Below are 119,753 nucleotides of genomic sequence, written 5' to 3' on the forward strand. Positions count from 1 at the left end.
AGAAGGAAAGACTGAACATTCAAAAAAAAACTGTTTCTTGATTAGGGTTTATTGGTTTCTTGATTTTCTTGATATTAAGGGTTTGGTTTGGTTGGTATTTTGTGGGGTCATGGTTAGGTTAAAGTTTGAATTTTATTGACTTTGGTTTGAATAGTAATCCATGTTTTTAGCCATGATTAGCTAATTTGTGTGTGGTTAATTGTTTTTTTCTTGAATGGTTGTTTGGTATGAGTTTGATTTGGTCAAATTTGGTATCTTGAGGCTTTCCTTGCTTGTAGGTTTACAAGGGTGTGTTCATGTAACTTCTGACAATAATTAGAAAACCAAATGTAAAATTTTAAATTGGGATTTGGTTTTCAGGATTATGAGGTTAACATTAGAGTCGAATTCGGAACTCGATTTTCGAATCAAATTTGAATTCCTGTTTTTTTTTAATTTAATCGACCTGAATTTTTGAGAATCAAGTATATTTTATAAATAAATACATATTTTTTTTATAATATGTAAGGGTTTATTTATGTTTATTATTATGTTGGTTTATTTGAATAGATTTTTTGAGTTTCTATTCCGAATTTAAATTCAACTTAAAAATTTTTAAATATACTTTAGTATTCAATTTGAGTAACCTAAAAACTGGTAAATATAATTGACCAAATTGGGTGTGCACAAATTCAAATATAACAAGATGAACATGATCTAACTTTATGACCCTTTCGCAAGTTTGATTTGGTTTATTTCGAATAAAAACTTTATTTGATTATGATTCTATATGCCAAAAAAGAACGCGCTCATAGTTTTAGTTTGAGGATTTTGCCAAATAAGAGCCTTGTAAATGTTGTTATTATTCTTATACTCATCAATTGTGTGTCTACAATATTTTACGTAGTAATTAGGGTTTCGAGTTGATAAGGCACGACGAACACCTCTTCTATTTTATCCTATGGCACCATGAAAGGTGACCTTTTGGACCTACAAACCCATAACCCATGATACTTCCCTTTGTTCTTCTTCTAATGCATAAGCTACCAAGAAGGCCACTAACGATAAAAAATGATTCATTTTTACCAATATGAATTCCAAAACTAAATTCCTTGAGTATGCATGCATGATGGGTTCATATATTATTAAAAATGAAAGTTACAACTATCATGTCAAGTGGATGTCTTCAATCTTCATTACAATGACGATATAGAAGACGACTATGCCATGTCTCACTTCACGGAGACAAATAATAGTGTCGATCTCTTAGGGAAACCCATCCATTTCGTCACTTAGTATATGCTATCGTCAATATCTTATCAAGTGCTTATAGTTCCACGTAACATTTAGAATTATGCATTATATATCCATTTTATCATATAAACTAAAATGTGCAAGAAGTCGGTCGAACTCTATTATCATGAGCAGAAAAAATATAATATGAAAAAACTCATTGATAACAAGTGATATGGATAACATGTTATTAAGGTTTTAGAGGTCCAATGCCTGTGTTTAATAACAAGTGTTTATTATGTTAGTTTATTTTGTTACTAGGTTAAAAATCCGTGCGTTACACGGACTGGAAAATTAAAATGATATAATTAAGAAAAACGTATATGTTTGTTATCATTGTAATAACATATATTACATGTAATAACGAAAAAGTGGAAATTTATGTTTGTTATTTAAAAATCTCTGTAAAACTTATTCTTTACCAACAAAAAAAACCTACTATTATTATTAAACCAAAAGAGTAAAAGTCACATCTCAGCAACACGCTAATTTCCATTGAATACAAATACTCCAATACCTAATATATACTCATTCATCACAAACTCCACATGTACTACTTAAAGATTAGGGACTTGCTCCATTACTATGGAGTGAAACCAATTTATAGGAAAATCATCATAACTATTATGTAAAACTAAGAAAGTTCCCTTAATATTTTGGAAGGATATTATTCCTTTTTTCTCTTGCGATGATACTGTATCTCATTAATACCTACCTCATATTAGCTGCTTATTCTTTTTAAGTTGTTCTTTGCCCTTTTAATGTAGCTATTATTTGCGCATTTACTTGATTATCCTTTTTTACCCTTTTGAATTTACCCTTATGCTGTTGGAATTATATTTTGCACTTTGCATGCCCGCTTGTTGCATTTTCGAAATATAAATGCACAATATAAAATCTTACTTTCAAAGTCTTTTTTTCATTTTAGCTGTGATTCTATATAATAGCTTAAAGACCAATATAAACTATTTTGAAAATGATCCTAATTAATTTAAACTGGCCCATTTTGCCCCTAGCCAAATAAACAAAAATTTTAAAAATCACTTGATCTCGCACACTTTGTCCGGCTTAGTAGAATTAGGATAAAAAACATCGCTTTATCAAGAAAGTTTTCACATATAAACTTGTGATGCTCTCGTGATGCAGTAAGTAATACAAAACCTATGGATTCATAATCGGAACAAAAGATCCATTCTTTATGACTCAACAAAAATAAATTGAAACCTTATAATTTAATTCTTATAATAAGGTTGGGTTCGGGTCAAAACCAATTATGATCAGAATACGTTTGGGTTAAAATGGGTTGATGTATCAAATGTATCAAATAAGGCTGGTACCGTCGTTAGCACTTGGGTGGCGCGGTTGTTTATTGATAATTACTTTCTAAAAGAATATTCATTGATTTTTTGCTGGCCATCATCGTCTACACATTAAAAGTATGCAAATAATATACATTGAATTATAGCCTTACAGGTGAGCATTAAAACTATTCAAACACACAAATCTATCAAACATGATTTGGGTATAAAACCCTAACTACAATACAAAATAATACCAAAACAAACACAATTTAGGTGTAAGAACCCTAAATACAATAGTTAATACGAAGATACACATTGATGAAGATGAAAGGTTTACAAAACACCTGCTTGCATACAAATTAATCAATTAATTGTGACCATGTATATTGTGAAAACAATCATCAAGAACTAAGAATCGTAATCGACCAAGGGAAAATATGATTTACCTAGATGATAATGAAAAAATAAGGTACTTTGTAGCTTTAATTGAAGAATTAATCTTCTAACTAAGAATTAATTTCAAGAAACAATAAAAAATCTTAAAATTTAAGGAAGTTTGTTATTAAAAAATTACTCATGCATAAATTAAGAAAGCTAATTGCAAGGAGGGTCAAATAAGATGGTTCAATTGAAATGCCACTTGGCATAAAAATAGATCAATTAGGTGCCATGTGGCACAATTATTATTTTTGTATATTATAATAGTAGATTAAGTGGTTTTGTAGCAATTAAAACAATAAAACAATATTTTTGTGTTCTTATACAAACATGTTCGTTTTTTGTAAGATAAGAGTGAATAAACCTGATTTAACTTATATTAAAATATATAAAATATAAAATATGTTAAAGAGTGGCTTGTCGATGATATACATGTTATGGGCTTAAGTCTGTTGAATTGTGAACCCAATGAGAGACCGAACTGCATGTTTGCATGTTGGGTTCAGAACTTAGTCTCCTTGTCTACTACTTTTATGGCAAACACATCAATTTTTTTATTTTATAATCTTTTGTATTTCTAGCTAAATTATTATCAACTTATATAAAGATAACTAAGATATGATTCCTATTAAATTTAAGTTGTGTCCTTTTTATTTTTTGTCATTTTCTATATTTCCGACGATAAAGTTTAAAATAAACACGTATTCTATGAGTTTTGTGAGTATCGTTTTGTTTTGTTTTAGACAACACTTGTATACGTAACTTGAGGTAACAAAGTTATGAAGAAATGTATATAGTTTAAGCATCACCTACATAATAGTATGTGATCGCTAAAACACATGCGTGTTTAGTATCCTATCATTATGAGAAAACTCCAAAATTCATTAAATAAAAATAAAAAAAAATGTATTTAATAGCTAGGAAGAGGTTAAATGTTATTTTTTCAGCTTACTTGAAGAGTAGCGCTTTACATATTGTTTAAGACTTCGTTGTAGCGGGCTATTAAGTGTTATATTTTATCGACGTAAATAAGTATCAACACAACTTTATATCAGAAGTGATCCTCCTGTTCCTATATTAATATCTATACTTACATTAAATATGTTCATATAATATCAAGATCTTAATTGTAACATTTCTTTTTCTTGATGTAGCTTCTACCCATTAATACTAACAAAAACAAAAACCCCACGTATCGTCACGTCTACTGGTCTTCAACATCCATTAATAGTTCCAACAGAAGCTGATGCATTCAAATCCCCATTTTCTTGCTTTCCTGATTGAGCTTTTCTATATGAATCCAACAACACCTCAAATGGCGGAGTTTTGAGTTCTTCTGTGTCGACTTTGTTTGATAATTTTTGGAAATACGGTGAACACAAAGAATCATCCACCTGTTGCAAACAAAAAGATACAACATAGAATTATATTTCATGCAAATTGAATAAAAATGAATCAAAAAGTCAACATGGTCAAAGCTCTCGAGTCAGCCGCAATGTCATCATTTTGACTGCCTTTTTTTTAAACTTTGATTGTCTTTTCAAGGTAAAGAATTTGGTTGCAAAAAATAGTAATTTGATCAAAGGTAGATTTTAAGTTTTTAACTAAACAAAAAATGTAGTTTTTCTTGATAATTTACTACCATGTATTCATTAATCAAGCACGTTTCAACATCTTTCGTGATCTCGGTTATTTTGTCAGAATGAGCAGTCTCCATATCTTTCATAGTATCACGAGAAATTCTAGTTAGTGAATTTATCCCCTCATTTTCTTCATGGTTAAACCTCAATAAATCTGCCAAAAAAGTAATAATAATAAAAAAAAGATAACAATAATATATGGTATATTGTTGTAATTATTGTAGATGTTGCATAATGGGAAATTCACATTTAAAAAAAAAAATATTTGGATTATCATGTCTTACATTCAATGGATGTGAGAGAACCACTATGTGCAATATCTACATCTTCAAGTGCTGAGGAAGCCATGGTTGAAAATCTAGTGTAAACTGTTTGGTTGGTTTCAAGGGCATCCCTGCATTTAAAAAACATGATGAAAGAAACCAATTTAGTTACAAATTACATTCAGTTGACATGCTGCAGTACAAAATAAAAGTCAAAACTTGGAAGTATTCTTTTGTTAAAAAGATTTCTTTCAACATCTACAGTTAACACCCTAACAGATGAAACCAACATAAAAATGATGATTCAGAAATCCCCAAAATTGTCATTCAGTCAAAAACATATACTGAGTTTTTTAACGTAACTTTGACCACAAAAGTCAAACAAGTAACTTTTTAAACTCACTTGATTTTGGATTCCACAGATTCTACATGCGTTTTCTCTAATCTGGTTAGAGATTCTTGAACTTGCTTCCATTGTTGGTCACCCATTCTTGCCTTGGTTATCCTTTACATTTCAAATAAAAATATTGTTAATAAGTTTAACAAATATATTTATTATATATTTGCTATATGAGAGGTTTTTTGTACCAGTTTTGAAGCATGGATGTCAAACCACTTTTCACAATTTGGGTTGTCTTTTCATCCTCAATATAATGTTTCTTTGTTTTTTCCAAGAAACTTGTATATTCATCTTCTGTGGAGGAAGTCAAAGAATGCATGTTTGACATTTTGTTACGAAGCATGTAGGTTTCGCTGCCAATATAGCTTCTAATATCATCTAGTTCTGTTTGAACCTATCAAATATAACAACATATTAATCCATTGTTTCTAAAGTGGAAAACAGACGGGTTGAATGACAGGTCAACAAGAGTTTCTCAAATTTTAGTGCATGTTGAAACAGGCCAATTAATGCATTAGTTATGATTACAGAAGCAATATTATCACAACAATGATCAAAATCAATAAACAAAATGATTTAGGAGGTTATGGGCATTAAAGATAGGCTACTTTCAACGCATTTAACCCCTTCTAGCTAATCTTTTTTATTTGGCCAAATTTATAATATACAGCCCAAAGTGACCCATTCATAAGTAGGAACGAACACAAACGAATCCGCGTTGGTTCGTTCAACTTTAACCGAGCAAGCGACAAAACAAGAACAATTAAACAAACGGGGTTTTCTTGTTCATGCTTGTTTGTTAAGAAAATGAACATGTTCGTGTTTGGTTATGTTCTCAAGTTAAAAGTAATGTGACGAACAAAGTACTAAGCCTAAAAAGTTATTTAAAGTTTTAAACAAGACCAAGTTGTAATGTGTCAAAAAAATTTAATGAATATATTAATGAGTATAAACTAACCAACTTAAATAAATGTAAACTATCGAACATAAACGAATTTAAATGAACGAAAGTTCACAAACATAAATGAATGAACGAAACATGTGTTCATGTTTGTTCGTTTAACTAAATGAACAATTTTTATTTTTTTTTTTGTTCATACTCGTCCGGTTATTAAATAAACGAACCTCCTTCCAAACGGTTCACGAACTGTTCACAAAATGTTCAGTTCGTTTACGAGCCTATTCATAAGTAGATGAGTCGTAATTGCCAATAAGGCATGCAGAAACCATAAAAATAAAAGAAAAAATTTACACACCAGCTGTCTCTTTTTAGCATTTGAATTTGCTAAAAGTTCTGCCACTTTGTCTAACACTTGTTTGTCTTCACCATTGGCATAGTCCTTTTAAAGAAAATTTAAGACGGTTATAATTTGCTTATAACAAAAAGACAAAAAGTAGGAATTTTTTAAGTAATTAAGATTGTAAATACCTCAAACTTTTTCTTAAATTCACTTAATTTCTGATCATATATAGTCCGAGCTTCTTCCACCGTTTGAATAACAGTAAATATGTCCTTGCTTAGAGTCTTGAAGAAATTAACTGTATTACTAGATGCAGATTGAGTTGTCTGATACGCTCTCAACTGGCTCTGGTTACCAAAAAAAGCATAAAAATTAACTTAAACGGGTCAAAGATTCTAGATTTTTGACTAGTAGCTAATGATGTACCTCATGCTGTTGTTGCCAAAATGAAGCTATACTTTGCTCTTGTTCATTAAGGTTACTATGCAAATCATTAAGTACGTCACCAACTTTGACTGATGCTTCTTTAATAAGCTGCATAACAACATAAATACATGCCTGATATTCATTAAACCCGTTATTTTTATAAAAACAGAAACGATTAAAGTATTTACTCACTTCTGTAAGGGCAGAAGAATGCTCAACAACTTCAAAATTTATGTTGCCAAATGTTGTTTCTGAATGTCCACTGAATTCAGTTGCTAGTTCAGCAAGAGATTCAATTCCACCACTAAATAGATCTTTAATTTTTTTAACCCGCATTTGAAGTTCTTCATTAGCCTATTAAAACAAAATAAATAACTCCAGTTTGTAACGTTTATTTTATTACAACTAAAGATAAGAGACATGTTATAAAGTGCGATAAGCAAGTGAAAAGTTACACGGAAGCTGGGTAGCAAAATGAGTGGATCGGACAGGTTGGGTCAAAACATGCAACTGTTGGGTAAGATTGACTCAAAATATTGTTTGTTCAAAAGATTACTTTGTGTGTTCGGTATAATTAAAAAGTTGATTTTTGAATAGATGCCTAATTTTAGTTGACCATATTCCTTTTTGGTTTGACTTTTTGACTTTAGCCATTTGATCCATTATTAAAAAAACTCCTAAGTAAACATGTCAAAATTGTCCCCTCTAAAAAGAACTGTTGTATAAAAAGAAATAAATAATAGAACCACGCAATACGATTAAAGTAAGTTTAGGCAAATATGATTTTATAGTTACCATATTTTGTTCAGTTAAGAACGATTTCATATGTTTTTCAATTGCATTTAATTGTTGTTCTTGGTGTGTCACAGAAGAAACAATAATCTTGTGAAGAACTTCAAGATGTTGAGCTAATAATGTTTGGAAGCTCTGAATTAGCATTTTGTTTCCTTCTTCTATGTGGTTCTTATGCTCTATCACACACAAATAAAAAAAGAAATAATATCATTACAAGTCCTTAAATCAATACCAAAAAAGGGTCTACTTTATAAGAAAAGTTGATACAAACCAATTTTCGCGAACAAGCTGGATACCTCCGATGTTGCATTCTCAAGCTCACCATGAAGCTCAGCCGCTCTTTCAGTGAGTGTTTTTTCTAAATTATAGTTGAAAATGTCAGTGAATTTGAAAATTTGGAATTTACTTGTCATTAAATATAAAAGTAACTTAACTTGCTCACCAGATCCAAGAAGATTAAGTATAAGATATTCTTTTTCTTTAGTCATCTCATTCGATTGTTTTAGTTTATCATTTAGCTTGGATACATCTTTCTTGCTTTCTTTGAGTTCTCTCTGAAGTTAATAAAATCATTCGATTAGATGAATACTTCTGAGGAGTGTAATGAAGTTAAACAAAAACAGCAGTCTACCTCGGTGTTTTCAAGTCTTTGACTTAGTTCTGTAGTCAACTTTTGCTGATAAAAGAAGAGTTCTTGAAGATTCAATAGTTCCTATAAAAATCAGTTTCTCAGTGTTTAATAGTATGATGATAAGGTCCGTATGGTACCAAAAGATAGGTATGTTTACCTTACTTTTTAACTCTAGTTTCTCAGTCATTTCCTACAAAAAAAAATGATTAAAAAATGTTATATTATACACAAAGGTACATCACTACACATTTATGATGATTCTGACTCTGATTGGAAATTTTGACATTTGAGTCCTAGTAAGACAATTTAAATTAACTTTAGAAAGGCGAATAATGCAACTGTTTCACTTTATTACGTGTTGGGGTCAAACAACACAACCTTAGCAGGGAATTAAAACAATTAATATGAAGATAAACCTTCCTGGAAGCTTCTTCTCTCAGGTAACGATCATGTGGTATATATATGCCATTTTTCTCCCTTGTAGCATGCAATTCTAACAAAGAAAAAAACCATAGAATTACGAAAGTATTAATTTTCAGCAACCAACAGTCGACAGAAACCAAATTTCTTTACCTTGCTTAAGACTGTCGATTTCAGTGTAGAGTTCTTTAACAGCTACTGATTTTGTCACCTTATGATTAACCTGATATATTAAAAAGAAGGGAAATTATAACAGATCAAAACGACTAAAAATTTAAAATTCTATAAATGCAAACTAACCTCTGGTCTATTCTTGATGCTTTTAGCCCGATATGCATAATCTAGTGTGTTTTGTGTTTCTTCCAAAGAATGGATAGAAAGTGACACGGTAGCTATTATGCATGTTTTTGTTTTCCCTCCTAATGAATCTCTTAACAACCTTGTTAATTTGCTGTCTCTGATGTTTTGAAGTATTGTGTTTACAAAAAAAGTTGCATTTAACTTTAACATTAGCATGTTTGTAGTAAAAAACCGTCACCTGTAAGGCACATGCCCTGAGTGGTCAACCAGTGCATTTATTACACGACCGAGTGTAAGCAAACTCTTGTTGATCTCACCAGCTTCCCTTGCTCTTCCCTGCCATAAATATAAAGTCAAGGGTTGACCTTAAAAGTCAAAACTCTCATTTTTATACCTCTTTTGCCCCAGAACGTAATATGTTTTCTGAACCAGCAAGATCCACAAGATTTAGCTTCCGCATTTAATTATTTCAACCCCATCTGTACTATTTTCCTTAATTTGAATTGTGATTGTAAATAACGAATGCGATCGATTACTTTGTGTGTTAATAAGTGTTTCAGCTGTGTGCTTTCTTGAAGAACCCTTTTGCAAGATTTGGTATATTTCATCTGCGCTAGATACAAGTTCCTCTTCTAACCCTCTCATAAAAACGCACCTTTCCCATCTTCCATTAAAGATATGGGCTTTTTGGTCTTTTCATCAGGAGCCAAAAGATCTGTTATTTCCTCATTATAGAGCTCTATATACGTCACTTTCATGCTGTAATCTGCATTTTGAAATTCTAGTGTGTTGAAAAGTTGCTCAACTGCTCTTGGAATTACTCCAACATCCTCATGAAACTCTCCATTCTGTTTATAAGCAAGAAAAATACTTAAACTGAATGAAACGCAAGCAGAGGTAGCAAATGTAGGCTTGTAAATGAACTAAACATTCAGTGAACCATTCATGAAGTCAACAGGACAAAATACTAACCATAAAAATTCATATTGATTCTTTAAACATGAAAAGGAGAAACCAATAATGACACTAGTGTTCATGACGAATGACTGAATGTGAAAAATGGTGCTAAATCCATGCAATTATGCAAATTCTGAGTCAAATTTAATATGTGATGTATTTGACCTAAAAAATAAAAGTGTTGGGACTTTTTAGCAAGAGTAAGACCTTTAGTTTTCCACCTTCACCTTCCATTGTATAAGTTTTTCCAGTACCCGTTTGCCCATAAGCAAAAATGGTCCAATTATATCCTTCAAGAGCTTCTTTAACAATCGGGCTAACCACTTGATCATACAAGTCCTTTTGTTTTGAGCCCGGACCGAACACCTATACATACAAATATGTCAATAATCAAGATTCAATGGAAGTCGAAAAAACGTTAGAAATTACACAAACATAAATTAAGAATCATACCTTGTCGAAACAAAAAGTTTTATCCGACTGCTTATTACCCATGTTTTGGCTAACAATCACTTCTTGTCTATCCTCGTTACAAGTAACCACAACAGGTATCTTTGACCTCACCTCATCATTGCTAAGTGGCCTGAAAACCACACATTTGTGAGACAATTCATATTGATAACAAATTCTGGCACAGGTATGGTATTAGGTGATCCCGACCCGATTACCCAAACCATATCTAGTAGTTTCATTATGTAAAAAATGAAAGTTTTTACATGTAGATATTAATTATATTTTGTATGCTATGATGAACTTACTTTATGGGATTTATATCATCATGATTTTTTCACATTTTAGATATTCAAACATTATATGGTGATCATGATATGTATCATATTTCAATGTGTTGTAGTTAGTTAGTTACAAACACACAACTATACAAAAAAATAGAATGTTAAAAATATTTAATTTTATTATTTTTTTGAGCAGCAAACAAAATTTTATTACTATATTTTCACTTAATTCCACAAAAGGATCCAATTAAAATAAAAAAAATGCACCAAGAAATCCCAACGGGTACTTTTTAACAAACTAACATGCAGTCCCGATACTCAACAAGATATACAATAATACTCGAAACAGACCTGCAACGCAGGATAACTTGCACATTGACACCTTTATCTTTATCATCTTTATTACATGTGCCATTTTCACTCGACCATAACATTTGTGTTGGCAACAAAGGGACGAAACTCCCTCGTCTCTGTTGATACGACTTTGTATTATCCATAAATGAAGCCCGATTAGTCCCTCGTTCCTTTTCAATCAATAAACAAAATCCGTAAACAAGTAAGTGAAATAATAACCAATTAAACACGTCACAAAACTTACAAAAGAAGCACTCTAAAAGTCACAACTACCCAAACCACAACAACATAAATGAACCCAAAAGTCAAAACTATTGAACTTAAGAAAAAAATATAGAAAAAAAGTTGGATGGGACATTTTAACAAACACTTGGAGTGCATACATGATGGGTGTCATGGGTAATGATCATGAGACTCTGAAACAAACTACCGGATGAATATGGTGATACCCTGATGAAAACTAATTGAAACTAACGAACACCTAGTAAGAATATTGATGAAAATTAAGTAGTTGAACAACCACGGCCGGCAATTTAACAGCTTATTGGCGATAAATACTACCTTTTTATTCAGAAAAAAAATGTGGGTTTGGATTGTAGTGATTGTTAGAGTGAAATTGAGTAATAAAAATTGAAACTTGATGGCGTTACAAAGAATTGAATTGAAATGAATTGAAAGAAAGAAGCTTACTTGAAGGAGTCATGACTTGCGTTTTAGGTAGGTTTGACTGTTTGAATATGGTTAATTTAATGGTGGGTCTATACACGTTATGTTAGTATATTTGTATTCATGTAATTGTTTTGTGTATTTTGGTCTTGATTGATTTCATTTTGAATAATACAATTTGAAGGAATCTTTATAAATATTTAGAATAGAATGGATAGTTAAAAAAAATCGGATTTTCTTAATGTTGTAACTAGTAAGACAATCTGGAAGGCTAGAACGAGCGTCTGTAATGGTGTTGGTTGAAAGACGAAAATGTTCAAATACGTCTTATTGTGCGAAAATATCTTTCGTCTAGAAAAACCAGAAGAGTGTGTAGCATTTAATTTATTTATTCTTATTTTTTATTTACTTTTTGTAATAAAATTCCAATTATGCTTATGTAATAAAGGTTTGTAAAATTTATTTATTATTATTAATTTTAATGTATACACGTGCTATTAATTTAAAATAATAAAATTAAATCCGTGTGTAAATTCTTTAATGAAATTTAATAAGGTTATAATAAATGTATTTTTTCATATCGTGTTAAAATTAAATTACCATATCTAAAGTGGTTATGAAAAAACATGTAAAAGTTATGAGAGTGATGCTAGAGAAAAGTTCGTGGGTAGGTATTTCTAGTGTTGTTGTGCACGTTACATGTTGTCAGTAATTTTATAATGCAACGTATAATAGTTGAAAAGTCTAACTTATTTTATGCTCGTATATGTAATAAGGTGGATTTTCAACCAATTTATCTCTTATCAACATTATAATATGTTCACGACTTCATGAGTATGTATTGTGCCACTAATTATTATGCATTTGGATCGGATGTTGCAGATATCTTATATGGTGTGTAGCATAATATTATTTAATAATTTGAATTGACATTTCAAAAATAACAACATAATGATGGTCTTCCACCATTCTCCCACTAGCAGCCAATTAGTCATCGTGGTCCTCACGAAATACACCATCTGCCACCTTTACTCCATTACATAATGATGTCTAAATCAAATACTATGTGTTATTATTTATATTGCTATTGCTATGTTATTTTACTGATTTATTTATATACGTTTACAATAGCTTTTATGCATATATATTATTTATGTATTTTTATTGCTATAATAAAAAAAAATTATATAAATAACAACTTAGCAGATTCGTTTAGGCTCAAGCCTACTAGAGCAGTAGAGCTCGATAAGTGAAGCTCGGAATAGTATATCAAATTAACTTATTTTTATACTTGACCTCGTTTAAGCTAAACTCGATTCGAGTTTTTGACGAGCCAAATTCAAACAGCCAACGAGCAGCTTGACTCGTTTACATCCGGTCCAAATGAAAGGCATAAGCATGATGCTTTTGAGTCTTAACCAACATCCACCTACCTTTCCCTCCATTTCTGAAGTCCAGCCAGTGACAAACTATCACGTGTTAATCACGTGACTTGATATCGTACGTTAGGTCTCATGACATTCCCCTAATTAATCTCGTGACGTCATCATCTTCCTCCTAAAATCATAGATATGATTTCAATGGCCGATTGATTGATCTGTTTCATCACGTCAATGGCGTGTCTTTGGATCTTTAGGGTTTCGATCATTCTTCTCATTTGTTTTCCAGGTAGTTAATTAGATCATCGATTTCAAACAAGCATATTCAATTATTTCACCGACCAACACATTATAACCTAATTATTTAGCTTTTCTGATTCTAGATTTCAATAATGCAGCATTCAGCTTTTGTTTTTAATTGTATATATTCTATAACAAACTGGAATCGTGGTTATTGTAAGGTGTTGTGTGAGATCTAGAGCTTAAACAAGCTCGAGCCAGAATATAAGCTTGTTTAATAGACGGTTGAGCTTGAGCTTCACTAATCAAGCTCCTTCGCGAGCCTATCATTTATATAGTATCTATGTCATATATATTTTTATTTAACTATTCTATATATATTAAAAAGTAAATGGTAGTTCATGAGATTTTCTGTTAGACGCTTAATTCAATTTATTTCTATATTTTTTATTGGGATGTGATTTCATACGCCACCCCCATGCTGACTGTACAGACCTGTACAGCTCGTTATTATTTAAACAGTTATATAAAATAATTAATAAATGGGAAACGAGTCTAGCCTGAGCTTCGGAAATTACTTACGAGCCGATTTGGAGCTTTAGAAATAGAGCTTGAGAGCTTGAAACGAGCTAAGCTCATCCTCAAGCTCTCTATAAGTTAAACGAGCCGAGCTCGAGCATAGTCAAGTTCGAACCCAGCTCGGCTCGTTTACACCCCTAAATAATAGATTATTTGTTTATGTTTGTTGAATTTGTGGTTTTTTTTGTTTTGTTTTGTTTGCAGAAGTGTTATTATCAGCAGTTGTGAAGAAACACTAAATGACCCCGGCAGATTACGGATAATCTTAGGGTTAAGTAGATGTTTCCCACGAGGGTTAGGTCCGGCAAAGATGGTTATTCTTCTCGACCTGCAAAACAGACACCGTAAGCTCGTCACTGAGAAGGGGGGGTTCCTCATTGTGACCACCCTCCGGCGTGAGAATCAGACTAGATTGCTCTGAATATGTGTATATTGAGAGAAATAGCTAGAGAAGATAAGATGATGATACCGTTACAAGGTGTTGGAGTATTTATAGCCGAAGGTAGGTTTCCAGGCAGGTACGGCTAGCTGTATATAATATTCCTTTTTCACCAACCACGGGCTACGTTCGTGCCACGATGGGAGTTGGTGGGTAGGCAGCGTCTGATAGTGACATTTTGTACTGGAGCGTACTCCTCCTCGTACTATTGTCGGTGAGCTGTCACCCTGTGATTGGTTCATGGGCTGCTTTTGTCAGATCTTGTCTATTTGTCCATACCTTGGTAGGTATAGTACAAAAGATCTTCTAGAAGCGTACGGACTGGCTCTTTTGGGCGGGAATATTCCCGCCCTGCTCATTCCTTCAGGTGACATTGCTGAAGTATAAGAGTTAGTGCCTTATACGTGTAGCCTTACTGTTAGTGCAGCTAGCCTTCCTTCTTGGCTTGTACCCACAGCTGCGGGAACAGGCAGGGTACTGTACCAAGGGAGGCTTTCCTGCGGGAACAGTTGGCTTACTGCGTGTAAGGTCTTCATCTCTGAGCATGGTGGGTCCTGCGGATCCAGTTGGTCTTTGCGCAGACGTACCTCTTCAAGGTGTGTCTTGCGGGTCCAACTGGTCTTTGCGGGGACCTACCTCTTCAAGTCCCCCCAGTCCATTGTTCTTCTCATGAATTGTTAATAAGTGAGAGGAACTTTTGGACTTTAAGCAAGGGGTTTTAAAAAGGGGTTTTCGTTTTTTAAGGTTCTCCATGGGGATTCTTCCCGCGGTTTTCCTAATGTCACTTGCAGAAAATTCCCGATTTTTTCTGCCTGATCTTTGGATATGATGCGGGTAGGTGTGTAACCTCTTCGCAAGTCGGGAGCGTTGAGTTTCACTTGTATAGATTCTTCACGGGGTATTGGTAGTTTCAGACACAGTGATCAGTTATGTTAAACAGCCAATTCCACCTTGAAGCTTCAAACAATCTAGTTCTCAACGTTCCCGCCATGCGGTGGTGTTATTTCCCTTTCCGCAAGCATGATCCATAAGATCCATCCTGGGTTCAATTCCCTGCAGGTGCTGAGTATGTGAAGGGTTTCACCTTGACACTGTACCCGCACTTGTCTTACGGTTCCTTGTTTTCCAAGGTATCTTCTTGGCTTCAATTCCCTGCAAGTGCTAAGTATGTGAAGGGTTTCGCCTTGACACTGTACCCGCACTTGTTTTATGGTTTCTTGTTTTCCAAGGTAAGGGGGTATATTCCCTCTTATTTTTGAATCTTTTTGAATCTTTCTGAAATTCGAAGAGTTGGTGAAAGGATAAGGACAATCCAAACGGCTGAAGGGACGTTGGCGTCTTCTGACGGTTTCAGGACGTGCAGGAAGTTATGATGACGTGACAGCATGTGGTCAATCAGGACGCTTTTTCAGGCGCGTGGGCGTGAGTTTCATGTCACGCGCCATTCTGACACCTGTTGCCAGCTTGCTTTTATGACAAACTGAAAATTTTTCTTACTTTTTCAGACACTCATCACGACTTGACTCAAATTTTCGGGACGAAAATTCTTTAACATGGGAATGATGTGACAATCGTCAATTTCAGGTTAACCCCGTTAACTCAACTCCGTCAATTCAAACTTTAAGATCGTTGAATCTATAACGCACACTTCATTACATTTAAACTAGGGTTTAAATGACGCTTAACACTTACTACATGTGTAGTCTTTCGGGATTTGCACCGAAACGCAAACGAGTTGACGCGAACGATTGATAAATAAACGACAAACGTCAAAACACTAATTATGTGATAATTATGTGTTAGGTATGTGTGTGTTACTTGATTGTTATGTGGAATGTTAAACAAGAAACAAGAACCAACTAGTTTAGGCTAGAGATGTAACACTTGAAAGATTAGGGACTAGAGTGTAACTTGTATTATTATAAATATAACCTTAACACTAAACCCTAAATTATTTTCTAAACACAAGACCCGATCGGCCTCCCTCCTTGCTCCCTCACGGCTGCCGTCCACAACACTCTCACATATACACCTCAAATCAAGTGATTAATCCAAGAACTAGGTGCTAGGAAGGTATACTTGATCATCCCTTACCTCCTTGTTGTTTAATTTTGATGTTTAATGGGTTAAGTATAAACCCTAGGCAGCCGATTTTGGTTCATGTATATGGTTAATATGATTGTTGTTATTTGGATAATGAATTGATAACTAGATTGATGTTGTTGCATGATTCATTGTTGTCTTTGATTTGAGTTAAAACACAAACCCTAATCTTGTATGTATGGTGTAATTGAGTTGCATGGATAGTAGTATTAGTGTCTAGCATGTTATATGATTTATTTGTGATCCATGGCTAGTGAAATTGTTAAGTTTTGATGTGAACAGAATCTGGACAGAATGTATGTACGATGTTCAAGTGACTGTAACGAAGTGTAAACGTGAAAATTGGTTGAGATTGTGGGTACTGCAGTAAACTAGGTTGAGTCTAGTTTTCATGAAGTATAAGTTTGTAATTTTTGGACAAGTATAAGTGTGCTTTTATGATTTTACAAAAACGTGGTGCAAAGCTGAGCTGCTAGACCTGCTGTTAGGTTATGTTGTAAATGTTATATCTCATGAACTACGAGACCAATTGGGTTGGTTCCACTTCTGGAAGTTGACTCATTGAGTTAGGAACCAAACCCAAGTGGTCTTGCATTTATTGGATTTTTCGTTTAACGGGAATTGCAAATAACATTTTGTTGCGCATGAATCTGACTGATATGAGTTTGCTGTAATGTTTTGGTCATTATAAGAAAAATATGTGGAATAAAAATAAGATAAAATATGTTCTGGAAACCTAAGATATGTATGCTTCTGTGGTGATTTTTGGTGAATTAATTGAGACGTTATGATTGGTGAACTAGTGCAATCTTTCAAGTAAAAATTCTGTCATAATGAAACTAGCTGCTGAGTTGTGTAAAAATGCATGAAATATGATAGTTTTTATATAATTGTTGTGTTTTGACCAAAATACCCTTGCGGGGAATAGTTGTAAATTGATTGCCATGAATTGACCAAATTGCCCTTATGGGGAATAATGGTTAGTTAATCTTTGTTTGTTGACCAAAATGCCCTTACGGGGATAATTGCTAGTAAAGTATGTTATTAGTACGTGACACGAAAGTAATTGCTCACTCATGTATCGTATCACAATTGTACTTGTTTAAGTCACACACAATTCACAAACGAAACACGAAATCTGTTACGTGCATAGGTATTATGTGCCGAGTCTAGAGACTCGTTAAACGTACCGATACTTAGAAAATCTCTTTGTTATTTAGAACGCTAGAGAGTTTCTACGACGCACATCACTTGGTGATCTAGATCGGGATATTCTTCGCAAACAGTGAGTTTCACTTACCCCGCTCTTTGAACTGTTTTCAAACGTTTTTCACTTGGGGGAGATAACATACTCCGATAAACGTACTTTCTGAGATAAACGCATATTTAAGATTTTGTTATAAATTATATATCACTTGTAAAGGCTAAGCGGCAAACGTAACATTTGAAGTCCCACACATCGGACCGGTTAATATTTGGAATAGCGAGTCACTGTTGAGTAGTACTACTGGGTTTGACAAACCCCACCCGACGCTAAGCTCAACTGGAGGTTAAGTGGGTGTAATTTTGGCTAACACTTACCATGGTCTGGATTGACCTGGTGACGGGCACTTGATAAACAGTCAGCTTCGGTCGCGAACCACTTAGCGATACTTGTTGTATAGATTAGCTACCTATCGATATATAATTTGACATAACACTATCTGGTAACGCAACACTTAAACGTCGTAACGGGGTTACGCAACACTTAAACGTCGTAACGGGGTTACGCAACACTGAAACGCCGTAACGAGGTTACGCAAAACGCAAAACGATTTATCTTATTTAACTTGTGAACTCACCAACCTTGTGTTGACACTTTTAGTATGTTATTCTCAGGTAGCCGAGGCGGGCGCGCGGTTTAGGAGCATGCATTAATTGAAAACATCTTTATTCTGCAAACTTAATTTTAACAGTTACATTTGGTTTTAAGTCGTCCTGCGTGACGCAACTTTTGAATTAAGGTTTTACGCTTCCGCACTTATTACATTTAAACGTTTTTCTTTGGTTTGATTATAACTAATGATTCCGATCCTGCCAGTTCACACCCTCTGACGGTAAAACTCCGTTAGTGGATTTTGAGGGTGTGACAGCTTTATCCACACGTGTCGCCGTTTCATTGCACCTGCGCTCTCTCTCTCATTCGCATTAAATTCATCGCATTCATTGCGATGAGTATATAAGGGGGGAGAGGGTGCATCTAATCCCATACCTTCACTTCACTCTTCTTTTCTTCTTAAGCGATTTCCGGTGAATACTCATCTTTTCCGGCGAGCATTCTTCTGAAACCGCTTTCTTTAACTTTTTAAAAAATGTCTTCTACTCATGATCCAGAGATTGATGTCGAGGAATCTGACGTTTACCTCGAGAACCCGACGTATACGTCCGATAAGGACGACAAGAGTACTGCTGGCGAGTGCCAGTGTACTCTTTCTGTCGATGTGTACCATTACATCGTCAAGAAGTTCATGCTGGAGCCGTATGAGCCAGAGTTTCCGGAGCCCAACCAGACGGTGTATGATGCCCCTAAGGGCAAGATAGGGGTTTACGCCTCGTTCTTCATATATGGGAATCTAAGATTCCCATTAACGAAGTTCGTATACCGTGTTTTGGAGAAACACGGTGTGCATTTGACGGAGGTGCACCCAATGGCGATTGCTAAAGTTCGCCATTTCGAATGGGTGTGCCGTATTTTGGGCATCGAGCCCCGCGTCGATCGTTTGATGACCTTCTACACCTGGAGGTGCATCCAGGGTTGGTATACCCTTGTTACTCGGATCAAGGGGTTGAAGATCTGCGCTACCGAGCGTAGTCTTCGTTCTTGGAAGCGGGAGTTTTTCTATATCTCCGCTCGCGTCATCCCCATCGCGATGACGTTCAAGAATGGGAGGGCACTCCCTAACCTTCACGCCTCCAATTACCAGGAGACGGAATGGTTCGCCAAGATCTCCCAGATCCAGACTCCGGTCTATCGCTTCGCGGAGTCTGGGATGGTGATGCTTGGGATGAGCCGCGTGTGGAAGGATGCCGGGTCTGGGACGCCGCAAATACCCATCGTCCTTGAATACGGTTTGAGCTCTATTCCTTACGGTATGCTCCGTCTTTTGTGTTGGTTTAGGGTTTTTCTTCTAACATTGTTATCTTTTTTTTATTTCAGAGGGGAACGACTTACAGTCGCTCTTGCATCCGCGGGAGACTGGTGGTCCCGCACGGTTGGGTACTCGTGATCTCGATGAGAACGAGTTGCCCATTTTGGAGCAAACGACGGATAAATTCGTAGAGGTCTATCCGCCAGGCCACGAGATTTTGAGCGCCACCCGGCCAGGTAAGGAGTTCTTTAATCCTCGTCCTCTTCATGCTCAAACTTCTGCTGGAATTCCTCTGATTTTGTCATCTTCTGATGAGGGATCCGCAGATGGGCCTTTCTTTGTGAGGAAGAAGAAGGCTGCTGGCGTGAAGGGCAAGGAGAAGGTTGCTTCCGTCGTCGACCTGGGGAATCAGTCTGATTCCGAGACTGAAAGTGAGGAGGCGGCGGGGAACCTTGGTGGTGGTGACGAGACCATTGTCTCAGAGGTTGAGACAACTGTCACTTCCGAGCCACCAAGCGTTGTGCAGGTGACTGGCGTGAAGAGGCCAGTCCCATCGGGTCTATCTCCGCCTGTCAGGTCTTTCAGGATCAAGAAAGCCAGTAAGTATATTTTTTGTTCACCTTTTCCGCATTTCCTTCCGCCTTTGTTTTTAATATCTTGTTTTTCTTCATGCAGGAGTGGACTTATCCGCTTTCGAGGGCGGTGCGGGAGGCAGCGGTTCAGGACCCACGACGATAGGTTTGGTCAACCTATCTGAGGCGATGACCCAGGCGGCTGCGCCTGTTTCTGGTGCTGGTTCAGTTGCTCATACTGTTGAAGCAACTGTTCCAGTTATGACGTCATCTCCGCCGGCCGTCAGTGCCATTTTTACTACATCCTTCACCGGACCGGCGGTGACATTTTCCGCGAGCTCATCTGCGGCTGCTACCACGGTTATGAGTTCACCTCAAATGAGTTCATCTCCAACGGTGTCTACCTCAATGGCTTCTGCATTGTCGCATTCGGCGTCAGCGACTACCTCTGTTGGGGTCAGTTCTCCAGGTATGTTTAGAGTTGGAACCTCTAGACTTACCTCTGTTGATGAGGGAGTCCCACCTTTGCCTCCTTCCCATCTCCTTGACCTCTTGGATGGATATCCTTTAGGTTCAGGTGATGGGTTTAGCGGCTATCGGCCTGTTATCGACCCTACAGGTGCGTGGGGTTATTTTGGCCTATTATCCATTCTTATCATTTTTTCCTAAATGTTTTTTGTTTTTGCAGTTTCGGATTCCAATGAGGTGTATGCTCCAAGGTGGAATATCCGCCGGGGAACAACTCTAAGGACGGCTGCGGACTGCGTCGACTGGGCGCGCCATGCCGCTCCAAGCGGTGCTTTGGGGAAAGCAATGGCTAGCTACTAGGAGGGTAGGTTTTCGAATGAGCTTCGAATCCTTCTCGCCCGGATGCAGCCGCGTGTCGAGTTACTTTGTCGTGAAAACGACAAGTTAAAGACTGCGCGTAGCCTGGAGGTGGCTCAGGCGCGATCGCTGCGGGAGGAAAACAAGAGGCTTGCCGCCATCGCTGCGGAGAAGGAGAAGGCCTTCAAAGACCTTGAGGCCGAGATCCAAGCCAGGCATGAGGCCCGTTCCAAGGCTACCCAAGCTGTTAACGAACAGCTTAGGTTGGCTAAGGAAACTGCGCGTAATGCCACCGAAAGGGCCACCAAAGCCGAAGCCGTTGCTGAGCCTCTGCGCGTTGAGAATGAAGAGCTTAAAGCCAAACTGGAGAAGCTTCAGCAGGCTCATGAGGCTTTGGCTTTAGAAGATGCCAAGAAGCTACAGGAGCTTTTGGATCAGAGGGGTATGCTTGATCGCACTGAGCGCAAGCTTAAAGGCGTTGAAGAGGCTGCTGCCAAGGACGTGTTGCTTGCCAACCTTAACAAGAATGAAGCCGAACGCGCCCGCAATCAAGCTCAAGCTACCCTTTAAGAAGCTCTATCTAATAAGGATTGGCTTCTACGAGAAGCGTTGCCGCAGGTATGCGTAGCTCCATAATTTCTTTGCTTTGCGCTTTTCTTTATACTTGGAAAAGTTTTTTATATATATTTTTTATTGTAGATTGTGCATCGGATATTCGCGAACACATCCTATGATGATGCCATGAGCGCAGCCCTCAACGCTTCTCATGAGGATTAGGAGAAGGCTGGTTTCTTGCTTAGTCTAGGATTTGCAGAGAAAGGCATCCCGCCTTCCAATTTTCCTTTACACGATGTTGATACTGAAGCTGCCTATGCCCAAGCTGTGAACCAGTATGCTGCCTTCCCGCATCCGGTTGTGGAGAAGGTGAATGAAGTTGCTGCTGCTGATGACGGGCTAGCTGTTCTCAAAGCTTTCCTCGAACCACCGCAGCCGACTGATGGTGCGGGTTCAAGTGGGTTTGGAGTTATATGTTTATTATTTTTTTATAAACTAATTAAAATAAAAGCTAAAATGTGAAAATCTATAAATTCAGTTTGGTTCGATTTATATTTCACACAAAACCAAAACCGTAAGTTCGATTTGTACAAAAGAATAAAACCAAACCGCCGGTTTTTGTTTCGATTCGGTTTTTTCGGTTTCATTCGCACCCCTGTATTTGTTAGTAAAATGTCAATTTAGTTATGTTCCAAAATCCTAATTAGTGGAATTTGTTGTTTTATTGCGGTTATATAGACGAATGGTTATAGTTAAAGGGGGGAAAGATGAAAATGAAGAAGCTGTTGATGTAACACTGAAAGAATTCTCAGTCCGTACAGTTGCTCAAGAATACGGTGGAGGTGCCTTCTCAATTTCTGGAGATACTATAGTTTTCTCGAATTACAAAGATCAAAGGCTTTACAAACAGTCTACTGATTCAAAAGGTTTGACCTTGACCTAATAACTATTAAATCAAACAGATGTTTATGTGTTTGCCACAATGTTGATGGAATTGAGAAAGGCTTATGAATTATCTATCAGCATTAGAAACTTTGTATTACATAAATCAAAATGTGAAAATGAATAGTTTTGATTTGATCGCAAAAGTCAAACTGTAGATTCTGCACCTGTGCCACTTACTCCTGATTATGGTGGACCTTTGGTGAGCTACGCGGATGGAGTTTATGATACACCACTTAATCGGTTTATCACTGTTATGGAAGGTGTGTTTCTGATGTCGTGCCAATAGTTTATATATGCCCTTTTCAACTATATGTCTCACTAGTTATAATCATGTTTATGCTTGTTAGACCGGCGCGAAAGTAGCATAAACGCAATCACAAGCATCGTATCAGTAGAACTTGGTGGTAATACTATTCAAGGTATGGTTGGTGCATGTGCTTCATTTGTTGTCTGATTTTGTACTTATAATGGTATATAGTCATTTTTGTCATTTGTATGATGACATCCAGAACCAAAAGTATTAGTTGGTGGAAATGATTTTTATGCGTTTCCAAGACTGGATCGTGAGGGAAAAAGGCTTGCATGGATTGAGTGGAGCCATCCTAACATGCCATGGGATAAATCAGAACTCTGGGTCGGCTATATTTCAGATACCGGGTAAACCTGTGCTTAGTGTTTTTTGTGTTATTATTTTAAATTATAACCATCCAGCTAACTAGGATTAGTCTGCATTACATGTGTGTGTATTTACCATTCTGCTGATACAATTTATATGTGCAGAGATGTGTATAAACGTGTATGCGTGGCAGGAGGTGATCCTGCAATAGTAGAATCTCCAACTGAACCAAAATGGTCTGATGAAGGTTAGTGTACTCTTTGACAAAATTTACACCTTTTGTAACTCCAGTTGTGAATAAAGTCCTCAAATATCATGCTATACTATATTTATATAGTTTCATGTCTCATGTATAAAGTTACAAAATCTATAGTCACGTGAGGAGAGGGTTTAAGTGTGCATTAATTAATCATCTTAGCATCTTATTTACTGCAGGGGAGTTGTTCTTCATCACCGACAGAAAAGGTGGATTTTGGAATCTTCACAGATGGGTAATTTCAAAAAAAATATATATATTATTTTTGTTCTGGCTGTGTAGTTTTTATTTTCTCTAATAATCCATTTCTTTAAGGACAGGTTGAATCTGATAATACAGTGGCACCATTATATTCATTAGAGGCTGAATTTGCAAGGCTATTATGGGTGTTCGGAATGAACTCCTATGAGATTCTTAAGGACCAAAATAACTTAATTGCTTGCACTTACAGGTTATTTGTTGCTTTACATAATTTATTTTTTTAACCTTTTCATTTTATTTCATTTGATTAAATATTTAACGACTTGCAGGCAGAAAGGAAGGTCATATCTTGGAGTTCTTGACAAAAATAAGAGCACGTTATCTGTCCTTCAGACTCCTTTCACTGACTTAATGAATATTGTAATCTCAATAGATTTAATTATTATTATTATTATTATTATTATTGTTATTGTTATTGTTATTATTATTATTATTATTATTATTTCATGTAGACTTCAGGTGTAAAATGTCTGTATGTTGAGGGGGCATCTGGAGTTCTTCCAACGTCAATAGCTAAGGTACTATTTCTTACTATGTTTATCAACAGATATAAATGATTATTTAGATTTGACCTGAACTAACTGTGTTTGTGGATAGGTGTCTTTAGATGACGGGGCGTCAAAAGTTGTTAATTTCCAGATTGTTTGGTCTTCTTCACCTACTATTTCAGAATACAAATCTTACTTTAGCTCTCCAGAATTTATCGAGTTCCCAACAGAAGTCCCTGGTGAGGTGGCATATGCATACTATTATCCGCCAACAAATCCAATTTATCAAGCTAGTCAAGATGAAAAATCTCCATTGCTGTTAAAGAGTCATGGTAACTGTTTTTTTTACAGGATCTTACACACAGCACATGCAACATATATATAGAATGCTTTTACTAGTTCTTAAGTTATAGGCAATGATGTATATTTCACATTTTATATTAACAGGAGGACCTACTGCTGAGACACGTGGAATCTTAAATCTTAATGTACAGTTTTGGACTAGTCGTGGTTGGGCTTTTGTGGATGTTAATTATGGTGGAAGTACCGGTATGTTGTTAGTTTTAGCTAGATATATATGTGTATATGTACACACACACATACATATGTATATATTATGTGTGTGTGTGAGCGTGTGAGAGAGAGAGAGAGAGAGAGAGAGAGGTTCATTACAGTAGCTTAAATTATTGCAAGAAGAAACCTAATTGTTTTTTTTATCTATTTTAAAAAACTTTTACTTCAAATGTATGTTATATAAATAAAAAATCATTAAACCATTTTTTCTCATGTTTATAAATTTTTTACTTTAAAACGCTTGCTCACACGTGTAGGAAATATTTTTCACTTTAAAACGTTTACCTACACATGTTGGGCTATGTTCTACGCGTCTTCCGTAAAGGTGGCAATTTCTATTCATCTACATATTAACAGGTTGGTTCTGGTTACGTTTTTTCTCTAATGGGTAAAAGGGTAACTGAAAACAAAACAAATCCTACACCTAGAGGTGGCAATAGGAGTGGATTGGGTTGGATTTGGGTGATGGATCAGGATGGGTATGGGTCAGGATGGATATGGGGTCGGGATGGATTTTTAAAATAGAGGGTTAGGATGGATATGGGTCAAGATGGATAAAACTAACCCATCTTGACCCAAGTGAAGGTTGACATACAAAGGATTTTAAAAACCCCTCAAAAAAATATTCTAAAAAACTATTAAAAAAATAATAACTCAAAATATAAATAAAAAACGTAAAATGTAAAATAACTAAAATGTTTCCCACATCCTCCTCGTTCATTAAAAAAAAAAAAAAACTTTTTGTTCCGGTTCAATTTCGAGTTTTTCGGGTTTTTTTTCGGTTCGTTTTTTTTTTCATTTATGTCGGTTTTGGTATCTGCTCGGTTTCAATGATTTCAGTTTCGATTTCTCGGTTTTTTCTGTTTCAGTGTTGTTTTGTTTTAGTCAGTTTTTTCGGTTTCATTTCGTTTTTTTTTGTTTCGTTTCGATTCATTTGTTTTATTTTGGTCGGCTACGTTTCAGTTTTTTGTTTCGTTTTGGTAAGCTTTTTGATTGCATTTCGCTTTTTTTTTTGTTTCGTTCTGGTCAGTTTTTCGGTTTCATATCGGTTTTTTTGTATCGTTTTGGTCGTTTTTCTATTTTGGTTTAGTTTCGTTTCAGTTTTTTTGTTTCGTTTGCCGGTTCGGTGTTTTTGATTCGTTTTGGTCCGGTTTTTAAATTGCATTTAGTTTTTTTATGTTTCCTTTTGGTCAATTTTTCAGTTTCAATTCGGTTTTTTTGTTTCGTTTCGGTCGTTTTCTATTTCGGTTCAGTTTCGTTTCGGTTTGTTTGTTTCGCTTTGGTCGATTCAGTGTTTTTGTTTTGTTTTGGTCAGGTTTCAGTTGCATTTCGCTTTTTTTTGTTTCGTTTTGGTCATTTTTCTATTTTGGTTCAGTTTCGTTTTGGTTTTTTGGTTTTGTTTCGGTCGTTTCGATGTTTTTGTTTTGTTTTGGTCGGTTCGGTGTTTTTGTTTTGTTTTGTTTTGTTTTTGTCCGCTTTTCAGTTGCATTTCGCTTTTTTTTTTGTTTCGTTTTGGTCCAATTTTCGGTTTCATATCGGTTTTTTTGTTTCGTTTTAGTCGGTTTCTATTTCGATTCAGTTTTGTTTCGGTTTGGTCGATTCGGTGTTTTTGTTTAGTTTTGGTTAGCTTTTCGGTTGCATTTCGCTTTTTTGTTTCGATTTGGTCAGTTTTTCGGTTTCATTTCGTTTTTTTTCTCGTTTTGGTCGTTTTTTATTTCGGTTCAGTTTCGTTTTTGTTTCGTTTTAGTCAGTTCGGGGTTTTTGTTTCGTTTTGATCGTTTTTTGGGTTTCGGATGAGTTTTGTTTCGCACATGATAGTTTGGGTATTTTGAAATAGATAAATTTTGGATAACTTGGATATTATGTTTTGACACATTTTAACCTATAAATTAAACTCACTTGTATATTTCCAACCCATCCTGACCCACTTGTAGAATTTTTATGATCCATCCTAACCCATTTTACTTTTAAAGTTTATCCATCTTGACCCAAAACAACCTATTTGGGTTGGGTTTGCCACCCTTACCTACACCAACAGAATCACTTGATTGAAAAATTAAAATGTTATCGTAATTGTATACCTTTTGTAGTTGTCTCTAACAACTCCTAGAACTATTAATTAACTCATATATGTGCTGCTAAATTTGGATTATATCATGTTTTGAAGGTTATGGTAGAGCATTTCGTGAAAGACTACTGACACGTTGGGGTATAGTCGATGTTAATGATTGTTGCAGCTGTGCTCAGTTCTTGGTATTTTTCCACTAGTATAATCCTTTTAAACTAACTATTTGGTTACATGTATTTACCTTTTTTTCAAGTTTGTTTTTATATTCTGTTTCTTTTTCATACAGGTGGATAGTGGAAAAGCAGATGTTGAAAGACTATGCATCACTGGCAGCTCTGCTGACGGTTACACAACATTGGCTGCACTTGCATTCAAGAAAACTTTCAAGGCTGGAGCTTCTTTATATGGTGTAAGTTTTCACTTTGAACTGTTAAAACCTGCCCATTTTGTCACCACTGCGTTTAAGCTTAAACATATGGTAACCATCTTAAACAGGTTGCTGACTTGAAGTTATTGAAAGAAGAAACACACAAATTCGAGTCCCGTTACATGGATAATCTTGTTGGTAATTTATTGTTCACTTTCAACCATCTGAACTTGTGTACATTAGTTATTAGCTGATTATATATTTATTTATTAACTTTGCATCAGGGGGCGAAAAAGAATTCTATGAAAGATCACCTATTAATTTTGTTGATCAATTTTCGTGCCCTATAATCCTCTTTCAAGGATTAGAAGACAAGGTATTCATTTTATGAATTATTTTGATCATCCTTGTAAAACTTTGCCTTATAAGTTATATAGAATTTCTATCTCTTATATTTTTCTGTATATTTTTAAATGAATTGATGCATATTGATGTTGCAGGTTGTACCTCCTGATCAAGCAAGAAAAATATATCAAGCATTGAAAGCAAAAGGACTGCCTGTTGCTTTAGTGGAGTATGAAGGCGAGCAACATGGTTTTCGTAAGGTTAGAATAATATAAATCGCCTTTTTTTAATTATTTGAAAAGAGATTAGTGACTTTAAATGTGTATTGTGTGCAGGCCGAAAACATTAAGTTCACACTTGAACAACAGATGGTGTTTTTCGCTAGATTAGTGGGACACTTCAAGGTTGCGGACAATATCGTTCCCATCAAGATTGATAACTTCGATTAAGAAGTTTGTATTTTTCTAATACCTATTTGCGGTTGAGTCGTCCAGAGGTGACATTTTCGGCCTGTTTATTTTATTTTCATGGGGTCAAAAAAGCAAGTCAAATGTGTCGAATGTCGCTCGGAATGGGCTGGAACTTACCTAGTATGTAAACGTGTTAAATGGGTTGAATTTCGCTCTTTGAGAATATATAGTTTTTTTTTTCTTTTTTAATAAAATTTGTTATAATAATCACAATTTATTCGACTCTAGTTCTAAGGCTTTTTGCAGAACTATTTTCTGTTTTTGGATTACTGAAATCATCTATGGTTTTGATCACCGTTAATATATTGGTGAGGTTCATGACTTATAATGTAAACTGTTAATTTTTTTAAGATCAAGCAAAAAATCACAAATTTATATGGTGTTAAATTGACTGCCTACAAGTGAATTGACTACTATGAAAACAAACACTGTCCTTTAAAATTGTGAGTTAGGGATAAATTTATTACTTGTCTCGGCCTATAGAGAAAGCACATGTAATTAACTCATCATTATTTTATACTTAAAAAGAGCCATATGGTTGTTTTTATAATTCCATGTACAAAACAAAATGTTCTTAAAAAGTTTATTTAGAATTATGTTCAGTGTTCACTTTGAAAAATTATGGATGCTACAGGCTATACAAAAGCTACAAGAACACCGACACATATACCCTTATATATTTGTCTTTTTGTGTCAATCCAATTTACTTCTAATAATACAACACCAACATCCATCACAGGTCAAACTCTCGACCTTCAAGGAAATAAACACCTTAGGCAATGTGTTATACTCGAATGATGAGAATGAAACATCACTAAACCCATGTTGACCAAATTTTGATATAACTAGGACCAAAATATAGCGACCCTGTGCATACCAATAAAATTTTTTTTCATGTTTTATATTCACGTATACAGTAGGTAGTGTTTTTCATTTGTTTTGCAAAACCTTTATTCATATGCTCCTCACCACTAATCATTAAAACACACTAAACACATTTAACACTAGCACGCTAATACATCAACTAGCTAATAGTTAGCGACATGGTCAAGCGTGTTCCTGGTTAAACGTTTCAAGCTCGGTATTCAACGAGACAAGAATAAGTTTTAAAAGGTATATTCTAGAATGTCCCCAAGTGTTTATAAAAAAAAGTAAAATAAACAAATAAATTGGTCGACATGTAGATACGGTTACACTAAAATACAAATATCGCTATCACGACTAAGTATCAGTCTAGACGAACCTCCGTGTATTCAAAATCAAATATTAAATTCGTAACATAGCGAAATTTTACGAGTTTAAAAGCGGATAAGAATTATATTGAAATTTAATATTAAAACGTGACAATATAATATATTAAGTTCAATAAAAACGAGAGGCCAATAAACTTTTGGACTCATCTTGTGACGGTGAGAGTTTATTTTAACATTTACAGAATTTGGTCAACATGTGACATCTTAAACTCCGACACTCAACCGAAAGTCCAAACGTTGAACCCAAATAATAATAATAATAACATCGCCTGTGTCTGCAAATCTTTGCAAGGAGGAAAGAAACAGTTCGATCATACTTCAACAACAAGAAAGCTGCTTCAATCTTGATTTTTGGTTGCAGCAAAAGAAAGTCAAACTATCCCACTTTGACAATTTGTTGTAAGTTTCAGTTTGGGTTCTTTGTATTTGTTCTAAATTTTCAGTTTTCTTGATTGTTTTTCATCTGGGTAGTGGTAAAGTTTTTGACTTTATTAACTTTGGTTGGTATTTTTAGGGTTTTATTAACCTATTGATTGATATTATTAGTCTGCTCAACATTTCTAGCAGTTTCTTTGATTTTGCATCAATTCTGAACTGAAATTTTTGAATTCTTGGTTTAGGGTTTGAATATTGTGTTTAGGTAATTATATTATTTCATGCTATGTATATGTTTGTGCATTAATTCTTATTTGGGATTCTTTAATTCATGGATCAACACAAGAAAGTCAAAGTCTTCCAGTTGAATAATCTTTCTTTATAAATTTCAGTATGGATTTCTTGAAAATCATTTAAAGATTTCATTTTTTGGGCTATGATCATCATATTTCTGGCATATTCTTCAGATTTTGACATATTTTGCATCTGGATTTTTGTATGGTTGGCTGGTTGCTGCTTTTAGGGGTTTAGGGGTGTTTGGATGGAGTTTTGAAACACACATGTGAATTTATAATCACCTTTTGATGGTGTTGGAACTAACTTAATAGTATTGATAAGCATGTTTTTATTCACATAATTATAATCCAACTTCGTATTGCGTGCAGATTTCTTGATCCCGACTGTAGTTACAAGTTGAGGCTTCATACTTCTACTTTTAGAACAATCCGAATCGGTTTTATTGAGATTATCTAGTTCAAGACACCATTTTTGGGTGTTTGATTTTGTGATTAGTGGACGAACTAAAATTGGAAGTCAAAGTCAACAAGCATTTGAATTTGACTTTTGACCAAAAGAAAGACCAGATGATAGGTAGAGTAGGAAGTTACCTTTCTCAAAGTGTATATTCTGTTGCAACCCCTTTTCACCCGTTTGGTGGGGCCGTTGACATAATTGTTGTTCGACAACAAGATGGATCTTTTAGGAGCACCCCTTGGTACGTTCGGTTTGGAAAATTTCAAGGTGTTCTTAAAGGGGCCGAGAAAATAGTAAAAATAGAAGTTAATGGAGTACAAGCTGATTTCCATATGTATCTTGATAATTCGGGTGAAGCTTATTTTATCCAAGAAATTGACCCCGAGAAAGATAGTGATGTGAAAGATTTCGATAATTTGTTAGAATCAAGAAAAGACGATTTTGCCCCCGAGAAAAACAATAATTTAGAGGTTCAGTTTCAAGATGATCATGCAGAGGGATCAGAATCTGATAGTGAAAAAAGATTGTATGAATTTCAAGGTGAACAATCATCTCTTGATGGGTCGATTGAGTTGTCGGATTTCAAGTCTAATCGTTATGATAATTTAGAAGATGATTTGGAGTCAAATAGCTCTGAAGTTGTTTTGTTTAGCGTCGACGGTCAAATTTTGTCAGCTCCCATAACTTCAATGGAGGAGTATACCGAAAATGTGCAGTTAAGTACGCCACAGTTTCATTTGGGCCCGATTGAAGGCCCGGAGTTTGAAGGTGATTTGGATTTGAGTAATGAATCTTCATGGGCTAAGTATATAAATGCTGTTAACGGATCGAAAGATAAAGGAAATGAAACTCAAAGTGTAGTGAATTTAGAGAGAGAATTATCTATAAGAAGTATAGTTGAGGATTCACCGAGTGATGTAAAGAAAGAAGATATTTTTAAGAGCTGTTTGGCGTTAAATGATTTGGGAAAGCAAGAAAATGATGGTGGCGATCAGGAAGTGGACGTTGAAGAATTACAAGTAGGAAATGGAAGTGTAGGGGTTGAAAAAGTTGAATCTTTAAAGGTAGATGTTAAAAGTGAAGAAGGGGTTGCAGACGTCGAATCTTTAAAGTTAGTTAAAAGTGACGAAGGGATTGAAACCGTCGAATCTTTAAAGTTAGAGGTTAAAAGTGACGGAGGGGTTGAAAACATCGAATCTTTAAGGTTAGAGGTTAAAAATGACGAAGGGGTTGTCAATGTCGAATCTTTAAAGTTAGAGGTTAAAAATGACGAAGAGGTCAAAAGCGTCGAATCTATCAAGTTGGAGGTTGAAACTGAATCTACAGAGGTGAATGAGGTGAATTTAGTAGACACTGAACATAAAATTTCTGATGTTGAATTTGAACGGGCTGAAAATAGTTCATATGGGCCCGAAAATGAAAATGGTGACGAATCTGTAATCGAGGAGCCTGAGAGGAATTATGATGATGATGAAAATTTTGATGGACCGAGACGGACATGTAAGTGATGATTGGGTTGGGTAACGGGTCATAACGGGTTGTGCCCTTCTGCTAGCCTTGTAACATTTTTTTGTGAAACCTATTTTTAAAAATAACTAGTATACTATAATTTGATCACAAAATATATTATTACACGAATAATCTAGTTTTGAATGAAACAATTTATAAGGTTGTGTATGTCAAAAATATGTTTTTTTTTGTGAGATTTCAACCCGCTTGACCCGTTTTTATAATTTGATCAATCAAAGATAAAACATAATCTGAATCAACCAAATAATAATTCACTATGTTCTAAAACTAACATCAATGTTTTTTAAACTTGATGAATATTTCAGGGATAGAGCTATCTCTTTGTGGCAATTTGCTTCGACCCGGTATGGGTTCAAGTACCGCTTTTGAAACCTTTAACGCCCACCGTATACCCGAGGAAGAATTCAAAATATCCGCATCATCAATTATCAAAAACGACAGCTTAATCGTCAAAATTCAAGATAAATACTTTACATGGGACAAAGTTGCCCATATTGTTCTTGGAAAGGCTGCATACGGGCTAGAAATGCCCGTTGACCCCGCAGATGCAATTCCTGTGGACTGGACCGGGCCCGATTCAACTCCATCGGGCCGAAAATGGTGGCTCTGGCCCATTCCTTTTAGACGGGTCAAAACACTCGACCAAAATAATAGTAATCTTTCGGAAGACGTTTTTCTTGATTCAGAGTCGGTTTTTGATCCCGCAGAAACAAGCCCAACACGATTACCGTCTCCACATAAGCAATTTGTTAGAACCCAAGTTCCAACTACCGAGCAAATATCATCCTTGAATTTAAAAGACGGGCAAAATATGGTCTCGTTTATTTTTTCGACACGTGTCTTAGGAGTTCAAAAGGTTGATGCTCATATTTATTTGTGGAAGTGGAATGCAAGAATCGTGATATCCGATGTCGATGGGACGATCACAAAGTAAATTACTAAATTATATTAAATTCACGCTTTTCATTTATAAGTGGCTTACTTTTTATGATATGTTTTAGGTCCGATGTTCTCGGTCAATTCATGCCTTTAGTTGGAAAGGATTGGACTCAATCCGGGGTAGCTCGACTCTTCTCTGCTATAAAAGTATGTGTTATTAATATTATTATTTTTCGTTTATAATTTAATATATATAATTATATTTTTATTGTGCAGGAAAATGGGTATCAATTATTGTTTTTAAGTGCGCGTGCAATAGTTCAAGCGTATCTCACCAGAAGTTTCCTTATTAATCTCAAACAGGTACTCAATGCAGTATTTCATAAAGGGTATTCTAGACATTTGGACAACGGTTATTTAAACGTGTCGATAAATTATCAATTGCTTGATTTTTGTAGGATGGGAAAGCTTTACCGAATGGTCCAGTTGTTATTTCACCCGACGGCTTATTTCCTTCCTTGTACCGTGAAGGTGAGTATTAAAATATTGTGACACGATTAAATTTGTAAAGTTTATTTCATGAAGTAAACATTTTGTATTATTTTATTGTGCCAGTTATTAGAAGAGCGCCTCATGAGTTTAAAATCGCGTGTTTGGAAGTAAGTATACACAAATCAAACAATATGCTCTTTTCATTTGATTATTCATGTTAATGTAAAAATGTTTAAAACTTTATTCAGGATATCAAAGCTCTTTTTCCATCCGATTACAACCCGTTTTACGCGGGGTTCGGTAACCGAGATACCGACGAGCTTACTTACCTGAAAATGGGGATTCCAAAGGGTAAAATCTTCATAATTAATCCTAAGGTACTTCTTTTCCTAGTTGACTATTTTGGTTTGACCTATCGGAAAACTAGAACATGTATAGGGGTAGTTTGGTCAAATTTTTTACTTTTTTTTAATTCGGTTTTGATTTTAAATTTCAGGGTGAGGTGGCGATTAGTCATCGGGTTGACATGAAGGGGAAGTCATACACATCTTTACACACATTAGTCAATGATATGTTCCCCCCAACATCAATGGTCGAGCAGGTTCGATTCATTTTTTTCTCACGGGTCAAATCATAGTAAAATAGTAAACGGGCCAAAAGCTGGCCGAACTTATTTTTAACGCTCTCAACCTTTCAAATTTCTTTACCCAAAAAAGTAAAGAAATTTTGTAATTTTTTTCAACAAAAAATAATTTTGAAGATAATTTTTTTAACACGCCCGATATTTTGCAGGAAGATTATAACTCATGGAATTATTGGAGAGTACCGTTGCCAGATATTGACTTGTAGTTCATAGTTTGTAAGCATTAATTCGTATGTTAAAACCAGACGGTTGGTTTTTGTTTGTAAATTTAAACATATACACTAGAGTCGGGTCGGTCAATTATGAAGACTGTCTCTTCAAAATCCATATAATAGAATGAATTCATAATCCATTTTTATAAATATGTGATTAATTCAAAGACGAGCACATTTATAAGACCTGAATCGTGTCACCTTGTGTAAAGTTTATTTCATGACGCAAACATCACATATTTCTTTGTGACAGTTATTTGAAGCTCGCGTGTTTGGAAGTAAGTATACACAAATAAATCAGTATGTTCTTTTCCGTTGATTATTCGTAATGTGAAATGTTTAAACATATTCTAAACGATATCAAAGCTCTTTTTCCATCCAATTACAACCCATTTTACACGGGTTCGTAACATCGTGCTAAGCGTGTCTTCATTATTAAATCCGATTGTAATCAGATGGAAAAAGAGTTTGATATCGCGTAAACAATGTTTAGTAAACGAACCCGGATCTTGCCATCAATTAACATAATCTGTACCATTATACATCTGACTTTGGGTATAGAAGATACAATGGTTAACGAGTTCTTCCTTTAAATGGCGTGGATTAAAAGTCGTATATATAATGACTACAAGGTTGAGATTTCTTTAAGTCTCTATAAAATTCTATATGGTGTTTCAAATATATATTTGAATTTCAAATCCACAACCAATTTGAATTTTGATTTGATTCGAGTTCAAATTCGAATTTGAATTTGAATTTGAATTAATTCAGCCAATAAAATGTTTTATTCTAATTCTAATTTCAAGACTACTATTGTTTAATGGGTTAAGTATTAATGTATAAAATTTTTGATAATAGACCGAAATATTTTAACTTTGATTTTTGGTCTGTTGATTAAGTCATGATTAAATTCGTGTTCAAACCTATTATTGATGGCATGGTTAAACCTATTTATATATATTTTTTAAAAAATAAAATATATGACATTGCCCTAGTTATCTTACCTAGAGGTGCATAAATCGAGTTTTTTAAATACTCGGATTCGGGTATGGAACCGGGTACGGGTATGATCGGGTCGGGTTCGGGTCGGGTATTGTCTCTAAAAACCATACCCTATGCATCGGGTTCAGGTTGGGTATAGAACCGGGTATTTGAATACCCTATTATCGGGTATTGAAAAACCCTATTTACGGGTTTTCTCGGGTTTTTTATTGGGTATTTTTTGGGTATAGATTGGATTTTTTAAAAGTTTGCACTTTTTAGGGGTATTTTTTGGGGTATTTTTAATGTATTATTCGGGTATACATCGGGTATTTGAAATACTCGATTTCGGGTATTGGAAAAACCCGGTTCCGGGTATGGAACCGGTTCGGGGTTTCGGGTATTACCGGGTACAAATCAGGTCCGGTTCGGGTTCGGGTTTTAGTGCCAAAATGCATACCCTATCCGTACCCTACGGGTAGGTTCGGGTACGGGTTCAAGTATAAAAAAAACCCGGGTATTAAAAAAACCGGTCCCGAGTTTTTATTTCGGGTCTGGTTCTGAGTTCGGGTTTTTTGTGCACCTCTAATCTTACCCATGTACGTGAATTTTCAATTATAATATGTTAAGAATTATGTATTAATTAAGACTTTTATGACATTTTGTCAACTTTTTAAACCGGTCGTAGCATGTAACCTTTTTTTCTAAAAAGGTCCGTGTTTGTGTTTGGGAAAATGACACGATTAGTTATCGTATCATGTCGTGTTTGACCTGTTATGAAAACCTTGCTAGTGAGAATAACTTAAGATGATGAGCTTTTAATGCTCCTAAGAAACTACTCAAACAGCAAGACTAGCGGTGTTTTGTTTTGTATGAAAAGTTCGACAAGATTACTTCCGGGGCGTATGTAAAATTCGACAATGAAAGTAGTCTCGAGCGGTAAATAAGTAACTTGAAGTAAATAAAAGCCACCGAAATGCGAGGCAAACGAGCCGTACGAACGAACGAACAAAACGTTCAAACAAAATTCAGTTATATTTCCGATTGCTATTAACCGTTTCCGCCACCGCATTCCACCGTTTAATTGCACCAAATTAATTCTTCAATTATTTTCACCGTTACATTGGTGATAGATGTCATGGATACGATCGGCGATGAACAAAGCCGCCGAAGTACCCGGTGGCGCCATATTCAGAGCGGCGGTACGTACTTACACCGACAGCGTTGTCCAGCACGCCGGATATTCAATTACCGGTGTATCCAATCCTTTTCACGATCGCATTGTAATCACTCGCCTAACATTTAATTATTATTTTAATATCATGTTGTTTGTTACGTAGATAGGTTAATTTTACAGTAGAAACATACAAATTAGGGCTAGTTTTGCCGTTGTTGTTAACATATCACTCCAAATCGCCACCATTAAAGCACAGGGCTGCAAGCCGAGCCCGAGCTAGACTTGCCTCGAGCTCAGCTCATTTAACTTACATAGAGCTCGAGATTGAGCTCGGCTTGTTTCGATCTCTATTTTTGAAGCTCAACCTCGGCTCATGAGTAGCTTCTTAAGCTCGAGCTCGGCTTGTTTTCTATTTATTAATTAATTTTTGGATTTTTATGATTATTTTTATATATTTTTTTCTATTGTAATTTTATATATATAATAAAAATTATAAAAATGATAGGCTCGCTTAGGCTCTCGAGCCGGCTCGAGTTCGACAAGTGAAGCTCGGGCTCCTTTATAAACGAGCTTGCTTTTAGGCCCGCTTAGGCTCTCGAGCCGGCTCGAGTTCGACAAGTGAAGCCCGGGCTCCTTTATAAACGAGCTTGCTTTTAGGCTCGAGCTCAGGCTCAGGCTCGTTTAGGCTCGCCTCAATCGAGCTTTTTCACGAGCCGATCTCAAGTAGCTCACGATTGGTTCAACTCGTTTGCATCCTAATTATCAGGCATTTAGTGTGTGGTTAAATGTCAATGAGGATATCTGTACAGGAAGTGAAATATCAATTAGGAAATTAAACTTTTAAGTTTTACATATTAGCACATCCTCGTTACCTACTTATGATCACCTTTGCTCATTTTGTCACATTATTATTTAGTTTTGTTAGTTGCATCATTAATAGTGTAATAAACTAAAAGAAATATAACATTGTCGTTATGAAAAAGCAGGCTCCTCAAAACATACAAAGTTTTAGTGATGTAGCTAAGAGGCTTGAAGAAGCTTCTGTTTCTTGTAAAGGGGAAGACAGAGCTGAGCTGCTAAAAAGTTGGTTATTTGCTCTTAGAGAAGTTGAAAAAATAAATGGAAGTCAGGCAGAGAGTTTTGGGAAAAGTCTTGAGGATCCTCATACATTAAGTGATAAGAATGTTACTACTGGAAAAGCAGCTATGGTAAGTGAGAAAAGAGGACATGAATTTTCTTGTTATTATTGCATTTAATTGTGTATTTGTGTGATGTAATATGTAAACAAGGTTAGTTTTACTTTGTTTAAAACAACTCTATCTTGATATGCAAATGAAAACCATTACCTCAAAAGTGAGATCAGAAATGAAATGAGGTTCTAATATGCTTAAATGTGGATACAAATATTGTTTCTTATTTCCGTTGTTTTGTTTGATGACATCACTCTTATATTTGATTGCTATATATATTTTGTTTATATTTTTTATGGAAATATCCACCATTTATGTGTTCTTTCTTCTTTCAACAGATTCTATATTATGACCCTGATCTTGGTAGTGTACCAATGAATTTCCGTGATGTTTTTCTTCAGTGTCAAGCTCTCGAAGGCATGGCAATGTCTATGGTAAGTATTAATCAAAGCAATTTATTCTCTAGCATGAATACTAGTCTGTAGCATACAACCACCAATGGTTGGTATAAACTTGTAGTTTATTGATAATAGTTTATTTTAAATATCATATCAGTTGTTTTGTATTTGCTGATTCATGGAGCTTAACCGCAGGTTCACTCTTTTGTATGACTCAGATTCTTGGTGCACCAAATGAGGAGGAAAGTTTGTTGCTGCTTGAACTATTTGGGTATCTATTCTCACTATCCACATTGAAATTTTTCCAAAGCTAGGGTTACAACTATTCAACTATCAAGTAAATTTACTTTCATGCCCTTTCTCTGGATGTAGGATTTGTCTAATAGGAGGGAGGGACGTCCATGAGGTGGTAGTGAAAAGTATAAAAGATCTGGCAAAAGTATTTACAGATTATGATAGTGAAATGCTGGTAATATTATCTCTTAGATACTTTTGACTTTTGAGAAGGGCTAATTGCATTAGAGTTGACATATTTTGGTCTGATCTCTTTTTTTGTGTAACCAAACTTATTGTAGGACAGAAAAACCATCCAAGTTTTTGAAAATTATTTAAATTATATGGTACCTAAGATAACCAGTTTTAAAAGCCACTTAAGCCCCATGTCATAAATAAGTAGTGGTCAATAGATACATACCAACACATCAGCTGACACATCATCAGTTTGACAGGTTACTGGGTCAGATTACCTTACATTAAAATTTGGTTACATAATCAGTTCTTTAGAAACTTTGATGGTTTTGCTGGCCTAAAAAAGTTGGTTTCCCAAAACGACAGAAGTCTTGATCAAATTCGGTCACCTCCATATGCTGGTAGTTCCTTTTGAATTTAATGAATCTACAGGGTTGAATTTAAACGGCTCACAACTTCTCAGGTAAGGAGGGAAGAACTGCTTCAATTTGCTCAAACTGCAATTACTGGGCTGAAAGTGATGGCTGATGTGGCAAAGTAAGTCAAAAAAAAAATCTATTATAGTTCATTAGTTTGCACGTGTTATGCGTATGACTTTTACATGATTACTTTCCATAAAGTTGCATAATTCTGTCGTTTATTTTAGTGATCTGTGCTCTTTCTTCTTAAAAAAATTAAATACCTGCTGATGTACTTCTTATTAAGTTATTATTTATAACCACTATTTTTGTGTAAGGGCTAACTTTTATTATGTCTATTGCTTGTTTGTTCTGCTCTCAGAGTAGATTCTGAAATTTCACAAATACAGCAAAGCTTGGATACAATGAAATGCCATAAATCTGATGGTGAGAGCAGTGAGAATTCTTTTGAAGAAATAAACAGTACATCATCAATGGTAAAAATCTCAAGTTAGTGTTAATCTTCTAAATCATGTCTTAATTTCAACTTTTAATTGGGTCTAACATATGACAAAAAAAAAACTTGCAATTAATTTAGCCATATTTGGTAAATGTTCAACTGAAGTTTTCGGATTCTCAAAGTGCTCTAACATTGTAGACAGCAGCTTAAATTTAAAAAAAAACACACTTATCTTGACGCAGGATACAAAAGAATCTGTAGCCCATATTCAGCTGTGCTGCAGATTGAAGTCACTTTTATTAAAGAAAAGTTTGTTAAAAAAGGGGGATACACCACAGACTCACTTTCAGAAAGTATGGGCCATCTTAGTCTTGACTCTTGATCTATAATTTTTATGGCAGTTTATCCTTCTTTTTAGGTTATTGAAGGATTATATTTTGTCTGATTATCTAATTATTATGTAGGTTGATAAATTAAAAGTTTTGTTAGAGTCTCTTCATAACTCAGCCTACAAAACTGAAAAGCGTATGTTAGAGCATAGGTAACTGTTTATCACTTCTTTTTGCCTTTGTATTTATGTAACTGTATGGGTTTCAAGGAAAACTAATTAGATTATGTGCATTTAATTTGCTTTAATTGTCTTGCTTTATTTTTGGCTGCTCAAGCGGGAATTTTTGGTTGGGATGCTATTTATTTATAAGTTATAAAGCTTCTGCAAGAACCAAACATGCTTATAAGGGTAAATTAGGGGTGTTCACTTTGAAATGTTAAGGACTTGAAATAAAAAAAATAGATGATAGGATCTACCATTCTGTAAATGTTTCCTTGTTTGATCATTTATGATGGATTTGATTTCTTTGTGCAGTGAACTCCTGTACCTTTTTTAAATTAATATCATCTGAATGTTTTGGTAGGGAACAAAAGAAAGAAATTCTCACTTTTTGTGTAGCAAGAACCAGTGAAGTCAGCCAAATTGAGAAGGTGTGTTGGTATTTTGGAAATATCTTAATATTTGCATTTATTGATTCATCATCTTATAATGAAGTTTAGCAAATGTGCTTGTTTGTTGCATCAGTTCTTTGCACGATTGAAAATTATTGGTGTTCCAGCTATAACAATAATAATAAAAATCAGGGGCAAAGTACATTGGTAACCCCCCCCCCCCCCCCCTTCTCCCTCTCTGTCGATCAGTAGTGTAAATTTACGTGTTTTGCGTCTGAAATTTTTTATGCGTAGTGTAAATATACCTTTTTTCGTCTGAAATTTTGAGCGCCTCCCCCTACGTTTTTGTTCAAGCTTCGCCACTGATAATAGTAGTAATAATAATAAAAAAAATAATAATAATAAATACACTCTTTTTATTGAGCCAGTGATGGAAGAAAACCTCTTGCCAGCCTGGTTTTTTTAACATATTTTGATAATATCATAAAAACGTTATCGCTTGTGTTACATTACTACTTTACTAGTGATGATATTTTCAGGATTTGGAAGCTGAAATTAGTGCGATTGAAAAGCAAAGGGACAAACTTGAAGCTGAGCTAAGAGAGGTAGCCTTCTTTCTTTGCAATGATGTTTGTCAAATGAAATACAAACATGAAGAAAAAACTAGGGCACATTATGACACTAATCCTGTTAGCAAAGAGTGAATGTTAAAATATTCTACACTTTTTGCAGTTTAAGTTTGTGAAACTTTATTTTGAACATAACATTGTTATGCTCCTTTAATTTGTATCAGTAATTATAATCAATACTAATAAGCACCATTATAACAATATTGTCTGATTAGACTGTGTGTTTAGGTCAACAGCACATTGGTTGATGCAATAACTCGTCTTCAAGATGCCAGAGAACAACGTTTACAGTTTGATGAAGATAATAATGACTTTTTTCTAAACCTAAAGGAAAAGGTGCGATTTTCTTAGCATATATTCTTCAATTTAGATCACATTTAGGACACGGGTTGTGTTTATCTCAGACGTGTCAAACAGAAGAAACTTAGCTAACACATTAATACAAACATTCTCCTGAATTGTTTTATTCACCGATTATATAATTATCGTAATAATCTTAGTTTTTTTAATCACCAACACATTAAATAATAAATGCTACTAGTTTTGTGGGTGCAACCTGGCCTGCCCCGTTTAACCCATCTATCTTGTCACTTCTAATAATTTATCCACATAAAATCTCTCTTTTGTGATATACCCTTATATTATGTAAATGATATTGCATAGGAAGATGAACTCTCAAAGGCAATTGTTTCATTTAGAGCAGAAGCAGGTGCTTGTAATGCATTTATTAATTTTCTGGAATCTACATGGGATTTCCAGTCTTCATTTGTGAATCAAAGGGACAGGCAGGTCAAGTATGTACGTTTCTTTTATTAATATTCTATATATGCTACTAGCTCATCGTGTATCATATGACAACTCTATAATTGTGATTTTTTTCTTGCATGTTTAAGTGATCAATTGCAGAATCATGAAGCATACATTGTAAATGTGGTTGCTAGTTTCTTAACTACATACAAGGTACTTTAAATCTTATCATAATAACTATGTATTTTGTTTTTAACTTTTTATTTTTTTTAATTCCACCTGGTTTGGTAATAATGAATCTTTTAGGATCAACTGGAGCCTGCTATTGCCAATTTGAGGAAGCTGCTACAGAGCTTGAAAGGGTACATTTGTACACTAAATAGTATAAAACACGCAAAATCATTTGTAACATTAATTAAATTGTTCTAGGATTTGGTCTATTATAGGTATCAGTATGTAATCGATCCAGATGAAGAATTTTTGCAAGATACCAAGCAAAGGGTAAATATTGAGCAGGAATATCTTGATGCAGAAGCCAAGGTGTGGTTCCACCTCTGCATTTAAATGTTATTAGTGGTTCATTATTTGCATTATACCTTACATTATCAGTTAAAATTGTGCAGGTTGTGAACATCTTTAATACAGTGGAAAGCATTAAAGAACACTTTTATAGTGCAGTTGATGATGCTTCTAGGTAAAGTTGCTATTGAAAATCAATCAAATTAGTAATCTTAACAGATGACACATTATTTGTTACAGACACACTAAACTTCATTTTTTTTAAAGTCTATTTAGGTAGTGTTTATCTCCAAATAGGAAAATTGTCAACGGGTTGAAAGTTGCCAAAAAAAGTCAACCCGTTCCCTTTTATGCTATTTTCTTATTTCACTTCTTTTATCATTTCTAAATTTTGTATGTTAAAACTCTGTGCAGGAAAGATATTGAAGAGATTAACAAGCTATTCAACACAATTGAAAAACTTGAACGCGACTTCAAAATCAACAAAAGGCCAACTTTGAGGATTGAAATTCCAACTGATGAAGATCTATTGTTATTATCTCCATCAACAGGAAGTCCTCAAGGTGTTAAGATTTCATCTCCCGTACGCGTTATGCCAGATTTTAAATCCATATTTTCTCAAAACTTAATCAAATCTCCTAGAAAAAAACCATATATACCCTTAGGCGTGTCCTGTGAAAACTCTCCTGCTTCAACCATGGAAACTGATATTAAACCAACAGAAAACAAACAACAAAAAGTCAAAGTGCAGGAGCCTGAAAAACCGTCACAAGTTGATATAAACGTATCAAATTCGACTTTAAAAGTTGAGAATACAACTTCAAGGAGTGAGCAGTTACAGGTGCCAGAGAGCCAAGAAAGCAAAATGCGTGAACATGCTACATTAGACCTTGATAAAGAATTGATGACATCAGCTTTGAAAGAAGAAACTGTTTTGAATACTGAGACTACACAAAGCGGGCCCGGAGAAACACCTGAAGCCTCTACGGGTAATGGCAAAAAGTTAGGCCTGTAAATGAACCGAACAAACACAAACTGGGTGTGTTCAACTTCGTTCATGTAACTTTAACCGAACACGGACAGTTAATCGAACGAATTTTTTTGTTCATGTTCATTCGTTAAGTAAATGAACATGTTTGTGTTCGTTCATTGAAAATCTAATTAAACGGTCAGTTCACGGATGTAAATGAACATAATTGACCAAACATAAATGAACACGAACGAACAAGTATATATCAAGTATCCAATAATGTTAGTGTTTAGTAGTTTACAAAGACATATAAATTAGTGGTTCAAATGTACATGATTCATTCAAAATTTTGTCATATTTATATATTTGAAATTTCTGTTAATTTTTAAACAGACATAAACGGACAAACATATATAGACGAACATATATGAACACACATAAAGAAAAGTTCACGAACATAAATGAATGAACGGAACATGTGTTCATGTTCATTTTTATAATTAAATGAATAACAATTTTTGGTTCATGTTCATTCGTTTATCAAATAAACGAACACAAATGAACTTCCAGCCGAAAAGTTCACTGAATGTTCGGTTTGTTTACAAGCCTACAAAAAGTTACTACTCTAGGAGGCTACAAAATGGGCGGGTCAGGTAACGGGCCAAAACAATTTCGGGTCAAAATTGGTAATTTCTGGTACAGGTTGACCCGAAACACTTTTTGTTAGAATTATCTTTTGTTTCTTATAGATAACTGGTACAATATGTTTATGTTTAACTAAATTATACTATTTTATAGTATAATATTTTTTAGGACAAACGTTTATGAGAGTTATATGCCATAAAATTATAAAAATACTGTTTTGACGACCTTTGACCCGTTTGACTTTTAACTAACTATGTTCAGTTTGACCTGTTAAAAGATAATGCATAACTCGGGTGAATCATTCGTACGTAACGGTTGAAATTTTCACCTCTTTTAGACTCAAATTCCGAAATACCAGAATTGCCCTTGGGTGCAGAACACTTAAGTGAGAATGAGAAGTCAGTAGACCCTGATGAGAAACTGTCAAAATCAAACTCAGAAATCAAGGAGAAAGATCAAGTTTTTACAGAAGATATTGCTAGCAGGGAACCTGTTGAAGTTGTGAAAGAACAGGAAGATGACAGTTATCCTCACAAAAATGACGAAACTAGCCCTGGTAAGCTTGTGACAATCTGTTCCCCACTGGTTATGCATTGAAGTGGTGAAATAGATTTAAGAACTATGCCTTTTAAAAAACAATTCACTTATTTGCTAATGATTTGAAACTGTCATCTCTAGTTATTCATCAGGCCCTTAGTTTTGAATATTTTGTATTCTAATTTTGTTTTGCAATATGACTCTCAGGTGAGGGTGATGGCTTTGACAGTAAATAAGGATCACAAAGCTTGTGATTTCATAAGATGGTATACCTTGCAAATAATAATAATAATAATATATAAATTTGTTATAGAAGAAAAGCCCAGGTCCAGTTTGTGTTGGCTGAGCAAAGAGTTCATCAACTTGTCTTAATGTTTATAAAACTTTATATATTATTTAGAAAAAGTCCCCTTTGTATTGTAGTTTCAGAAATTCACATTTTAATCGATTTACGTCAAGCTCGAGAATTTATTATTTATAGTTGTTGCAAGATCAATTTCTGACTTGCATATCCGACTCAAATCACTAATGACTCTCCGAAACTCCTTGATACATTTTGACGCGTAAATCTTCATTCGAATACAAGAAATATTCACACAGCAATATTATGTTCAACCAACAACTCATTAATATGTTGATATCAAACTTTTAATCCTTCTTGGTAGATGTAGACATGTAGTAGTCTATAGCTAGGGTCCATGGCCTCAGGACTAACCCATTGTACGTGTAAATGAAAATGATTCACCTATCAATACTTAAGTTTATTCACATTTTAAATATATAAATAGTCACATGTGAATGCAGCATGTTCAAATTGAATAGTAGCAAATTGAGGAATGATCTTTGAAAATGTTCGGTTAATTGATGCCACTCGAGTATTGGATGCATATATACACATAAAACGAGCATCCAAAAATTACTCGAGTTGATCCATCTAAGTTTCAACATGTTACATTGTAAACATAATATAAACGGGAGTAAACATTAAAATAATTGTAACTTTGTGTTTATATTAACATAAATTGATAATAAGTGGACTGTAATTTTTGTAATTTACATATTTAGATTTCGTAACTAGCTCATATAACAACAGTGGCGGCCCGGAAACTTTTTTCATGGGGAGGCAGAACTTTTTAAGGGTCGTTTGATTATATAAATATTTTATTGTTACATATGGTCCATCACGGAAATTATAATGAGTAACATATATTGTACTTGTGAATTTTTAGAATTTGAAATATAAAGTAATACAGATATTTTAAAGTGTTCTCTATCCTCCTGATTGGCTCTTTAATTTGTTATGGACATACAAGTAAGAATGACGCATACTGATAACGTAAATACAAAAAGAAATCGATAAACAAACAAAATAGGAAACTTAATCAGAACCTTATAAATGTAATAAATTTAAGAAATATTCGAAAGAAAGAAATGAATTTGGATATCATGAGGTGGTTGAAGCATGAAAATATCTAGATAGGAAAAATGAAGGGTCAAGATTAAGTAATCACGTCTGACTAAAATTTTACTTGAACGGAAGCGTGCAAACATACGTAGGAGTTTATTTCCAACCTATTTAGGAATAGCTTTTCTTCTTGATTCCCCCTTTTCCAACCGTTTTTCAAATATTTCAACAAATTTATGTACAAATCTTGAAAAACCAAGGCAAATTTCAAGAAACATATACACCCATCACCAATTTCTTTTCTATAACCTTGATTGTTGTTCATACCTTTAACCAAAAACCCACATTTTCTTTAAAAGAGTTAGCCAAAAATGATGAACAACATGAAGCAATTACACAAACAAACACATACAAATCAAAGAAGAGATGAAGAAATGCCTAATAATCAACCACAACCATACTCACCTAAATCATATAAACAACAAACATCATTATCCAGAAGACCCTTAAACTACCTCTTCAACGAACAACGTTTTCTCTTCATCATCATTGGAATCATGATCGGTTCCATCATATTCATATTCCAACCATCGTTATCCGCCATCACCGCCACCACCTATCATATGCATTCCCATATTATGCCCTCAATGCCAAGATCAATTTCAATCTCCCACCGTGAAAGAACCATCATCCACCGCCCATCAACCACCCCAGTTCCTGCTGGCATCACCCGTAAGAGGATGCGGACGTTGGTGACGGGCGGGGCAGGGTTTGTGGGTAGCCATTTGGTTGATGTTTTAATGGCTAGAGGAGATGAAGTTATTGTGATTGATAACTTTTTTACTGGTAGGAAGGAAAATGTGGCACATCATTTGGATAATCCTAGGTTTGAGTTAATTAGACATGATGTTGTTCATCCTATTTTATTGGAGGTTGATCAAATTTATCATTTAGCTTGTCCTGCTTCTCCTGTTCATTACAAATACAATCCCATCAAGACCATCATATCCTTTGCTAAATCTTGTTATTATTCATCAAAAAGATTGCATCTTTAATGTTGTGATCTTTTGTTGGTTTCTTGAAAAGGGTATTGCTTAAAAACACTTGAAGATGATATAAAAAGACATGCTTTGACTTTTAAAGGGTCAACGCAATGGTTAACGATTTTATTTTATTTGGATTCCGTTATGAGAAATTCGACATTAGTATCGTTTGTGCTCATAGTATTGCTCATTCACTTGCTTATCATGTTCAACAATTTGAAAAAGATCAAAGAAACTCACATGAATTTTAAAGTTGTAACTTAGTAGTTGACCTTAAAAGTCAAGTATGTTTCTTTTTATGGAAAAGGGTGTTGGTTTATATTAGAAGATACCATTTTCAAGATAAATGTAGTTTAGAAATTGAAGTACTTTTGGTCTCTTTGACTCGTATCGTTACAAGACAAATGTGATTGGCACCCTGAACATGCTCGGGCTCGCTAAAAGAGTCAAGGCACGTTTCTTGATCACGAGTACCAGTGAGGTTTATGGCGACCCGCATGAGCATCCTCAAAAGGAATCATATTGGGGACATGTGAATCCAATAGGTGAAGCTTTACATCTATTATCTTCCTTGAATTAATAACCTTTGCACTTTTGTTTTGTTTTAAGATTTAAGATGATATAACATAGGTGTTAGAAGTTGCTATGATGAGGGGAAAAGAACAGCTGAAACATTAGCAATGGATTATAATCGAAGTGAAGGTGTCGAGGTGATTTTCTTGTCTTTAGTCATGTCAGAACTGTACAGTTAAGCGTGATTAAAAGAGTGTACTAAGTGTAGAAAAACTATGTTTCACACTATAATCATGCATTTTTCAGGTTAGGATTGCACGCATTTTTAATACATATGGTCCTCGGATGTGTCTAGATGATGGTCGTGTCGTTAGCAACTTTGTCTCGCAAGCCCTTCGCAAACAACCCATGACCGTTTATGGTGATGGGAAGCAAACCCGGAGCTTTCAGTATGTCTCGGATCTGGTACAATGTTGCTTTGTGTAATAATATTTTGTTTCAATGTTATAGACTGTTACACAAGTTTCCTTTAATTTTTAGGTTGCCGGACTCGTGGCACTCATGGAAGGCGAGCATATCGGACCATTCAACTTGGGCAATCCAGGGGAGTTCACCATGTTAGAGCTTGCTCAGGTTTGATTATGTTTTAACCAAGGAGCCATAGTTGTCTTTTAGGCTTGAACCACTGAGAAGCCCTGGTGCACCTGTGTCGACCATTATTTAACTATTTAGTGTTGATTCTTTTTTAGGTAGTTAAAGAGACTATAGATCCGAATGCTGCAATAGAATTCAGAAGGAACACTGCTGATGACCCTCAAAAACGGAAACCGGATATTAGTAAAGCCAAAGAGTTGCTAAATTGGGAACCCAAGATACAACTCCGAGACGGTCTGCCACGAATGGCATTAGATTTCAAAAACCGAATCTTAAAAGACGACGACGTTGAGGTTGACAAATAAGACAACATACAGGAAAACCGATAACCCCACAATCTGTAACTATAGATTTGGTAAATTTAGTTGTGATATAGCGATATACAACATGATCACAATGGCATTCTTCCTCTGGACCCGGAGGTTAAAATGCATGTTAGATTTTCGTTTTGCGGGTCTTTTTGACTTGAACCCTTTTGCGGGTTGGTGTAATGGCTTGATGTAGTTACTAGATCAAGATGTATGGTTCATAGTAGATAGTTAATGGCTTAATTTGTGCCTTAAGAAACATTAGCTACAAGTCTTTACCAACATGCAATTGCACCTATGATCCTACTAATCTAACAACCAAATACACTAAAAGTCTAAAAGCAGCAATGCAGACAAATTCATAACTTCCAAATTAACCAAAAATGAAACAAAACATCATATAACCAAACAACCATAATCTCCATAAGCCGAATAACCAATCCGATAATCATAAACGAAAAACATAACCAAGTATCAAAATCTAACCTTTTTCCTATACACGAATCCGCCTCGTCTTCACCTCAACTCTTGGCATACGCGCGCTCACTCGCCACCTTCCCTGCAAAAGCCTTCGTCGCAACCATATTATCATCAAAACACTTCGTATACGGATGCCCTTTCGGAACAAACCTCCTATACTTCCCAAAATTATTTTCCGCATCATCGTTCTTCCCCAACAACGTATAAATAATCCCTTGACACAAATACGGGGCCTAAAATCCCTCGGTTCCTCTTTCGACAACTCCTCGTAAATCTTTATCGCCTCATTATAATCCCCTCGAATCACCCGAATCTGAGGCAACAAAAGCTTAAAATCCCGAACCTCATCTTTCTTCTTCCCCTTCTTACATAACTCAATCGCGTCAACAATCCGAGCCTCGATACTTTTCAATTCGTCAACCGCCATTACCAATCCGTGATACGCCTCGACATGAAACGGATCCTCCTTTATAATCTCCTCAAATCCTAGCTTCGCAGACTCGTGTACGAGTTCAAATGATGTTTAAGTAACTTCCACTCCCCGTCTTCCGGTTCGACATCGATTAACTGGTTTAGTAACCCGATAGCTTCCTGGACTTTACCGATTTTAATTTTGATTTCCATTAGGTTTTGAGGTGAAGTGTTAAACCCTAGGGGTGGAAGCGGAATATGCTTTCAAGTTATAAAACCTCTCACAAGGAAATAAAAATAAAGATTTGAGAAAATATTTATTTTTATTATTAGTTACTTTTTTTAATAAGAAAGACCCGGATTATCCTGGTAAATGGTTCTTCACCTTTATGTTTGGAGAACTGACTATTATGTCTCGGTTTACTGAAATCTATAACTGTAAAAACATCTGGCTTAATCTGGAATAAAATGATATGCAAACTCTAATAAAGTTTATTTTCTATGACTTGTTCAAACTCAAATAACTCTTGTTTTGCTTGAAAATGATTTCTTTTAGTTTTACTTAATGATTTGGTTCTGTTTGATTTGTTAATATGGGTTTAAGCTTGACCATTACCTCGCGTGATTCAAGTCATTCAAATTAATTAAACCCGAATTACCTTTTTTTGTTTGAGAAGTGGTGTCAATATGAAAAACTTTGTGATATATGGAATTTCATATCAAGTAATATTGTTTTTTTATTATTGGTAAGTAAAAAAGTTATCTTTATGTAATATCTAGTTATTTGAATAAGTGTCTTTTACTCTTTTAAGAGGTCCAACATCTTGATATTTGATGTGGGAGCATTGGGTTTAATTGGATCTACATAAAATCACATAACCTTTTGTTTTGGGTTTTGAAGTCTTTGCCGATCTACTCTTTTGCTAGCCATTTGATTGCTACTAAGATGTGCATCAATATTTACTCTAATACAAGCATTTTTAACTATAACGCTCTTCTTTTATTCAAAACAAATACAAGATTTATACCGGGTAGTGACAAGATGGTTGGTTTCACCATTTAGCTACTTTTTTGTGTGCTTTACATGTTTTAGTCTTTATTGTCTTCTTTCTAATGAAAATGATAAAAAGGTAGAAGCCAGAAGGTACTAAACTATTAAAAGTGACGTAATCATTTCCTTAAGTTGTATACATTTAGGTGCTGTTTGTTTTTTAAGACAAAAATTGTCTGCAATATGATTTCATCTGATTTAATGTCTGCAACTGAATATGTGGTCTGAATGTCTGCAATCTAAAAATATAATATTGTTTGTTTTATAAACTGGATATCGTCTGATGAGCTGAAAATCAGTTACATATCATATGTATTACAGTAAATAAAAGTCATTTAACGTTTGTAGAATGCTAAAATAATTGATTGCGGTGTACGAACTATGGAAGTGGGTGGTGGTAGACGATTGTGATAGGCGGTGAACAGTGGGTGGTGGTGATGGACGGTTGGGGTGGTGGCCGATAATGGGTGGCGGGGTGGTGGTGGTGGATGGTGGCGGGTGGTGGTGGATGGTGATGGATGGTGGTGGCGACTGACGGTAGGTGGTGGTGGCGGATGGTGATGGTGGTTGTGTCCGACGGGGGTGGTGGTGGTGATGGATGGTGGTGGTGGTGGGTGGTTAACGGTGGTGGTGAGTGGTTGACGGTGGTGGTGGCGGACGGTGGGGGTGGTGGACGGTGGTGGTGGCGGCAGATGGTGGGTGGTGGTGGACGGTGGTGGCGACGGGCGGTGGTGGTTGGTGGTGGTGGCGGCGGACGGTGGATGGTGGTGGTGGTGGCGGACGGTGGGTGGTGGTGGTGTTAGACATTGGGTGTTGGTACGTGGTATGATGTTAAGAAGTGTGAAGATGGTGAAAAAAGCTTATTTTTTAAGACCATAAAAGCAGTTTTCAGATCTTTTTAATTTTAAAAAACAAACAAAATTTAAGAGCTTATGTCTGCACGCCCGCATACATGGGCTTCTTGCAGACCTTATAAGCAAAAACAAACACAGCCTTAAGTGACTTAATTCATTAAATTGGGTCACACGTAAAGTAATAACCCAATTATAAAAGAAAGTTTACTTGTGGGCTTCATAATAAATGGGCTTTAGAATAACACTCAAAGTCACACTTGTCACCATAGGCCCAGAACCATTAAAGTTACACAACCAGGCCATATGGTTGTGTAATTACTAACTTGTTTTGATTAACCTATCAATTTCATTAACGTTGTACTAAAAAAACGTACAACAAATCCTGCATCATCTACGTTTCACATTCATTCATGGGATAAATGTCACCTGTTTAATTAATAAGTTTTGACCTAATGATATCCAGGTGCGATATAAGGTGTCCCATTTTCAAGAAATCGTGAGTCTAGTCTTATTATGAACAAGTAGTGTAAGCTTAGAGTGTTTGAAAGTTTTCCGTTCAAAAAAATATAATAGATTTGATACATTTATTTTTAAAAACAGATTTTGTTTTCTATTAGCAACTTCAGTTATTTTAAATATATTTAGACTCGATCATATTTTCTAATTGAGAACGTGAGAGAGAAAACGAAAACAGTTTTCAATACACAAATTTGAAAAATCAGTTAAACAAGAGGTGGTAATTATTTAAATTACTACCAAGTCATCAAGTTATATTCACGAATCATTAAAATCCACCAAAACCAGACACTTTCATAATTAAATTTGTGCACACAAGAAGTTATATAATTTGAAAAATAAAACCCACGCCACATGTTCGAGTAAAAATAATAAGCTAACCAAGAAAAATACGAAATGTTATATGACACGTGTCTTCACGTAACCGATGAAGTCTATCACACGTCCCAGTGTCCATAAACCTTGTACACCCATAGCCATCTTGTGCTTGCTTTCAAATAAGTTCAGACACCTCATAAATGCCTTGTTTTCTTATAATATCTCAAACCTTTTTTTTATTAATATAGTTTTATAATAATATTTAAAAATCTATAGCATGAAAACAAATGGAAGAAAAATGTTTTTAAGGTTGAGGTGGCGTTTGGATGTGACAAAAACACAATGGGTAAGGTATGGACATGGATTTTGGTGATAAGATAAAATGAAAATGTGGGTTATTGGCCACAGTATCTTAAACATAAAAGGCTTGGGTTCGAGTATCTGAGAGTAAAATAAATTAACTTTTATAAAAAGATAAAATGAAAATGGTTTGTATATAAGAACGTTTTCGAACCAAGTTATTCAAATTTTGTGTTTTTCAATGAATTTGAGTACATTCGAAGTCGAATTTAAATCGAATCAAACTAGGAATAAAAAAAAAAAACAGTAGGATCTTAAGGAGGGAGGGGAGTTGGGTTGGTGTGATCAGATGCCACAATATGTGATAGTTCGGGATGAACAAGACTGTCACCTCACCCTTTCAACATCACCACGTACTCTTAAAGATAACTAACATAAAAACAATAACGAATTATGAAAACCCAATTCTACGTCTTCAAAAACCCAAAGGCAAAGTTAAGACTAATTCGTACCCTCCTCTAAGGGTCCCTAACCCTAATCCTAAGTCTAACCCGTGGTCATGTCCTGATATAGGTGAAAGTCCAACAAACTTTGTCTAATTCGCTCACCCATGCTAATTTAGGTTTGTCTCTGGTCCTCCCCTCCATAGTTCTTACATTTAAGGAAATCACTTGTTTCAAGAAAAGAAAATTAACCATATAAATTATAAAATACAACTATACATATACATATTATTGTGTTCACGGTCCGGTTTTTTCGGTTTTTAGGTCAAACCGTAGCCAAACCGTTAGTAACGGTTTTTGGTTATCGAAAACCAAAACCGAACCAAACCAAACTGTTACTGGCAGTTTGGTTCCGGTTTGGTTTCACGGTTTTTCTAATCTCTATTCTCTAATTTGCTTGTGGTTAAAGGGTTGATTTGTTCTCTCAAAACTAAAAGTAATTATAACCAAATAGGCATCATCTGATTTCGACATGTTCTTTCAAAACATGATAAGCGTTATAAGTTATAAGTAATTATGCTAAAAAGACATTTGTTGTATCAAAAGAATTCAAACAGGCGGGACTTCAAATGACTCATGGTCTCATGATACTTATCGTCTTAAATGAGTAGCCTTCTTAGCACTTCAATTAAATCCATTTATATTAATTAGTTAACCAAATATGATCAGTAGGGATGGCAACGGGGCGGTTTCGGGGCGGGGAATGCCAATCCCATACCCGCCCCGGTTTATAAAACCCATTACCAAAACCGTCTAAAAGCCCGCGGGGACTAAACGGGGAATCCCCATCGGGGATTCGGGGAAAACCGCGGGTATTCGGGGAACCCGTCTAGCATAAATGGTTTTTAAACGGGCTAAATTCCCCGTGGGGATCCCCATTTAACCGTCGGGTTCACCGTTTAAAACCCGATTGTAAGAAAATGATACAAAATTACAATACAATATTAATACACAAAAAGTTCAATATCCAAACACATTACACATACAAAAGACATTATTAATACATAAAAATGTTTATTTCTCCCATCACAACGGAAATTAACTTCATGATTGATCCTTCTTACACGTCCATACCGCACCCATTCAACCATTCAAACACTTGTCACGCCGGATTGCTATGATAATCAAACGGGTATACGGGAAAATGGGTTAGGCAGCCTTATTGGGAAAATAAATAATAAATAATATATTATATATAAATATAAAAATTATATTTAATTAAACGGGTTTTAAACGGGTATACGGGGCGGGTATACGGGGCGGGTACAGGCTATACCATACCCGCCCCGAACCCGATTAACTTAAACGGGGAAACCCCGAACCCGGACCCGTCCCCGATTAAGTGTCCCCGAACCCGCCCCGTTCGGGGCGGGTTTCGGTTTTCCCCATCGGGTTTGGTTTTTTTTGCCATCCCTAATGATCAGCCTAGTTCATCTTACTGTATTTATCTAAAACGAAGTGTATACCATAAATATATATATATATATATATATATATATATAGGGAGAGAATCATGAGAGAACTAATAATGAAGTATTTTTAATCTAATTAAAAAAATATTTTTAATTTTTTTTTTCTTTCATCCTTCTTATATGTTGTTATTCTTTACCACAAAAAATATAAAAATAAAAAAAAATTAACGAGTAATGCATATATGCAATACACCGACTTTTTTTATAATGCATATGTGTAATAGTGGTGCATTTTGATATTTGAAATAGTGCTGAATAGTATATATATAGTTCTTTGTATTGTTTATTTGCAATAGTGTTATATTATATACAAAGATTAAAAAAAATCGATATAGTGCATATGTGCATTAGTGTTGTATTACATATATGCGATAATGTGTTTTGCTTACAATTATTAGTGTCGTATTTGCATATATTCAATAGTGTGTATTGGATAATGCAATTGTGTTGTATTATATGCAATAAAACACTATTGTATATATGAAATATGCATTAGTGCACATATGCACTACAGTACTAAACCGACAAGTTTTTTTTTATTTTTTTTAGTATCAATATCATCTTATTAGAAGAAGAAAAGAAAAAAAAATCACAAAATATTTTTTAAAAAATAGTTAAAAATAATTCTTTAATAGTTCTCTCTTTAAAAGGAGTTCTCTCTAGATCTCACCCCTATATATATATATATATATAGGGTTGGTATTATTTAAGAACTCTATAAAAATTAAGAACTCTTAGGAACTTTAAACAATCAAACATTTTTTTAATTTTTTTATATACTAACATTATTTAAGAGTAGTTTTATCATATTTCATATTAAAAATTTTAATTACATATATTAATCACAAGTTTACATATGTGTAAAATTTATGTAACACCAAATTTACATAGGTGTAACACAAAACATAGATATGTATAAAAACTAATTTTCAAAATTGTAATTGTAATTATAGATATACAAAATGATGAAACTACACTCAAAGAATATTAGCATACAAAATTTTTTATAATAAACGTTAGGTTTCAATGATTTCTTCAAGTTCTTAAAAAATTTAACAGTTCTGTAACGATACTCATCCTATATATATATATATATACACACACACACACTTTACGGTCCGGTCCGGTTTTTTACGGCCGGTTTACGATATAAACCGCAAACCAAACCGTTCGCTACGGTTTGAAACTGATCGACCGAAAGTTAACGTAAAAACCAACCGTAAAACCAAACCAGTGACCGGTTTGGACGGTTTCACGGTTTCAAACCGAACCGTAAACACCCCTAATACATATACATATAATTGTACTGGATATGACCATTTTAACCCTTTTTGGCTCATTATTTCAAGCATTTGACAAACAAAACAGTAAATAATGTACGTCTAATAGTATATATAAATCTTGCATAAACTAACAATATTACATAATGCATACTCTAAAACAATAGACACTATATTACATAATGCATACTCTAAAACAATAGACACAAGTGATCATTTAAGGCAATAATTTAACGTGCAATAACTTGATGATGATGTTGATCAAGAAGAAGAAAGTGACTCTGTTTGATGACCTCTTGTTGTGTTGTTGTATGCCTCAAAGAAGCCTTTATTCTCTTTTTCAAGCTCATTCCACACTAAATTCAAATAACATATGAAACATGTGCATAAACATAAGGCCGTTGATGTATGAATTAGATTTTTTTATTTGTCGCAGAAATAAATAACAAAAAACGAGAAATAAATATCTTAATTACTAACATATTATTCTTTAAAAAAAAGTGTGATTTATAAGAAATAAACTCATAGTTTATTTCATTTATTTGTTCATGTTAAACTTAATTTTTGTGTTAGGTCTATAGTCAGTGGCGGACCCAGGATTTTTTGTCAATGGGGTCCCAATTTTTCCGGTTTACAAAATTTTTCGGGTCGGTCGTTATTCGGGTCGGGTCGAGGCGAGGAACACAATAAAACACGGAACTATGGTGTCATTGGAAACGAGTAAGTAGAAAGAATCTAAATTACAAACTAGATGAAACATACACTTTTAATTCATACCCGAAAAACATGAACATAATCTATATATATGGTCTTACATAATTGACCAAAACATGAAAAAATAACTCTAACACAAATAAATGATTAATTATAATATACATACACAAGGTAAATAATAAAAGAATATGCAAAATCCATGTTAACATTATATATGTTGCATGGTGATAATGACTATATGAGAGAAACTAACAAAAAGCACAAATACCCTAATTGAATAACTAAGACTAGGATATTAAAAAAACAACAAAAAAGGAGTATGGTGGGGCTTGAACCTACAACCTCTCACAAGTAAAACAAGGGACTTTCCACTATACCAGTTCAATCTTAATAGTATGGGTTCCAAGTATTAATTTTTATGGGGTCCTTACAAAATTTAATATACCGTCTCTAAGTAATTTTTAAAAAACATCGGTGTCCCGGGACCCCGATCGGACCTATGTGGGTCCGCCCCTGTCTATAGTTGATGTCAAATAGCTTTAAATAGTATTTTTTTTATTTTCAAACTCAATACTATATTTAATTAAGCGGACATTAATGAAATCATGAAATCTGTCAACTTATTTATATTTTTATGCCACAAGCAAATGAAGCAATTAACTATGGACTACTTTACAACTAATAACTATTTTTTAGTACGCCACCAATATTATAAACTCCACCTACAATTTAAAATCTATTAAACCAATTATACTGTAGATTTGAAAATTATTTAAAAGTTTTCTAACATTGTTAAAGATATTTGTATATTTATTGAAAAAAAATACTTTTAAAACAAAAAACATTTCTGAAAATCTGAAAAGTAAAATGGAAAGTACCTGTAGAAGTGATTGCAGGCAAGATGTTCGCATGCTTAGATAGAGCTTCCATGCATTGTTCTTTGCTCATATTGAATACTAAACACTCTTCTATTAGATGATGCACCTGCAAATTTATATTCTATGAGTTTATATATGTTTATATATACCTGTTCAGTTTAAAAGGACGGTTTATTCATCTAGCTAAATCGTCCTGTAAACTGAACAGTACGTATGAATATGGTCAGAACCGGCCTAAATTGTTTTCCGGTCTGATCGGTTTCTATGAATATGCATGTAAACTATACATATGTATGTGTTATATGACATATAGAGATAACTTGATGTTTGTATTACGAGAAAGGAAGAGTAATTCACCATGTGAATATATGAAGCAGAAGAATCAGCCATTTTTATCCTCCAAAAAAACCCTTTTGTTTCTCTTTAAAAGTTGTAGACCAGATGTATACATATATATATATATATATATATATATATATATATATATGTGTGTCAATATATAGAGAGAGAGGGGGGTTTATCTGGGCAGTTCTTGAAAGTTGAAAGTAAACAAGAATTGGGTGGAGTGAGTAGCTTATTTGACTTGGTAACCTTTATTAATGCAAAGTATAACAAAAGAGATTTTAAATTTTTTAATGTCACGTCCCGAAAACCTTAACTTAACACAGCGGAAGTCTTAACTTTAAATCATTCGGGTTATGACAGATGCCGATAGTCAACAATAATAACCATTTAATAATAAAAGCATCATCTTTTATTATAAGAAATATTTTACAAAATCAGACTTTACTACACGTGCTAATGCACGGTTTACAACACATCACTTTTGTTCAAACACCCCACGCTCTCGTTTCCATGCCACCTCGAAACCTTCACTTTCCTGCAAGCATATTTAAATAATATTTGGGTCAACACGAATGTTGGTGAGTTATTCCTGAGAAGAAAAACTTATTATATAAATATAAACAATTTATATATAAACAACACATGAATATAATGGTGTACGGCCATTATACTCCCAATAAAACCGATAATAACACGGTATAACACAATAACGAAACCCGCATTTTACCTTTAAGCACAAAAAGCGTTAGTTATAAACTAGCTAAGAATACAACGCGTGTATGACTACCAATTTGATAACTCGAAACGTACCATACTCGAAATATTCCCACTTTTAACCCAACGCGAATGGAAGTGGGGGGCGTCACCCCGATAGATCTACCAACATTTCTGTGCCCTCAATTCGGTTAACAGTTATTTAACCAAATTGATTCATCCCACAATAACGACAATTTGTAGTATAATGCGTTTTCAAAATATATATATATAAATACGAATATAGATATACAATATGCTTTTCGGAGGAAGAACTCACCTTTGATTTCAGTGTTCGAATAAATGCTCGTTCCTATATTAGTACACGTTCGTTAATTTTAGGTTTGACTAAAATATATATATTCTTATTCTAAAAATCCACACAAGCATATAACACATAAAGTTTACTACTTATAATCTTTTAATTCTATACTTAAAAATATAAACAAGTAATAATCAACTAATAATTGTTTTATTTAATAATTTAATTTAATTATTAAAATTTATAAAAATTATTACCTTTAGTTGCTGGAGTGTTTTGGAAAAATTCAAGTTATTATTTTATTTAAAATTTTGACTCTATTATAATCGGTTTTGTCGGTTTTGCCGGTTTCGTTGATTTTGAGCTTAAAAACGAACCGGTTGTCATTTTTATGAAACTTTTAGTTTTAAATTATCTATAACATTTTTTATATAGTTTTTAGTCAAGTTTTATTGGTTTTTTAATAAAAATGCTTTGGTTCTTATTTTGTTGCCAATTTCTTAAAAATGTCAATTTTTAACGTTTTCGTGTCGGTTTTCGCGACACGAACCGTGTTGGTTTAAGTTTTGCTATTCTTGACTTTTCTTATACTTTAACTTATGTTAAATATAAGAATATTATGACTTTGGGAGCTGTTTTAATTCAGTTCCAAAAACTCATGTCGGTTCACCTTAAAAGTCGAACTTTCCGACCGTTAAAGTCACCGACAAGCTATTTAAGTCACAATGTCAAAACCAAACCATTTGGTACAGCAAATATACATATAATAACAAGTAATATATCATCACATCCATGTTTGATCATCTAGCACCAAGTATGCACACAAAACAAATTTTTAACTACACATGCTCAAGCCTTAGCTTAAGTTTTCAACTATACAATATACATGTTATTTCTACAATCTCTACAAGGTGTTTATGTACCAAGATTTCCAGATCTTATTAACCCATATTAACATCTTATTTCATCCCATTGTTATCCTTTAACAAACACATTCTTGATTTATTTAACAACAAAGTTTCTATTACTAGTAAGTAGCAATTTTTAATAACCTTATTATCATACTAACAATCTTTACAATAGAGTTTACTAAAGTAATCTTAACCACAAGTCTTTAATCATCCACACAAGATTATATTCACTTATCAAATCATTTTGCAAAACATCTTGTACAATTTACAAAGTTTCCTTTATTAGTAAGTTTAACACAAACTCTTGTTTATCTAAGTTATCATGTTTCATGCATCCTAGTACTTCTAGTAGATTTTATTCCTTTCCATATGTCCCATTCAATCACTTAGTTTGTCATTTTCAATCCATATAAGACAAGTATAAGCTTTATGATCAAAATCAAATTTTTGTATTACTTGCATGTGTAAGTAACTTTCCAACAAAGTCAAATCCCTACACTTTTGTCAACCCTTTTCCAAGATCCTTTCAAAACCATTATTATTATTACTTACAACTTTTTCAAGTAATCAAGTATGTGGGTTTTCAAAATTATCATTCTTTCTTTAACCATTTTACCATTTAACAAGCTTACAACTTCAATCCAATACCAAAATCAAAACTCACGGCCTAACATGGGTATTTTTACTCATTATCCATCTTTGATCTTTTGGCCATTTTCACATTTACTTCCAATATTAAAACAATACCTAAACCCATTTGTTAAACAAACTCAAGTAACATCAATATGGACAATCTATACAAGCTAAAATGCAACCATAACAAGTCCTATAATCAACAAAACCCATCTTATACATTCCTATGTAAACTCACGGTTCACACATATGCATGTATATATCCGTATTATACCTACATGTACACTACCAAGCATACTAAAATCAAGCTTTAAACATCAAATAGCAACTAATATACACAAATCTTGAAGTGGGTTACCTTGGGTTTCGGATTTGGTGTCTAAGGAGGTGATAATGTGACCTTGTGTTGGCTATAATCCTTCCTTTGGCTTCCTACTTCTTGTTATTAGCTTAACCTTCCACCAAATATCTCCTAATCAAGTGTTGTGTGTATAAAAATTTGAAAATGTGAGATGGTAAGGTGGTGGTGGGGTGGCCGGTTATATGAAGGGAGAAAGAGAGGTATAGGGTTGTGAGTTGGATGGTAAAGGGTGTGCATGTTTCCAAGTGTGTAGCTTCCAAGTAATCTATCAATTATTGCATACCTATATGTAAGCTTTTCATTGGTGGGTTTGGGAGGTGGGTTGGGTTGTGTGTAAGTGGCGGCCGAGAGAGATGGGAGAGGGAGAGGGAGAGGTGGTTTTGAATAATGACATGTGATAATACCTAGGTGTTAAAGTTTAACGTATCTCGTAATTTATCTAGCCAAACGACTTCTGTTTCTAATAATTTTTATCAGACTTTGAGCGAAATTAGATTACAGTCAATGTCTGCCTAAAAACAAAATTTTCTGATAAACTTAATGTCGGGCTCTTACGGTGTCCTCTACTGGCTTTCGGTTACTTATTTTCTAATTTTTGCGATTCGAACCTTCTAAAATTAAGTTTATACACTATCTCTAATATCTTAACATAAAATTTTATTTTTCGATGTCATCTTGACACGTTTATGAATTTATCCGTTTTGAGATATTACCCGGTGTCAATCTGTACAGTGTCAGCTACACGACAAAATTGAACTTTTTCGGGTTCCATATTTTAAAATTCAACTAAAGTCAAAAACTTTGACTAAAAATATTATTCCTATGTATTTATTTTACTAATTAATACACGATTACGGTTAAGATAATTACCAGATTAGTCTAATTTTTGGCGGTTGTCACATTTAAGGCATTAGCATTTTTATTATTTTTCTACCACAAGAATCTATTATGATCATAAACTCACGGAACTACGTCAATACTGTATCGGAGCATTCTTAGCTCATGTGCTAGTATTATGTGAGTGGATTTTGTAAATTATATGGTATGGTTATAAGTTGTTGTAAGTAGTGGAGAAAAAATATTATACGGAAAAGTTAAATTCGAGGTTACACTATTCACGTCGTATAATTTTTTATATGTTCTGAAAGTGATTGTGAGTAAACGAGAGAAAGAGAAAATAATGGTAAACGTATCAAAATGTATTATTTAATTGAAACTGAACAAGAAAAAATAGTTAATATTATTATAATTATATTGATATAGATAGCAAATGAGCTACAAAAGATCTTAATAAAATTAGATAAAACGATTTGTGATAAACAAGTAGTCTTTACAAGTGTTAACAGAGGGAAAACCAATACAAGATTGATTCAAAAATACAAGTGATGAACCTCTTGTTAATTTGTAAACTTAAACCATGTAAACTAATTAACACATGTAAAATAATTAATTAACATAAAAGTTCTTTAAAAATAATTTATAATAAAAGGTCTTTAAAACGATAATAGAGTTAATTTTCAAAGTGATAATATAGTTTAAATGACAATAATTAAAATAGTTATTTCTAATTGAATAAAGAAATGTAATTTAGGGTAAAGCATGTGGATTACTATTGTTTTTCAAGAGACATAAGAAGACAACACACCCATAATGGAGATTATATATTATATTAAGAATATATTATAAAATATTGAAAAAAATATTATTTGTAGGAAATGGCAGTGGGTCCCATATCCCACGTGACAGGAGGATTTTGATTGGTTAACACATGTTATGAGGATTTTTAGGTTGCTAAGCTTTTCCACGTGGCTCTTACCCATGTGAAGTGGGTCCCAGCTGCGTTCTTCAAAGTCGGTAAAAGTGAAAAACATCCCACTTTAAAATTTAAATATACAAAACAATTAATTATTAATGCAATTAGGCCCGAGTCACGGGACTCCAACCGGTTCGGTGTTCATACAATAATACCATATGCCCGGTTCGTCCGAGAATTATAATAAACTTGGAATAATCATATCTAGTAGTTTGACTCGTTTATTACAAGAAGGATTAATGTTACGGACCAATTGTTTGATGATCGTTTTGTTTGTTTGTGCTTGAATGTTTGGGTTTATTGGTTAGTTGTAGACTTAATCGGGCATGACCTCAGCGGGATAATCGACCCGTACATGCCGTTGTCAAACGTCGCGAGTTGTTGCCTCTCGTCTGAAGAGTGTAAGGTAAAACGAAACAATGGACCATTATCATAAGCGAGATGGATTGTTGACCTTCATACGCCACACAAGGCATCAAAATATTGCTTCATGATATTGATTCAAGTCTTACGCCTCCTTAACCAACTAGCTACACTACAAGGACTGCTTCATGATATTAAGCTCGTTTATAGAAGGGTTTAAGCTTAAGTTTGGTTCATCAATAGATTTCATAGTTATTGACTCATTTTTTTATTAATTAAGTATTATTTAATGTTAAGTTTCAAACTAAATTTATCTTCGTTTTTCGTTCCAGTGGTTTGTTCAAATCTACGGTTTTAGTCCAATAGTTTTAAATCTGTTATTTTTGTCATTATGGTTTCATTTCGCTTGCAATTAAGCACGACCTCACAAACCCCGTTAAGTCTTATCGTTAAACCATCAACGTGCCCCTCACGTGAGGGGCAATTTTGTCCCCAAATACACCTAAGTCCTTCACGCGAAGGGGCAATTTTGTCCCCAAATACACCTCAGCCCCTCACGCAAAAGGGCTTGCGAAATAGGGTTGGGGTTTAATTGGGGAGAAAACGAACAAACTGGCCATCACGTGAGGGGCACGCTGATAGGTTTACAGACCAGACTTAACAGGGTTAATGAGGTCGGGTTTAATTGCAAGTGAAATGAAATCATAGGGACGAAAATCGCATATTTAAAACTATTTGACTGAAATCATAGATTCTGACAAACCACATAGACGAAAACCACAATTTACTATTATATGATTCATAATAATTTTTTTTATTATTTTTATTTTAACAGGTGTTTTCATGTTTTTGTTCTTTTGTAATGATATGTTTTGGCTTTATGAATTTCCAAACAACCAATCTTCACAATTTGCATTCTTCAAAGAGGAATGGTGGTCAATCGTGGCAACTTATTGTTTTTTCACGACAACTTACGTTACTCTTAAAATACTTTATTATTGTTTTTCTAATTTAACTAGATGTTTAAAGATTTGAGACCTTCCCTCATGAGACAAACCTTTATTTCAATGATGATTGTTTTATATAATTCCTATCAATCATGCAAATCCAACTCACTTCCGGTAACATTTCAATAATATACCAGAAAATTTTTCATTGTGCATGTCACGCTAAACAGGCGGTAAGACCCCCGATAGAAGATTGATCTCTCTAAACCTCTGTCAAGTCGACAATGCCCCTTGGGTTCATTAGTACATGAAATTAGAATAGTCACCAATAAATTTGTATTCCATACTTTCTAACCCGCATAAATATTTATGTTTAATTCTCTCTAACGTTAAATAAATCCCAATGAACCAAAATGACTTGATGACATTTGAATTACCAACAATTAGTTGTTACACTAGGCTACATGAGCTAGTCGGTTGTAAACAAACAAATCAACACCGTTGAACATCATTGGAACGTTAGTGTTTGCCTCTCTCAACCAACGGTTTTGATCACTTGACCGAACAACATATTCAAATTTCAGTCTGGTTTTAAATTTTTGCTTTCAACGTTTTGTCGTTAATCATTATTTTATATTTAATATATAGTAATAATCATGAATTATTGAAAAGTTAATTATCTAATTATGATTTGTAATATTTAATTTATTTCCCACGCCACTGATGGCGACCCATTAACAAATCACGATTAGCAATCTGGGGCATTAGGCAATGGCCACGACCCGTGATTTCTTTTTCCAAAACTTTACACAAATTGTGACTTTAAAATTTATTATTTAATATAACAAAATTTTTGTTTTTTTATTAATTGATATGATTAGTTATCTATCTACCATGTTATGTTTAATCTGTTTCATATATAGCCCTTATAATCCCCAATTTTTTACTTTTTTTAAAGTATTTTTGTATATTTCATATCAGAAAAACAGTTTACAGTTATAATAAATAGTATATGTTCCATAGTGGAATTAGAGCACATATAAAACCACTATAAGTTAAGGTACATGACCAGACTACATAGACTACATACTTAAAACGTTGGTTCATGTTCAAAGTCCACAAATTTTTTATGTTGGACTTAAATGTATACTTGTGTCCCAACGAAAATTCTTGACAGGTACTTTGAAAGTGTAGGTCACAAGTATCATGATTAATTTTATTTTTATTTTTAATTTTTTTTTCTATAGGCCCTTGGATTTCTTCCCAACCGAAGTGGCAAACTGACATCTAGTGTGACTTGTGTCATCAATAGCTCCCCCGATAACCTGACCCTGTTGTGGTGTGCGCAAGTGACGTGGCAGCTAACATGGGGCTAGCACCCCCAATAAGCTACCACAACACACAGTCTCACACTATGAAGATCACTAACTTTAACCACATAAGCGAAGTTTATTAACTTTTGTGAATTTTAATCAAATTTTGAGTTTTTAACATACTAAAGAAATGGTGTGGTTCTTATGATAGTTTCTTTATGTGATAGCATTCTTGCCAATATACACATTTATGCACTCGTATCTAAGATTATATTTTCAATTTTGGAAGTTGTGTATTTATATCACTTTGAACCCGAGACAAAATACAAAAACCAAACCATTAACACTATACATCTAACGTTCAAACACGCGCACAATTCTCATATCACTTTTGTAGGTGTAACAGTAAAACCATTCATTAAAAGCTTTGATCTCTATGAAAAATATCAAGACTTTTCTATTAACATAGAATTTTCCGACTACAAAGAATACCCGTACCGTCTAATATCTCCTGTGAAGAAAGGATGCTTTAAAGCTTCCCGGGCTTTAAGCCGCTCTGATGGGTCGAACCGCAAGAGCCCCTGCAAAAGGTCAATCAGAGCCCCAGCAGAGTGATCCACATGCTGCATTACCAAATTCTGCATTCAAAAGAAATTGTTTCAAATATATATATATAGAAAAATCTGCATTTTGTCTCCCTGGTTTATATCGTCGTTCGACGGGTTAACCACTGAAAAAGATTTTGCGAACTTTGACTCCCTGTATTTCTCCGGGGGTTCTTCTGACTCCTAACGTCATAGTAATAATACCAACATATTAAGGGTATTTTAGTAATCTTCTTCTAATAAATAATAAATATAATAATAATAATAATAATAATATCATAATATAATAATAATAATAATCATAGCAGCAGCTACGTTATATTAATACTAATATTAATATTATCATTTATCATAAATATTAATATGTTATATTTATATAACACCACCAACAGCTGCAGTTCATCTTCCTAATCATCATCACCAGTTCATCATCATCAACCTCAAATCCTCAAACCCACCACCAAGTAATCCCTCTTACTCTCATCATCTTCATCATCAGTTTCATAACAATTAATCGAATCTCTCAAATCCTCAAACCCTAGATTTCATCACTCAAACCCTCAAATCTCTCAAATCCCACCACCAATCGCTTCAATATTTCAACCACCGCACCCATAAATCATTCCGATCAAAACCCCTAACCTCCGGCACCACGCCACCGCCACGGCAGCCATCGTCCCATGGATTCCGGCCATCTCGTTTTTCCGGTCACGGCAGCCACCACCACGGCATCCATGGAACCCCGTCGCACCCGTTTCTCCCGTTTGATTCCGATCTACGAATTCAGAGAGAAGAATATTGATTTATATCTTAATTTTTTTGTTTTTCTATTTCAAAAAATTAATTAATAATTATTAATTCTTGTCATATTTGTTGTTATTGGATTTTTGGATGAATATTGATATTTAGATCTTAATTGTTTTGTAAATCTGGAGATGATAATAAACTTGAGATGATGAAGATATGGTGATGATGATGATGTGTTAATAAAATCTGGAGATGATGATGATGATAAACCTTTAATGAAGTTATAAAGTGGTAATATATATTTCATATTATATAGTTATAAGAAATATTAGTATAGTTCAATTGGTTGGTGTTGTTTGTTGTTAAACCGTGGGTCGGGGGTTCGAACCCCACCCTTTACACGACATTTTGGTATTTAGTTTTAGGATTAATTATAGGCTCAGGGGTAAAACGGTAAATTCAACGTTTTTTGGTCAGTCAACTCACAGTCAACTGACGGCAAGGAGACAGACTGACCCGCCCAAATATCACAATGGTCCAAAGTTCGCAAAATCTTTTTCAGTGGTTAACCCGTCGAACGACGATATAAACCAGGGAGACAAAATGCAGATTTCTCATATATATATATACTTAAATGCTTCTGTGGTCATCCGTGTATGAAAAATAAATACGATAACAATAAAATTTAAGGATTAAAATGCTAATTACCTGCAGGCGTGGAAGTTTCCACACCGCCCTTATACTTTCCCTTGAAGTTGCACCCTCAGGCCAATCTAACCGTGCACCCTTTCTGAAATACTTTTCAGATCGACGGCTGACAAAAATTCATGTTAACGTTAGGAGTAAAAACAGGTCATACTTTATTAACAGAAGCAAACACTTTTTTGTCCATCTTTTGATCTTCTATTACAAGTTCTGCGATTTTCAAACGTTTGACATGTTCTTTAAACCACAGACATAGTCAGATGCATTGCATGTGACTAGACTAACCTTCAAATCTAACGCCCGTTAAACCAAAGGATGAAAAGTGTGATAACATCTAAACATAAAGGACAATTTTTGTAATTTCCTTAGTTTAAAAAGGATTCTTTAAATTTACTATAAACCTAAAGAACGAAAACTGTGATTTACTCAATTTTTTTTATTTGAATCGTTTGAAATTAAAAAAGAAAGAAAAGAAAAAAACAACCCAGTTTGGACCCGTTTATGAGTAAACGGGTAGACACTGCCATGTCTAGATATAATATACAAAAGTTTCAGAATATCTTACTCGGCTCTCATAATCATATGTTGAGGAAGCGGCCCTAAAACTCTCTCCATCATTGCAAGATGTTCCAAGTTTTCATGAGTTTGAAACAAAGCCTCGCCCTATTTGCAAAGAGGTTAATTTAATTATTTATTTATAAATTAATATAAACAAAATAAAAATACTTACAGAGCAAAGTTCAACAAGTATGCAACCGACACTCCACAAATCACATGGATAATTCCATCCAAGGCCTGTTTATAACAAAACACGAAACTCAAATAACGAAAATGTAATTACATGTTGACGCTGCAGGATAATAGGGTAGATGACACCAACCCAATATAACTTCTGGGGCCCGGTAATGACGTGTTGATACAACATAACTGTGATCCTGATGTTCAAATGCAGTACTCCCGAAATCAATTAGCTTGATAGCACTTGTTTTTGGTAAATTCTTGAAGTAAGAACCGTCTTTTCCAGACCTTGAGAGAAACTTCATTACATAACAGCAGATAAAAACAATAGCCATCAAAAGTTTTGTTCAATCCATAAAATTAACAAATACCAACATTTAATTTGTGCGATAGAGAAACAATAGAAAATAGCATATTATATCAAAAATTTTACAAGAGCAAGAAGTACATCTTACCTTGTAATCTGGCACCTTGATATACTCTGATGAAACCAGGAGAATATTTTCTGGCTTTAAATCGGTATGTATAAGGCGTAGATCATGCATAACTGCAATAAAAACAAGCAGCAGATATTATAAAACCAGAAGAAAAGACGACAATGACAACATTAGTGATACACACAAAGACAACATATAAAGGTAACATGACTAATAATAACATGACTTAACCAGAAAGACACATTTCGCACGCAAAAAATTATATAAAAAGAAATTGCAAAAAACAATAATGGTACAAGTTTTTTGCACACACATGCTACAGATTCCAAAAGTTGTCTGCCAAACTCGCGAACAAGATCAATGGGAAATGAACGGTAGTTGTTTTTGCGAAGAAAATCATATAAACTTGGACCGAGCTTCTCAAAAACCTGTTAAGAAGTTTTTAAATCTCAAGCATGACAATGACGTGGCGACGTCCATGCCAATTGCTAAATTTAAATTTCAATGAATACTTACAATACATATATGATTACGATAGTCAAACCAATTCCGTATTTGCACACAACTGCAAAAATAAAGTCGTTTTAATTTCTACAACCAAAAAGTCGGAAAGAATTGAAACCTACCGTGAGCCACCAACATCATGTCTTGCAAGCTTCTGCAAAACATCAATTTCAATCATGGCAGCTTCACGATACTTGTTTATTGACCGGATAACTTTTATTGCTACAGGCTCTTTCTTTTCATTGTCTAAACACTCCAAAACTTGCCCAAAAGTACCTAAAAATGATTTCATCAACAAAATATTTTCAAAAAGAAAAGGTTAGTTACAGATCAAAAACAGGAAAAGAAACAAAACAAGATAACTAACTTACTAACCTTCACCCATTTTGCATAATATCCTATCTGCAATTGAGAAATAAAACATCATTAACAAATGTTGTGATTTTCGTCACTATACAACTTTCGTGATCGATTTTAGTCCTCTAGGTTTGCTTTTTTATTTAAGGATATAAAAAACTTCTCATGGAGCTACGATTTCTTACATCGAGGAGTTATATTCTCTCCTACTACAAAAGTATAGTGGCCTTCTTTATCATCGGGTCTCCATGGAGGAGAACCATTGTGAGGTATCCCTTTGTAATATATTGAAGAGTATGAGAAAATCGGGACTGTGCTATTTATAAATTCTTGCCCACAGTATAAAGCTGGATGTACCTGAGTGACAACAAACATTAAAAACTAATACTAACATCAAATCAATCAGGTTTTGTTAAATTATGTATAACATGGTACCAAAGTGTTGTACATAACATGCATATCTCCTAAGTCCTAACCATATCATATACAAGTCAAAATGATTATATCATTCTTGATTCTAACAGATCCATATATCCTGAATTTGATCATAATAAGTTTATACAAGATTCAACATCCTCATGTTTCTTCTGTATAGTGTTTCATGAAGTTGGATGATCAATGATGTCATGTATGACTATATCAGATGTCTTTGTGAAATTAAATAGACATGACAGGAAAATCAAATCATCGTATCATACTTTATATCTTTAGATCAAATTCCTCTAGATTAATTGATTATTAATTTGTTATTTAGGGACATTAATTTAGCAATCGCTTTTGCCTTGCCAGAATATCTGAATTTTGTGCCATCCCGTGTTCATATTCTTCATGATTTTAACTTTTTGTTCACATAATGTTTGCTATTTAAGGACTCTGTTAGTTTCTACAAAAAATATAGGTTTCAATATAATTGAACAGGTTAACAATCTGTTAAATTATACATCAGTGTATAATAATTCTGGTAGAAACTAACAAAATCCGTATACAACAAACATTCCGCAAACAAAAAGTGAAAGTCATGAATAATATGAACACAGATAGCACAGCAATTCGAAAACTCAAGCACGGTAAAAGTGATTCCTAAATCAAAATACCTAAAAAAACGCATTAATACTCAACCAATTCAAACAAATTCACTAAATATATAAAATAATACACGAAATTAAACCTTCGGAGGAGGCGGAACATGATCAGGCACGTCCCAAGCCAATCGAGGGCGTTTCCTCGGTCGTTTATCCACATTTCTGTGAGGAAACTCGATGATCCGTTGCGTCTCCATCACGTAACACGATTTATAAAGCTAAGGTTTGGAAACATGTATGGATTGAGATGAATTTGTGTTGCAGGAACCCTAGATTTAATTGAGGAAGAAAGGTAACAATGGAGGATGAGCCAGAAAGTAACCGTGGTTAAGTTAGATTGTTAACTCGGGTGTTGGGTTTGACCGTGGTTAGGTGATGGGACGTGACTGCGAGCTTTAGTGGCACGTGACGTGACTACCGAGACTCCCTTACTCTTTTTTGTAATTTGGAGCATCTACTAATTTAGGGGTGTGAATAAGTTGGATCGGGCTCGTTTAAGCTTGAGCTTGACTTGTTAAATTGATGCGGAATTCGGGGTTCGTGTTCGGTTATTTTAAGCGTTGTTTTTAGAACTTTACTTGGCTCACGGTAAGATCAGTTTTGCAATTAAAAATGAGGTAGCGACTAGCGACGCAACTTGTTGTCCGTTTACATGTAACTCTATTATAATTGAATCATCTATGATATATATAAACGAAGACACAAAAATCCTACGTGTCGTGATGTGGTCGCTCCCCCTTTTTTTGGAATCACCAGATTTGCTTGGTTTTTAAATGGAGGCTTCTCATGCATTTTACCCGAATTCATGGGTATGGGTCTTACCAAACCCAGATATTCCTTAAACGGGTTATAACATCTCATTAAATTAAAAACTAATCTCACCAAATATTTGATGTAAAAATCCTATAAAGTAGGGATATATTAAAAATTATTTTTTTAATTTTTTTTAAAGATATGACTTATAATTAAATTAAAAGTTAAAATACCTTTATTGTGACAACTAACATATGTATGTAACGTACACAATATAACATATTTGCATATTGTTCTCTTATGGGCATAAACCCACAATAAAGGTGACAAATTTTATTTATGTAAAATAATAATACATAGCTAATTTCCTAACGAGTCATACGATGTTTTCAAATATATAAAATCTCATATATGAACCAATGGGTTTTACCAAACTAATATAACTTTTAAACCGGGTTATAATATCTAATTTATTTGTGAAACATTATTCATCATCAAATCATAAGTATATAATTATTAACTTCCTTATAATACATAAAATTAAAATCATATATATATATAAACGAAAACATAAAAATCCTACGTGTCGTTATGTGATCGCTACCCTTTTTTTGGAGTCACCAGATTTGCTTGATTTTTAAATGGAGGCTTCTCATGCATTTGACCCGAATTCATGGGTATGGGTCTTACCAAACCCAGATATTTCTTAAACGAGTTATAACATCTCATTAAATTAAAAATTATTCTCATCAAATTATTGATGTAAAAATCCTATAAAATAGGATATAATAAAAATTAATATCTTATTTAGTTTAAAATATATATATATATTATTTAAATTAAAAAACCAATTTGATAGTAAAAAAAATAAACGGGTCTTGGGTCTCATCAAACCATAAGTATATTATTAACTTTCATAAATATTATTTATAATTAAAAAACCAATTTTATAGTAAAAAAAAATAAACGGGTCTTGGGTCTCATCAAAACCATATAGATTTTAAACCGGGTTATAACATCTCATTTATTTGTGAAATAATTTATCATCAAACCATAAATATATTATTAACTTTCATACAATAAAAAAATATAAATTCAAAAAATAAATAAATATTAGAACAAACAATATAAAACAACCCCCGTAATACGGGGGATAAAAACTAGTATATATATATATATATATATATTAATCTTAAAAATATATGAACAAAACCTTCATATTTTTTCTCAAGCCACCAGATTGCTTGATTTATAAATGATGGTTTCTCATGCATTTGACCCGAATTCACTGGTATGGGTCTTACCAAACCCAGATAGCCATTAATATCTCATTATATTAAAAATAAATCTCACCAAATATTTGATATAAAAATCCTATTATTTAAGGGTATAATAAAAATAAATATCCAATTTTTTAACAAAATATTATTTATAATTATAAAACAATTTTAGAGTAAAAAATAAGCGGGTCATGGGTCTCATCAAACCCAGATAACTTTTAAAAGGGTTATAAAATCTCATTTATTTGTAAAACTTTTTCATCATCAAACCCTAAGTATTATTATTAATTTACGTCCAATAAATAAAATTAAAATACAATAAAAATATATCAATGTTAGAAACGTAAATTGTAAAACAAACCCCATAATCAAACCCTGATTTAAATTTTCAATATGGATATAGTTACACGATTGTTTTCTCTTTTAAGTTTAACTTAAATGAAAAGTTTCAAAAAAATAATATCCAAATTATAACAAATGAACATAAACAAATAAATATAAAAATTAAGTAGATAATTCATTTAACGTTTAATTAAAAATGAACAAACACAACATAAATTAATCAAAATAGGTTCAAGTATATTATTAACTTCTTACAATAAATAAACTAAAATCCAAAAAAATACATTCACAATATTAGAAACGAAAAATTAAACAATCCCCCTTTATATGGGGGACAAAAACTAGTTTTATTATAAATATGAATAAGCATATGAAAATTTGTTTAAAGTTATATATATATATATATATATATATATATATATATATATATGATCAGGATCATAAGAGAACCTTTTTAAAATTGAGAATTATAAGAACCATTTTGGACCACAAAAAACCCAAAAATAAAAAAAAATCATAAAATAAATAAAAATAAAAAAAGTATAAAAACCAAAATTCTTATTTTATCATCCCGGTTTCATAAAAAAAACTCAGTTTAGCTAAATTATATACACATATGTATAATATATACATATATGTATATTTACATGTTTTTTTTGTACACATGTGTATAATTTAAGATAAATGATATTGTACATATGTGTATATTACGTAACCAAAGATTATAAAATTATACATATGTGTATAATAAAACGTTTTTTTGTATTTTTTTTATTTTTTTTAATGAAATATAAGAATTTTGGTTTTTTTACTTTTTTAAAATTTTTATTATTTTTTGTTCTATGATTTTTTTAAATATTTTTTTTAAATGTTTTTTTAGTGGTTCAAAATGGTTCTCAAAATTCTCAATTTGCAAAGGGTTCTCTTAGTATACTTACCCTATATATATATATATATATATATATATATATATATATATATATATCCTACTAGTTTATATTTGTTTTTATATGCATCATAATATCATATGGGTTATTAATAGTTTCTTTATATTTATAACTATATTATACATAAATATTTTTTATGTATGTTTATAATTAATTTTAACACATTATATATCATTTAGTGTTTTTATACTAATTATCTCGGGTTTTAACCTAGCAATTGTTATAAAACTGCATATTTTTTATATTATATAATTAATTGGTTTCTATATGCTTCAAGCTTACTTGAGCCTAGTGAAGTTCAAATTTGTTCAGACTTGTTATTAAACGAGCTTATTTTAGGCTCAAGTTTAAGCCCAAACTCGTCTAACTCGACTGAATTTGAGATTTAATGAATTAATCTCGAGTAGCTCATGAGTATATACTTGTTTATCTTTATGTATTGTTGGCAACCATATTAAGTAGTTCGGCTAATTTATAAAAGTTTTGGTTGGACGCATGTCAAACAGATTAAAAGTAATCTTTTGTATTGTGTTTAGTTATTTTAATTATGGAATAACAAAAGACATGTGCCAACTATGCAACATTTTATGCAATTTTTTGTTTTGTCTAAAACCCTTGATTGCAAACTGAAGAAACACGAATCCACCCCTCAAGGTCTAACACGTTAGTCCGAGGGTAATGGCTAAGTATTCTACACGATGGTTATAAAACCTTCTTGGCGCAGACAAGTGTATCCTGCAAAATAGAACACCGTAAGCTCGTTACGAGGAATGGAGGGGATTCTCTCGTAACCACCCTCCGGCGTGAGAATCAGTATTTGATAATACGAGGTAGTATAATTTGATAGTGATAGTAAGAGAGAGTCTCTCCTTTACCATTTGGAGGTTTACTGGTATTTATAGCCGGAGGAGAGAGAGTGTGACCAACCACCTTGTCAGGTTCTCCACCAATAATTTTTCCCACTCGTGCGGTCGTGGTGGTTGGTGGAAGTTGGTGGGCATCATGGCCTTTTGACAAGGATTTGATTGTACTGTTTGAACCATCCTTTATGTGTTGTCCAATCCCCATTGGTTTGGTGTTTATCCCTACGTGGGTTACCATCTTTTTGTCCCATGCTGGTGGGACCTTTGCATTACCATTCCCGAGGTGTCAGGAAAAGTTATATTGGACTCCACTCTTCGCGCCATGGACTATGCCCTGCGTTAGTGGCTTCCTGGCGCCTAGTGTTCCGCCCAGCGTATGCCATTAGTGTCATACTTAGCCAAATGGTGGGTTTCATACCCTACCTCTACAAGTCCCCCTAGTCCACAGTCGCCCTTCTTTCAAGAAGTGGGGGCTGTTGACTTATCATGGGCTTTTGGCTTTCACCTTTTTTTCCTTGTTGGTTTGGTTTATTTTCGTGGGTATTTCCACATATTGGACGGGTGACTTCATTAGTCGTAACCGCTGGTTGACGGTTGATTCATGTTGAGTCATCCCGTTTGGTAGTCTATATTGGCGGGTGATTTATGTGCAATCGTCCCATGATTGTGCCCATTTTGGCGGGTGATTTATAGTAAATCATTCCGTGATGTCGCCTATTTCGGCGGGTGATTTATCTTAAATCATCTCATGTTGGCGCCTGCTTTGGCAGGTGATTTATCTTAAATCATTCCATGATGGCGCCTATTTTGGCGGGTGATTTATTTTAAATCATCCCATGATGTCGCCTATTTTGGCGGGTGATTTATAGTAAATCATTTCGTGATGTCGCCTATTTCGGCGGGTGATTTATCTTAAATCATCCCATGTTGGCGCCTGCTTTGGCGGGTGATTTATTTTAAATCATCCCATGTTGTCGCCTATTTTGGCGGGTGATTTATCTTAATTCATTCCATGATATCGCCTATTTTGGCGAATGATTTATATTAAATCATCCCCTGTTGGCGCCCATTTTGGCGGGTGATTTATATTAAATCATTCCATGATTGCGCCCATTTTGGCGGGTGATTTATATTAAATCATCCCCTGTTGGCGCCCATTATGGCGGATGATTTATATTAAATCATTCCATGATTGCGCCCATTTTGGCGGGTGATTTATATTAAATCATCCCATGTTGGCGCCCATTTTGGCGGGTGATTTATATTAAATCATCCCATGTTGGCGCCCATTTTAGCGGGTGATTATTTATTAAATCATCCCATGGCGCCCATTTTGGCGGGTGATTTATATTAAATCATCCCATGTTGGTGCCCATTTTGGCGGGTGATTATTTATTAAATCATCCCATGTTGGCGCCTGCTTTGGCGGGTGATTTATCTTGAATCATCCCATGTTGGCGTAACCTTTTCTGCAAACACTTAACGTTTTTGTTACCCTTTATGCGGATGACGTGTAGTTTGGTGTTGGTGAGTGAATTAAATGCAAGTCAGTGAAACGACTGCTGGACGCGACAGTTTAACGACGGTTGCTCTGCCCTGCAGACTTTCTGCCTGTGTCAGGCGAGTGGGCGAGAATCCCGGTGACGCGCCCAGCTGTAGTGCATACCCTCTGTCACGTTATTATCGTGGTGCTTTCCGATTGGGCCACGTGTTAATTATCCTTTTTGTACCCCTGTCCCTTATTAATTGCGATTAGTATAACTAGGGGGAGGTTACACCGCCTTAAGCACCATTTCTCTTCGTCTTCTTTTTCTCTCGTTTCTTCTCATTGCCTTCTTTATTTTCATGGCTGAGTCTTCCCAAACCTCAAAGACTAAGAAGAATAATTCAATGGCGTTCGTCGGTTGTCGTATGTCTGCCGAGGACTTCAACGATATTGTCAGGGTGTATAATCTTGGCCCTGAGTATGAGCCCGAGTTGCCTGTCCCTGGCAGGACTGTTCGAGAGGCTCCTGCCGGCAAGATTGTCGTGTATCGGGAGTTTTTCTTTTTGGGTAATCTTCGTTTGCCCCTTACCCGATTTTTGGTGGATGTTCTGGGTGTTTTTGGGCTGCATCTTAGCCAGATTCATCCGCTCGGAATGGCTCGTCTTCGCCATTTCGAATATACATGTCATTGTCTCGGTATTACTCTGACGGCTGATAGGTTATCGGCTTTTTACCGGTGGCGTTTTGCCCAGGGATGGTATAACTTGAACACCCGCCTTGGTGCAAAGGCCATTGCTCTGGATGCACCACCCAGTTTGCATGAGTGGAAGAGTCTGTTCTTCTACGTCTCCGCTCGTGTGGTGCCACATCCCATGTTTTTCACAGATGTGAAGGAGCTTCCTGAGCCGAAAGTGGTTCCTTATTCCGGTTCGGACTGGTTTGGTACTTTGCAGGCTAGCCTGTCTCCGTTCCGTCATTATTCGGAGCGCGCGTTGGTGTTATTCGGCATGAGTCGTATATGGGATGATGCGGCTTTTATACCGGTCATTCTTAATGGCGGTCAAGGTTAGCAGCAGTTTTAATTTTTGCTCCTAAGTGTGAATTATTTCTGCGATTTTTTAACTTGATTTTCTTTCAGAGGTGGACGACCGTATGCTCCTCCTGCAGCCTGCGCCTGAGGGCGTCAAAGTGTTGGGGCGGAGGGAGTTAGGTCCCGCGAGGAGTCAATCCTTGCTCGGACCGCTCGAAACTTTGTGTTTCCTCTTCATATGGGGCGACCACCTGCATCGCGACCGCTGCCGCCTCCTAGCTCTGTTACCCTTCAGAGTGGTAAGTTCTTCAACTGTTTCCACCGTTTGCTTTGTTTATTTTACTAACGTTTCATTCTCCTTTTCAGGTAGACGATCTAACGTTGTGCGCCTTCCTAAGTGCAGTGGTAGGGGCGCACAACGCAGTGGTGGGGAGACGGTTGTGTTTCCGATAGACGCCGCCGCAAGAGACGCCGTGGATGATGATGACGATGTGGTCATGATCTCCCACGTGCCTTTCTCGGATCCGGTGCCTTCTTCCGCATCATTGCTTGAGGCACTTGGTCCGAGTGCCAGCATGGCGTCTTCGCCAACCACCTCCGCGCAGGTTTCTGTTGGCTTCTCCTCGCCAACTTCTTCACAGCCTGTAGTTGTTGTGTCTGCGCTGACTACAGCGGTTGCCACTCCAATTTTGGTGGCGACTGATGTGGTTTCTGCAGCTGCGGCTTCTGGAACCGTTGTGGATACGAATTTCGTATCTACCGGTCCATCTTCTTCCTCTTCCTCATCATTGGGTGGGGCGTTTACTGTTCCACGCCATTTGGGTCCCACCCCTGTGATTAATGAAGATGATGAAGAGGTGTTCCGCCTCGTCAAGAAACCTCGTCTTGGCGGTTTTGTCAAGCGTGGTATTGTTAAATCGTCAGGTATATATTTTTCTACTCTTTCTTTTGATTGAACTTGACCTTCTCTGAAATCATTGGCTTATTTCAGGTTTGATGGCGATTTCTTCGTCGACTGTTTCTCCCGCAACTTCTGTCGTTACATCTTCTTTGGCTGCTCTTTTTGCCAGTTTGCCCATGATGACAAGTGTTGGCAGCTTGTCGGAGGCTGGGCCAACTGTATAGATGCTGAGTTTGCCAATGATGGCGGGTGTGGTTGGCCCGTCTGAGGCCGAGACCATTGAGACGACTGTTCGTGCTTCAACTGGGTCAATTCCAGTTGTCTCGTTGCCAGCGTCGTCTGCAACCAATGAAGGCGATTGTGGACGAATCGCCTAAGGTTAGTCTTGAATCAGCGGGTCTCTCTGTCACTGATTTTTTGAAATCAAGACAGTCCTCACCAGACAAGACTTTAATTCTTGATGGTGATGAGGCTGTGCCACTGCCTCCTTTTCTCCTTGGTGCGACGGTGTAATTTTTCGAAATCCAAGGCAGTAGTAGTGGCGGGTTCAGCGGATGTTTGAGTGGGGGTGTACTGGATGTGGATATGGACCCCCACGACTCCATGGAGGCGAGCCAAGTTTTCCGCCCCCGCTGAAAGGTTAATTGTGGGGCCAATTTTGAGGATCCTGCCACCTGTTCCGAGTTTTTGGAGTATGTTGTTCCTCCCGGTGAGTGCATTGCTCGTAAGATCCAGCCCCTAGGCATTTTGTACTCCGATGCTGCTTTTCACCAAGTCCAGGCCTTCTCTTGTTTTGCAGAGTTGATGCGCGAGAACCGTGCCCTTCATGAGGACAAAATAGATGCCGGTGTTCGCATGAGAGAGATGGAACAGTTGGTGAAAGACGCTTAGGCCGGCGCCTAGAAAGCGGGTAAAGAATCGGCTGATCATCGCCAAGCTTTAAGCGATGTTGAAGCGAAATTGGCTAAGGCAGACCTGGCGGAGTCTGCCCGCGACCGCGCCGCCCGCTATAAGGAGTTCGAGGCTGCGTGCAAGAAGTCAAACGCTGATCTTGCAGACGCACGCAGCCGCGCTGTTGCTGCCAAGGAGGCTTTCGCTCGACTCGAGAGTGAAAACGCTGATCTTCGCAAGCGTATTGAAGAGTTGGAGACGGAAGCCGCAGTGAGGAAGGCGGATGCTTGTAAGTTGGCTGATACGCTGGCTTCTAATGAGGAGGCCATTAAGGTTTTGACCTCTGAGCTTGCTGCCACCGCTGCCGACCGCGATTGGTTGCTGAAGCATGCTATTTGCAAGGTATTATCTTCTTTCGCTGCTCTCCCCCCCCCCCCTTATTATTTTTTTTTTATTTACTTTAATGATGTTTTCCTTTGTTTAGGTTGCTCAACGCATCATTAGTGATGATGATTTAATGCGCTGCGTTGGGGCCCTTGTCAATGCTTCCCAACAGCTTGATCATAAGGCTGGTTTTCATGATGGTAATGCGCATTTGCGCAACAACCTTCCACTTGAGGCCTATGCCCTTCACGCCATTGACGTGGAAAAGGAGTATGCTGCTGCTGAGACGGACTATGATTCCCTCACGTTTCCTATTCTTTCGGAAGTTGCTCAGTATGCCAAGGAAGAGAATGGCGTGCAGTTGTTGAGGAATTTGCTTGAGCCTTCGCAGGCTGGTCCTTCCACCGCTCCTGCTGGCGATCCAGAGGATATTTCGGTCGCTGACTCTGGAAGGAATGTCAACGATGTAGATTAGGCCTTTTCTTTTGTGTTCTTTTTCTGTATTTCTCCTTTTTTTTTGTGGGCGTAAGTGCTCGTTTGTAAATTTTTGCTTATAAATGAAAATGTTTGTTTTGTGAAATGCGGAGTATCGTTTCCATTCATATTTGACCCTTGGCCTGTTTTTACAATTGGAATCGATTTACATATAACACCTTCGCAATTGTGCTGCGTTCCACTTCCATGTTCTAGGAATCGCTGAACCATCGAGGTGCATCAAAGTGTAGGCGCCTTTTCCCAATACTTCCTTGATATGGTATGGGCCTTCCCAAGATGGCGCTAGTTTGCCTTGCGGTTGTGCTCTTGATGCCTCGTTGTTGCGAAGGATGTAATCTCCGATGTTGAACTCACATATTTTCACTTTAGCGTTGTAATACTTTTGTAGTTGGCGTTTGTAATTTTGTTCTCTTATTGCTGCCAACTCTCCACGCTCTTCAAGAAGCATTAGGTCTAACTTCTTTTCTGCATCGTTGTCTTTCGGTATTGTGATTCTTGGCGACGGGACGCCAACTTCGGCGGGGATCATTGCTTCGGTACCATAAGTTAGGCTGAACGGCGTTTTCTCGTTGCTTGTGTTTTTGTGCGTTCTTATGGCCCATAGTACGTGAGGTAGCTGATCGACCCATCCGGATTTGTGGTTTGCTAATCTTTTCTTGATTTCGCCCACGATTGTTCTGTTGGCGCGTTCTACTTCGCCATTCCCTTGTGGATGAGCAACAGAAGTGAATGTCTGCGTGACATTGAGCTCTTTCAACCATTTTTGGATATGTTGGTCAGCGAATTGTGTTTCGTTGTCACTGACTAAGCTCATGGGTAATCCAAACCGACAAATTATAAATTCCCAAATAAACTTCTTGATGCTCGTTGCGTTGATTGTTGCCACCGGATTTGCTTCGACCCACTTTGTGAAGTAATCGATCGCTACGATAAAAAATTTCACGCGGCCTGGCGCCTCTGGAAATGGTCCGGTTATATCAATTGCCCATTTCTGAAATGGCCAAGAAGCTGTTACCGGTATCATGGTGTTTTTCGGACGCAGGGTGTTTGGTGCATGACGTTGACAAGCGCTGCATTTTCTCAATTCTTTCTCGGCGTCAACATGCATGCCTGGCCAATAGCATCCCGTGTTCATGATTTTCGCCACCACCATCCTCGGACCTGCGTGTACACCACATATTCCTTCATGAATTTCTCTAAGCAGACAATTTGCTTCCTGTGGGTCTACGCATCTGAGGAGTGGGCCCAAGTATGATCGCCTATATAGGATATCTCCTTGGATTGTGTAATTCAACGCTTTATGGCGGATCTTCCGCGCATCTGCTTTCTTTTATGGCAAGATGCCTCTCGCGAGGTAATTGATGATTGGTGTCATCCAACTTTTTTCTGCTTCCGAGCAAACGAGAATTTCTTTGTTCATTATTGAAGGCGTAGCCAGGACTTCGATGCGGACGTCTTTTGCGAGGTGCTCGAACCCGACGGATGCAAGTTTGCTTAAGGCGTCAGCCTGTTTGTTCTCACTTCTATTGATGTGTTTTACCTTGCATGTGGCGAAAGTTGCCATTAGCGCCTTAGCTTGCGCTAGGTATGACACCATCTTATCGTCATTTGCATCATACGATCCTTCAATTTGGTTTGCCACTAACATGGAGTTCACATGTGCTTCCAAATGGCGGGCCCCTGGCTTTCTAGCGATTCTTAACCCTGCCAACAATGCTTCGTACTCCACCTCGTTGTTTGTGCTTTTGAATTCTAGGCGTAATGCGTACGTGAAGTGTTGCCCTTCTGGGTTGGTTATCTTTAGGCCCGCTCCAGCGCCTTCGTCATTAGAAGCTCCGTCTGTGAACATCTTCCAGACTTCCTCTTTCTTTTGATCTACAGGGACTTCGATCTCTCTTTTGCATTCTTCCTCTTTTTCTTGAGGGATTTCTGCGATGAAATCAGCCAAAACCTGGCCTTTAATTGCTGGCCTTGGCTTGTATTTAATGGCATATTCTCCCAATTCTATCGCCCACTTGGCAAGTCTCCCTGACAATTCTGGCTTGCCCAGTACGTTTTGTAAGCGAAAGTTGGTGAGAACATGTATTGGATGCCCCTGGAAGTATCTTCTCAAACGTCGCGCTGTTTGAACCAAGGATAAAACTAACTTTTCCAAGGTGGAGTATCTTGTTTCTGCATCTGCCAGTGTGCGGCTTATGTAATAAATGGGTGTTTGAACACCATTTCTTTCCACCATCAAGACTGCGCTGATTGTTTTTTCTGATGTTGCTAAGTATACTATTAATGGTTCTCCAGCTTTGCGCGCTGTGAGTGTTGGTAGCTCTTCCAGTCGTGACTTGATTTCTTGGAACGCCGTTTCTGCTTCTTCTGTCCATCGGAATTGAGACTTCTTGAGGCAATTTCTCAAGGTTGAGACGAACGGGAATGATTTTTCAGCGTGACTAAACAAAAATCTATTCAGGGCGACTAACCGGCCATTGAGCGTTTGTACTTGTTTGATCGATTTTGGCGATGGCATTTTTCACACGGCTTCCAATTTCTCTGGGTTGGCTTTGAAGCCACCATTCGTCACAATTACTCCTAGGAATTTTCCTTCTTCCATGCCTAAGGAACACTTACCCGGGTTGAGCTTCATGCTAATTGACCTTAGAGTTTTGAAGGTCTCCTAGATGTCTTTAAACATGGCTCCTTCTGTCTTGCTTTTAATGACGAGATCATCCTTGTAAACTTCCAGGTTCCTCATAATTTGAGGTTTGAACTCTTTGTCCATCAACCTTTGGTAAGTAGACCCAGCGTTCTTGAGGCCAAATTGCATCATTTTATAACAATATGTGTCACACCCCGACCAAAGGCGGCGGAACATGCCGGGGTGCAACGATTGCTCATAAGCGCATGTCACTATTTAAAGCGACAATATTTAACAAACTCATTTCATTTCACAACATCGAAAATGTCACATAACCAAATATTCATAACTCAAATACAACAAAATATAACAAAATATAGCAAATCAAATATTGTTCATTTTTGCTAATATCCTAACGGTATTTGTGACGTTTTCTTCACCGAACTCCATAATCAACCTAGATGCAAACCTGTAACATTTCATAAAATAAAGTTTATCAACACAAAGGTTGGTGAGCAATTCATAAGTTTGAACAATAGATATATAGTATGAAAAGCCACAAAACTAGTATACAAAACCATAAATAATAGCTATAAACTTGGATAAATAGTTATCGCTAACAAGTTAGCGACACCCAACTATAAGGGGTTGCCAAATAGTTTAGGATTTTATAGTTATCGTTAATTTCATTACGTTAACGACACCTTGCCATGAGGGGTTGCCAAATGGTCTAGGATTTATAGTTCCACCATCCAAAAGCGATAAACACATAGTCAAATAAGCATAGAACACCAAATCGAGCAATTATTCAAGTAAGGTATACAACAACGTTTGTGGTTTAAGACCCAAGTATAAAACATTTAGTTTAGATAAGTTGAAATGTCACCCCCAAAATGAAAGATAGAAAACGGGGTATGAAGTTACTCACGTTCAAGTAATAAACTTGAAAGATTGATTATTTGAAGATTTGCCAGAACGACGAGTTTAACGTATGAAGCCTAAATAAAAGAAAGTCTTGGATTTAGAAAGGTTGTCTTGAAGATCTTTAAATAAAATAATTGTTGCAAAAACTAATCAATTAAAGTTCAAGGTTTAAAATTTAACTATTTAAGAATTTATAATAATAACCCTTTTAAAAAATGTAAGTTTGCTCAAAACCGGGTTAAAGTATCTAACCTTAATATTTACTTAACCAATGTTAAGTAATAAGGTGGGGAAAATGCTAAAATGCAAGTTCCATTAGGCTAAATATACTAAAACGGGTTTTTAACAAGTGTTCGGGTTGTCGGTTCGGGTCTTGACAAATGGTCAAACCCAAAGTCAACTTTCCAAAATATTAATTGTTATGAGATAACTCATTAAAACATACTAACACTTAACCAAGTATGTAGATCTATTGTTTAGAACTAACAACGCACGTTAAGCGAGTGTTCGGTTTTGTCGGCCCAAACTATGTTATGAGATCAAGTTGGATCCAACTATTCCAAGTACTTAAGAAAATAATTAAAATCAGTTTGTAAACTATTATTTTAAAGAAATACACAAGTCTTGATAGCTAAAAACACACTTGTGTGTCTTAAGCGAGTAAAAGTCGGTTTGGTTCGGTCTCCATCTCACAAATAGTTCATAGATGGTTTCTACATGCCCAAATATCATAGAACTTGTATATTGGTTTATAAATGAAGAAAACTTAAATTTTACAACAAAAAAAGTTAACTACAAGTCTTTTAAGCAAAAGTTTCGGTTTAGTTCGGTTTCCATCTTCCAACGAGTTCATAGATGGATTCCATATGCTTAATATCAAAGAACTTGTAAAAATGATTTTTGAAACTCAAATCTAGCAATAAACATGTTTAAACAACTATTTTAACAAAACTAGTAAACAAAAGTTCGGTTTCCGGTTTGGACTAGTTTCGGTTAAACCGAGGTTAGTCTTATACAAACCCACACCATGGAACTTGTAAATAAGATGAACAAACTAAAGGGATAGAAGTTAGTCATAAGTGATATGTATAATAAGTTATGTGTGTGTAAATATATATCAAGAACACGAAGTCCTCCATGAAGCCTTGCCTTATGACATTCGAAACTTAACCAACCAAAGTCGGTGAAGTAACAAATAAAGGAAACAAGGGGTGTGTATTATATATATGTTGTACCACCATATTCAAGAGTTAGTAATATTAGATGAACAAGTTAGAATGAAAGACTATAGTTAGTTTGACTTGAGAAGTCAAAACTTCAAGAATACATAAGAAATAACAACCTTGAATCTATGGAGTTTTGAGATAGTTTTTGGAGATGTAGCAAGAGTAAAATGAAGAAGATGGGTGTGTATATATAGGGAAGGAGTGATGGGTTGGGTATAAAGATTCTTTTATGGTTTGCATAAAAGCGGGTATGTTTAAATGGTCAAACAATGCATAATATAAAAAAACTAATATTTTATATATTTTAAATGACAACATCCAATATTTTATATATTTGAAATGTTCGGGTTACAAACGGGTCGGGTTTACATAACAAAAGTGACCCGAAATTGACGAATGTCACAATATGTTCCGCTGTTTGTTCTGAACGCCGTTTTGTCTTGGTCTTTTATCGCCATGTGGATTTGATGATACCCCTTGTAAGCATCTAGAAAACACTTGAACTGAAAGGGTACCAGTGCGTCAACTTTAAGGTCGATCTCTGGCAAGGGGTAACAATCTTTTGGGCACGCCTTGTTTAGATCCTTGAAGTCAATACACATGCGCCACTGGCCACTTGACTTGGGTACCATTACCGTGTTTGCTACCCAAGTTTGGTATTGAATTTCTCGGATTATGCCTGCATCGATCAGTTGCTGGACCTGCTCGTCACAGGCTTTTGCCTGTTTTGGCCCCATTTTTCTTCGCTTTTGTACCACCGGGACGAAATTTGGGTTAACTTTTAACTCATGTTCCGCTTTGCTTCTTGGGAATCCCGTCATATCCGCTGGGGTCCAAGCGAAGACATCGATGTTTTTGAGTAATAAGCTCTTGAGCGCTGCGCGTGCTTCTTCTGAGATAGTTGGGCCAATAGTTATGCTTTGCTCTGGGAATTTTTTGTTGAGCGCCCCATTTTTCCACTTCTCTGATCTTGCTGGTTTTTTGCATCTTCTGAGGCGGTGTTTTTCTTTCCGCCATGTTACACTCCTTGTTGGCGTGGATCATTGCTATCCCGGTCGGGGTTGGTACGCCGACTATCCCATGTGCTATTGACGGGGTGGCGTTGAAGTCACCAATGGCTTCTCTTCCCAAGATTATATCGTATTGTGGGTGAGAAGTTTCCATTACTAGGAAATCAACCTCTTCTGTTCGGGAGTGGAGCCCATCGCTCAGTTCGACTGGGAATGTCAGCTGTCCCAACGGGTATGCGATACTTTGGTTGAACCCTGTGATTGGAGCGTTCACTGCTGTCAACCGGCGTTTGTCTTCTTCGTCTATCAGGTCGAAACACTGGCGGTACATGATATTGGACGTTGCCCCTGTGTCGACAAAGAAACGCGACGTCCTGTAATTACCGAAAACGGCTGTGATTACTAAGGGTGCCTTTTTGTTCGCCCCTCCTCTGACTCTTGAAAAGATGACTTGTTCTTCCTTCCATGGCGCCCATTCTGTCCTCCTTTTCTTGCTCTGAACGTTGCTCGAGATCATATTAGCGTGTAGATCTTTGATATTCTTTTCTGGTCTTCTGCTATCTCTTGGAGGTGGGCGTCTGTACTTCCCTCGTATGTTTCTGACAAGGTGATCCAGTTTGCCATTTTTGACACATTCTTCAATCACGTCTTTCAAATTGATACACTGATTTGTCGTGTGGCCATGTTGCTCATGAAAGTCGCAATAACTTTTCATATATGTGCTTGGCCCCTGTTTGACTGGTGCCGGCTTCTTCAGCTAGATTCCTTCGTTATACATTATATGGGCTGGGCTTCTTGTCAGCGGGGTCCATCTGGATCCGTTCGTTTGGGTCGTACTCACCTTTTTGTCTTGCTTTGGATGGATCGAATATGGACTCTCTTTCGCTGTTCAACCTCGACCATACGGAGGACATTCTTTTGCCCTGGCGGGCCTTATAAATGTCGTTCCTGGCATCGTTCTTTGCTAGTTCTTTTCCCAAACTTTTTTCCATACGCGCGTATCTCTTGGCCGCGGTCATAACATCGTCCATCGCTGCGGCATGCCATCTCTACCCGTAAGGTTCCGTATGAGATCGTCGCACTTTACGTTTTGGCGAAAGGCTGCCCGCAGAAGTTCTTCGCTTACGCTGCCGATGTTCAGGCCTTCTTGGTTGAATCTAGTGATGAAGTCTTCAAGCGTTTCGTTATCCTTTCTGATGACATTCAGAATATCTGACGGGTCACTGATGTGTCGCCGTTGCTGGCTAAACTGTTGAGTGAACTTTTTTGCTAGGTCTTCCCAGCTTGTGATTTGGTTATCTGGTAATCTTTCGAACCATGCTCTAGCGGCTCCTACTAGGGTTAGTGTGAAGATATGACACCATAACGGCATGGTCCACCCTGATACTAACACCGCAACTGTGAAGGTTTGTAAGTGATCGTATGGATCTGAGATACCATCATATTGACCCACTGTTGGCGGGATTTTGGGGTTTTTTAGGTAGTTCGGCTTCGGCTATTCTTTCCACGAACTTTGATTTTCCCGCGATGTTGTTGGCCGATATGGTTTGGAAAAATCTACCTCCGCTTCTGGGTGGTATTTTACTAACTTTCTGGCTTCTGGTCCTTTCCAGCTCTCTTCATAGTCAGGGTCGTCTAGGCGTGAGTCTGCTTTTTGGTTCGACCTCTGGGCTTTCTCTCCTGCTTTGCTGTTTTGCTTAGCATGAGGCGTTTTGGCGAATGGTGTTTTCGCCTGAGCCGGCGTGGAGTTTTCTTCAGATTCTTCTTCGTTGCTACTAGAATCTGTCTCAAACAGTGATCTAGGTTTCACAACGGATGCCATTTTTTCTTGTACTTTGTCTCTCAACTTTTGTTGTTCAACCTCGAGCCACGCCATGATGTCCGGCGGCATGGCTGCTTTGGAACGCGCTTTTGTTTGCTGCTTATCTGTCATGGTAGGGTGAACGGTGGAGGCATTAAGGAGACCTCCATCAGTATTTTCTACGTCCAGATTTTCGATGTTTCCCTCTAGGTTGGTTTTTTGGCCAACCTCCTTTGGTGTAGTCTTGCCACTCATCTGAGCCAAGAACGGAGTGAGTTACTGTTCTAGCTTTATGCACGGATGTCGCCAATGAAGAAACACGAATCCACCCCTCAAGGTCTAACACGTTAGTCCGAGGGTAATGGCTAAGTATTCTACACGATGGTTATAAAACCTTCTTGGCGCAGACAAGTGTATCCTGCAAAATAGAACACCGTAAGCTCGTTACGAGGAATGGAGGGGATTCTCTCGTAACCACCCTCCGGCGTGAGAATCAGTATTTGATAATACGAGGTAGTATAATTTGATAGTGATAGTAAGAGAGAGTCTCTCCTTTACCATTTGGAGGTTTACTGGTATTTATAGCCGGAGGAGAGAGAGTGTGACCAACCACCTTGTCAGGTTCTCCACCAATAATTTTTCCCACTCGTGCGGTCGTGGTGGTTGGTGGAAGTTGGTGGGCATCATGGCCTTTTGACAAGGATTTGATTGTACTGTTTGAACCATCCTTTATGTGTTGTCCAATCCCCATTGGTTTGGTGTTTATCCCTACGTGGGTTACCATCTTTTTGTCCCATGCTGGTGGGACCTTTGCATTACCATTCCCGAGGTGTCAGGAAAAGTTATATTGGACTCCACTCTTCGCGCCATGGACTATGCCCTGCGTTAGTGGCTTCCTGGCGCCTAGTGTTCCGCCCAGCGTATGCCATTAGTGTCATACTTAGCCAAATGGTGGGTTTCATACCCTACCTCTGCACAAACATTTGAAGCTAAAGGTTACCTACAAGAGAAGTAAGCACAAGTACAAATTTATATATTTGTGTTAATGCTTTTTGATTTCTGATGCCATTAGCAAAAAGCAACATGAGCATGTTCATACGTGACAATGTTGTTTTTACTAAAACTCGTTTGTGTTTAGCATGCCTTTAACGTTATATTGAATCACTTTAATGTCGTTCTTATCTTTTCTGGTGTTCCTACCATAAACATTATTCACCTAGCCTAACTTTTAAGATTAGAAACTTAAATCATCAGCTACTTTAATAAAATTTTATAAACACCCTAGGCACAATAACCCATGTACACAAAACTGGGTTATTATACGTCATATAGACACAAGCGGGTCTACGTGTCATTAGGAAAAACGTCTAAGACACATTTCCAACACCTAGGATCCATTTGGAAAAATGCCTCAAACCATAAAATTGTGTAATGATTTTACTTGAAAATTAATAAAATATAATTAAAACTAAAATATGTTGAGGTGTTTAATAAAAATGTTGATATGTAAAACAGATTTGAGAGATGCACTAGTTTAACTATTTGTACATAGAGTAGCGTCTCGCGTACGTGATGCACGTGCCTCGAGTATCGGCTTTTGGACCTAAACTCCTCGGAACTCGTTTCGCTTTTCTAAACCAAATGACAATCAAACACCAAAGTCCAAGGAATACCAAATTATTTGGGTTGATTCTACATTTGGAAGTTTTAGTTATGGTGGGATTAAAAAAGTCAAAGCCAATCAAGTCAAAGATATTGATGATTTTCAATCTGTTTCTATAGATGACAATGTGGGCCTGTGGGCAGCACTCAGCAAAGATAACAACAGCATTACTAATATGACTCCAAATAATCATATCCACTTAGCAAATGGGAAGACAATCTATGATGTTGTTGAAAAACCATTAAACACATCAGAATGTTTTGTCCGAAACAATTTAGACAATAATCGGATCACAAATCAATCATAATTCTTTTCGGCTTTCAAAAGGTGCGTATTTTTTTAGTTATTCATGAACATATAATTCTGTTCTTGTAAAAAAATCATTTGTATCGTTTGTTTGTTTTAATTATATAATTTTATTTGGTGTTTGATGCGACGAACCATAAGCATTATCCACTCGTTCTAGAAAACAGCATGTTTTAACCCAAGGTTACGGACTTCCAGTTTATAGTATACATAGATCAAAAACATCTGTTAAAAAACAAAAACCGCCACTTTCAAGAAATGTTCATTGCCTCATACACCAAGGTTAACGTCATTTTTCGCAACCTTGTTTCATACTTCAGCCGTCTGATTATGTTTATCACACACTCCCTCTGATACTTTGATAGTAACAACCTTGTCATTGCAATTTTCCTCACATTCTTTACCGATAGGAAGCGACGAAACTTTGTGATCCTTGCTTTTACCCCAAACAACCATATAAAGCCCTGCAACTATCACAACTGCTCCAAGAACCCTGCAAGAATATTAATATTAGTTACCAACTTATCATTAATAATCATATGTTTGGGTAAATAATTAAGAAGTATGAATTTTATTTACCTTCCTAGGTAAGTTTGCTCGGCTAGAATAATGGACCCCATGATAGCTACAATTATCATACTCAATGGACTGAATGCGGTCACGAAAACAGGACCTCTATCTTTCATTATTATTCCTTGAATGTAGTACGCAATACCCGAACACATTATACCCTGCATACACATAAGTAAACTTTAATTATCTGCTTTCATTTTTCTTTGGTTTTTTTAGTCACAACATACTTGTTATATAATATGTACCCAATACATGTAGAGATCGCAGTTTGCAGATCCGACCAATGTTTTATTTATAATGGGTCAAACGGGCTAAATGCTTTGTACGGGTCAAAAGTTGGCCAAATTGTGTTTTTACACCAAAAAACCATCTAAATCATTTATTAAAACAAGTAACATGTTAAGAAATTATTCATAACAGGTCAAACGGGCTAAATGCGTTGAGCGGGTCAAAAGTTGCCAAAATTGTCTTTTTACACCATAAAACGGGCTAAATAGCTCGTAAGTCGCCTCGCGCGCAAGCTTTATTATTTTTATAGCTCGTAAGCTGCCTCGCGCGCAAGTTATATTACATTATTATCGAGACGCGCACTCTATCTTCTATCAGGCCCCGCGCCACTATTGTTATGATGCGTGCTATATCTTATTCATGCTAGTGCACCGTCATTATCATAAGGACCACAACATGTCACCATCATGGAGAAAACCTCCCAAAACTCAAAGACAAGGCCGAAGAAAAGGGAAAAAACCGCCTCATGTCCTAACACACCTTATAAAATCCAGCGCTCCACCTAAACGCTTGCACGCCTAGGAGCAACACTGGACTTGGGGGGCTTGTAGGGGTATGGTACTAAACCCGGTTTTACGACCCTAAATTTATTATGTTTGGCCTATTTTATTATATGGACTAATACAATGTTATTGGGCTGAGGGGGTTTTGTGGAGGTAACCCTAACTGGGCTAGGCCCATTAGGGTACCATGATGGTGGCCATGAGGCTCTCTATATAAGGAGGTCTCCACCTTCTTATTAAGGGGTCATGCTCAGTAAGAGCTGCCATCATATCATTTTTGTGTCTGTAAACAAGAGATCCTTGAGATTTCTTAGCAGTCACATCCACACCCCCAAAAGGCCATTGCAGATCTCAAGCAACCGGAGAAGAAGATCAAGACGTGGTTCGTTCATCTCGACATCCGTGGAAACATCGTCATGGATCAGGTCAGATTCATTTCATGTTTCGACATTGGCGCCATCCGTGGGACGGCAACGAACTACCATTCGATTTTCGTCTCGGTTCTCAGATCTCTCCCAAGAAAAACCCAGATCTGGAAGTTTACAGAAAGAGGCTTCAGGACTTGTTCTATTAAAGCTCAAAAAGATCCATAGATCTAAAAGAGGCTTCCAGATCTGTGCAAAAATGAAGCTGAAAAGGATTTGTAGATCCAAAAAAGAAACTACCTGATTCGGATCTGTGATGGTTTTAAATTCTCTCCGCTCCGAGCTTCAGATCTATCTAGATCTGATTTACAGATCTAGATCTGGATTACAGACCTGGATTTTAGGTTTAAAATTACAGTCTAGATTACGGAGACTTCCGCCGCCATGCACGCGCGCCCGCGAATTCTCACTCCGCGGAAACCACCATGTGGGTTTTGCGCAAAAGACCGCCACCATGTGGGTTTTGCGCAGAAGACTGCCACCATGCATGCTCGCCAGCGGGTCACCATTCCGCCGACATGCGTGAGCGCCCGTGGAAACCACCGCAGAAACCACCATGTGGGTTTTGCGCAAAAGACTCGCCGCCATGCATGCCCACGCAAACCTGCGCCATGCATGCGCGCCCGCGAGTCACCATTCCGCCGCCATGCATGCGCACTGCCAAGGATCAAGCTTCGCCACCATGCATGCACGCCCGCGAGTCACGACTCCACCGCCATGCATGTGCAAGCCTGATTTTGATTTTTGCATACATGTTTCACACTTCCTTTTATTAATTTGAGCAATATGACAACATTATATTGACATCAAACTAAAAATAAAACGAAGTAAAACATACATGCGCGAGCTTCAAGCTCAGACGCGTTGACGAGTTTTAACTCTAAAACGTCAGGGCCTTAGCCCAATAATATGAGCCTTAGCTCAAATTACTCATAGCATCCACCCCACGTATTGCGCAGCTGGACCATAACATACCTAAGCACAACTAAGGCAAAGCACATGCCAAAACATAGTTGTTGAGGTTTCAGGTCGGGGCCGCGCATGGGATTATAATGGATTTAGGCAGAGTAACACATACTGACACGTAAAGGCTAAAAAACTCATTCATAATTCCCTATAATAAATGCACGATAACGTCGCGCAAAAGAGGAATAACGAAATGCCAAGGCGCGTGTCAGCATATTCAAAATATCGCAAAATAGCTTGAAATATGACAACTATTAAGGGGTACTTAATAATTTCCTTACAACCTTGTTCAAATTTCAATGTGTAAGCATACCTTATACTCAACAAGCACACGCGCGCGCCATCGCGCATGCGCCACCATGGTTCGATGTACCGCCATCACGCATGTGCCACCGCGATTCAATACATCGCCATGAAGCAGCAGCGCGTCACCACGGATCACGATGCGTCGTCACGGGCCAATAATCCGCCACCAAACATGCGCACAGTCGCGGATTAACATTCCGTCGACATTCATTCGCGCCACGACAAGTGAACCTCGCCACCGCGTAAGGTCATTGCGCCACCACACGTACACGCCACCGCGGATAACCATCTGGCCGCCATGGTGCATCCCACCATGCATGAGTGCCACCGCTATGAAGCAGCAGCGCGCCATCACACATGCGCGCTGGCGCCGAGCACCGCACCACCGCGATCCAACACCAACCAACCACGTGCATTGACGATTCGTTTTAACCAAAGGGATGGAATTGCGCGCAACGCGCGTGCAAGAAAAGAAAAAGAAAAAACAAGCCCTATTGAAAAAGCAAACTAGTCTAATATCTATCTTATCTCGCTCGCGCGAGACAAGACACATTAGACTGGGGAGGCTTGAAGGGGGTATGCACCCGCCTTAACATCGAGCGGGGCGGGTCAACCCATAAAATATAGACGAGGCTTAAAATCAGGATGTCATGAAGACACAAAGCCAAAACCTATGCGCGTGGCGCATATCACATATGCTCACGCATCACGTATGCTCACGCATATCATATGCTCACGCATCACTTATGCTCACGCATCACATATGCTCACGCATCACATATGTTCACGCATCACGTATGCTCACGCATATCATATGCTCACGCATATCATATGTTCACGCATCACATATGCTCACGCATATCACATATGTTCACGCATCACATATGCTCACGCATCACGTATGCTCACGCATATCACATCTGCGCGTGAGAATAAAGGAGACCTTGCGCAGGCCGCGCGTAAGCGACACAACAAATGAGGAACAATCTAATCCAAATCAGGATAAGGACAACCATGATTGTACTCATCAGACGAGACAATAGTCTAATCCAAATCAACAAATGAGTCACTCTCCACTCATCAAACAACCTTCCAGAAGGTATCTTTTAAGGAATAAAGACTGTGCTGGTGTTGACAGCTGCCAATGAAGGGTGGACAACTCAGCAAAGCCCATGTGCCACCACGTGATGGCACATGGGTCAGGTGAAATACCTTGGTCAGAGAATAATCAATGAAAAGCACCAGGTGTCCTCAGTACACGGGGCGCGAAGCAATAGGAGGAGGCCAAAAAAGGCCATGATTGGGTCTGAGCCCAATCATTGGAAATCCTAATACTATAAATACCACACCACCTCAACAGTTGATCGCCACCGTGCATGCGCATCGCTAAGCAACACACCGCCATGCATGCGCGCTCAAACCTGCGCCACGCACGCGCGCTCAACTCCCGCCATGCATGCGCGCTCAATCCTGCGCCACGCACGCGTGCTCAACACCCGCCACGCACGCGCGCTCAATCCTGCGCCACGCACGCGCGCTCAACTCCCGCCACGCACGCGCGCTCAATCCTGCGCCACGCACGCGCGCTCAACTCCCGCCACGCACGCGCGCTCAATCCTGCGCCACGCACGCGCGCTCAACTCCCGCCACGCACGCGCGCTCAATCCTGCGCCACGCACGCGCGCTCAACTCTCGCCATGCACGCGCGCTCAATCCTGCGCCACGCACGCGCGCTCAATCATGCGCCACGCACGCGCGCTCAACTCCCGCTATGCACGCGCGCTCAATCCTGCGCCTATGGAAGACGTCCTAATTATAGGTGGGGAATCCTTACAAACCCATACGGCTATAGCGCCAAGCTTAAAGGTTGGGAATCCTTACAAATCCCAAACGGCCACGCGCCAAACATAAAGGTCGGGAGCCTAATAATATCCCAAACGGCCACGCGCCAAACATAATGGTCGGGAGCCTAATAATATCCCAAACGGCCACGCGCCAAACATAATCGTCGGGAGCCTAATAATATCCCACACGGCCACGCGCCAAACATAAAGGTCGGGAGCCTAATAATATCCCACATGGCCACGCGCCAAACATAAAGGTCGGGAGCCTAATAATATCCCAAATGGCCACGCGCCAAACATAAAGGTCGGGAGCCTAATAATATCCCAAACGGCCACGCGCCAACGTAGGTTGGGCACACCTCATAATTTGCCCGAGGATGGAAACCTTGTAATACATCCACTTTTAGTTGATATGTTTTTGCAGGTTCGGCTACGAGTCGCACAAGCACCTATGACATTATTATTATCTGGCCGTTTGTGCCTCCATTATTATTTTGAAGACAAGCCGGGATAGTCATCCTGCGCAGAAGAGGCCCTTGTGGGCCAGTCATTATCATCATATTATAGCTCGTAAGTCGCCTCGCGCGCAAGCTTAATTATTTTTATAGCTCGTAAGTCGCCTCGCGCGCAAGCTTAATTATTTTTATAGCTCGTAAGTCGCCTCGCGCGCAAGCTTTATTATTTTTACAGCTTGTAAGCCGCAACTCGCGCATGCTTCATTATTTTTGTAGCTCATAAGCCGCAACTCGCGCATGCTTCATTATTTTTATAGCTCGTAAGTCGCCTCGCGCGCAAGCTTTATTATTTTTATAGCTCGTAAGTCGCCTCGCGCGCAAGCTTTATTATTTTTATAGCTCGTAAGCTGCCTCGCGCGCAAGTTATATTACATTATTATCGAGACGCGCACTCTATCTTCTATCAGGCCCCGCGCCACTATTGTTATGATGCGTGCTATATCTTATTCATGCTAGTGCACCGTCATTATCATAAGGACCACAACATGTCACCATCATGGAGAAAACCTCCCAAAACTCAAAGACAAGGCCGAAGAAAAGGGAAAAAACCGCCTCATGTCCTAACACACCTTATAAAATCCAGCGCTCCACCTAAACGCTTGCACGCCTAGGAGCAACACTGGACTTGGGGGGCTTGTAGGGGTATGGTACTAAACCCGGTTTTACGACCCTAAATTTATTATGTTTGGCCTATTTTATTATATGGACTAATACAATGTTATTGGGCTGAGGGGGTTTTGTGGAGGTAACCCTAACTGGGCTAGGCCCATTAGGGTACCATGATGGTGGCCATGAGGCTCTCTATATAAGGAGGTCTCCACCTTCTTATTAAGGGGTCATGCTCAGTAAGAGCTGCCATCATATCATTTTTGTGTCTGTAAACAAGAGATCCTTGAGATTTCTTAGCAGTCACCTCCACACCCCCAAAAGGCCATTGCATATCTCAAGCAACCGGAGAAGAAGATCAAGACGTGGTTCGTTCATCTCGACATCCGTGGAAACATCGTCATGGATCAGGTCAGATTCATTTCATGTTTCGACACTTACACAATAGAGTGTTGCTAGAAGCGTGGTGTTCCACTTTATAGCCCAAACCGCAGGATTGCCCCTCTCCATGATTAATGCCACTATACCGCCCTCAATTGTCCCCATGAGGCATATCCAAACAGTTAAAGCCAGCTCAGCCGGATATGACTTTAGCGTAATTGCCTAACATATTACAAACAAACACATTAAATTTACGAATTACTAAAATAAAATAATTACTAATTATGATATGCTATCAAACATATATAAATCTTACTTGTAGAACCATGAAGCAAGACCAACTAAAACATCCAACTACAATATAAACAGCACCCTTAATGGAATGGTGAAGATCTACCCCATTGTGTGCTACCATTTTGCTATTTGCTGTTCCTTTTGTCCAGGGTAAGTCTAAAAGCAGGCCTTTAACGAGTGTCATAACCATGGCTCCTGCGACCGTTGTGAGAGTTCCGATTACTTTAGCCTGGCTTCGGGTACTCCTTAGGTTCACCACTTCAAGCCTGATCAGAAAACCACAGTTCATTCACCAACTTTTTATTAAGCATTTTCTCACAAACTTTTTTAATTTTAACAAATATAACAAATAATAATAGTTGTAGTAGTAGTAGTAGTAGTAATAACAATAACCGTACTTATAAATTAATAAATATAGTAATAATAATAGTACTTATAACAATAGTGATCATAAAAAGGTCTAAATAATTTATAATATATAGTGGATTTTGGTCTGTGAATTAATATATTGATATGCATTATTACCAGGAGAATTCTGTTACAAAAGTCGGGCGGGTCAGGTTGGGTAGTGGGTGTCTGGTTGAAACGAGTCGGGTCAAATTAATGTGTTACTTGTGATTACAGAAACAATATTGTTAAAATAATAATCTAAATGTCCAAATATTAACAAGTAGAGTTTGGACAAGTATTCAGTCTGTTCCCTTTTAGCTATTTTTTTTACTTTGACTCGTTTGAGATAAAACACAACCCAAATCGACCAATTTATAAATAAATGTATCAATGTCAAAAAGATTGCCACCTCTTATGTAATAAGGAACTGAATTGGTAATATTGGTTTTATGTGTATGAACTTATTGGATGGTAAAGCATGCATACACCATGACACATCACACATGTCTTATTCTTGCATTCATATGCATGTTACCTTAGAATAAAAGCTATGACAAAAGTTATGGCAGGAAGAACATTGCACATTGAAACCGCGAATGTTGCTGTTGTAGCTTTCATTCCCAAAATATATAGATTCTGATCGATAACCGGCCTGATCAAACAATAAGCATACATCAGTTATATATCTACTTATCTAACCATTATATCATACCACTTTTTTTTTCTTGTTATAAACTTACTCGAAGAATGCAAGCAGCATAATCTTCCAAAAAACCGAGACTGTCATTTTTGGCGCGGTTTTCCTGTCACAAAAAATAAACAATTAACAAAAAACTAAAACAGAAATAAGGAAGACACTTATGTTTATGTTAGGAATGAGACCTGTCTACAAAAAACACGAAAGGAGCCATGACAATGGCGGCAGCAGCATGACGATAAACAACGAACACGTAATTATTCATTCCATCATTCAAAGCAACCTTAGAAATGATATCCATTCCAGCAAAGCCAAACTGTAAAAAGATAACAAGAAATAGGGACTTGCCCTTTGTAAATATTTCACTCATTTTTTTACTTTGCATGTTTTTGTTCATCTCAAGGTTTACCAACCACCCTCTTATGTCTATATATATATAAGCTTCCAAATACTACTCTATGCATGTATGACACATCCCCACTTTTATCCTCAAAACAGCCTTTTTTCGGGTGACCCACATTTTTTGTAGATATATAGTCATGATTATATTCTAACAAATATTTGCATATTTTGCATGGGACTTTTTTTTTTTAAAAAAAAAGAACAAAAAAAAGGAAAAAGAACTGCAATATGATTACGGTACGTTTATTATCGACTGATACAGATTGTTTTCGGGTCATTTAACGTGAAGTAACATGCCATGATACCAACATTAAAGTCATGTTATCAACAATGATCAAGTTGCTTACCCTAAATAAAGGTTATTAATTATTGCATAAAGAAGTAACAAACTTGCTGGTTTCTGTTTTGGGTATCTTGTCATTATTTTCACCCATAAAAAAGATAACCCATACTTTAAAAAAAATGATAATTTCTGATTTATGATAATGTGTACCGTAACTGGTCGAAATAATGATGTGACACATCACACATGTTAATTTTTTATGAGGGTAAATGGTATCGTTTTATTCGAACCTTTATGTGATAAAGCACCCATAGAAAACACAATGCACAATAAACAGTAGACATATATTTAAAAGCATATACTGTATAGTATAATTCCATATTTTGTCATTTGTGCTTTCATAATAAGCATTGCACCATTAAAGCTTAAATCTAATCAAGTATCTACTTTAATGTGTTTGCAAAAGATTTTTTTTTATATGAAGTGATATACAAATGTTGGGAAAATATGTGGCTAGTATTTTGTGACTTATCTAATCCTGTTAGTGAAGTTAATTTGTTACATTTCTTAAATGACGTATAATGGGTTACTTGTAAAAACCGTGAGACACTAGTTCAACTGTGAGATTGAGAATAGCGATTAATCGTGAGTAATTGGATTGAGATTTGTATATATTTTTTCAAATATACATGTATATACCAAAGTTTATATATTTAATTTTCAATGATGACCGATTTTGATCAAATAGCGATTATGGGATACCGACTAGCGATTAATCGGCACCTATGCAAGGTTTTTATTAGATATTGCAAAATTGAAAAGTTTGGTCCAATCATATAGAAAAGGATTTTAGTTTGCTACACACAATTACAAAACGTGTAAGATATAAAAGTTTTGATGTGGTAACCCTTTAATCAAACTTTACATCTATATGATCTCATCGTAGGACATAGGACTGATTTCCTTTTCGTTCGAGTTTCTTTAGGAGTGTAAATTAGCTCGTGCTCAGCTAGTTTTGTTTCAAGCTCTATCTTAAAGCCCGAACACGGCTCATGTGAAACTTTTCATGTCTTAGCACGGCTTTGGTTCAACTTAATTCGTTTGTTATTTATTATTTATTTTATTTATATGCATATATTGTTTTTTTTATATATGTCTATAGTCATATTTTTTTAAATATAAGAGGAGATACATTATTAGTTATTTTTTTTCATAATTCTATATATAACTATTTGTATGTCATGTAATCTATATTTATTATATTAAAGAGTAAAGTGCTATTTTCGTCCTTGTGGTTTAGCAAATAATGCGAATTTAATCCAAAAAGTTTATTTTTTGCATATGGACCCTCTAAGTTTCCCAGTTCTTGCCAATTACATACAAATCACTAACTCCGTTAAATTTAATCATTAAGTCAGGGTAGACATGAGCCGCATATTTGAAACTATTTGACTAAAACCGCAGATTTGGACAAACCACAAGAACGAAAATTGCAAACTTGAAACTATTGGACTAAAACCGCAGATTTGGACAAACCACAAGGACGGAAACCGCAGTTCACTAAATAAGTATTATAATAAAGAATAGTGAAAAGACATGTCTACCCCTGACTTAACGATTAAATTTAACGAAGTTAGTGATTTAGATGTAATTGGCAAAAACTTGGAAACGTGGAAGGTCCATATGCAAAAAATAAACTTTTTGGACTAAATTCGCATTATTTGTCAAACCACAAGGACGAAAATGACACTTTACTCTATATTAAATAATATTTATATAAATAGTGAAAGCCCGTAATTAATGCTCACGATCCAAGATGAGCATGTTTAGTCTTGAACTTGATTATTAAACAAGCTTAGTTTTATGTTAATTCTTGTTTAGGCTCGACTCGGTTCGAGTCTTTAGCGAACTTGAGATCGACTTGTCTGGTTTATGCCCCCAACTTCTTTCTTTATAAAGCTTTAAACGGATAAAAACTTTTAGCTTGGTTCATGTAACGTATATGGGTTTGTGTGACTTGATGGGCATTGATGACAATAATGCAAAACTTGCAAAGTGAAAGTTGCGTATGAAACCACTAACTTCTGTTTCAAGCCAAAAGCACATCTTTTTAAAGGTTATTATGGGGAGAGATGGTGTAGGGCAATCGTATACCACAATATGCTAATTTATATGTTCATTACGCAACCTATTAAGATTGATCCGATAATGTGATGTTTGTTTTACCAGGTTTCCTTTCAATCGTTTATGTTTGTAGTTTGTGGGCTTCCCATCTCGTCACTCAAAACAATGGGTGTGATAAGGGTCTGATAGATCGGATAACGGTTGTACGCTTTATATGTCCATATTTAGTGTGTAGATATCGCATACCAGGCTATGTTCCATTTGGAGATGGCATCTTACTATTAACATGCATAACATGATTTCTTTTTATTATTTATTTTTTTTAAAGAGAACATATCACAAATCTAGAATATTATACCTTTGTAAACCATAAGGAACATTAATATAGTAAAAAAAAAAACTGTAATTTAAACATTTTTTATTTGTCAGAATCCCACACATCTTTGGTTTTAATTTTAGGGATCACAATCTTTATTGGGTTTTTTAATATCAGTAACTTTTTTGAAAGGGAATTCTAACAATACCCTGCTTACTTTTTAGAAAGACTAGTATGAAATGAAACCCGCGCGATGCTGCGGCGACGACTATTTGTGACGTGATATTTGTTTATGTTTGTTTATCAATCCTCTCGTGATATATTGTACAGTACTTACGCTAGGTTTCTTCAGGGACGTCTCTGAGAATTTATATACCTCGGCCGAGTCAAAATAAAAAGGCCCCTAAGCCTTGACGAATAACGAAATATATAAGCTAATATTTATAAATGACAGTTAATGTTATAACAATAAACATAGCAAAAATATAGTAGTATAAAGAGTAGAGAATATTTTTGTCATTCCTTAAAACTTGATTTTACCTTGATTTCTTTTTTGGATGAGTAGGTCTGGGGAAAAAAACTTATGGATACTAGGTGTATAGATGCATTAATGATGGAAAATAGGTACTTCGCTATCTCAAATGGTGGAATATGAAACTTCATCAAGTTTTAATGTTTTCAAACTAGTAATGTTAGTAAAATAAACTATATATGAATCAAAATCATCTGTTAATTTATAATTACACAATAATTACACGTCAACCAGTTTTAAATGTCATCCATTTTAGTATGGATGCATATGTAAATACTGATTATACTTCTATTTTGTTATTTTGTAAACCAAGTAAATGGGTTAGCTAATTAAATTGTAAAACTTGAAGGTTAATAGTTTTTTTTTTTTTGGTTTAATTAATATTGAAAGAAGTCAGGGGGCAGTTTTGCCATATCCCAAAACTTGATTTAAAACAATTTCTAACTTCACGCGTCTTTGTCTTCTCCGACTCTCCTATCCTCTGGCGGCATGCGAACCTCTTTTTCCGGCGAGATTTAGGCACTAAAATTAATGACCCAATCGATCAATTAACGGTGTCGTTTGACTCAGAATCATTTACCGATAAATATGTATATATATATATATATAAAAAGGTTTGGGCCCCCAAAAATTACGTGCCTCGACCGAAGGTGCGGCTCGCACACCCTCCGAGCCGCCCCTGGTTTTCTTATTCATGTAATATTTTACAAAAGTTTATTACGTTAATTTTTTTTATTCTTATTAAAAAATTTAGTTAGTATCATCAAGGTGCCATTACCACTTTGGTGGGAATGTAATGTGATTAAGGTGTGAAATAGAAGGTCATGGGTTAAAACCTTGTTGTGTGCAAAAGTTAAGTCATTAAAAAAAACAACATCAGTATGATCTATTTATGTCATAAGCCTTACATATGTTAAATAAGTGATATTTTAACATTAAAATTATCGTCTACTTCCAAAATTACTTATTTTAGTGCAATGTTGTGGTTTTTTTTAAGACATATAATTTGTTTTGCTTGTGGTACGTATTTCGTTTTAAATTGTAACTCACACATGTAACTAAGATTGATTTTTTTAGTTTTACATAATTTTTTAATTGTATACCATCATTATATTTTATATGTTATATGAATTTTATTACATAACATATTTTTTAACACTAAGTTGAAAATTGTTAACATTACTAAGTTATTTATTTAATTGTATTTGAAATGCATTTTAATAAAATATGAATAAAGTTGCATGTATAAGAAAAAAAAAGCCAAAATGTTATAAATAAAAAAGTTGCAAGTTACACCTTTTAAAGACTTGTATATTTATGCAACAATGACTTGTACATTATAATCTGTACCTCGATATTCAACAAACTTTATATCAAAATGTTGAAAAAAATAAGCACGTCGTAACGGTACGCTCGGTTTTTTTTAATACATAATATATTATAAGATATAGAAGAAAATAAAAAAAAATAAATAAACTTGTCAAATACATGGGTAAACTTAAGGGGGTAGAAATGTAACTATTATTTAAATTTACAAAAGTTTAGTATAGTTGAAGGGTAAAAAATGTAATTGTAATTAAAAGAATATTGAGTTTAAAGACCACAATGCCCTCTTAACCACCTTAAGACATGCAAAAAAGATTATAAAATTAGCAATAAATCTTGTACCTCTTAAAAATTAAGAGATCTTTGGGATTCTCTTTATATATGATATAAAAATATAGATATAGATATAGATATAGATAATTTATATATAAAACCACTAAAAAAATTAATACACCATCCATGGCTAAATAGGCAAATATAGATGACTAGTGGTGTAAGAGAGCTTACCTAGCCATGTAAATGAGTTGTTTCAAATCTGTCTAAAGTTAAAGCTTTATTTGTAAATAGTTTTTCAAGATCGAACATAAATTCAGTTCTTTTGTTACTGATCAATGATTTAATTATTTTACTTACATGTTTATAATAGGAAACATGTTTATTGTTTTTACGTTATGACGTATTTAATTATCATGTATTAGGGCACCCGGGGCACCGCGTGATGGGTTTATCAACACCGCCGCCAGTGCCTTGTCAAGCTTGAGTGATAAGATTTGCGTGATGGCCATCACGCGTGAGATGGGGTGGAAATCGAGGAAATTGAACGTTGGAGGGGAGAGTGTTTGGCCGGAAAAAGTTGGTTGGTTGGTGTTTGGCCGGAAAAAATGGTCCATTCCGGTGATTTTTTTCTTGCCGGAGCTCGGTGATGAACGGATCTGGTGCGTGATGAACGGATCTGGTGGTTGGTAGTGTCGTCGGGTACGAATCTGGTGGTTTGTTGGTTGGTGTTTGGCCGGAAAAAGGATGAAGGTGGCCGGAAAAAGGTTGGTGTTTGGTGGTTGGTTGGTGTTTGGGATGAAGCTGGCCGAAAAATTGGCAGGTGAAGGTGGCCGGATGAGCTGTCCATCACACCACACCACACCACACCACCACCCCTACCAAATTCCATCAAAATGTGATGGATTTGAGGTTAGTGATGTGGCACCATTGGATTGGGTGAAGTGTGTGATGAGTGATGCCACCATCCACCACCCCTCCCCCCCTTAGGGTGTGGTGTGGTGTGATAGGTTTTGGTATATATATATATATATATATAGGTTTTTGTGTGAGTGAGAGAAGTGTATTTTGGGTATATATATAGAGTGAGAAAGAGAGTTTCATCACTTAAACCCACCATACGCATGATGACCATCACGCAAAGCTTCTCCATCAAGCTTGACAAGACAGTGACGACGGTGTTGAATAACCCACCACGCGTGATGGGTGATTCATCACGTGGTGCCCCGTCCCCCTTATAAAAAAATATGAAGTTCTTATATTAAATGAGCTTCAATATAAACTCAAACTTATTTAAGTTAGGCTTGATTAAAGTGTTTTATTGAAGTGGTCTAAAGTCTAGACTACCATAGGGTCATAGGGATTGGACCAATTAAGTTCCTGAATGTGCAATTTAAAAAAAAAAAATATTTAAGATACCCTAAATACATTTTTCATGGGTCTAGGCCAATACGTCTTTTATTTGTAAATATCAATTAAAAAGGTTTTCGAGTTAAAAGAAATATATTCTCACGATAACAATCACATGATTTTTCATTTTATTTTTATGATGTGTCATCATTTTATTTTAAAGAGCACATAAAATATTGTACCTTAAAATGAGATTATGATGAAGTGTGAAAAAAAATATGCTTTTTCTTTAATGATTTTCATGGATATAAAAGTATATTTCCGCCTAAAACAAAAATAATTGACGGATCTAGCACAGGTTGAGCCGTAATCAGCACTACCACTTAATTTTCTTGATAAAATATACCTTTAGTGTATTTTTTTTCTTCTTCATTATGCGTATCAGCTATTATTGAACAAAAATATTTTAGGATGCGTTACACCTCAAATTTTCTTTTAAATCTGTCACTAAAAACACGTTAATTTTTGTAATTCTAAAACATCATGCGACAAAACTAAGGTTGTTAATTGTCCTGATCGGGTTCCAAGCCTAATTATCAAAAATGTTTTTTTTTCTTTTTTCTTAATGTTTCTTTAATTTAAATATAGAATAAATGAAGTACACGCAAGTGAAAGAAACAACCAACAACGACTTTGAATTTGAGACGATTCTTGTTTCATCCAATATTTGATAGTTTGATACCATCAATAACTTTTCCATTAAGTGATCTAGAATCAGATACCATAAATAACTTTTCCATTAAGTGATCTAGAATCAGATACCATTTATTATTCAATAATCAAATTGGATTCTAGTAATACAAGCCATGGCACGTACTAACAATGTAACCAATAATATTTTGTTATCGATACATGAAAAATAAAATAGATACTAACAATCTAACTAATAATGTTTTATTATCGGTACATGAAAAAGAAAATGAATTATTATCGATCAATTAATAAATTATAGTTATGGATTTATTTTGGTTTTTAACTAAAATCCAATTTATTAAATAGTCATTTTGCATTAATTTTTGTATTATAATAAAAAGCTAGGGCTGGCATATCGTGTATACCCGTGCACAATAAGACACGAACACGAAATGTGTATACCTGTACACGACATGAAAACTTATCGTGCACCTGTAAACCAAACACGAACACGAACATGTTAATACCTGGTATACACGATAATACACGATAATATCTGTTTAGAAACAAATATTTGACAACCTAGCGGCGGAGAGAAATATGACCGGCGACGGGTGATGGCCGAAGAGAGATATGGCCGTCGACAGGAGGAAGGCCGGAGAGAGATATGGCCGGAGAGAGATATGGCCGGTGACTGGAAGAAGGCCGGCGATGGTGGGATGGATGATGAGAGGCGAGTAGGCGACGGTTGTGGTTTGGTTTGTAAGAATGATTTGGATGAATTTAGGGTTATGGATGATATAATATAACTATATTGTGTGTGTGTGTATATATATATATAATTTTGAAAATAACCAGGTATTAACAGGTGCTTAACAGGTAAACATGTATTATACCTGTTTAGACACGAAAATTAACAGGTAATTTCGTGTCTACCTGTTTAGTACACGAAACCTGTTAAGACCTTACATGTTACCTGTTAAAGTCGTATAGGTACGTGTCGTGTATTCGTGTCTCGTGTATATATTGTCAGCCCTATAAAAAGAAATAGTTGTTGCCTTCATTTCCTTTAATGTAAATAACATAAAGTTTGATAAAATAAATAATTTAGTTACGAACATATGTGTGTAAAAGCGAGACCGATTAAAAAGTATTAAAATGGTTGCAAGGACAATAGTTGTTGTGACCAAGTTTTTTTTTTTAATAAAAAAGAAAAATAGTTGTAATCTGAAATAATAGTTATAAACATTAAAAAAAATTGCCCAACGTTCAAGTTTTATGGCTATTTATTCTAGTTGTTTTATACATTATTCAAAATATGTAAAACATTATTTGTAGAGGGTAAATATATTTTGGTGACGAAAAAAACCCTAATTATTGACTTATAAAAAGGATAGTAATTATAATCCGATATGATTGATGCCTATACGACTTGATCTACAATTAAGGATATGGATCGTTAGTACATGAATGATTGAATACGAGTGGCAATTTGTCATTCTTGTCCTGAAGTTAATTTTGGTATGTATTAAAAGTTACACGAGACAGAATTATAAGGTTTACTTTAGCTTTTAACAATTTGGTGATTGATTTTTGATGTAACGTATGATGATTGTAGTAGTTAGCTTAATGTTTTTTTCTACTAGACTTAGGTCCCTTCTAAACACCTAACATTGCAACAATAAACGTCAAATTATGATTCATTTATAATTTTATGTTGTGTTGTGTTGTGTGTGTAACAATTCATGTACTTAATTTTGTTTTGAAGTTGACATTCTTTTAGTTTTGTATGTTCGATGAATATGAAATTTATGACATACACGCGTTAATATTAAATAGATAATAAATAGGTCATGAATACAGAAAAAATGACATAATAATGAATATAAATTAAGGATGAAAATAGGTTATGTATAAGGCAAGTTTTGAAAATTTCATTCTCTTATATTCGATAACAGTTAATAAGACTACATTTTATACTTAGGTGCACACCCATCGGTTTATGGCTATCGTGCATACTCTCATCGGGGTCTTATGTGATAAAATTACAATGCCCATTATCTAAAACTTAATCTTAAATTTATCTAATTACTCGACTTTAAATGTAAATTATTCAATATCTCAATTTTGTCATTTAAATATATTTAAGTTAACTTCGATATATTATTATTATTATTATTATTAAAACAATATTTTAAGCAAATAATAGAGATAACATCCAACCTTTAGTTGAATGAATGTTTGTTAAAAGTTTTATTACCTTCACGTAAAATAACAATCTTAATGTCACACTTAGCACCCGAAATTAATAATTATGAAAACTTTTTTTTGAATGGCAATAGGGGATGGTTCAAGAGAAAAATAAAATTACTGCGAAAAATGCGATAAATGAATATAGACCACAAGTTTTATTTTAGGTTTTAAAAACTTCAAGATTAATTAAGAAACTATAAATGCATCTTTCTCTTCAATTAATATATATATTAAATTAATATAACTAATCAAATTACTATAATTGAAAAATATTAAGAATTTATTTATTTTCTATCCAAATTTTTATCCTACACAAGTACAATTTATCATACACAAGTATAATTTATTCATACGTTAAAATTTATTTCTATCCAAATTTCTTCCAACTCAATATATAAATATCCATCAACACATAGTTAAATTGTGATAAATAATGTAAAAAACTATTTTACATGTGTTAGCATTAAATATCAAGAAAAAAATAAATAAAACATACACAAAAATATATAGCCTACACTTGTTCTGAGAATAAGAAAACATATAACATACACACAGAATTCATCATCAATAAAATACACACGCACACGAAAACATATAACATACACATGAAAACTGTATCCTACACAAATACAATTTATTCATACATTAAAATAATTTTTTATTTAAAACCAATTTCTTCTAACTCAACTTATCAATATCCATCAACACGTAGTTACATTGTGATGAATAATACAAAAACCTATCTTACATATGTTTGCATTAAATATGAAATGTACAACCTACATAATAACATATAACCCACACTTGTTCTAATAATAAGAAAACATAACCTACACACGAAAAACATATAACCTACACACGTGTAGGATATGTGTATATTTGTGTAGTTTATATAATTGTTGATGTCGAATGTAATATGTAAGTTGTACGCTTTTTTGTATATTGTACGTTTTTATTGTTCAAAACAAGTGTAGGTTATATAACTTTGTGTAGGTTGTATATTTATTGTTTATATGTAATGGACACATTTGTATGACATTTTTTTATTATTTATGAAAACTAAATTAGTGTTTTATCTTTTTAATTATTTTAGTTAAATTATGTAGATATATTAATTAGAGAGAGATTTATTATGGTTATATTAGTTGTATTAATTGGAGAGAGAGAGTGTATTTATTGTTGCATTTATATTTTTTTCATTTGAACTAAACAAAAATAAACTAACCGAACTACTTTTTTTTGACAAAAATAAACTTTGAAACAACTTTTTTAACAAAAAGAAAACACCGAAATATTTTTTTTAATACAATTAAACAAAACGAACTACTTTTTTTACTAAACTAAACAATCTGAACAATTCTCTTAAACAAAAACAAACATAGAATTACTTTAAAAAAACGAACCAAACTTATTTTTAACAAAAATAAAAAAACAGATCAAACTACTTTTTTTTACCAAAAATAAATGAACCAATTTTTTTTAAACAAAAATAAGCTAACCGAACTTATTTTTAACAAAAATATCGTTGTAGCTTGTGCTAAGGTGGAGTGGGAGTGCGATTTAATTGTTTATTTTAGAAATAGTTATGTTCGTTTAGATTAGTAAAAATTAGTAAAAAAGTTGTTCGTTTATTTTCGCTAAAAAGGTACTTCGATCGTTTATTTTTGTTAAAAAACTATTCTGGTTCGTTTATTTTTATTAAAATGTAGTTCGGTTCATATTTCTGTTAAAAAATAGTTCAATTTGTGTTTATGTTAAAAAAAAGTCTAGTTCGTCTATTTTTGTTAAAAAAATTAGTTTAGGTTGTTTTTTTAAATTTTAATTTGATTTTTGTTAAGAAAAGTTCGATTCATTTATTTTTGATTGATTATGGTTTGGTTAGTTGATTATGGCTTGATTGATTTTAGTTTGAGGTTAATTATATAATTTGGAGGTGATTTCTAAAGAGAGAATAAAACTGAGCAATTACATAACCACAAGGACTCATATGGATCATCAAAAGGTAAACTAGTAATTTCAGAACTGGCAGGGACTTAAATGGTTCATTTTTGAAACCACAGAGACTCAACGAGTTCAAATTTTCTTTTGAAGACTCATTGTACCTCCGCCTTGAAACCATAGGGACGCAAACAGTAATTTTCTCATTTTTTTAATAGCTTAGATGCATTAAGGTAAAGTCCGGCAAGGAGCCGGACCAAAAAAAATTACATCTAAAGGAGAGGGAATTTTTAGCGTTAGTCTGTTTTGTTTTGTGTTTAGTGCAGTCAAAAAGGGATGATCGTAACTGTTGATCGTCGCCAAGAAAGCGTGAACAATTGTTGATGCCCGTGGAGTTACCGAAATGTCGGCTAGAGAAGAAGGCGAGGTTGGCAAGCATTTTTTTTAATCATAGGGTTAATGATCACTTGTAAAATTTTAACATTTAAAACAAATAGCTGACATTTATTTCACAAACCAAAATAGTGAGTGTTAATTGACAACCAGGACCAAATGAACAATTGTTGAAAACTCAATACGAAAAGTGAAATTTTGACTTTCCGCATGAACAACTTGTGTAATTTACCCTTTTTAACTTAGATATTCAATTTTAATACGGGGTAAATGAATTCGAATAATGATACAACATCAGAATACATAATAGAATAGCCGTATTATCACATGCCCCTAACTATTTATCATATTCGAATTCTTTTTGGGATCTCTTATACGAATCCATTCTATCGTTCGTTATCCATTCACCGTCATTAGGTATTTATTTATTTAAGGGAAAATTACCAAAATAAACATGTTTGACAAAAATTTTACCAAAATAGATGTCTATTTTAGCCTACATCTCTTTAATCATTGGTTTTTTGACCAATAAACAACTGACACGTCACCGAAGCCGGCGAAGGCGGTTAAGCCTTAGCCGCCACTTTATGGGCACGGAATTTTATGAAAAGTACCTTTAGCCAATAGATATTCAACACATGTCAAAGACGGCTAAACTTAGCCTACATCTATGGTTATTTAGCCGACATATTTGACTCTTAGCCGCTTTCGGGATGCGTGTCTATATAGTTAGCCGGCTCCAAATATTCCTTCTTAGCCGGCTCCAACTCGGCTTGTAGGGCTAAGACTTCACTTAGCCGCCTTCTTTTTTCATTTAACCGTCTAATTTTAGCCGTCAAAATTGAATATTTTACCAAACTTACCAGCTCTATTAAATATTTAGCCTGCTTCACTTAGCCTTCTTCTTAGCCGGTATAAATTTAGACTCCAAAATTAAATATTTTTACCTACTCAATTAATTATTTAGCCGGCTTCGCTTAGCCGTCAATTTTTTTCTCCTAGCCGGTATGTTTTACCATAAAAAATAAATACATTTACCTACCCAAATTTAATTTTTCACCAACCATTTTTATAAAACTATACAACCATATTCACTACATCTTATAAAACCATCTTAACCATCTCAAACTTTTTTACTTTCTTATCACAAGATCCTCATATTTTAAAAAAAAATATGTTTGTTAACGTCGTCGTTTACTCAGATCAGATTGTAGGCTTAACTTAGCCGGGTTTTTTATTAATGAATTAACTTGGTTTATTTTTATTAAAATTATTTTTATTTTATGAATGAATTAACTTGGTTTATTTTTATTAAAAAACCCGGCTAAGTAAAGCCTACAATCTGAACAGAGTAAACGACGACGTTAACAAACATATTTTTTAAAAATATGAGGATCTTGTGATAAGAAAGTAAAAAAGTTTGAGATGGTGAAAATGGTTTTATAAGATGTAGTGAGTATGGTTGTATAGTTTTATAAAAATGGTTGGTGAAAATTTAATTTGGGTAGGTAAATGTATTTATTTCTGATGGCTAAAACATGTCGGCTAGGAGAGAAAAAAAATTGACGGCTAAACGAAGCCGGCTAAATAATTAATTGAGTAGGTAAAAATATTTAATTTTGGAGGCTAAATTTACATCGGTTAAGAAGAAGGCTAAGTGAAGCCGACTAAATATTTAATAGAGCTGGTAAGTTTGGTAAAATATTCAATTTTGGCGGCTAAAATTAGACGGCTAAATGAAAAAAAGAAGGCGACTAAGTGAAGTCTTAGCCCTACAAGCCGAGTTGGAGCCGGGTAAGAAGGAATTTTTGGAGCCGGCTAACTATATAGACACGTATCCCGAAGCCGGCTAAGTGTCAAAGATGCAAGCTAAATAACCATAGATGTAGGCTAAGTTTAGCCGTCTTTGACACGTGTCGAATATCTATTGGCTAAAGGTACTTTTCATAAAATTCCGTGCCCATAAAGTGGCGGCTAAGGCTTAGCCGCCTTCGGTAACGTGTCAGTTGTTTATTGGTTATAAAATCAATGATTGGAGAGATGCAAACTGTAATTTTCCCTTTATTTAATTAAATAACAAATGTATCTTGTGACTTGTCACTTGTGGGAGAATCCGCATTTGTCCCGGGCCAAAAACGGGTTCCGAGAATCCGCGTAAGCTGTTACCGAATAAAGCTTCACATTCACATTTACTCCCACTACGTGATACCAATCACATCAAAATTTAGGAGAAAAATAATACGTTAATATTATTTAATTATTATTTGAAGAGGTTGGTGATCGAATATATATTTTGAAAGAGACTCCTAAAATATTATTATTATTATTATTATTATTATTATTATTATTATTATAAGGGTCGTCTGACACCATCTTAAAATTTATGTAAATATCTGAAATCACTTTTTTAACTTAGTAATAAATAATTTGAAAATTTTACTAAATAGGATGTATTTTCAAAGCCTAATATGGACTAAATAATAATAATAATAATAATAATAGCTTATATGGAGTAATAAAACACAAATGATACTTTTTTTCTATAAAAATAAAAACACCTCAAATGAGAATTGAGTCCAGCATAACATGTGGTCCATAGACTTATGTTTTAAAACAATATTATATATATAATATATTATTATTATTATTATTATTATTATTATTATTATTATTTAACAATTGTGGGTCTGTGTGGAGAATGGGCCTGTCGATCTCCTTTACCTCCCTTTAGACCGGCTCTGATTATTATCACTATTATTATCAATGACAGATCTAAAAATGAAGTTTAGGAGTAACCCAAATTTTTTTATTTTTTGTTTGGAACTAATGGTAAAAAATTGTGGATAGCAAGTTTTAAAATAGGTAAAGTCCAAGAGATTTATAGTAATGTTTGATAGCCACTTTTGACACTTCTAGATGATGCTATTAAACTATTAAACATAATATATGCATACCGGTTTCCTAAGAAAGCTAAAAACCTTAAATATTTGCACTTTGACGACAAAGTTAAAGGGAGCCTGGGCTCCCTTTAAACCTTCTAAATCTGCCTATAATAAACAGGTTTTATGATTTGTTTTCTTGGATGATTTTGATTATCTATTTTAGGGCTAAGTGCGTCATAAGTGTAAATTACTTATTTAATTTTGTTTTTTATGTAAGAAGAAGGTTTTTATTATATACAATTAGGGTTGTTTAAATAGAGAGCTAAGTCAAGCAAAGAACAAGACGGGTCTCAAGCTAGAAACTATACCCACTCGTACTCAGCTTACTTATGACTCAAGTCAGCTCGTTAGTTGTCAAGTTGTCTCGTTTCTTTTAGTTAGATAGAGTGGAAAAGCCGAAAGGCAATTACATATTCTATTGCATGCTAAACCATAATTTATAGATATTATGAATGAAAGGGTTGCTTCAGCATCTTTTCTTATTGCATGGTGGTAAAAACGTAAAATTAAAGTTTATCTATCAAAAAATGATTGTTCTCGTTGTGTAACATCCCAAATTTTTCGTTCGGCTAATAATAATAATAATAAAATATGATAGGTTAAGTAGACTTTTAGATAGAATTAATTATGGACCAAAAAAAAAAGATGGGTCTTAGGTCCATGGGCTTAAGGGAGTATAAATACCCCTTAAACCCTAATCCTTTTCATTTTTATCCAAATCTACACCATAGCCTACACCTTTTTTAACACACACAAACACTATCGTATAACCCGAGCCAAGATCCGGAGACGAGAACCCGGGCTTGTTGGTGCTAGATCGTCGTGACGAACCAAAGCAACATCAAAGACCAGCTCGTGTTCGTAGTTCGACTCGTTTACGGTACGTTTATATCGAGAACTTGTTCGTTTATGTTCGAATTTAGTCTAGAAATCATAGATCTGTGCTAGTATGGTAAAAACGAATCCATCAAAGCTAAACTTACTGAAATTGATTACAGATTGATAGGTTAATCGTTGGTATGAAAATCCCGCATGTATATACATAAATCGCACCCTATAAACCCGATGTTTTGAACGATTAAATGGTTAGGGTTTGTAGGCGCTTCTTAGACGATTCCAATGATACCTAAATCATGATTTTCCTTAAGAAATGAAGATTTAATCGCAGATCTAATATAGTTTGACTGTTGGGTGTTCTTGACGATTTTGACTTTGACCCCAAGTCAAAGTCTGGATAAGAACATAGATGATTCGTTATGATTGACCAATTCGTTACACGTTCATAACGAATGAGACTCAATTCGTGAGACTTGATAACGAATGAGCTCTTAGTTTGTTATCTATCCATTCGTTAGATAAGATAACGAATATGGTAATTCGTTATATGCTCAGTCGCTATGCTAAAGTAACGAATTAGATGATGTTCAGATAACGAATTAGCATAACGAATCAAGTAACGAATCAGGTGATTCATTACTTGCCAATTCGTTATGTGAGGATAACGAACCAGACGGCGAATCAAGTTATGATGAGATAACGAATCAGAATAGCGAATTAGACCACGAATCAGGCTTAATTCGTTATAGAGATTTAGTTAGCGAATTAAATAATAATTTAATTTTCTAAATGGAAAATGTGTTAAGACAGTTATTGTAAATAAAATTTTCCAAGCTGACCTGACAGCTTAACCCCAGCCAGGGGCTCTGCCCCTTGGATCCCGCTAGGGGCTGCCGCCCCTAGAACCCCGCTGCCAGGGGCGCTGCCCCCAGACCCCGTTCGTTGTGGGCTATTGTTGTACTAGAAACGTGATATGGGTAGTGATAGTTAATCGTTAAGTGTAATTGTTAAACAGTTAGCCGTACACACATATCGGAAGGAGTAACCATCAACAGTGAACGTAACCGAGTTCAGGTGAGTTTCTAGCCCCATTTTCCTTGTTATGTTTTCGGGGCTGTGTGCATACTCGATGTGATCAGTCAATACACTTATCCTAAGTGATAAGTGTATGCCCTATGTGATATATGTGTACGGTGTGAATGATTGCTTGTTGGTACGTGAACGGTATTCGGATATTGCACGTACCGTTAGGCTATAAATAAAGATATGGATATTGTGTGTAATGTAAGAATGATTGCTTGTCGATACGTGAACGATCTTCGGATATTGCATGTATTGCCAAGAATAGTGATGATTGTCTCCTTATATGGATACTAAATGATAACTTATATATATAGAGTTCCCTCTACGGATAATACATAGATTGTTCCTTAAATGGAAAGCATAGTGTTCCTTTAATGGAAAGCCCAGTGTTCCTTTAATGGAAAACATAATGTTCCTTTAATGGAAAGCCCAGTGTTCCTTTGATGGAAAGCCTAGTGTTCCTTTAATGGAAAACATAGTGTTCATTCTATGGAAGTATATAGGATGCTCCTCTATGGAGAATATATATATAGAGAGAGTGTCCTTCTATGGAGAACATAAATAGTAGGGGTAATAGTAATAGTTCTTTATATAGATATTATGTGACGATCCTCTTATGAACATTTATACAAGGTTAAGATATGTATGTATGTAAGATATGTGTATGAATTGTATGTCGCCTGATTAACTAGAACTCACTCAGCGTAGCTGACTTTTAGTATGCACGCAGGTGAGCTGATTGTAGAGTTAACATGAGGATGACACATGCATGGATTGAACGGCTGGCATCTGAAGATAGAAGAAAAGATGTTTTAAATATAATGTTTTGGGTTTTGGTATCAAAGAAAAGATTTAATGTTTTGTAACAAATGATTGATGTTTTATATTCCGCGAAAAGTTTTAATAAACTCTAATTTGTAGAACTGTGTTTATGAGTAAATCCGACGCTAAAGTAGGGTTACCTGGTACGGGGCCTTACACGTTGTGTGATCTGGTTGCAAAGAGTGTCTCCGACTATAATATTTAGTATTTTTGGATTTCTTATATGACCATATATCTTTATCAATCACGTATTCATTTTCAAGTTAAAGTATTTCACTCAACAATAAATCAATAATCGGATAAGACAAAAAACTTCTCAAAGAACAAAAGGTTATTTTTTGTTGCCCGGAATGAAGTGGATTATTTGGATTGCCTATAACGAAATGATTTACGGTTCGAATAGCAAAAACAAATAAGATTTTTTTATTCCATTATATCAGTTTCTTTATGTGGTTCTTGTCTCGTAATTTTAAGCTACATTTGAGTTGGGTGGCGTGGCTCAAAAACCTGTTACTTAGTATGTAACTTTGTTTTATCTATGGTTAGGAAGTTCTAACTAGAGTGGCGTCACACACACACACACACACACACACACACACACACACATATATAAAACATGAGTGAGGGTCATATTAAATTTTAAAAGGTACCTCTCTTGTTGCATATTGTACAGGTAACAATGCATAAAATTTAAAAAATGTAGGGTTAAAATAGTCATTGCTTATTCAAAAATAATATACAATAATGGTCATTCAACTTTAATCAAGTTTTGTTAATATATTAAATATTTACATATTTCCCCCCTATTTATTAACCAACTATCCCACCACATTTTAACGGCCGTAACTTTTTCACACGTTATATTTTTTTCTAAAAAAATACACCATAAAAATGAGCATTTTATTATCTTTAATTTGAGTATGGTATTTCTCTAGTTTATTAATTTTTTAAAAAACTAACATGTTACATGATTACCAGTTATTACCGACAATGGGTCGGGCATGTTCGACTAATGGTATTGGAACGAGTTAAGGTTGGAACATGTTAATACAAAAAGGGTTAATTTAGTTCATGTCGGGATGAGTTTAGATCGAAAGAGTCATGTCAAAACGGGCTTCGAGTTAAAACGTTTTCGGGTCGGAACAGGTCCGTAAAAAGGATTGGGTTAAAAGTAGTTTGTTTGAAATTATTATACATTTCATCTTTGCTTCTTGCTAATCGCCGCCTGTTATGCGCGTTCAAGCATCAATTACGTGGATGGCATTGTTTATACATACCGGGTTGCTCGCGTATAGGCATCACGTGGCGCGCTTACTGGCACCGGTTACACGCCCGATGCCACGTTAAATGCATACCACTGTCGGGTTACGCATGTACAGTTGCGAGGTTACAAACGTACTAACACCGAATGCGTTTGTCCGTACACCGCTGCATCACGCGGTCAACTGGCTAGTATATATATAACTTTACCTTTCAAAGAAAAATAACGACACGAAATCAAACCAAACGATTTATTTATATAGGGGTAATATTTGCAATAACCATCGCAACTTTTCATGGAATGTCATGACAATTAGTTGTCATAATTGCCATAACTGATATAGTTACAACTATCTTATTTGAGATCAAAGTTAATTCCGATTAACAACTTGGAACAACTTTGGTTCTAAAGACCAAAGTTAGGTTTGGAGAACAGAATAGGTTTGAAAAACAACTTTGTGTTGGAGAACAAATTTAGGTATTAATCTTTATTTAATACTAAAGACGAGTTTTAACACTGAAGATCTCGAGTAACTTTCAACTTGAACTATCAAGGTGTGTAGCAACATTTAATACTATAGTCTTGATTAAGTGTGCATTTCATACCTTGTAACTTGTATCATTATTACGTTCTATTTTTATATTTGATCTTATGTGAATCTCAATTACCGCCAAAATACTTTAATGACATAAACTAAATCACCAAAATCCTTCTACCAGGGAACTTACGACTTAAGAGGAAGTCGGAAGCATATGCAAATTACCGGTATATGACAATCAGTGTAAAAGAAGGAACCTGGGAGGAGTGAAAGAGTCAGGAGATTGGTATACTTTTTATTCAGTTTTTTAGCTAAATATTATATGAGTTAACGGGTTGCTATCGAGTATGTTATGTGTGGCTCCAATGTTTTAAAAAACCGGTTTTTTACTGGGATTGAGCTAAAAAATGTTACAACCGGTTGAACTGAGTCATACCGGTTGAACAATTTATCTTATAATCTTCTATAAATGCAACTTCAACTCCGAAAATAACCCAAAAGTAAATGATTCCATAACAAAAATTTATTACAAAAATTGATCCACATTAAAAAATAATAAAAACACTCACTTTTAACAAAATAGTCCTAAAGTTTATACGTTTCACTGTTAAGTGTTGGGTTAAAGTAATTTTGAAAAAATATGGGTATAAAAAATTTCTCATACTTAAAACCGATTTGCCGGTAATAACCGGTATTTTAGAAAAAACTGTCGGTTCAACGTTCTAGCAAACCGATAAAATATACATGACTCAAAATACCGGTCTGTTGTGTGAAATCTGGTTCAACCGGTTTTTAAAACAGTGTGTGGCTCACGACATTTACATCCCTATAGTAAACATGAATATGGACAATGTTGTTGAGACCGGACCGGACCGGCCGGTCAAACCGGTTCAACCGGGATTCGGTCCACCGACCGGTCCGGTTCACCCAGTTCGCTCGGCAGTCAGAGAACCGGCCGGTTCGAACCGGTTCGGCCGGTCGGACCGGTTGAACCGGTTTTGTATAAAAAAAATGTTTTTTTTGAAAAATCATTTTTTAAGCTTGACCCGTCATTTTTTGACCAAATTTGTTCGGCCGGTTTGACCGGTTCGACCGGTTGAACCGGTGAACCGGTAGGCTGTCCAGTTCGGTGTCCGGTCCGGTTATGAAAACTTTGAATATGGATTTTGGTATTTTTGTTTAATAGTGGCATTTTAAATGATTGAATATCATTATCTATACAAACATATATATCATCTTTATTTTTACATTCGAATAATATAATTGGTTACAAGTGTTGCTTCACATCCAATTAGAGAGTCACGACCCATTAAACTAAATAGTTTTCTCTTACATTACTTTATACCGGCAATTATTATGCAAAACCAAAAGTATTGGTGGGCTTTATATCTTCTCATCCTTGTCACTAATTGCAAGTGGTTTTCTTCACATTTGAGTCTGAGACCATCTTTTTATTATTTTCTTTCTAGCCTTTTTAAAAGATTAAATCGGCTAATGTATAGGATGAAGACATAATATAACATTGATTACAACAACGCATGAAAGAGAGATGCCTAAATGCAAGGAACAATAATTTAGAAAAGACAGAGCGGATAAGATGATGTATGAAATGGAAACTAATCGATCATGCGAAAAACTTTAACATATGAATATCGTAAAGTATATGGACCAATAACTTCACAAGTATGACTGAAAGCTTTTGTAGGAATTAAAATGAATAATGGGTCAAAAATTGGTAACCCTAAACACAAAATGGCCAATAATTTTATTTTATTTTGTCAATTTTTACAATTTGTCGTGACAAATTCATTCATACCTTCTAAAAGTTGGAAATTTCATGTATCCTTGCAAATTAGTTGATATTAGTTAGAGCTATCCTTTCAAATACTACAATACCATTTTATCCATCAAATTAGTAAATAGAATACAATAAGCTACAATTGTAAAATATATATTTCTAGTGTTCTTGAAAGTGAAAGTTAGATGATGATGATGATGATGATGATGTATATGAAATTCAGTACTTTTAGATGGATATATATGGAAGAAATCATAAATAATGAGTTATATATGATTAAAAAAACATAATCAACCTTTTAATCAAGCAACTAGGATTAGGATCCCGCGCTCCGCTGCGGGACTGTTAAATTGACAAAGAAAACATAACTTAAGACGTTAAACCATTAAATTGTTGCTAGTCAAAGCGAAGTTAGTTTGTATCAAGTTACGACATTGAAACTAACCAAAAGAATAAACCCGCCATTGCCAAAATACAACAAACTATCATATATAGAACCAAAAAACCGGCACGTTACAGCTGCGAACCAACTCAAATTCGGTTAGTATCAGTGGTGCCAACACAAATTCGTAAACATGATCTAGTAAACCAAAAAAAATAATTTAAAGGCGAGGTATCAAACATTGAAACATAGATATAAAATCATGCATCGATGGAATATTTTTATATCATGAAAAAAGTTTCGGTCATTGTAAAGACGAACTATAAAAAATATGAAAACAAAGTCTAAAAAAATCGTTTAACCGATAAATAAAACATGTAAAACTGACCATTGTCCAAGTTTAGTGTTTAAAAATATAGTTTGATAAATATTTTAATTAGTTAAAAGTTAAAAGTAAAATTAAGAAAATAAAAACCATTATATTATTATTTATGAAATTGTCTAGTGATTTATTTGTTATAATAATTAATAAAATATTTAAAAATTGAATAGTCAATTGAATAGTTAATTTGTGAGTATGATTTAATCCTCTTTTTAATATATATAATAATATCACATGTGGTATGCATTGTGCGAATTTTGACCCATATTACTTCTTGTTTTAGCTCATTAACAAACTTTACCCGTTTAAAATGTTCCAAAATAGTATATGACCAAAAGCTTCTGAAAGACGGCATCGTGAATATAATCATATTTTTTGAAAAACACCTCAGCCGTTGATTCGATTTCGCGACTTTGTTTAATGTAAGTAGACCGCCTAGGATCGTTGGAGAAGCTAAATATTCATGAGATCCTATTCTTGATTCGACGTATTTTTAGCTTTGATTCACAATTTCATGTATTTAAGGAGTTTCAAAAAGTTGTGAGAAAGGTTACAAAATTCGTAAATTAAAATGCTTCTCGATAATATCTAGTCTCTCGTCCTGTTCTCATTCTCTCTATGTATTACGTATGCGTATATACATACATATATTAATATACGTATATGTATATACCATGTTCGTGTCTCACTGTCTTGTATGTGGGCATGTGAAGACCGGGGAGGGACACTATCTTGTTCTCTTATGGCTACTTGGTAATGAGCTATAGGATTTCACATTTTTATACAAAATAATGATTAGTTTCATAGCAAGCATTAATTTGATCAAATGAGACAAAAAGTCATAAAACTGGTTAACCTAGAGCATCCACAACACTTGTGTTGTGGATGTTGTCCGATTGATGTGGCAGACAAACGGAATACTAGGGAAGGAGGAGGATTGTTTGTTAAAGAGGTCCAACTAGGGAAGTTTGTGGCTGCAAACTGGAGGACATGCAGCTTGGGTTGGCCACCCTCTCTATCTCTCTCTTAAATACGGTTTGAGGAATGTTTGGAATATGACATGGAGCTGATGTGTTGATTTTTTGAGGTCTAGCGTTATGGATGCTCTTAGAACTAGTTCAAATAGGTCGGCTGAAAGTCGAAACCCACAAAATGATTCCACGTCATGCGGTTAATGGTCAAATAAACAACTTCTGAAAGTAAAGATGTTCATGGTAGATTCAAACAAAGAAAACCGGCAGAACCGATCAACATTTTAGTTTTATGGGGAAAGTTTTCTTCTAATGTA

The 119,753-nt window shown here is 35.4% G+C and overlaps 6 protein-coding genes, 2 long non-coding RNA genes and 2 pseudogenes across 9 annotated transcripts; 5 read left to right on the top strand and 5 right to left on the bottom strand.

Annotated features, from left to right (window-relative positions):
• Positions 1-4,161: 4,161 nt before the first annotated feature.
• LOC143551447 (kinesin-like protein KIN-5D) lies at positions 4,162-12,092 on the bottom strand (annotated as a pseudogene). Its single transcript, XR_013138493.1, has 22 exons — positions 11,170-12,092; positions 10,538-10,667; positions 10,292-10,450; positions 9,522-9,975; positions 9,366-9,463; positions 9,128-9,284; positions 8,981-9,050; positions 8,824-8,900; positions 8,565-8,597; positions 8,408-8,488; positions 8,219-8,330; positions 8,048-8,134; positions 7,777-7,952; positions 7,174-7,335; positions 6,982-7,089; positions 6,744-6,902; positions 6,571-6,654; positions 5,503-5,708; positions 5,318-5,419; positions 4,936-5,045; positions 4,654-4,805; positions 4,162-4,405 (listed from the first exon to the last, which is right to left on the bottom strand). The product of XR_013138493.1 is annotated as a kinesin-like protein KIN-5D (transcript).
• A 10,259-nt stretch (positions 12,093-22,351) lies between these two features.
• On the top strand, positions 22,352-28,270 carry LOC143551448 (uncharacterized). Its single transcript, XM_077041884.1, has 17 exons — positions 22,352-22,584; positions 22,759-22,863; positions 22,951-23,022; positions 23,113-23,260; positions 23,384-23,466; positions 23,655-23,710; positions 23,796-23,926; positions 24,006-24,096; positions 24,189-24,254; positions 24,334-24,556; positions 24,672-24,773; positions 26,965-27,050; positions 27,152-27,274; positions 27,361-27,430; positions 27,517-27,608; positions 27,733-27,837; positions 27,913-28,270. The coding sequence occupies exons 1-17, from the start codon at positions 22,401-22,403 to the stop codon at positions 28,024-28,026; spliced, it is 1,851 nt and encodes a 616-aa protein (XP_076897999.1). The 5' UTR covers positions 22,352-22,400; the 3' UTR covers positions 28,027-28,270.
• A 1,191-nt stretch (positions 28,271-29,461) lies between these two features.
• Positions 29,462-34,339, top strand: LOC143551454 (phosphatidate phosphatase PAH1-like). Its single transcript, XM_077041890.1, has 10 exons — positions 29,462-29,699; positions 30,341-31,928; positions 32,264-32,888; positions 32,960-33,044; positions 33,114-33,200; positions 33,296-33,368; positions 33,453-33,496; positions 33,578-33,706; positions 33,826-33,930; positions 34,122-34,339. The coding sequence occupies exons 2-10, from the start codon at positions 30,539-30,541 to the stop codon at positions 34,176-34,178; spliced, it is 2,595 nt and encodes an 864-aa protein (XP_076898005.1). The 5' UTR covers positions 29,462-29,699; positions 30,341-30,538; the 3' UTR covers positions 34,179-34,339.
• A 3,455-nt stretch (positions 34,340-37,794) lies between these two features.
• Positions 37,795-39,288, top strand: LOC143551415 (uncharacterized). The gene is made up of 3 exons (XR_013138488.1): positions 37,795-38,399; positions 38,862-38,935; positions 39,179-39,288. It is a non-coding gene; the product is annotated as an uncharacterized LOC143551415 (long non-coding RNA).
• A 173-nt stretch (positions 39,289-39,461) lies between these two features.
• LOC143551435 (uncharacterized) lies at positions 39,462-44,748 on the top strand. The gene is made up of 13 exons (XM_077041875.1): positions 39,462-39,609; positions 39,721-39,797; positions 40,171-40,237; positions 40,738-40,803; positions 41,056-41,163; positions 41,491-41,621; positions 41,721-41,787; positions 41,881-41,936; positions 42,021-42,114; positions 42,198-42,268; positions 42,508-43,082; positions 44,046-44,272; positions 44,572-44,748. Exons 2-13 carry the CDS (start codon positions 39,784-39,786, stop codon positions 44,746-44,748), a joined length of 1,653 nt encoding a protein of 550 aa, XP_076897990.1. The 5' UTR covers positions 39,462-39,609; positions 39,721-39,783.
• Positions 44,749-45,913: 1,165 nt separating this feature from the next.
• Positions 45,914-48,165, top strand: LOC143551416 (UDP-glucuronic acid decarboxylase 1-like). Its single transcript, XM_077041861.1, has 6 exons — positions 45,914-46,654; positions 47,091-47,238; positions 47,324-47,403; positions 47,513-47,671; positions 47,747-47,839; positions 47,956-48,165. The coding sequence occupies exons 1-6, from the start codon at positions 46,022-46,024 to the stop codon at positions 48,163-48,165; spliced, it is 1,323 nt and encodes a 440-aa protein (XP_076897976.1). The 5' UTR covers positions 45,914-46,021.
• A 283-nt stretch (positions 48,166-48,448) lies between these two features.
• On the bottom strand, positions 48,449-49,274 carry LOC143551417 (protein SLOW GREEN 1, chloroplastic-like; annotated as a pseudogene).
• A 6,263-nt stretch (positions 49,275-55,537) lies between these two features.
• Positions 55,538-57,421, bottom strand: LOC143551418 (uncharacterized). Its single transcript, XR_013138489.1, has 3 exons — positions 57,303-57,421; positions 56,946-57,051; positions 55,538-55,709 (listed from the first exon to the last, which is right to left on the bottom strand). It is a non-coding gene; the product is annotated as an uncharacterized LOC143551418 (long non-coding RNA).
• A 7,316-nt stretch (positions 57,422-64,737) lies between these two features.
• Positions 64,738-70,216, bottom strand: LOC143551449 (serine/threonine-protein kinase AFC1-like). Its single transcript, XM_077041886.1, has 12 exons — positions 69,908-70,216; positions 68,925-69,096; positions 68,758-68,784; positions 68,505-68,658; positions 68,395-68,443; positions 68,192-68,306; positions 67,897-67,988; positions 67,584-67,740; positions 67,434-67,498; positions 67,269-67,366; positions 66,707-66,812; positions 64,738-65,284 (listed from the first exon to the last, which is right to left on the bottom strand). Exons 1-12 carry the CDS (start codon positions 70,016-70,018, stop codon positions 65,126-65,128), a joined length of 1,305 nt encoding a protein of 434 aa, XP_076898001.1. The 5' UTR covers positions 70,019-70,216; the 3' UTR covers positions 64,738-65,125.
• An 18,580-nt stretch (positions 70,217-88,796) lies between these two features.
• On the bottom strand, positions 88,797-97,326 carry LOC143551419 (WAT1-related protein At2g37460-like). Its single transcript, XM_077041863.1, has 7 exons — positions 96,723-97,326; positions 96,581-96,643; positions 96,376-96,492; positions 95,473-95,716; positions 95,217-95,378; positions 89,329-89,480; positions 88,797-89,242 (listed from the first exon to the last, which is right to left on the bottom strand). Exons 1-7 carry the CDS (start codon positions 96,932-96,934, stop codon positions 89,059-89,061), a joined length of 1,134 nt encoding a protein of 377 aa, XP_076897978.1. The 5' UTR covers positions 96,935-97,326; the 3' UTR covers positions 88,797-89,058.
• Positions 97,327-119,753: the final 22,427 nt, after the last annotated feature.

Source organism: Bidens hawaiensis, unplaced genomic scaffold (genome assembly GCF_021521415.1).
Source record: "Bidens hawaiensis isolate Kalapana, Puna unplaced genomic scaffold, B.hawaiensis_p1.1 tig00016457_1, whole genome shotgun sequence".
In the NCBI taxonomy this organism is placed as follows: Eukaryota; Viridiplantae; Streptophyta; class Magnoliopsida; order Asterales; family Asteraceae; genus Bidens; species Bidens hawaiensis.

Excerpts from the sequence above, each read along its gene's own strand:
- LOC143551448 (XM_077041884.1), top strand. The coding sequence starts at position 22,401 with ATGGTTATAGTTAAAGGGGGGAAAGATGAAAATGAAGAAGCTGTTGAT. Across the intron at positions 23,467-23,654 it reads ACCAAAATGGTCTGATGAAG|GGGAGTTGTTCTTCATCACC; the intron begins GTTAGTGTACTC and ends TATTTACTGCAG. Across the intron at positions 27,275-27,360 it reads CTGGAGCTTCTTTATATGGT|GTTGCTGACTTGAAGTTATT; the intron begins GTAAGTTTTCAC and ends CATCTTAAACAG.
- LOC143551454 (XM_077041890.1), top strand. The coding sequence starts at position 30,539 with ATGATAGGTAGAGTAGGAAGTTACCTTTCTCAAAGTGTATATTCTGTT. Across the intron at positions 32,889-32,959 it reads GTCGATGGGACGATCACAAA|GTCCGATGTTCTCGGTCAAT; the intron begins GTAAATTACTAA and ends GATATGTTTTAG. Across the intron at positions 33,497-33,577 it reads TTAAAATCGCGTGTTTGGAA|GATATCAAAGCTCTTTTTCC; the intron begins GTAAGTATACAC and ends AACTTTATTCAG.
- LOC143551435 (XM_077041875.1), top strand. Across the intron at positions 41,937-42,020 it reads CTGCTACAGAGCTTGAAAGG|GTATCAGTATGTAATCGATC; the intron begins GTACATTTGTAC and ends GGTCTATTATAG. Across the intron at positions 43,083-44,045 it reads AACACCTGAAGCCTCTACGG|ACTCAAATTCCGAAATACCA; the intron begins GTAATGGCAAAA and ends CACCTCTTTTAG.
- LOC143551416 (XM_077041861.1), top strand. The coding sequence starts at position 46,022 with ATGATGAACAACATGAAGCAATTACACAAACAAACACATACAAATCAA. Across the intron at positions 47,404-47,512 it reads ATCGAAGTGAAGGTGTCGAG|GTTAGGATTGCACGCATTTT; the intron begins GTGATTTTCTTG and ends TGCATTTTTCAG. Across the intron at positions 47,672-47,746 it reads TTCAGTATGTCTCGGATCTG|GTTGCCGGACTCGTGGCACT; the intron begins GTACAATGTTGC and ends TTTAATTTTTAG.
- LOC143551449 (XM_077041886.1), bottom strand. The coding sequence starts at position 70,018 with ATGGAGACGCAACGGATCATCGAGTTTCCTCACAGAAATGTGGATAAA. Across the intron at positions 68,444-68,504 it reads CATGATGTTGGTGGCTCACG|TTGTGTGCAAATACGGAATT; the intron begins GTAGGTTTCAAT and ends TTATTTTTGCAG. Across the intron at positions 66,813-67,268 it reads CATATGATTATGAGAGCCGA|CCGTCGATCTGAAAAGTATT; the intron begins GTAAGATATTCT and ends AATTTTTGTCAG.
- LOC143551419 (XM_077041863.1), bottom strand. The coding sequence starts at position 96,934 with ATGAACAAAAACATGCAAAGTAAAAAAATGAGTGAAATATTTACAAAG. Across the intron at positions 95,717-96,375 it reads GTCATAGCTTTTATTCTAAG|GCTTGAAGTGGTGAACCTAA; the intron begins GTAACATGCATA and ends TTTTCTGATCAG. Across the intron at positions 89,481-95,216 it reads TTCTAGCAACACTCTATTGT|GGTATAATGTGTTCGGGTAT; the intron begins GTAAGTGTCGAA and ends ATGTGTATGCAG.